Source organism: Nicotiana tomentosiformis, chromosome 3 (assembly GCF_000390325.3).
Source record: "Nicotiana tomentosiformis chromosome 3, ASM39032v3, whole genome shotgun sequence".
In the NCBI taxonomy this organism is placed as follows: domain Eukaryota; kingdom Viridiplantae; phylum Streptophyta; class Magnoliopsida; order Solanales; family Solanaceae; genus Nicotiana; species Nicotiana tomentosiformis.
In genome coordinates, this window is record NC_090814.1 from 30,274,145 (window position 1) to 30,418,323 (window position 144,179).

The 144,179-nt window shown below is 38.1% G+C and overlaps 3 protein-coding genes across 7 annotated transcripts; 2 read left to right on the forward strand and 1 right to left on the reverse strand.

Moving 5' to 3' along the window:
* The first annotated feature begins 50,987 nt into the window (after window positions 1-50,987).
* LOC138907561 (uncharacterized) lies at window positions 50,988-51,422 on the forward strand. Its single transcript, XM_070198160.1, has one exon. The coding sequence runs from the start codon at window positions 50,988-50,990 to the stop codon at window positions 51,420-51,422; it is 435 nt and encodes a 144-aa protein (XP_070054261.1).
* Window positions 51,423-72,166: 20,744 nt separating this feature from the next.
* On the forward strand, window positions 72,167-77,729 carry LOC104115522 (uncharacterized). Of its 5 annotated transcripts, XM_070196829.1 has the most exons (11): window positions 72,167-72,320; window positions 72,677-72,728; window positions 73,283-73,933; window positions 74,053-74,130; window positions 74,604-74,628; window positions 74,719-74,751; window positions 74,882-75,018; window positions 75,095-75,225; window positions 76,165-76,385; window positions 77,047-77,297; window positions 77,433-77,729. In XM_070196829.1, the coding sequence occupies exons 6-11, from the start codon at window positions 74,724-74,726 to the stop codon at window positions 77,526-77,528; spliced, it is 864 nt and encodes a 287-aa protein (XP_070052930.1). In that variant the 5' UTR covers window positions 72,167-72,320; window positions 72,677-72,728; window positions 73,283-73,933; window positions 74,053-74,130; window positions 74,604-74,628; window positions 74,719-74,723; the 3' UTR covers window positions 77,529-77,729. The 5 variants fall into 5 exon arrangements, with proteins under 5 accessions (XP_070052930.1, XP_009624477.1, XP_070052929.1 ...); XM_009626182.4 differs by lacking the exon at window positions 73,283-73,933; XM_070196828.1 differs by lacking the exon at window positions 73,283-73,933 and having other exon boundaries at window positions 72,168-72,320; window positions 74,882-75,003.
* A 544-nt stretch (window positions 77,730-78,273) lies between these two features.
* On the reverse strand, window positions 78,274-85,675 carry LOC104115523 (epimerase family protein SDR39U1 homolog, chloroplastic). Its single transcript, XM_009626185.4, has 13 exons — window positions 85,399-85,675; window positions 85,246-85,308; window positions 85,035-85,110; window positions 84,139-84,198; window positions 83,680-83,798; window positions 82,518-82,562; window positions 82,312-82,390; window positions 81,991-82,052; window positions 81,781-81,883; window positions 79,473-79,533; window positions 79,252-79,322; window positions 78,829-78,968; window positions 78,274-78,652 (listed from the first exon to the last, which is right to left on the reverse strand). Exons 1-13 carry the CDS (start codon window positions 85,486-85,488, stop codon window positions 78,551-78,553), a joined length of 1,071 nt encoding a protein of 356 aa, XP_009624480.1. The 5' UTR covers window positions 85,489-85,675; the 3' UTR covers window positions 78,274-78,550.
* Between the last annotated feature and the right edge of the window lie 58,504 nt (window positions 85,676-144,179).

The window sequence follows — 144,179 nt, forward strand, 5'->3', positions numbered from 1 at the left end:
TATATTCACGGACCATAAGAGCCTTCAATATATTTTCAAACAGAAGGAAATGAATCTGAGGCAGAGAAGATGGCTTGAATTACTCAAGGATTATGACATTGATATTTTATACCATCCAGGGAAGGCTAATGTTGTGGCAGATGCTCTCAGCCGAAAATCTATGGGTAGCTTAGCACACTTGGAGGCATATCAAAGGCCATTGGCCAAAGAAGTTCACCGATTGGCTAGTTTGGGAGTTCATCTTGCGGACTCTAGTGAAGGAGGGGTATTGTGCAAAATAGGGTTGAATCATCACTGGTTGTGGAAGTGAAAGAAAAGCAATACAACGATCCATTGTTGGTGCAATTAAAAGAGGGGATTCATAAACATAAGACCATGGCCTTTTCTCTTGGCATGGATGATGGTACACTAAGGTACCAAGGGCGACTATGTGTTCCAAATGTGGATGGTCTCCGTGAAAGAATTTTGACTAAAGCTCACATTTCTAGGTATTCTATGCACCCAGGTTCTACAAAAATGTATCATGATCTTAAGGAAGTCTATTGGTGGAATTATATGAAGAGGAATGTGGCGGACTTTGTGGCAAGATGTCCGAATTGTCAGCAAGTGAAGGCCGAACACCAAAGGCCCGGTGGGTTGGCACCGAACATAGAAATTCCAATGTGGAAATGGAAAATGATTAATATGGACTTTGTGGTAGGATTACTGCGCACTCCACGCAAGTTTGACTCAATTTGGGTGATTGTGGATCGACTCACGAAGTCAGCACACTTTTTGCCGGTTAAGTCTATCAACACAACGGAGCAGTATGCTCAGTTGTATATCAAAGAAATAGTCAGGTTGCATGGCACCCCAATTTCCATCATTTCTGATCGGGGAGCACAATTCACTGCTAATTTTTGGAAGAAATTTCAGCAAGGTTTGGGTACTCAGGTGAATCTCAGTACAGCCTTTCACCCGCAAACTGACGGGCAGGCAGAGCGGACTATTCAAACGCTTGAGTATATGTTGCGCGCTTATGTTCTGGACTTCAAAGGTAGCTGGGATGATTATTTACCACTCATAGAATTTTCATACAACAATAGCTATCATGATAGCATTCAAATGGCACCGTTCGAGGCTTTATATGGTAGGAGATGTAGATCTCCTATTGGGTGGTTCGAAATTGGGGAAGCAGAGTTGATAGGGCCACAGTTGGTGTTGTTTTGTATTATGTTACGTCTTTGGAAAATGTATATGTTGTTCGGATGTGTTTGTGGGACTCTATGACAGGTGGATAGGCCTAATTACAAAGGAAACTCTGGCGAAATTTTTGAAAATTTAGGGAGTTAGTCAAATTTGGGGTTGCTGGTGCGTGGTATGAAAGACTGAGTTGCATAAGATGCTAATAACAGAATTTGACCCTCATTCGAGCACGAATGATCCTAAGCGGGGGAGAATGTAACACCCCGGAAAATTTCAAAGTACTTAAGTGTAAGGCCTGGAAAAATTTGCAAAGAAAATAATGTTTTATGGTGCCGGACTTGGCTTACGTGTTTGAGGATTATAGAAATTCTTCAAGCTCGCCGCGGCTCGGACCTTTTTGGGTTGAACAATGTACCGAAAAGTAACGGAAAATTTTCGGCAGAAAAGTGCATTTCTGTGGTCCATTATGCGACCGCAGAACCACTCTGCGGACCGCATAATGGCCGCAGAGTGAGGCAGTTGATTGGGTCAGTTGGAAGCAACTATGCGGTTGACTATGCGACCGCATAACTATTATGCAGTGAATTATGCGACCGCATAACAGTTATGCGGACCACATAGTGACCGCATACACAGGCAGTTCTTTTGGCTATTTTGTAAAAAATTATGCGACCGATATGCGGTCACATATGCGACCGCAGAACCTGTTTCGGAGCTTCATTTTTGGGTTTTTAAAACCCAACCCTATTTCGTTAAATACACTCTTTGGGTCATTTTTGAGCTATTATCTGATATTTTAGAGTGAGAGAGGGTGCCCTAGAGTGAGAAGGTGTTCTCCAATAATTGTTCTTCAATTCTTGCCCAAGTTTTGGAAGATTAAGAAGGGAAACTCACTAGGTCTTCATCCTAGAGGTAAGATTCTACACCCTAACCCTCAATTTCGAATTTTGTGTGGAAATGGATAATAAGCAAGATAATTTCTGGGCAAGAGGGTTGGTTATTTTACGTGCATGTGTTATCAAAGGGTATAGAAAGATTGTTGAGCTAAAAATGGTAAAGGTTGGGTTGTGGGATGATGGAATCCTCCATAAAAGGATCTTGAAACCTTAATGCACATCTAATGTTTGATAAAATGCTCAAATGAGCTAGAACCATGATCATTTTCCTAATTTTTGTTTAATTTGTTATATTTCTAAAATAGATTGAAGTTGCTAAGAATTTCGGAACATTTAGAGTGTAAGGAAGCTCAAGTGAGGTATGTTGGATAAACTCTTCTTTAAGAGTTGGAATTCCCATTATCCTTGTAAGTTCCGAGATGTTGATTATAAATCGAGTATCCCGATAAGTTTTGTGATGAAGATATATGTTCAATCCGTGTTTCAAATGCTCTTATCATATTGCATTATAAATTGAGGATATGTCCCAAACTATGGATTATGTATCCACATTTTATAATTTCTAGTCGTGATTTATGTGAAAGTTATTATGCCAAGTTGTGTAGAGATTGTGATTGTGATACACCTCCACCCGCATACATTGGGGTGAGGCGGCATGACTGCTTTGTGTAGGGATTATGGTATAGAGATTGTAATTGTGATACACCTCCACCCCCATATATATTGGGGTGAGGTGGCATGACCGCTTTGTGTAGGAATTATGGTATTGTGGGATTGCACCACCACCCGCTTACCTTGGGGTGAGGCGGTATGACCACTTTGTGTACAGTTTTGGTATTATTGTGTCACCACCACCCGCATACATTGGGGTGAGGTGGCATAGCCGCTTTGTGTATGTTCTTGGTACTGTGGTTATACATCCACCCGCATACATTGAGGTGAGGCGGCATGACCGCTTGATTTGAGTTGTGGTATTGAACGTACACCTCCACCTGCATACATTGAGGTGAGGCGGCGGGGCCGCTTTGTGTGAACATGGTTATAGAGGATCTCATCTTAAATCCTATAAATGTTGTTGATAGCTTTTAATAAGCTTGCTATGGTTGAGACGGTTATCTATATTATACTATTTGCCGCACTGGTTCATCATAATTATCTTGTATTTCTAAATTCTTAAATTGGTATTTAGTTTTCATACTAGTACTATTCGACGGTACTAATGTCCCTTTTGCCGGGAGCGCTGCATCTTAAAATGGATGCAGGTGGTTCCACAGCAGGAGACATTGATCAGTGATAGCACTACACCTTCTTCCCAGCTGACTTGGTGAGCCCCACTTCATCCTAGGGTCATGTATCTTTTGATCTTTATGTATTATGGTTGAGGTATAGCCAGGGCCTTGTTGCAGGCATTATCAATGTACTCGTCTTTATCTATAGAGGCTCCGTAGACATAGTGTGGGTTGTGTATTGGTGCTGGGGAATGACAAACTATGTTATGTTGTGGATGTATTAGTTGTCCATTGAGAATTTAAAAATGATGAAACAATTGGAAATGAATTGGCAATTGCAGACATGACCACTTTATTGTTTAATTAAGGAAAACATATATTCTCTTTATTCATGAATGAGTTTGGGTAGAAGGAATCTAACAGGCTTGCTCGGTCAGGTTCACTCGGTTGAGCGCCGGTCGCGCTCCCCAATTTTGGGGTGTGACATAAGCTATCTTCCGATCTACGTCTCCTGGTATTAGTTATTACTTTGGTCTTTCATAGCCGCTATGGAATATCCGTGATACCATCATCTAACAATTCAATCCATTGTCTATGACCTGGACTCAATTCTTTCCTTTAACTTATACCAGAGTCTTCTACCGCTGTATGATTGTCAACATATATGTTGCATGGATAATACTCCAAAATATTAAGTGCATTCATAACGTAACTCACTCTGGATCACTGATCGAATAATTCCTTTCGTTCCTTCTCAACTTTCTTTAAATGTAAGCAATTACTTTTCCTAGTCATTTTGCCACTTGTTGCATGCATACATAGCTTATCTTAGTTCCCATGCATGCCAAAATTTTTGTGCAACTCATATGATCTCGAATATTACTTTTGATTTTTCTTCCCGTTCCTTAGCCATGATAGGTGCCACTTTCTCATGGAGTGCATACAATGTTGTAGTGAGACTATTTTTTTTTACATGACCATTTCCTCTTTAGGTCACTGTGCTTAGGTTGAAGCCTTCTTCCTTGTTTCCTCAGCTAGTTTTTCATTGTAGTACTTAGGGAAGACCTTCTGACTCTTGTAAAGCTGCGAGCTTATTACATCATATACTTGATGGAATTTTTGATGCTCTTCCTCGCCTATAATTATCCGTAGTTACTTATTTCCATGCCCTTGTGCTTGTAGGGTTGCTCCTGAACTGAAGTTTTGACTGTCTTCCCAGTGAGACTATCTTTTATTTCCATAACATTCATACGATACCTTTAACTACACCAACTCTTATCTGAATATTTCTCAAGGGTCACGATGTCGTATCTGCGGGACTGAATTCCCATGTCGGGCTTTACTACATTTATCTTGCACGATCTATTGATTTGTCTGTAACCTCTTGTCTAGCCATAACCAGACTCTTCCTGAATCAACTACTAACTGCTCGTTAGTCGATTCTCATATTTGTATTCCACGTAATCCCTCTTGGGTTATTCCCTTTGTCTTAACTTACGTCTCGCACTGGCTCTTTATTTATCCATAACGTCCCATGGAGGAACTCTTACTTCCTTTCCTTGACATCGTGCTTGCATAATGTTCTGGAATCGTAGCATGTCTGTAGGATTTGGATGAGTGCAATCTCCTTCCTTTCTCCTTTTTATCGCATTCTTCCTTTACCATTCCATAGTTATTAGAACCACTTAATTCTAACTTAATGCCACCTCACTCCATATCCCCCCTTTAGGGGAGTACTAAGATTTAGTGCTACGATGATCTACATATAGATGTTTTACCTATTATATCCTGCATTTGCTACGTAAAAGTTTTGTCATAAGTTAATCGATGTAGACTCGGGGATGAGATTATCTTGAGGTTATACACATTTATGCTACTTATAACAAGCGATAAGTAAGTGCCGTGAAGGATAAAGGGTAAACAAATCAAAGAAAATGAGTTTCGTTGAAGGTTGTCGATTTGGGATAAAATATGGTCTGAGCCATAATACCCGGTATTTATGGACTAGTGACATACAAGGTAAGTAACTACGGATAATTATAGGCGAGGAAGGACATCAAAAATTCTGTCGAGTATACGATGTAATGAGCTTGCAGCTTTACAAGAGTCAGAGGGTCCTCCCTAAGTACTACACCGAAAGACTAGCTGAGGAAATAAGGAAGAAGGCTTCAACCTAAGCACACTGACCTAAAGAGGAAATGGTCTTGTAACAACAGTCTCACTACAACATTGTATGCACTCCATAAGAAAGTGGCACCTACCATGGCTAGTGAACGGGAAGTAAAATCAAAAGTAATACTCAAGATCATATGAGTTGCACGAAATTCCGGCATGCGTGGGAACTAAGATAAGCTACGTATGCACGCAACAAGGGGATAGAAAGACCAGGAAAAGTAACTGCTTACGTTTAAAGAAAGTTGAGATGGAACGAAAGGAATTATTCGATCAATGATCCAGAGTGAGTTACGTTATGAATGCACTCAAGATTTCGGAGTATTATCCATGCAACATATATGTTGACAATCATACAGCCGTAGAAGACTCCGGTATAAGTCAAAAGAAAGAATTGAGTCCCAGGTCATAGACAAAGAATTGAATCCTTAGAAGATTGTATCATGGATATTCCATAGCATCCATAAAAGGCTAAAGTAATAACTAATACCATGAGCCACAGATCGGAAGATAGCATAAGCCTACATAAAGGTTGATCATAAGGAAGAGGAAACTAAAGAGTTACATCAACTAAGTAAATCAGGAGTCTGATTATTGGACCCGGAAAATTGTAGAAATCATGATTGAGAACATAGTGGAATCACTCTTAATATCAGAGGTGCAAGAGAGATAGCACAACAACCATATTCTATAACGGCTCTACGATAAAGCCAGTTAAAAGAGTACCAGCCTCATAAGAAGTCAGTATCAAGCTCCCACCGGATTGTGCATGCACTAGAGGTGCAAGTATTATAATAGAGCTTCAAGTTGTGAATGTGAATTATACATGTGTGAAAGTGAGGTCATGTAAGAGATAGAAGATGTGATGCAAGATTTTAAGGTAAGTAAGGTAAAGGTGAACAACGTACTAGATACTCAAATGCAAAAGGGTGCGAATAATCTATACTACAGATAGAAGGTTAGAAGCGCTGGGATTCAGTATCCAGGAATGATAGCGTCGTCGTCATAGGCATATCTTCCAACCTATGGTTTCTAAGTGTCGAGAGGTCTAGCTAAGAGGGTAAAGGAGAGTTAGAGATGATGCGATGTCTCGTTTGATGTTCCAGAATAACACAAGGAAATCTATGGTGCAAGCAAATTGAAGGAAGGTGGTGAATAATATAAATAGATATGTGTAGGTCGCAAGCTAAAGTATGGTAAAGCGACAAGGTTTTAGGAAGACAGGAGTAAGGATAAGAAAGGGAGAGTGAGAAGGTGACGAGAATGGATAAGTCCTCAGGATTAAGCTCATGAAAATAAGAGAGCTGATGGTTTCTCTAAGTTATAGAAAGCTCAGTATAGCCAGAATGAACTCAAAGGAGTCTAAGACTAGTAGAATTTAGAAGAGATAGAATGCTTCCCTGGTAGTAGAATGAGGGTGTGATTGTGATAAATGAAGGATGACGTTTGGGCCTTCGATTGAGTGATGATTTGAAGGGATTTCATGAATTGTACAGGATTAAAATACCCACGTAATGTGAATCACATTAGGATGCTATGAAATACGGTTATGGAAGTATAGTATCGCCCCCAGGTGGATCAGGAAAGTCACTTCAGATATTCCTCAATGAGACGTAAGCCCTAGTGACAATGCATTACGTAAGAGGTTTCAAGTTGTCAGTGGTAGATTATGGATCAACGTTAAGGTGAATCGACAATAGATGAATAAAGTCCTAACGTATGAGAGGAGATAAGGATTCCATCCTTTAGATGAACAGTAATAAGGAAGCATTGAAGGACTTGGATTTATACATCTATCATAAGAAGCAATAGAGTAACCTGGAATTGGGTAGCAGACCTCGATAATAAAAAAACCCAAGGTAAGAGTTATGGCATAGTAAAGTCATACGGATGAATAACCAGGTTTATGAAACAATATATAACAATATTCGTAAGTTCGACAAAGTACAGAGCAAAGAACTTCAGTACACCTATAGATGCCCAGAGGGACACCTTGTCAAGTTCTGTATATGTTCACAAAGTGAGGCCTAGAGATTGGCTAAAAGCAAAAAGGAGAGAAGAGTCGTATAGGCGCATGCAAGGGCAAAGTCGTACTGGCTGCATGATAGAAGGTAGCAACAGTTACGAGATTGGAAGGATTCCGACCACAAGTAGTGGTGTGAGCAAGAGGCCTAAAGGGGGGAATGCCCTGACCTTTGGATTTATTCATAGGACAGTTGCCTAGATGGCAAGGAGAGAATACTAAAGTATTCGGAAGACATAGGTTATGAAAATGATAAGTGCATCAGTCAACATTCGAGGACGAATGTTCCAAAGGGGGGAATGATGTTACTCCCCGTAGTATTACGTAGATGTTATGCTCTGCAGTATTATATTACGATGATGTTACGCTCCGTAGTATTTTATTACGATAATGTTACACCATGTAGTATTGTACGTTAAATTTATCGTAAGATAATTGACATCAGTTCAAGGACAAGATTATTTCGAGATTATAAGCATTATGCTACTTCGAGCAAGTGATGAGTAAATTCGTGAAGGTGGGAGGGTAAGCAAATCGAAGAAAATGAATTTCATCGAAATTTGACATTTTGAGATAAAATAAGGTCCAAGCTACAATACCTAGTATTTATGGACTAGTGTCATACAAGGTACCACATGACCATGATAGTAAGATGTATAAAGTGTGTTAAAAGTGAGTAGTATTTTAAGTAAGTTGAGATAATTCTTAATTATGTGAATATTTGGTTAATTGTGGATTTGTTTTGGGGGGGGGGGGGATTAGCAATTAATTATGATATTTTGGATAAGCTTGAACCCTTAACGTGGCAGCCAACAAAGTCACAAAATATGACTCTTAAATCATTCTTCAAGGTGGCAATTTGTGAGTTTAGTGGCTTATTAGTCACCATACAAAGTGGGGCCCACAACCCATAATGTTAAGAGCCTTTCCTATATTATTATTTCAGATACATAGATTTGCAAAGGAACGGATGGATTCTCAACAATCTCATAATGAATCCTTTAAAAAGGGTTATAGCAACGTAATTCACTTCAAGAAAAGTCATGAAATATTTTGATCAAATTCATTTAAGAGAGATATCATAAGGATCTGCTATGGCAAATTGCTTCGACAAAATTCATACGAGACTACGTAATATTATAGTAACGGGATTTTGCGGTTCTAAGAGAGTACGGTGCAATCTTTCTCAAAGAATATCATACTGATTTTTCCCTACTTCGATCCACCGTTACATGTTTTGTCGCAATCAACGTGTGTTAGAAGGATTGTCAAGAGAATCGATTCGGGTATGTTAAGGCTATCCCTTCTTTCTTTTTGGCATGATCCATAAGATACAAACGAAATGAGTAAACGCCCAATTTTCATAAATAACTCTAATCATAGAAGTACTAGGGGTGTCTATATTCTTGATTCCCCATGTGAATTATTATTATTTCTTATGTTCATGGGTCTCAGAAAAATACGTATTTGATAAAGTTTATCCGAAAGGCATATTGATTTTATGACATTCCGAGAAATCCTATTAACGTGTTTCATATGCATTTCATTCATTTATACATGTATATTGACCCATGACCAGATGGCATTATATACGCGTATATTATATGTATATGGGATATGGGAAAAGGTTACGACGTTATATACGCACCACCACCTTATCAGCTGGTATACGTTGATGATTTGCCCACAATGGCCGAGATGATATGATGGGATGCCCTCAAAGGCTTGATGATGTTATGAACGCATATACCTAAGCATGGTATGATATTTATACGTATATGCATGACATTGTAAATATTAATGATTCACAGAGTTATTCAGACATACATGTCGAGTCTTTTACTCCATGTTTTTCTCATGTCTATCTATTGTTTACTGATTTTCATTCCTTACATACTCGGTACATTATTTGTACTGACGTCCCCTTTGCCGGGGGATGTTGCGTTTCATGCCCACAGGTCCTGATAGACAGGTCGAGAGTCCTCCAAGTAGGCTATCAGCTCAGCGGAAGATGTTGGTACGCTCCATTTGCTTTGGAGTTGCTTGTTTGGTCAGTATGATTTAGACGTTTATTGTTTGGTATGGAGGGGCTCTGCCCCAACCTTTATGATAAGTATGTACTCCTAGAGGCTTGTAGACATATTTCATGTACGTGAAAGATTGTACGGCCTTGTCGGCCTATATTTAGTGTAATTTTGGTCTTATAGGCCCTATGTCACATGTATAAGTTTTTATATCAGATTGGGTCGTCTTATATTGAGTATTCCCTTATGTTTATTCTGATTAGTCCATGACGGCCCATTTGGCCCATTTGCCAATGACAGTACGATAAGAATGATATGTAACGTTGGTACTCGATTGAGTAAGGCACCGGGTGCCCGTCGCGGCCCATCGGTTTGGGTCGTGACAGCGCTGGAGTCACAAACTTATTTCTCAAAATGAGGATATGACTTTATGGCCTATACTCTTTTGTTGTCTCAAGGCCTGTCACCTCTCGTCTTTTCCTTCCCTTGTCTATAGACTTTGTAATACTGTCATTTTTTTGTCATCCATGTATCACATCTTACTCATAATGCTTCATTAACTATCTTCTTATTTCTCTGCTAACATCTCTGTCTATCACTTTATTCTGAAAACTTCAACAAGACATTCCCTTGCTTTTAGCTCCCCTTGCTCCATCTGCTGGCTCTTCGGGTTGCCTAACATTCTCTCTCTACTAGGGACGGGAGTCACACTAAGAAAATATTTATCCCTTCCAGGCTTCCAGTGCCTATCTTTGTAGTACTCATATCTAGTTGTACTACTTTAGAATGCACCATCTGGGTGTCTTATAAGGAGATCTATTAGCACATTTGCAATATCCTTCAGAAATGTCAACTAACGCAAACAATCCATCCATCATTTTGGGTTACTCTAACCCCAGTCAGATCCTGATATCTCGTTCTTCTCTTAAGCCATATCTGTTAGCTCTTATAGGGCATAGCTGAGATGGGTGTGGCCAATTGTACATACCTCTGTTATTGTTGAAGGTAACTCAAAAGGCTTATATTTCTCTGCCTGAATTGTAAATACTGATAATCTTCATTAACTGGGCGCCTCGTACCCTTCTTCACCTTGCTTCTTTTACTTGTTGAAACTTGTATCTACCTTCTGAATCTCTCATTACTTTTCACCATATGGGTGGATAGATATTCTTACCTTATTAAGGCTTCTTATCAAGAAGCTTACATGTCTTAGTACACACATGTTCTGCTGAAGACCTCACATTTACTCATCATAAGCATGATGCAAAGTCGAGTTCCTCTAACTCAACTCTTCCACAGACACATTCAATCTCTTACCAACTGTCATGACCCAAATCGATGGGCTGCGACGGGCACCCGGTACCTTACTGAACCGAGTACCAACTTAACGTATCTTTCGTATCATACTATCATAGGTAAAATGAGACGGAAAGGCTACCGTGAGATAACTAGAATAAAACATGTAATACCAACTTATACATAAGACATACGGCCTATAAGACCAAAATGATCACTCATACACTGAACATAGGCCGATAAGGCCATACATTCTTTCTTATACATGACATCTGTCTACAAGCCTCTAAGAATACATAATTGTCATAAAGGTCGGGACAGAGCCCCGCCATACCATTCAATACATGTCTTAATCATACTGACCAAATAGCAACTCTGTAGCAAGTAGAGCACACCAACACCTTCCGCTGAGCTAATAGCCTACTTGGAGGACTCACGACCTGTCTATCGGGACCTGCAGGCATGAAACACAACGTCCCCAGGCAAAAGAGACGTCAGTACAAATAATGTACCGAGTATGTAAGGAATAAAAATCAGTAAATAATTGACATGAGAGAAACATGGAGTAAAAGACTCGACATGTAAGTCTGCAGAGCATATGCGTATAAATGACATACCATGCATAGGTATATACGTTTATACTCATCATATCATCTCGGCCACTATGGGCAAATCATCAACGTATATCAGCTGATCAGGTGGTGGTGCGTATATAACGGCGTAACCTTTTCCCATATCCCATATACATATATATACATATATACGCGTATATAACGCTATCTGGTCATGGGTCAATGTACATGTATAAATGAATGCAATGCATGAGAAGTACGTCAATAAAATCTTTTGGAATGTCATAAGACCATTATGTCTTTGATTAATATCATGAAATAAACTTTATCAACTTACGTATTTTCTGAGACCCATGAACAGATGATAGAATAATAAGACACATGGGGAATTAATAATATAGACACCCCTAGTATTTATATGAATATAGTCATTTATGAAAGTTGCGTATTTAGCTCGTTTCATTTGTATCATTTGGATTATGCCAAAAGGAAAGAAGGGATAGCCTTAACATACCTGAACCGATCCTCTTGACAATCCCTCTAACACATGTCTTTTGCGAAAACACGTAACGGCAGATCGAAGTAGGGGAAAATCCGTATGATGTTCTTGAGAAAAATTGTACCGTTCTCTTAAAATTGCATCTTACACTACCGTAGCATTATAGGGCTTCATATGAGATTGTTAAGAATCCCATTCGTTACCTTATTGAATCTCTTAATCCATCTCCCTTTAATAATTAGGGAGATTGATTTTTATCTTATTGAGTGGGCCCCACTTTAGGGGATGACTTAGCCAACAAAGTCCCTAAATATGACACCTAGCCCCTAGCCAAAGAGTCACATTTACATAATTCCCTTGCTGCCATGTTAAGGAGACTAATCAAACTTATCCAAATAAACTAATTAATTAGTTAATCTCCCACTAAAATTACTAATTACCCAATTATTCACATAATTAAGAATTACCTCAAATTACTTAAAATACTACTCACTTTTAACATATTTTATACACCTTACTATCATAGTCATGTGGTACCTTGTATGGTGGCACTAGTCCATAAATGTCGGGTATTAGAGCTCGGACCGTATTTTATCCCAAATTGACAACCTTCAACAAAACTCATTTTCTTTGATTTGCTTACCCTCTCACCTTCATGAATTTAATCATCACTTGTTTGAAACAGCATAATGCTTATATCTCAAAATAATCTCATTCCCGAACTTACGTCGATTAACTTATGACGAAACTTTAACATACGAAAATGCGGGATGTAACATCTCATTTCCAAGCTTTTATCAATTTACTTATGACGTACTTTCACGTACAAAAACATGGGGTATAACATTATTCCCCCCTTTGGAACATTCGTTCTCGAATGTTGAATGATGCATTTATCATTTTCATAACCTATGTCTTCCGAATACTTTAGTACTCTCTTTGCCATCTAGGCAACTGTTCTATGAATAAATCCAAATGCCAAGGCATTCCCCCCTTTAGGCCCCTTTCTCACACCATGACCTGTGGTCGGAATTCTTCCAATCTCGTAATTGTTGCTACCTTCTGTCATGCAGCCTGTACGACTCTGACCTTGTAAGTGCGCCTATGCGATTTTTCTCTGCTTTTTTCCTCCAGTTTTTTTTTGCCAACCTCTAGGCCTCACTTTGTAAACATATACATTGCTTGACAAGATGTACCTCTGAGCATCTATGGGTATGCTGAAGTTCTTCGCTCAGTACTTTGTTGAACTTACGAATATTGCTATACCTTATTTCATAGATCCGTTTATCCATCCGTATGACTTTACTGCATCTAGGTAGGTCATACTATACCATAATTCTTACTTCAATTTATCGTTACTGAGGTCTGCTATCAAACTCCAGGTTACTCTCGTTGCTTATCCTATATGCATAAATCTAAGTCCTTTAATGCTTCTTCATTACTGTTCATCTTAAGAATGATGGTCTAATCTCATCTCATACTTTGTAACTTTTATCCATCCGTTGTTGATTCACCTTAATACCGATAACTTGACCTCTTATGTAACACTACCGCTAGGGCTCACGTCTCATCGGGGAACATCTAAAATGATTAGACTAATCCACCTAGGGGTTATACCGTGCTTCCATAACCGTATTTCATAGCATCCCAATGTGATTCATCCTATGGGGGTCATTCTAATCCCGTACAACTCGTAAAATTCCCCTTTTTTCTTCAAATCATAACTCAATCGAAGGCCCAAACATCATCCTTTATCTGTCACAATTACACCCTCATTCTACTACTAGGGAAGCATTCCATCTCTTTTAAATGCTATTAGTCTTAGACTCATTTGAGTTCATTCAGGCTATACTGAGCTTTGTATAACTTAGAGAAACCATCAACTCTTCTTGGTTTCATGGGCTTAATCCTGAGGACTTATCCATTCTCGTCACCTTCTCACTCACACTTTCTTATCCTTACTCCTGTCTTCCTAAAACCTTGTCGCGTTGTCATACTTTAGCTTTCTGTCATGCCCCAAAACCGAGGAGCGCAACCGGCGCTCTACCGAGTGAACCCGACCGAGCAAGCCTGTTATATTCATTCTACCCAAACTCATCAATGAATAGAGATAATACATATTATCATTAATTAGATGAAAATGTGCTCATGTCTACAATACCCATTCATTTCCAATAGTTTCATCATTTTTAAAGTCTCAAATGGACAAGTAATACGTCCACAACATAACATAGTTTGTCTTTCTCCAGCACCAATACACAACCCACATTATGTCTATGGAACCTCTATAGATAAAGAAGAGTACAATGATAATGTCGGCAACAAGGCCCCGGCTATACCTCAAACAGAATACACAAAGTACAAAAGATTCATGACCCCAGAATGTAGTGGGGCTCACCAAGTCAGCTGGGAAGAAGGTGCACTGCTATTACTAACCAATATCTCCTGCTGTGGAACCACCTGCATCCATTGAAAGATGTAGCACCCCCAGCAAAAGGGACGTTAGTACTGTCGAATAGCACTAGTATGTATAACTAAACACCCTCTCAATAGAATGACAAATAATACAAATAAGATTATCATAATATCAATGAAAGCCTTAATCAACATCAAACCTCAATTTAGGATCAAGACAGTGTTCAAATTAATTTCCATATCTCACATTGGGAGATTTTTAGTATCGATATACCTTTGTCCACAATACCATTATTCACAATACCGGTACCACCGTACTCTTAGCACGGAGTCCGATCACGACCCGATCAGCTAGGCCATCTCATTAGAGACATCAACCACAATTTCTCTCAATATCAATACCACCGTCTTTAACACGGAGTCCGATCATGACCCGATCGGCTAGGCTATCTCATTAGAGACATCAACCGCAATTACCATTTCAATTACAATTTCCAGCACAATCACCACCATGTGTGCGGCATGGTGTCCGATCACGACCCGATCGGCTAGGCCGTCTTATTTGAGACATCAACCCTTTTATATCAATCATCGCATTTCATAATACTTTCACATCTTTTCATTTCATTGGCACTAGTGGCCATAATTATAAGATCATTCTTGGTACGTTGGCCATATTCAGTATTTCATGCTCACATTAACAATTTCAAATATCATCCTCATCATCAACAATAAACACAATTCAAATCAAAGTGTGTAGTACACATGTGAGCAATTAAGAGTCTAATGCACATAGAGATATTTCATAAAATTTGGCATAATAGCCTTCATTTGAACTTGACTTAAAGTCGAAACATTATTAATGCACAGCCCATATTTTAACACATCCCCAATTGGTAACATAACATGAATAGAGCATTTGGGATGCTTGTTGAACATATATCTTTCAACCCAATCTTACTCGGAACAGCCAATTTCATAATAAATCACTGGGGACTTACATAATTTACATGAATATCGTGGGATTCAATTCGAAGAGAAGAGTTTAGCCAACATACCTCACTTGAGCTTCCTTACACTCTAAATATTCCGGAATTCTTTGCAACTTCAATCTATTTTTGAAATATAACAAATTGAACCAAAATTAGGAAGATGATCATGGTTCTAGCTCATTTGAGCATTTTATCAAATACTAGATGTGCATTAAGGTTTCAAGGTCCTTTCATGGAGGATTCCATCATCCCACAACCCAACATTTACCATTTTTAGCTCAACAATCTTTCTACACCCTTTGATAACACATGCATGTAAAATAACCAACCCTCTTGCCCAGAAATTATCTTGCTTATTATCCATTTCTACACAAAATTCGAAATTGAGGGTTAGGGTGTAGAATCTTACCTCTAGGAAGAAGACCTAGTGAGTTTCCCTTCTCAATCTTCCAAAACTTGGGCAAGAATTGAAGAACAATTATTGGACAACACCTTCTCACTCTAGGGCACCCTCTCTCACTCTATAATGTCAGATAATAGCTCAAAAATAACCCAAAGAGTGTATTTAACGAAATAGGATCGGGTTTTAAAAACCCAAAAATGGAGCTCCGGAACAGTTCTGCGGTCGCATATGCGACCGCATAATGGATATGGGGACCGCATATCGGTCGCATAATTGCTGATAAAATGATCAAAAAAGTTGTCTGTGTATGCGGTCCGCATAACCACTACGCGGTCGCATAATGCATCACATAACAGTTATGTGGTCACATAGTCGACCGCATAATTGCTTCCAATTGCCCCAATTAACTGCCTCACTCTACGGCCATTATGCGGTCCGCAGAGTGATTCTGCGGTCGCATAATGGACCGCAGAAATGCACACTTCCGCCAAAAATTTTCTTTTACATTCCGATGCATTGTTCAACCCAAAAGGTCCGAGTCGCAACAATCCTCAAACACATAAGCCTAGTCCGGCACCATTAAACATTATTTTCTTTGCAAATTTTACCGGGTTTTACACTTAAGTTCTTCAAACTTTTCCAGGGTGTTACACTTTCGACCTACAAATCTATTTATATTATTCGCCACCTTCCTTCAACTTGCTTGCACATAGATTTCCTTGTGTTATTCTGAAACATCAAGAGAGAGATCACATTGTCTCCAACTCTTCTTTACTCCTTTAACTAGACCTCTCGATACATAGAAACCATAGGCTAGAAAATATGCCACTGACGATGCCGCTATCATTCCTGGATACTGAATCCACGTGCTTCTAGCCGTCTATCCGAAGTATGGACTATTCACAACATTCTGCATTTGAGTATCTCGTATGTTGTCCACCTTTACCTAACTTACCTTAAAGTCTCACATCACATCTTCTATCTCTTTCATAACCTTGGTTTAACATAGGTATAATTCACATCTACAACTTAAAGCTCTACTCTAATACTTGCACCTCTGGTGCATACACAATCCGTTGGGAGCTTCATACTGACTTCTTATGAGGCTGGTACTTTTATAACTGGCTTTATTGTAGAGTAGTTATAAAATATGGCTACTGTACTATCTCTCTTGTACCTCTGATATCAAGAGTGATTCTGTAATATTCTCAATCATGTTGTCTATAATTTTCTGGGTCCAATAATTAGACTCCTGATTTACTTGGTTAATGTAACTCTTTAGTTTCCTCTTTCCTCAGATCAACCTTTATGTAGGCTTAAGCTATCTTCCAATCTACGGCTCATGGTATTAGTTATCACTTTAGCCATTCATGGATGCTATGGAATGAATATCCATGATACAATCTTCTAACAATTTAATCCTTTGTCTATGACCTGGGCGCAATTCTTTCTTTTAACTTATACCGGAATCTTCTATGGTTGTATGATTGTCAACATATATGTTGCATGGATAATACTCCGAACTCTTAAGTGCGTTCATAACGTAACTAACTCTGGATCATTGATCGAATAATTTCTTTCGTTCCTTCTCAGCTTTCTTTAAACGTAAGCTATTACTTTTCTTGGTCTTTCTGCCCCCTTGTTGTGTGCATACTTAGCATATCTTAGTTCCCACGCATGCCAGAGTTTTCGTGCAACTCATATGATCTCGAATATTACTTTTGTTTTCATTTCTCGCTCATTAGCTATGATAGGTGCAACTTTCTTATGGAGTGCATACAATGTTGTAGTGAGACTGCTATTACCAGACCATTTCTTCTTCAAGTTAACTATGCTTAGGTTGAAGCCTTCTTCCTTATTTCCTCAGCTAGTCTTTCATTGTATTACTTAGGGAGGACCTTCTTACTCTTGTAAAGCTGTGAGCTTATTACATCGTATACTCGACAGAATTTTTGATGTCCTTCCTTGTCTATAATTATCCATGGTTATACTTATCTCCACGCCCTTGTGCTTGTAGGGTTACTTATGAATTGATATTTTGACTATCTTTCCAGTGGCATTCTCTTTTATTTCCGTAATACTCATATGATACCTTTAACTACCCCAACTCCTATTTGAATATATCTCAAGGGTCACGATGTCATATCTGCGAGACTGAATTCCCCATGTCGGGGTTTACTATGTTTATCTTGTACGATCTATTGATTTGTCTATATCCTCTTATCTATCCATAACTATACTCTTCCTGAATCAACTACTAACTACTCATTGGTCCATTCTCTTATCTATATTTCTGCGTAATCTTTCTTTGGTTATTTTCTTTGTCTTAACTTACATCTCGCACTGGCTCTTTATTCATCAGTAACATCCCGGACCGGAACCCTTACTTCCTCTCCTTGGCGTCGTGCTTGCTTAATGTTCTAGAATCGTAGCATATATGTAGGAGTTGAATAAGTGTAATCTCATTCCTTTTTCATTTTTACCGCATTCTTCCTTTACCATTCCATGATTACTAGAACCACTTAATTCTGACTTCATGCCACATCACTCCATATTCCCCCCTTTAGGGGCGTACTAACATTTAGTGCTACGTGATCTACGTATAAATGTTTTACTTCTTAATCTTTGGCGTCTTTTCACATCATCGATGACCCTTACTTGCCTTGAGGTGATCCTTCTGCACCAAGGATAATGAAATTCCTTACTCATGAAGGTGACACTTGTGTAACTGGCACGTACAGTCACTTAAGCTTAACTTTTCTCACATTGCTTGCTTTAGGGAAGCGTCCTCCTGAATGACCATTCTCTGAATTTCTCATTAATCTTCTTTTGTTGTCCATTCTATTATCTCCAGAGCGCAATCTGAAATTCTCATGATGCCGACCGTTATCAAATCACTCAGTCCCTAATTCATGTTTAGTTTATTTTGTTCACCAATCCATACTGATTTCTATTACTCTGGGGTCTAACGTTTCCTTCTGGTAGTCGCGTTGGAGTCACAAACTTATTTTTCGAAATAAGGATATGACTTTATGACCTATACTCTTTCGTTGTCTCAAGGCCTATCACCTCTCGTATTTTCCTTCACTTGACTATAGACTCTGTAATACTGTCATTTTTTGATCTACCGTTATCATCCATGTATCATATCTTATTCACAATGCTTGATTAACTCTCTTCTTATTTCCCTGCTAACATTTCTGTCTATCACTTTATTCTGAAAATTTCAACAAGACAATCTTTTGGTTTTAGCTCCCCTTGCTCCATCATCCATTGGCTCTTCGGGTTACCTAACATTCTCGCTCTACTAGGGACGGGAGCCATACTAAGGTAATATTTATTATCCCTTCAAGGCTTCCAGTGCCTATCTTTGCAGTACTCATATCTAGCTGTACTATTTTAGAGTGCACCATCTCGGTGTCTCACAATGAGATCTATTAGCACATTTGCAATATCCTCCGGAAATGTCAACTAACGCAACCAATCCATCCACCATTTTGGGTCACTCTAACCCCAGTCGGATCCTGATATCCGTCCTTCTCTTATACTACTTTTGTTAGCCCTCATAGGGCATCAATGAGATGGGTGTGGCCAATTGTACATACCTCTGTTATAGTTGAAGGTAACTTAAAAGGCTTATATTCCTCTGCCTAAATTGTAAATATTGACAATCTTCATTAACTGGGCGCCCCGTACCCTTCTTTATCTTGCTTCTTTTACTTGTTGAAACTTGTATCTATCTTTTAAATCTTTCATTACCTTTCATCATAGGGGTGGATAGATATTCCTGCCTTAAGGCTCCTTATCAACAGGCTTACATGTCTTAGTACACACATGATCTACTGAATACCTTACATTTACTCATCATAAGAATCATGAAAAATCGAGTTCCTCTGACTCAACTTTTCCATAGCCACATTCAGTCTCTTACCAACTGTCTTTCTGAATGTAGGTATCGTCTTACTACGAATAAAGTAGAAGTTAGGAGTTTGAATTCTTATAAGTGAGCTTTACCACACGATCTAGAGTAAGAAGAAAGAGTGACCGTCCTAAATTCCTTGTAGCCTCCTGCTTATAAGTGTGTTGCACAACACACCCATAAACAAGACTCTACTAGACACAACTTACAGACTCCCTAGGACAGAACTGCTCTGATACCACTTTTGTCACGACCCAAATCGATGGGCCGTGATAGGCACCCGGTACCTTACTCAGCCGAGTATCAACATAACGTATCTTTCGTATCATTCTATCATAGGTAAATGAACCGGAGTAAATCATGAGGGAATACAAACTTATACATATGACATACTGCCCAATAAGGCCAAAATGATTACTCGTACACTGAACATAGGCCGATAAGGCCATACATTTTTTCATATACATGACATCTGTCTACAAGCCTCTAAGAGTACATAAATATCATAAAGGTCGGGACAGAGCCCCACCATACCAATACATGTCCGAATCATACTGACGAAATAGCTACTCCAGAGCAAATGGAGCGCACCAATACCTTCCGCTAAACTGATAGCCTACTTGGAGGACTCTCAACTTGTCTAACGGGACCTGCGGGCATGAAACGCAGCGTCCCCGAGCAAAACGGATGTCAGTACAAATAATGTACCGAGTATGTAAGGAATAAAAAATTAGTAAGTAATAGACATAAGAGAAACATGGAGTAAAAGAGTCAACATGTAAGTTTGAATAACTCTGTGAATTATTTCATATTTATAATATCATGCATATGCGTATAAATGTCATACCATGCATAGGTATATGCGTTCATAACATCATCAAGCCTCTGAGGGCATCCCATCATATCATCTCGGCCACTGTGGGCAAATCATCAATGTATACCAGCTGATCAGGTGGTGGTGCGTATATAATGACATAATCTTTTCCCATATCCCATATACATATAATATACGCGTATACAACGCCATCTGGTCTTGGGTCAATATACATGTATAAATGCATGAAATGCATAAGAAATACGTTGATAAGATTTCTCGGAATATCATAAAATCAATATGCCTTTCGGATAAACTTTATCAAATACGTATTTTTCTGAGACCTATGAACAGAATATATAATAATAATTCACATGGAGAATCAAGAACATAAGCATCTCTAGCATTTCTATGAATAGAGTCATTTATGAAAGTTGCGTATTTTGCTCGTGATAGCATCAAGGATAAGGATAGAGTTTTGGAAGCTCCAAGACCATTTACAAGATCTCTCTAAAGAGTTGCAGACTAAGGTTGCTGGACTTCAATGGAAAATAAAGAAGCTTTTAATTGTAGAGGAAGAGCTCAAGCCCAAAGCAGATGAATTATCCAAGTTTTACAATTATTTGGTGATCCAAATTAAAGTCCAAGATGAGGAAGATTGGGCCACCAAATCAGTCCTTGAAGTCCACCAAAGGGGCTCAAAATGAGCTTAAAAGAGGTCTAAAAGGGGGTGTTTCAAAAGGAGCCCAATTGGAGTCCAAACCAATGGCCCAAACTAGTAATTTTAAGGTCCAAATCTGCCCCAAACGGATTTGGCCGTGCCCCCACCTAATTTTGATGACTTTTCTTACTCCTTAGCAACCACCCTACCTAATTGTAATGACTTTTTGATGCCTTAGCAGCCACCCTACCTAATTTTAAGAACTTTTTATGCCTTAGTACTTCTATAAACAAGGAGTTATTCTCATTCATTGAGACACTTCATTATCGATTAAGTATATCATACTTTGAGAGTTCTTTTGAACCGGTTTGAGATTTATCTTTCAACCTTTACTAGTTCATAGTTTGAGGTAGTAAGATTACTTCTCTATTGTGATATCTTTGATTCCTTTGTGGTATTCTTAGAAGGCGATTAATACTAGTTATTAATTATTATCTCAAGTTACTCGTAAAGCAGTCAAGATCCGAATCTATTGTTTTGATTTGCTTTTAAGTAAAGGCATTTTATTTCTTTAATAAATCAAGACGTTGTTACTTTGATCTTGTCAAGGCTATAGAACTTGCATTCTTGGAAGTTCTTGGAATCCATTCCTTGAATTTTCCCATATCCTTTATTTTCTGCCCTTTAGTTCTAGTTGTTCAATTCTTTATTGTTATTACTTCCGCATTTACTTTTCAAATTCTTACTCTAATTTGGATTCCCGACCTAGTCGTTATCAGCTCCTTTTATTGGTATCATTTGGATCATGCCAAAAAGAAAGAAGGGATAGCCATAACATACCTGAGCCGATTCTCTTGACAATCCCTCTAACATACGTCAATTACGACAAAACACGTAACGGCGAATCGAAGTAGGGGAGAATCCGTATGATATTCTTGAGAAAGATTGTACCGTACTCCCTTAGAATTACAAGTCACGTTGCTATTACATAATTCAAAATTAGGTTGCTGCTACATCCATGGACATCACGTTAACACTAATTCAAGAATGGAATTATATGATTTCATAATCATTCTCTTGGTGGCTTTCATCCGTAAGCTTAGCAAACATAAGATCTCACTCTTAATGAATAATGAATATTGTAATGAAAGTTTGTAAGCAAATCACTCTTAATTCACGTTGCTTGCCGAAGAAATCCATTACTTGTAGTCATAAGCACCTCAATGAAATGGCTTTGGAAAGCCTTTTATCAATGTGGTTGTGGGCCCCACTTGATTCCCAAAGTGTGCCACCTAGCAATGTGATTAAAGAGTCACTTGATTGATATGTCTTGCTGCCACGTTGAGGAGTACATAATCTTATCCAAATATTCTTAATTAATTAGTTAATCTCCCACCAAAAATTAATAATTACCTGATTATTCACATAATTAAGAATTATCCCAAATTACTTAGAATACTACTCACTTTTAACATACTTTATACACCTTACTATCATGGTCATGTGGTACCTTGTATGGCACTAGTTCATAAATACCGGGTATTATAGCTTGGACCGTATTTTATCCCCGAATTGTCAAACTCCGACGGAACTTATTTTCTTCGATTCGCTTACTCTCTCATTCACGAATTTACTTATCACTTATTTGAAATAGCGTAATACTTATAATCTCAAATAATCTCATTCCCGAGCTTGCGTCGATTAGCTTAAGATGAAACTTTAACATACGAAAATGCGAGATGTAACAGTTAAGGCTATCCCTTCTTTCTTTTTGGGCATGATTCATACGATACAAACAAAATGAGCAAATACACAACTTTCATAAATGACTATTCATAGAAGTACTAGGGGTGTCTATGTTCTTGATTCCCTATGTGAATTATTATTATCTCTTCTGTTCATGGGTCTCAGAAAAATTTATAGTTGATAATGTTTATCTGAAAGGCATATTGATCTTATAACATTACGAGAAATCTTATTAACGTATTTAATATGCATTTCATTCATTTATACATGTACATTGACCCATGACCAGATGGTGTTATATACGCGTATATTAAATGTATATGGGATATGGGAAAAGTTTACGGCGTTATATACATACCACCACCTATTCAGCTGATATACGTTGATGATTTTGCCCGCAGTGGCCGAGATGATATGATGGGATGCCCTCAGAGGCTTGATGATGTTATGTACGCATATACCTATGCATGGTATGACATTTATACGCATATGCATGGCATTGTAAATATTAATGATTCACAGAGTTATTCAGACTTACATGTTGAGTCTTTTACTCCATGTTTCTCTATGTCTTTTATTTACTGATTTTCATTCCTTACATACTCAGTACATTATTTGTATTGACGTTCCTTTTGCCTGGGGATGATGCGTTTCATGCCTGCAAGTCCCGATAGATAGGTTGAGAGTCCTCCAAGTAGGCTATCAGCTCAGCGGAAGGTGTTGGTGCGCTCCATTTGCTCCTGAGTTGCTTATTTGGTCAGTATGATTTGGTCATGTATTGGTATGGCGGGGCTCTGTCCCGACCTTTATGATATTTATGTACTCTTAGATACTTGTAGACATATTTCATGTACGTGAAAGATTGTATGGCCTTGTCGGCCTATGTTCAGTGTACGAGTGATCATTTTGGCCTTATAGGCCCGTATGTCATATGTATAAGTTTGTAGTACATGTTAAGTGTTTCCTCATGTTTTATTCTACTTATCTCACGATAGCCTCTCCGGCTCATTTATCTATGATAGTATGATACGAAAGATACGCTACGTTGGTACTCGGTTGAGTAAGGTATTGGGTGCCCGTCGCGGCCCATCGGTTTGGGTCGTGACATCTACGATAAATCCATTTAGAAAAGTACCAGCCTCATAAGAAGTCAGTATGAAGCTCCCACCAGATCGTGTATGCACCAGAGGTGCAAGTATTATAATAGAGCTTCAAGTTGTGGATGTGAATTATACCTATGTGGAAGGGAGGTCATGAAAGAGATAGAAGATGTGATGTGAGATTTTAAGGTAAGTAAGATAAAGATGAACAACGTACGAGATACTCACATGCAGAAGGTTGTGTATAGTCCATACTTCGGATACAAGGCTAGAGGTGTGGGGATTCAGTATCCAGGAATGATAGCGGCGTTGTCAGTGGCATATTTTCCATCCTATGGTTTCTAGGTATCGAGAGGTCTAGTTAAGAGAGTACAGAAGAGTTAGAGACGATGTAATGTCTCGCTTGATGTTCTGGAATGACATAAGGAAATCTATGGTGCAAGCAAGTTGAAGGAAGATTGCGAGTTGTATAAATAGATATGTGTAGGTCGCAAGCTAAATTATGATAGAGCGACAAGGTTTTAGGGAGACATTGGTAAGGATAAGGAAAGGCGAGTGAGAAGGTGACGAGAATGGATAAGTCTTCGGGGTTAATCCCAGGAAAACAAGAGAGCTAATGGTTTCTCTAAGATATAGAAATTTCAGTATAGCCTGAGTGAACTCAAAGGAGTCTAAGACTAATAGCATTTAGAAGAGATAGAATGCTACCCTGGTAGTAGAATAAGGGTGTAGTTGTGATAGATAAAGGATGACATTTGGGCCTTCGATTGAGTAATGATTTGAAGGAAAAAAATAAAAACGATTTCACGGACGGCACGGGATTATTGGGATGCTATCAAAAACGGTTATGGAAGTATGGTATTGCCCCCATGTGGATCAGGAAAATCACTTCAAATGTTCTTCGATGCAACGTGAGCCCTGGTGATTATGCAAGAGGTTTCAAGTTATCAGTGGTAGATTGTAGATCAATATTGAGGTGAATCAACAATGGATGGATAAAAGTTACAAAGTATGAGATGAGATTAGGCCATCATTTCTAAAGATGAACAGTAATGAGAAAGCATTAAAGGACTTAGATTTATACATATAGGATAAGCAACGAGAGTAACCTGGTGTTTGGTAACAGACCTCAGGAACGATAAATCGAAGTAAGAGTTATGGTATAGTATGACCTAGCTAGATGCAGTAAAGTCATATGGATAGATGACTGGGTCTATAAAACAAGATATAGCAATAGTCGTAAATTCGACAAAGTACCGAGCGATGAACTTCAGTACACCAATAGATGCCTAGAGAGACATCTTGTCAAGTTCTATATATGTTCACAAAGTGAGGCCTAGAGATTGGCTAAAAGCTGGAGGGAACAGTCGCATAAGCGCACATACAAGGACAAAGTCGTACATATTGCATGATAGAAGGTAGCAATGGTTACGAAATTGGAAGAATTCCGACCACAAGTCGTGATGTGAGAAAGAGACCTAAAGGGGGAAATGCCCTGGCCTTTGGATTTATTCACAGAACAGTTGCCTAAATGGCTTGAGAGTATTAAAGTATTCGCAAGAGCTATGGGTTATGAGAATGATAAAGTGCATCAGTCAACATTCGAGGACGAATGTCCCAAAGGGGGGGGATGATGTTACACCCCATGTTTTCGTACGTGAAAGCACGCCATAAGTAAATTGATGAAAGCTCGGAAATGAGATGTTACATCCCGCATTTTCGTACGTTAAAGTTTCGTCGTAAGTTAATCGGCGTAGACTCGGGAATGAGATTATTTTTGAGATTATAAGCATTTATGCTATTTCAAACAAGGGATAAGTAAATTCTTGAAGGCGAGAGGGTAAACATATCAAAGAAAATGTGTTCCGTTGAAGGTTGTCATTTTGAGATAAAATACGGTCCAAGCTATAATACCCCGTATTTATGGACTAGTGTCATACAAGGTGCCACATGACCATGATAGTAAGGTGTATGATGTGTGTTAAAAGTGATTAGTATTTTAAGTAATTTGGGATAATTCTTAATTATGTGGGTAATTAGTTATTCGAAAAAGGTCCAAATATGCCCTTGTACTATACGAAATTGAGCACATTTGCCCTTCGTTAATATTTTAGCTCAAATATGCCCTTACCGTTACATAGTTGGTCCATATATGCCCTTAGAGTTACACAGTTGGCTCATATATGCCCTTTTCGAAACGGAATTCACCCAAACTAATTAGCTCTTTCGTTAATTGTATTAAAGTGTATTACAAACACTATTTTCTTTTTATTAATACTTTTTTCTTTACCTTTCTCTTTTCTTTCTTATTTTTTATTTTCTACTCTTGTTTTTTTACTTTTTCTTTCTCCCTTATCCGATTTCCTCCATTACGGATGTCTTCTCCATTTTCGTCACCAATTTCACTTGACAAAACTCATGAATTCCAATTACTAAGAAAATTCTCCCATAAGAATATTTTTATAGATCATATGTTTGTCAATTTTTAAAATTTTTACTAAACATATATTTAGTTCTAAAAAATTTAACAAAGTAGATTGAAATAATATTTATTATAACAAAAAACCCGAAAAATCCAACAAAATTGAACAATCCAAACCGATAATTGGTTTGATTTAATTTTGATAAAAAATGAACCAACCCGTTCTATGTACACCCCTAATTTACATAGTTAATAAAAAAAATAGAAAATGTCCAGCTGAAAAAAGATGAAAAAAGGCTAACAACGCAAATTTATAACACTACAACTTGAACTCTATGCTTTTAATCATTAAATTATTTTTCTTGAAATAATTTAAATATTCTGGTCTTTTGAGTATTGTTAAAGGTTGAGATGTTTTTATTATTTTAAAGTTTAAAGCATAATTTTTGGAAAAATTTAATTTCGTTTATTTAGAGGGCCAGTGAAATTGGAACTTGATTACCTTACGGGAGAATTTTCTTAGTAATTAGAATTCATGAGTTTTGTCAAGTGTAATTGGTGACAAAAATGGAGAAGACATTGGTAATGGAAGAAACGGATAAGGGAGAAAGAAAAAGGAAAAAAAAAGAGAAGAAAAGAAAAAGGAAGAAAGAAAAGAGAAAGGTAAAGAAAAAAAAATACTAATAAAAAGAAAATGGTATTTGTAATACACTTTAATACAATTAACGAAATAGCTAATTAGTTTGGGTGAATTCCGTTTCGAAAAGGGCATATATGGGCCAACTGTGTAACTCTAAGGGCATATATGGACCAACTATGTGACGGTAAGGGCATATTTGAGCTAAAGTATTAACGAAGGGCAAATGTGCTTAATTTCGCATAGTACAAGGGCCTATTTGGACCTTTGTCCTTAGTTATTTATTGGTTTAATGGGAGATTAACCATGTAATTAAGAAATGTGTGGATAAATAATTAAGTGAGAATTTTGGATAAGCCTAATGGGCCTCAAACGTGGCAGCAAAAGGCTGGGAAATAATGACTCTTTAGTTTGTATGCAAGGTGGCATATTTAGAGGGAATTCTTTGGCCAACTAAGCCACAAAGTGGGGCCCACCAACCAACAATTTTAAAGAGATGTCTTTACCTCATTAAGGTAAAAGACTTCTTAAATTCAAAGAGAGATGTGATATGGATTGGAATGGCAACGTGTTTTGCTTAACAAAATTCATAACAAGATTATGTAATAGCAGCGTGAAATGTAATTCTAAGAAAGCCCGGTACAATCTTTCTCAAGAATATCATACGGATTTTTTCCTACTTCGATCTCGTCGTTGCATGTTTTGTCGCGTTTGGCGTGTGTTAGAAGGATTCTCAAGAGAATCGGCTCAGGTATGTTAAGTCTATCCCTTCTTTCCTTTTTGGCATGATCCATACGATACAAACGAAATGAGTAAATGCACAACTTTCATAAATGGCTCTATTCATAGAAGTACTAGAAGTGCCTATGTTCTTGATTCCCTATGTGTCCTATTATTCTATCATATGTTCATGGGTCTCAGAAAATACGTAAGTTGATAAAGTTTATTTCATGATATTAATCAAAAGCATATTGATCTTATGGCATTCTGAGAAATCTTATTAACGTATTGTCACGACCCAAACCGATGGGCCGCGACGGGCACCCGATACCTTACTCAACCGAGTACCAACATAACATATCTTTTCGTATCATACTATCATAGATAACTGAGCTGGAGAGGCCGCCGTGAGATAAGTTGAATACAACATGTAATACCAACTTACGTATTTTCTGAGACCCATAAATAGATGATAGAATAATATGACACATGGGGAATCAAGAATATAGACACCCCTAATATTTCTATGAATAGAGTCATTTATGAAAGTTGCGTAATTTGCTCGTTTCATTTGTATCATTTGGATCACGTCAAAAGAAAAGAAGGGATAACCTTAACATACCTGAACCGATTCTCTTGACAATCCCTTTAACACCGTCTTTTGCGACGAAACACGTAACGGCGGATCGAAGTAGGGAAAAATCCGTATGATATTCTTGAGAAAGATTGCACCGTACTCCCTTAGAATCGCAAATATCACGCTTTATCGCATCAAGAAGTTTCAAATGAATTACTTGAGTTCTTTCCATATGAAAACTCCTAAGTTTATCGCATCAAGAAGTTTCAAATGAATTACTTGAGTTCTATCCGTATGAAAACTCCTAAGCAATCAAGGTATGAAAAGCTCTTATCTTTTGAGGTTTCAATTGTCTTTGCAATATCAGCTTTTTGTCACTTAGAAGATGTATTAAAAACCTCTTATTTTTTAGATTTGTGGACCCCACCTTTTTGTGATGACCTGGCCATAAAATCTCCTAATTGGGACACCAAGTATATGACTTAAGAGTCATATTTAGATAAAGCTTCTTGGCTGCCACATTTTTGGCTAAGCAGCTTAATTAACTTATTAATTCCCCACTAATCCAATAATTAACCAATTACCCACATAATTAAGAATTATCTCAAATTACATAAAATACTACTCACTTTTAATATACTTTATACACCTTACTATCATGGCCATGTGGTACCTTGTATGGTACTAACATAAATACCAGGTATTTTAGCTCGGGCCGTATTTTATCCCAAAATGTCAAACTTTGACGAAATTCCTTTTCTTCGATTTGCTTACCCTTTCTCCTTCATGAATTTACTCATCACGTGTTTGAAATAGCATAATGCTTATAATTTCAAAATAACCTCATTCCCAAATTTTACGTCGATTAACTTACGACAAAACTTTAACATACGAAAATGCGGGATGTAACATCATTCCCCCCTTTGGAACATTCGTCCTCGAATATTGACAGATGCACTTATCATTTTCATAACCTATAGCTCTTGCGAATACTTTAGTACTCCTTTTGCCATCTAGGCAACTGTTCTGTGAATGAATCCCAAACGCCAGGGCATTCCCCCTTTTGGCCTCTTTCTCACACCACGACTCGTGGTCGGAATCATTCCAATCTTGTAGCTGTTGCTATCTTTTATCTTGCAGCCTATACGACTCTGACTTTGTAACTGCGCCTATGTGACTCTTCCCTCCTTTTTTCTCCAGCTTTTAGCCAATCCCTAAGCCTCATTTTGTGAACATATACACAGCTTAATAGGATGTCCCTCTGGGCATCTATAACTACAATGAAGTTCTTCGCTCGATACTTTGTTGAACTTACGAATATTGTTATATCTTATTTCATAGACCCGGTTATCCATTCGTATGACTTTACTACATCTAGGTAGGTCATATTTTACCATAATTCTTACTTCGATTTATCGTTGCTGAGGTCTGCTACCAAACTCCAGGTTACTATTTCGCTGCTTATCATATATGTATAAATCTAAGTCCTTTAATGCTTCCTCATTAATGTCCATCTTAAGAATGACAGTCTACTCTCATCTCATATTTTGTAACCCTTATCCATCCATTGTTGATTCACCTCAATATTGATCTACACTCTACCAGTGATAAATTGAAACCTCTTACGTAATCACTAGGGCTCACGTTGCATTTAGGATCATTTGAAGTGATTTTCCTTATCCACCTGGGGGCGATACTATACTTCAATAACCATATTTCATAGCATCCCAATGTGATTCTCCTTATGAGGGTATTTTAATCCTTTACAATTCATCAAAGCATTACTCAATCGAAAGCCCAAACGTTATCCTTTATCTATCACCATTACACCTGTCACGACCCAAACCGATGGACCGCGACGGGCACCCGGTACCTTACTCAACCGAGTACCAACATAACGTATCTTTTCTTATCATACTATCATAGATAACTGAGCCGGATAGGCTGCCGTGAGATAAGTAGGATACAACATGAAATACCAACTTATACTTAAGACATACAGGCCTATAAGACCAAAATGAGCACTCTTACACTGAACATAGTGTCACGTCCCAAAACTGAGGAGCGCGACCGGCGCTCAACCGAGTGAACCCGACCGAGCAAGCCTGTTAAATTTCATTCTACCCAAACTCATCCACGAATGGAGATAATACATATTTTCATTAATTAGACAAAAATGTGTTCATGTCTACAATACCAATTCATTGCCAATAATTTTATCATTTTTAAAGTCTCAAATGGACAAACAATACAGCCACATCATAACAAAATTTGACTTTCCCAGCACCAATACACAACCCATACTATGTCTACGGAGCCTCTATAGATAAAGAAGAGTACAATGATAATGCCGGCAACAAGGCCCCAGCTATACCTCAAACAGAATACACAAAGATTAAAAGATACATGACCCCGGGATGAAGTAGGGCTCACCAAGTCAGCTGGGAAGAAGGTGTACTGCTATCACTGATCAATCTCTCCTACTGTGGAACCACCTGCATCCATTTAAAAATGTAGCTCCCCCGGCAAAAGGGACGTTAGTACCGTCGAATAGTACTAGTATAAAAAATAAACACCAATTTAAGAATTCAGAAATACAAGACGAATATGATGAACCAGTGCAGCAATAGCATAATATAGATAATCGTTTAAACCAGAGCACGCTTATTAAGAGCTATCAATAACATTTATAGAATTTAAGATGAGATTCTCTATAACCTTCACACAAAGTGGCCCCGCCGCCTTACCCGATGTATGCAGGTGGAGGTGTAAGCACAATACCACAACTCTACTCAAGCGGCCCTGCCGCCTCACCCCAATGTATGTGTGTGGATGTATAACCATAGTACCAAGAACTTACACAAAGCGGCTATGCCGGCTCACCCCAATGTATACGGGTGGAAATGTATCAACGATACCAATAACATCACAAAGCGGCTATGCCGCCTCACCCCAATGTCTGCGGGTGGAAATGCATCAGAGATACCAATACCGACACAAAGCGGCTATGCCGCCTCACCCCAATGTATGCGGGTGGTGATTCCACAACAATACAAAAAAACTGTACACAAAGCGGTCATACCGCCTCACCCCAATGTATGCGAGCGGAGGTGCAATCCCACAATACCATAATAGGGACAAGTAGACTTCCCTTAGCAACTGGTTCTCTCATTCCCTCCTCGTTGACTCGAACCCGTAGGTTACTCATATGGAAAATGAGACATGATGAGGAAATTAGTTTCCTATCTTGAGCTCTATCGCATGATTAGGAGTATCAAAGAAGTGTGAAATTCCTAAATGTCCAAGTAGCCTCCTCATTATAGATGTGGTCGACAACACACCGATAAGAAGGACTCTACTAGACACGGCTCTGAGACATCCTAGGACACTTTAAAATCTTAGGCTCTGATACCAAGTTTGTCACGCCCCAAACTTGGGGAGCGCGACCGGCACTCAACCGAGTGAACCCGGCCGAGCAAGCCTATTAGATTTTATTCTACCCAAACTCATCCATGAATAAAGAGGAGATGCACTCCATTTATCAAACACTGGAAATATTTTATTAACAACTCCCATTTCATTTCATTAGCAACTTCATTCATAATTTCCAAAGTATTACAAGTTTATAGATTTAATGAAAAACATGTTTGCCAAATAGCAACATTTCTAGTTCAATTTCCAACATCGTACATCACCCACAACCTGTCTATGGAGTCTTTAAACATGACAAAAGAATAGTATGGAAGTGTCGGCAATAAGGCCCCGGCTATACCTCACGACACAAAGTGTAACATCAAGTGACATCTGGCCCGGAATAGAGTAGGGCTCACCAAAACCTGCTGAATAGGGGAGTAACTGCTAACGAGGACGAAAGTTGCACCGCTGATGAATCACTTGCATCCATTGAAGATGCAGCGCCCCCGGCAAGAGGGACGTTAGTACATACGGAATAGTACTAGTATGTAAAGCTAACTGTCCTCTTTCAAAATAGAATGCCAATGTAAGAAAGGGAAATCCATAGAAACAACAAGTCATAATCAATGATATTCAAATGCCAAGTTAAAACATAATCGTTTCCAAAATATGAAGATAACACTATAAAGTGATAATCAAATTAAGATGATAATATTATTTTTGGTTGGGAGATCTTTAGAACCAGTATACCACTGTTCACAATATCACCATTCACAATACCAATGTTCATAAGACTAGTGTTCACAATACCAATGCCACCGTACTTTTAGCACGGAGTCCGATCATGACCCGACAGGCTAGGCCATCTCATTAGAGACATCAACCACAACCCGACCGGCTAGGCTATCTCATTAGAGAATCAACCATAATTATTATCAATACTAATACCACCATAATTTTAGCACAGAGTCCGATCACGACCCGATCGGCTAGGCTATCTCATTAGAGAATCAACCATAATTATTATCAATACCAATACCACCATAATTTTAGCACAGAGTCCGATCACAACCCGATCGGCTAGGCTATCTTACTTGAAGGCATCAACTAAAATCTCAATTTTTATATCAATCAATCTCATCCCAATTAAGAGGAATAATTTTATCACATCAATTTCATCCCAAATAAGGGGAATAATTCACAAAAATAATATAGGTGCAAATGTATTTACCTCATCATCTTTCACATTGTATAAATCTCCATTAGTATTTTCAATAATAGCAATAACAATATTTTCTTGGTTCTTTTGGCCATTCACAAGATTCTCTATTTAAGGCACGGTGGCTATATTTGATATTCCACACTTTCATTTCTTCCCTCTCATGTATCATCATCATAAATATCAACATACATATAATATTCCGGAAATCATAACTTTAAGTTCAATAGAAATGAACAATTTAAGCACAATAGATTTCTTTCCGAGAAATGGAGTAAAATGAATGGCAATTGATGCGCAAGTTAAAATCATCAAGAAATAACACACCATTTATTCTTGACATATTTTTCTCCACAAAGGAAAATACACAATTTCCACTCACGAATATGTAAGAACGCAAAACACATTGAAAATACTCAACATATGAGCATGACTTGAGTTTATAAGCTTTTAGGCAATTTTATGTTCGAAGTCAATTCGGAATAGTTAAATCAAGGCTCATTTCATTTCATTGGCACCCTTGGCCACACGTATAACTTTCACTTATATCAATCATCGCATTTCACACTTCTTTCACATATTTTAATTCCATTGGCACCATTGGCCACAAGTATAACTTTCACTTTTGCATATTGGCCACACTTTATATCCCAATTCACTTATTTTACTTCCAACCATCTTTATAGGTTACCAACAGTAAGACATTTCCAATTAAGGCTTTAGGTACACATATGAGCAATTAGGAGTCTTAAGCATATTGAGTGTTCTCACATAATTTGGAATCATAACCTTCATTTGAAACACAACTCAAAGACATAACATTTTAATACACATATCATTCTTGAACACATTCCCAAAGGATAACATAATGTGTTAGAAACATTCGGAACACGTTTTGAATACTTAATTCTCGACACTTTGCTTATTCGGGACAATCGAATTTATTGGAAACAGCTCGGAACATAGAATAAGGAACTTGAGACAACCATACTTGAAACTTATGAGAACATCATTGAATTCAATTCTAAGAGAGTAGTTTAGCCAACATACCTTGCTTTGAGCTTTCCTTAAATTACTACAACGTTCCGAAAATTCTAGCAATCCCAATCTATTTTGAGACATAACAAAATTGAACCATTATTAGGAAGATATTCATGATCTCAGCTCATTTGAGCATTTTATCAAACACTAGGTGTGCAAATCTAACTACAAGGTTCTTTTACAAGATTTCCTTCACTCCACAATCCAATCTTTACTTATTTGAGCTCAACAATCTTCCCACAAACCTTATTAGTACAAGCATGTATAAATAATGCTCCTATACCCAAGAATCATACTCCAAATCAACCATCTTTTACCCAAATTCAAAATTGGAAACTAGGGTATGGAACCTTACCTCTTAGATAAAGATCTTGAGACTAGCTTCCTTGATTCTTGAAGATTGGTGCAAGATTGGATGATTATAATATTAGGTTCCCTCCTTCTCTCTATAAAATGCTCTCACCTCTCTCTAAAACCCTCAGAAAAACACCCCAAAATAAGCCCCAAAGGCTATTTATCAAAATGGGATCGGGTTATGAAAATAGAAAAATTAACCCTCTGAAAGCAGGTCTGCGGTGGCATAATCGACCGCAGAATGGGTATGCGGGTTGCAAAATGCACCGCAAAATTGATGCCCAGAAATGGGCTTCACTAGACAGGTCTGCGACTATTTTGCGGTCGCATAACTACTTCTGCGATCGCATAATGGTTCTGCGATCGCAGAATTGGTCGCATAATCGTATTTTTATAGCCTTTAGTAATTTGGTCATAACTTCTTGTAGGAATATCCAAATGACAAACGGTTTGAAGCGTTGGAAACTAGACTTAAAGAGCTTTAATTTGATAGGTAATTCACCATATAACTCTTCATATCAAGAGAGGTATGATTGTTTGAAGTTAGGTCTTGTGCGAACTCACTTGAAACTTTATCCCATCATAAAATTTTCAACTTGACTTAGCCTTGGGGCCCTTCTTAGACCATAAACCATTCTTAATGCACCTCATACATATATTATTATGATCAATTGATATCATTCATATAATAGTCCTTGTCTACACACAAAATAATATAATTAGCGCACATCGACTTTCTTAATAGCGCTTAAGTACTTCGAAATTTTTTGGGGTATTACAGTACCGAGTATGTAAGGAATGAAAATCAGTAAATAAAAGACATAGAGAAACATGGAGTAAAAGACTCAACATGTAAGTCTGAATAGCTCTGTGAATCATTTCATATTTATAATGTCATGTGTATGCGTATAAATATCATATCATGCATAGGTATATGCGTTCATAACATCATCAAGCCTCTGAGGGCATCCCATCATATCATCTCGGCCACTGTGGGCAAATCATCAACGTATACCAGCTGATCAGGTGGTGGTACATATATAACGCCATAACCTTTTTCCATATCCCATATACATATAATATACGCGTATATAACGCCATCTAGTCATGGGTCAATGTACATGTATAAATGCATGAAATGCATAAGAAATACGTTAATAAGATTTCTCGGAATGTCATCAGATCAATATGCCTTTCAGATAACTTTATCAACTACGTATTTTTCTTAGACCTATGAACAGAAGATATAATCATAATTCACATGGGGAATCAAGAATATGGATACCCCTAATACTTCTATGAATAGAGTCATTTATGAAAGTTGTGTGTTTACTCGTTTCATTTGTATCGTATGAATCATGCCAAAAATAAAGAAGGGATAGCCTTAACATACCTGAGCCGGTTCTCTGGACAATCCCTTTAACACACGACAATTGCGACAAAACATGTGACGGCAAGATCGGAGTAGGAAAAAATCTGTATGATATTCTTGAGAAAGATTGCACCGTACTCCCTTAAAATTGCAAAATCTCACGTTGCTAAGATACTAAGAAATCTCGTTTGAATTTTTGTTTTAAGAAGATCACGTTACTACCGTATGAATTCTCATATGAATTGGCTGAATCCTTCATTCCTCCTATTGTAGAGATATCAAATCTCCTTAAGTGATTTGGAGAGATTTTTAGACCTTGGTGGGTGTAGGCCCCACGTATTAGATGACTAAGCCACTCAATCCTCTAAATTTGCCACCTATATATGAACTTAAGAGTCAACATTTTTGGCTTTCTTGTCTGCCACGTTGATGATCTTATCCAAACATTATTAATTAATTATCCTCCAATTTCTTAATTACATGGTTAATCTCCCATTAAACCAATAATTAACTAATTACCCACATAATTAAGAATTATCCTAAATTACTTAAAATACTAATCACTTTTAACACACTTCATACACCTTACTATGTGGTACCTTGTATGGCACTAGTCCATAAATACGGGGTATTATAGCTTGGACCATATTTTATCTCAAAATGACAACCTTCAACGGAACTCATTTTCTTTGATATGTTTACCCTCTCACTTCACGAATTTACTTATCCCTTATTTGAAATAGCATAAATGCTTATAACCTCAAAATAAATCTCATTCCCGAGTCTACATCGATTAACTTACGACGAAACTTTAACGTACGAAAATGCGGGATGTAACATCTCATTTCTGAGCTTTCATCAATTTACTTATGGCGTACTTTCACGTACGAAAATACGGGGTGTAACATATATCTTTTGTTCATGGGTCTCAGAAAAAAGCGTAATTGATAAAGTTTCTCCGAAGACATATTGATCTTATGACATTTCGAGAAATCTTATTAACCTACTTCTTATGCACTTCATTCATTTATACACGTTCATTGACCCATAATCAGATGGCGTTATATACGCGTATATTATATGTATATGGGATATGGGAAAAGGTTACAGCGTTATATACGCACCACCACATGATCAGTTGGTATATGTTGATGATTTTGCCCACAGTGGCCGAGATGATATGATGGGATGCCCTCAGATACTTGATGATGTTATGTACACATATACCTATGCATGATATGACATTTATACGCACATGCATGACTTTATAAATATTTCAGTATTCACAAAGTTATTTAGACTTACAGGCGGATTCCTTTACTCCATGTTTCTTTTAAGTTTTTTATGTACTGATTTTCATGCCTTACATACTCGGTACATTATTTGTACTGATGCCCCTATTTCTCGGAGCCTGCGTTTCATGCCGCAGGTGCAGGTAGACAGGCTGACGGTCCCCCTTTTTAGGATCCTTGATCAGTGAGAGTTGGTGTGCTCCACTTGATCTGGAGTTGTTATTAGTTTTGGTACGCTATTCTTGGTATGTAGATATGGGTACGACGAGGCACAGTCCCGTCCTTTATACAGTTGTACACTCTATAAGAGGTCTGCAGACAGTCATGTATAGTTGAAAAATATGTGGTCTTGTCGGCTTCTTGTTTTGGATATATAGTTGTCTATAGCAGCCTTGTCGGCTCTCCCTACCGCTTTCCGCATGTATATGTATATATGTCTTTTGGACATGTTTTCCTCAAGTATGTTATTCACGTGATTCAGCAGTTTATTGACAGATGTTATTCATGACCTACCCTTAATTCATGTTTATATCTTAGACACATGCTTAGGGGTGTTCGACAGGTAGGACTCGGGCACTTGTCATGGCCTATCGGTTTTGGTCGTGAAAATTATGGCATGAGGTTTTGTCATGCAATTGTTATTGTGGCATGAGGTTTATGTCATGCGGTTGTTATTGTGGCACGAGGTTTATGCCGTGCGGTTGTTATTGTGGCACGAGGTTTCTACCATGCGGTTGTTATTGTGGCACGAGGTTTCTATCGTGCGGTCATTATTGTTGCATGAGGTTTCTGCTGTGCGATTGTTATTATGGTACGAGGTTTCTGTCGTGCGGTCTTTATTGTTGCACGAGGTTTCTGTCATGCGGTTGTCATTGTTTGCACGAGGTTTCTGTCGTGCCGTTGTGATTCATTTTAGGATTTAAGACTACGAGGCGGCACCTCGGGAGTGCTCTATTGTCATTTCCCCTCTTCTGTGCACTTGTCTTTGATTGTTGTTTTTCTTAGCATACTGCTAATTTTTTTCCTAGGTGTTGCTCTATTTGCTCAGTTCTATGTAGCTAATCTTGTTGCGCTTGTCGTTACGTCCACTTCATTGTTATCTTATTTACACTGTATATTTCGTGGTGATCGTTTCTTATGTGCCATTCCTTATCTCCACTCTTAATTGTGGACTTGAATTGTGGTAGAACACTTTCACAAGCATACACATAGATGAATCACCCATATTGGTTTAAGGAGATGAGTCCTGGCGTTATTGACCATTACATATATTCTTGTCTACTTGCCTTCTGTGTGAGAGTTGTCCTCTTGGCACGTGAGTCGTCCGTGCGGTCATGGATTGAAATATGGGCATAAGGTGCCAAGTGATTAGGGTTCAAGAATTGGGACACGTGAGTTGTGATTATGAGGTTCGGTACCTCGTGGAAATGCTTGAACAAATCTGGTGTGAAAGCGGTTGTTCTTATTGAGTTGTTGCTGGTTTTCTTTTATTTGGTTTCACTGACTTAGACTGTATTCAGTTTACTCTACAACATTATTACTTGACTGCTTCATGTTAAATATTTTTGTTATTAGTGTATCATTGCAAGTATTAATCTGTGTTCCTTATCCTGCGTAGCTTTATATTAATATTGTTTCCTTTGTTAGTTCACCTTCATACTTGTTCAGGTTGTTTAGTCTGGTAGGTACCTGTCTTGACTATCCCTCGTCATTACTTCACCGAGGTTAGTCTTGATACTTACCGGGTGCCACTGTGGTGTACTCATACTACGCTTCTGCGCATTTTTGTGCATATCCGGGTGCCACAGTTGTTGTTGATTATTAGCTAGCTAGTCGAGCTGTGGAGACTCAAGGTATACTTGTTGTCGTGTTCGCAGGCCTCGGAGTCACCTTCTGATTTTATTTTTTTTTTGTATTTTTTGATTTTCATTCCGAACAGTTGTACTTAAGGATTCTCTTAGCGAACTCAGTAGAGCTTATGACTTGTACTACAGATTTTGGGAATTGTAACATGTATAAGATTTTATCTTGTATTTTTTATTTGATGGTCGAATTCTTCTGTTTACTTAGTAAAAGAGGCTTACCTAGTCTTAGAGACTAGGTGCCGTCACGACATCCTATGAAGGGAAATTGGGGTCGTGACAGTCTATTAAAAACAGCCTCTCTACTCCTCCGGAGTAGGGATAAGGTCTGCGTACACACTACCCTCCCCAGACCTCACTTGTGTGATTTTACTGAAATGTTGTTGTTGTTGTATAAGCCATGTATAGCATGTGTATAACCTTATATAATCAGTATATAATTTATGTATACCGTCTAAAAAAGTAAATAGTAAATTTGACAGGATATTTGTGTAAAGTATCCCATTATAAATTGAGAGACTTACATAAATAAGCCAGAAATATACATTACTTACCAACCATTAGCCATTAAGTCATGTTATCGAAAATATCTAGAAAAAGTTAGCAATGATATACAACATTTATAAATCTAGGCAAAAAAATTATTTTTTTGATGGGTATGGTTAGAATTTATTGATAACATATAGATGGGGCAATATATAAAATTTGAAGAAAGATTGGAGGAGAGTTGGATTGGTTTGGAGTCAAAATTTATAGTTAAAATCGAGTTTAAAAGTTTCTCTATAACATGTGTATCTCACACACAGGTATACATGGATATACTTGAGATATATAAAGAATACATATTTGATACATATGGGCTACACAAGTGCTACATAGAGGATACATAGGTGGATAGTCATCTCATCTTCTTTCATATTCATCTTTTACTTCGAGTTTGACTCAAATTTTAATTCAAATCTCCACCAATTCGTCCCAAAATTGCGATTCGACCTCCATGAGATATACCCAATATATTCCAACAACACCCACTCGAAATAAATTCTAATTTCAAAAATTCAAATTTTCAAATTCAAACTTAAGCGAGCCTCAATGACTTTCAATGGAGTTTTAGCTAATCTTCTTTACTTTTTAAATTATTTTGCTAAGCTACTGTATCAAAATACTCGCATTATAACTATTTCTTTTCACCTTTTTTGCTGAATTACATCTTTGACAAATATATATTTGTCGTAGTTTAAGTATCATTCAAGCAATGACACCCTAAGGTAAACAGGTTCATCTTATGTTAAAGCTTTAAAAAAAAGTTTGAACACATAAAGCCACAAAAGTATTTTAAAACATAGCATGTTATTACTTTGACTATATTTTGATCACATTTCCATCAAAGTAAAACTTGTATATCGAAGAGCAATCCATCCATGAAGAACAACAACAATTGCTTTTATATTTGTCACAGCCCCGAAATCGAGGAGCGCGACCAGCGCTCAACCGAGTAAACCCAGTCGAACAAGCCTAATTTACATTAACCTCTCATCATTACTCATGCATGATTTACCATAACATAATAAGATCTTGACTTTCATATTAAATACACTTGGCTCAATGGCCCATATTTTCTTTCTCGTGGCGGTTACACAGCTCTATAAATAGTTGTAAATACTGTGAACATAAATACATGACAAAACTCAAATCTTTAATTACGTGACCCACAATGTACAATGGATACCTATATACATAAAACGAACTAGATCCAAACACCCACTAGAACTGTAGTGGGCTCACCATAAGCCGAGGAGTGAAGAAGATCCCTATCAAAGAACCATATCATCCTGTAGAAGTATACCTACATCCATTAAAAGATGCAGCGCCCCTCGGCAAAAGGGACGTGAGTACATGTGGAATAGTACTCGTATGTAAGGCAGTCAAAACAACATATGAAAATACGGTAACTCAAATAAGAGGCAAATAAAGTACATCAAGAAACTACAAAACATCCAATAAAATCACATTTCAAGTCTTATTCTACTTGCATCATTCTAACCTTCTTTTAGGATCAACTGCGCCATATAAACTATACATGGAATACATAATATAATGTAATTGTAACAACATGTACAAACAATGCCAACGAAAGTGGCACCTTCCTCCCTTATTTTACACATATACATTCTGTAGACCGTCCTTAGTGTTCACATATTATATTATACACATATGCGTCTCATAGACCGTACACAGTATTCACTTACACAATACAAAGAATCTATTCAAGGGCTTGGAAATACAACATGAATATGATGAATCATGGTAACAATAAATGGGCTTAGATAGTCGTTAACGTCAAGCAAATTTATTAAGAGCTTCCATTCAAATTTATCGATATTAAGTCGGGGATCCTTTATACAACCCTCACACAAAGCGGCCCTGCCGCCTCACCCCAACATATACGGGTGGAGGTGTATCACGACACCACAACCTCTACACAAAGTGACCCTGCCGCCTCACCCCAATATATGCGGGTGGATGTGTATCACCATACCACAATCCCAACACAAAGTGGCCCTACCGCCTCACCCCAATATATGCGGGTGGAGGTGTATTCCATAATACCATAATCCTCATACAAAGCGGTCATGCTGCCTCACCCCAATATATGCGGGTGGAGGTGTATTCCACAATACCACAATCCCTACACAAAGCGGTCCTACCGCCTCACCTCAATATATGCGGGTGGAGGTGTATTCCACAATACCACAATCCCCACACAAAGCGGCCATGCCGCCTCACCCTAATATATGCGGGTGGAAGTGTATTCCACAATACCACAATCCCTACACAAAGCGGTCCTACTGCCTCACCCCAATATAGGCGGGTGGAAGTGTATTCCACAATACCACAATTCCCACACAAAGCGGGCATGCCGCTTCACCCCAATATATGTGGGTGGAGGTGTATTCCACAATACCACAATCCCTACACAAAGCGGTCCTACCGCCTCACCCCAATGTATGCGGGTGGAGGTGTATTCCACAATACTACAATCTCCACACAAAGCGGTCATGCCGCCTCACCCCAATATATGCGGGTGGAGGTGTATTCCATAATACCACAATCCCTACACAAAGCGGTCCTACCGCCTCACCCCAATATATGCGGGTGGAGGTGTATTCCACAATACCACAATCCCTACACAAAGCGGTCCTACCGCCTCACCCCAATATATGCAGGTGGAGGTGTAATCCCAATCACAATACTATATATAAACTCAAAGCAACATGGTTTGTCATTACATTTAACGTCGTAATTACTCATATCATTAGAATATTTCATGTTCATGCTCATCATGGAGAAACACAACTCATTACATTAGCGCATGCATGGTAAATCAATAAGTCGATTTCAATGGCACATTGGCCCAATTCCTTTTCTTAAGGTTCATCATCATTTAACAAAGGACATCTCCCTTCCATCTCATTATTCACTCCCTTGACCTCTTGAGGTCATTATCTAGGTTCATGACTCTTGGGGACTTAACAATCGAAGTCATTTACATACATTATTTCAGAAGCATACAACTATAGTTGAAACTATTGGGACATACAACACTTCGAAATTCTCATTTAGGCAACGATCACATTTCATGTTCATACTATCACTTACTTGTACTTGCCATGGGTGATCATAGAACATTAAGAGCATTTAGAACATTTAGGAACATCATAGCCTTTACTCGCAAGAACGTAGGGGCTTATAACACATTGGAAACAAAAGTACATACGTACATCTCATAACCTTTCCCACCATATATCACATAATCCGTACTTTCAACCACTTACAACATTATTATTTCATTGGCTCTCTTGGACATACATATGATTCTTTTTTCATGGCACAATAGTCGTATTTCATATTCCACACTTTCATATCTTTCCTTTCATGGATCATAATCCTAAATATCAGCATATATAATATCCCGAAAATCACAACTTTAGGTTCATTAGTAATGAAGACTTTAAACAAAATGGATTTCTTTCCGAAAAATGGAGTAAAATGATTGGCAATCGAAGCACAAGTTAAAATCATAAACAAGTAACACGTCGTTTCTTCTTGAATAACTTTTTCCCAAAAATGACAATACACAATTTCCACTCACGAATATGTAAGAATGCAAAACACATTGAAAATACTCACTAAACATAGCATTAGCTAAAACAACCACATATGGGCATCACTTGAGTTCATAAGCTTTTAGGAAATTCTATTTTCAAAGTCAATTTTAGAATAGTTGAATCAAAGCTCATTTCATAATCTTTCTCACATCATCTCATTTCATGAGCACCATTGGCCATAAGTATAACTTTCACTCTTGGAACGTTGGCCACACTTTATATCCCCAATTCACTTATTTCACTTCCAACCATCTTTATAGGTTATCAACAATAAGATATTTCCAATCAATACTTTAGGTACACATATGAGCAATTAAGAGTCTTAAGCATATTGAGTTTTCTCACACAATTTAACACCATAACCTTGTCATGCCCCAACACCGAGGAGCGCGACCGGCGCTCAACCGAGTGAACCCGACCGAGCAAGCCTGTTAGATTTCATTCTACCCAAACTCATCCACGAATGGAGATAATACATATTTCCATTAATTAGACAAAAAAGGTGTTCATGTCTACAATACCAATTCATTACCAATAGTTTCATCATTTTTAAAGTCTCAAATGGACAAATAATACAACCACAACATAACATATTTTGACTTTTTCAGCACCAATACACAACCCACACTATGTCTACGGAGCCTCTATAGATAAAGAAGAGTACAATGATAATGCCAGCAACAAGGCCTCGGCTATACCTCAAACAGAATACACAAAAGTACAAAAGATTCATGACCCCGGGATGAAGTGGGGCTCACCAAGTCAGCTGGGAAAAAGGTGTACCGCTATCACTAATCAATGTCTCCTGCTGTGGAACCACTTGTATCCATTTAAAGATGCAGCTCCCCCGGCAAAAGGGACGTTAGTACCGTAGAATAACACTAGTATGTATAACTAAACACCCTCTCAATAGAATGACAAATAATACAACAAGATTATCATAATATCAATGAAAGCCTTAATCAACATCAAACCTCAATTTAGGATCAAGACAGTGTTCAAATAAATTTCCATATCTCACATTAGGAGATTTTTAGTATCGATATACCATTGTTCACAATACCATTATTCACAATACCAATACCATCGTACTCTCAGCACGGAGTCTGATCACGACCCGATCGGCTAGTCTATCGTATTAGAGACATCAACCATAATTTCTGTCAATGTCAATACCAAAGTCTTTAACACGGAGTCCGATCACGACCCGATCGGCTAGGCTATCCATTAAGGACATCAACCACAATTACCATTTTATTTACAATTTCCAGCACAATCACCACCATGTGTGCGGCATGGTGTCCGATCACGACCCGACCGGCTAGGCTGTCTTATTTGAGACATCAACCTTTTTATATCAATCATCGCATTTCATATTACTTTCACATCTTTTCATTTCATTGACACTAATGGCCATAATTATAGGATCATTCTTGGCACGTTGGCCATATTTAGTATTTCATGCTCACCCTTTTCACTTTCTAACATCAACATCATCAACAACAACAACAACAACAATTCAAATCAAGGCATATAGTATAACTGTGAGCAATCAAGAGTCTAACGCACATAGAGATTCTTCACAAAATTTGGCATAATAGCCTTCGTTTGAATTTAAGTTAAAGTCGAACATTTCTAAAGTACATCCCATAGTTTTAACACATCCTCAATTGATAACATAACATAAATAAAGCATTTGGAATACTTGTTGAACATATATCTTTCAACCTAATCTTGCTCGGAACGTATATCTTTCAACACAAACCCCTCGGGTCTTACAGAATTACATGAATAACTTGGGATTCAATTCTAAGAGAAGAGTTTAGCCAACATACCTCAATCGAGCTTCCTTAACTCTAAATTCCAGAATTCTTAGCAACTGCAATCTATTGTAGAAATATAACAAATTGAACCAAAATTAGGGAGATGCTCATGGTTCTAGCTCATTTGAGTATTTTATCAAACGCTAAGTGTGGATTAAGGTTCAAGGTCCTTTTTATGGAGGATTCCATCATCCCACAACCCAATCTTTACCATTTTTAGCTCAACAATCTTCCTACACCCTTTGATAACACATGCATGTAAAATAAACAACCCTCTAGCCCAGAAATTATCTTGTTTATTATCCATTGCTACACAAAATTCAAAATTGAGGGTTAGGGTTTAGAATCTTACCTCTAGAATAAAGACTTAGTGAGTTTTCCTTCTCAATCTTCCAAAACTTGAGCAAGAATTGAAGAACAATTATTGAAGAACACCTTCTCACTCTAGGGCACTCTCTCTCACTCGAAAATGTCAGATTATAGCTCAAAAATGGCCCAAAGAGTGTATTTAATGAAATAGGGTCGGGTTTTAAAAACCCAAAAATGGAGCTCCGGTACGGTTCTGCGGTCGTATATGCGGACTGCATAATGGTCGCATACTTGCTGACAAAATTGATCAAAAATCTGTCTGTGTATGCTGTCACTATGAGGTCCGCATAACTGTTATGCGGTCGCATAATGCACCGCATAACAGTTATGTGGTCGCATATTCGACCGCATAGCTGCTGCCAGATTTGGCCCTCTCCTGCTCACTTCTGCGGCCATTATGTGGCCCGCATAGTGATTCTGCGGTCACATAATGGACCGCATAATTACATTTTTCTGCCAAAAATTTTCCTTTACTTTTCCGTGCATTGTTCAACCCAAAAAGTGTGAGCCGCAGCTCGCAAGCTTGTCACGAAGAATTTATATAATCCTCAACACGTAAAACCAATTCGGCGCCACGAAACATTATTTTCTTTTGCAAAATTTTACGGAGCCTTACAAACCTTCCTTTGAAACACCACTCAAAGACATATAGTTTTTATACACATATTATTCTTGAACACATTTCCAAAAGATAACATAATGTGATAGGAATATTCGGAACACGTTTTGAATACATAATTCTCGACACTTTGCTTATTTGAGACATTCAAATTTATTGGGAACAACCCTGAACATAGAATAAGGAACTTGAGACATCCATACTTGAAACTTATGGGAACATCATTGAATTCAATTCTAAGAAGGAAGTTTTAGCCAACATACCTCGTTTTGAGCTTTCCTTAAATTACTACAACGTTTCGGAAATTCTAGCAATCCTAATCTATTTTGAGATATAAAAAAATGGAACCATAATTAGAAAGATATCCATGGTCTTAGCTCATTTGAGCATTTTATCAAACACCAGGTGTGCAAATTTAACTACAAGGTTCTTCTACAGGATTTCCTTCACTCCACAACACAATCTTTACTTATTTGAGCTTAACAATCTTCCCACAAACCTTATTAGTACAAGCATGTATAAATAATACTCTTACACCCAAGAATCATACTCTCAATCAACCATCTTTTACCCAAATTCGAAATTGAAAACTAGGGTATGGAACCTTACCTCTTAGATGAAGATCTTGTGAGATTTTCTTGTTGGATTTCAAATCTTGGGCAAGATCTTGATGAACAAAATACTTCATCTACTTTCTCTCTCTAGAACACTGTCACTTCTCTCTAAAAAAACCCTCAGATAATTGCCCCAAAATAAGCCCCAAAACCTATTTATCAAAATGGGGGTGGGTTATGAAAATAGAAAAATTAACCCTCCGAAATCAGGTCTGCAGTCGCATAATGGACTGCAGAATGGCTATGCGGGTCGCAAAATGCACCGCAAAATCAGTACCAAAAGCTGGGCTCTACTGGTCCATTCTGTGACCAGTTTTGCGGTCACAGAAGCACTTTCGTGATCGCATAATTATTCTGCGATCGCAGAATTGGTCGCAGAATCTCATTTTTTTCCAGCCTTTGGTAATTTGGTCATAACTTCTTGTAGGAGTGTCCAAATGACAAACGGTTTGAAGTATTGGAAACTAGACTCAAGGAGATTTAATTTGATAAGTAGATCATCCCCAAAGTACTTATAGTTTGGTAACAACATGCATTTGAAGTAGGATCTTGTACGAACTCACTTGATACTTTATCCCATCATAAAATTTTCAGCTTGACTTAGCCTTGGGGCTCTTCTTAGACCATAAACCATTCTTAATGCACATCATACAAATATTATCATGATCAATTGATATCATTCATATAATAGTCCTTGTCTATACACAAAATAATATAATTAGCGCACATCAACTTTCTTAATAGCGCTTAAGTACTTCGAAATTTTCCGGGGTGTTACAATATTCTACCAATTGGTTACGTGAGAGAGAAAGAGGGGAGAGGGAGGAGATAGACTAAAGAGAAAGAGGCATATTGTCACGACCCAAAATCTCACCTGTCGTGATGGGGCCTAACTCAATACTAGGCAAGCTGACAATCTCAATAAACCACCATATCTATTAAGTTTGAAAACATAATATTTAAATTTAGCAAAAGAAATCTCACAAATACATATATAAACACTCCCAAAACCCGGTGTCACTGAGTACATTAGCATCTAAATGAACATAAGGTGTGACTGATAAAAATCATTATCTTAAAATATAGAACAGTACAATAACTAAAAAGGAAGGGAGTCAAAGTCTGCGGATGCCAAGCAGTTACCTTGATAATCTCCACAAAATAAATTTCGAAATCTAGCAACCGTCATATCTGAGAGCACCTGGATCTGCACACGAGTTGCAGAGTATAGTATAAGTACAACCAACTTAATAAGTAACAAGACTAACCTTTGGGCTAAAAGTAGTGACGAGCTCAGCAGGTACAATCCAGTATAGAAATAACAATACATAAATGTAGGCATGCTTTCAAGTTCAACAATTACTCTCAGTACAAATAAAATAGATCAATTCTGAACAATGTGGTGAATATGACATCTCTGTATCTACATGCCAATGTACATAGTGTATGTGATGGACCTTAGTGAAAACTCTGTGTACTCATGATCTAAAATACTCAATCACTTAGTACTGTATATGGCCAATCCAGCCCAGGGAAGATCCATCCCAAATATATATGTATATCTATCAACTGACAGTCAGTCAGTCTGTACTGTATAAGGCCAATCCAGCCCATGGGAAGATCCATCCCTGAATATCAATGATTCGGACAAGATCCATGTTCAGGGAAAATCCACTGTTCAGGGAAAATCCATCACTCAACATAAATGCTTCGGGCAAGATCCATGCCCAGGAAAGATCCATCCATCAATATATATCTTATGGCAAGATCCATGCTTAGGGAAGATCCATCCCTCAATATAAATGCTTCGGGCAAGTGTTACATCTCACTTTTCGTACGTAAACGTTTTGTCTTCAGTTAATCGACGTGGACTCGGGGATGAGATTATCTTAAGGTTAACGTATTTATGCTATTTATAACGAGCGATAAGTAAGTGCCATGAAGGATAAAGGGTACACGAATTAAAGAAAATGAGTTTCATTGAAGGTTGTCGATTTGGGATAAAATACGGTCCGAATTATAATACCCGATATTTATGGACTAGTACCATATAAGGTACCATATGACTGTGATAATACAATGTATAAAGTGTATTAAAATAAGTAGAATTTTAAGTAATTTAAGATAATTCTTAATTATGTGAGTAATTGGTTAATTATCGGATAGCGGGATATTACCTAATTAATTAATTGGTTATATGATAAGATTAAAATTTCCCCTACCCCCACGTGGCAGCAAGCCACTTTCCAAACAAATGAATCTTAGTCACTTTTAATTAGGTGGCAACCTAATATGTTTATTACAAGACATTTCATGTCTAATGTTTTCATTTTCGAACACCACTACAATCAGCAAGTTTGAAGGCTCACTAAAGATCAGGAACTCTATACTAACCTCAAAGACTCCAACGACAAGCTTGAATGTACAATCAGATGTGATTTCTTACAAAATTCCTACAAATTCCTACAAAACCACTACAACGTGATTTCTTCAACCAAAATCCAACGAGAATTATTAGAACTTTAGCAACGTAAAATTTTACGGTTCTAAAGGAGTACGGTGTAACCTTTTCCAAAAATATCATACGGATTTTTCCCTACTTCAGGTATGTTAAGGCTATCCCTTATTTCTTTTTGGCATGATCAAAATTATATAGAAAAAGCGAGCAAACACACAGTTTTCATAAACGACTCTATTCATAGATATATTAGGGGTGTCTATATTCTTGATTCCTCATGTGAATTATTATTATATCTCCTATTCATGGGTCTCAGAAAAATACGTATTTGATAAAATTTATCCGACATGCATATTATTTTTATGACATTCCGAGAAAATCTTATTAACGTATTTCTTATGCATTTCATGCATTTATACATGTACATTGACCAATGACCAGATGACGTTATATACGCGTATATTATATGTATATGGGATATGGGAAACGGTTATGGCATTATATACGCACCACCACCTGATCAGTTGGTATATGTTGATGATTTTGCCCACAGTGGCTGAGATGATATGATGGGATGCCCTCAGAGCCTTGATGATATTATGTACACTTATACCTATGCATGACACGACATTTATACGCACGTGCATGACATTATAAATGTTTCAGGATTTACAAAGTGATTTAGACTTACAGTCGGAATTCTTTATTCCATGTTTCATCTATGTCTGTTATGTACTAATTTTTATGCCTTACATACTCAGTACATTATTCGTACTGACGCCCTATTCCCGGGACCTGCGTTTCATGCCCGCAGGTGCAGGTAGGCAAGCTGACGATCCCCCTTCTTAGGATCCTTGATCAACGAGAGTTGGCGTGCTCCACTTGATCCGGAGCTGCTTTTGATTTTGGTACGATATGCTTGTATACATATATGGGCATGACGTGGCTCAGTCCCGTCTTTGTACAATTGTATTTTTATTAGAGGTTTGTAGACAGTTATGTATAGTTGGATAGTATGTGGCCTTGTCGGCTTTCAAATTTTGGATATATAGTTGTCTATAGCAGCCTTGTCGGCTCGCCCTACGTATTCCGCACGTAAATGTATATATATCTTTTGGACAGGTTTTCCTCACGCATGTTATTCTCGTGATTCAGCATATGTTATTCATGTTTATATCTTAGTCGCATGCTTAAGGGTGTTCAACAGGTAGGACTCGGGCACTCATCGCGGCCCATCGGTTTGGGTCGTGACAAAAGTGGTATCAGAGCAGTTCTGTCCTAGGGTTGTCTACAGACCGTGTCTAGTAGAGTCTTGTTTATGGGTGTGTTATGCACCACACTTATAAACAATAGGCTACAGGACATATAGGATGTCATCCTCTCTTTTCATCTTAGATCGTGCGACATAAGAATTCATGTTCCTAACGATATGTTATATTTTCAGCAATGCCTCCAAAGACTACAACCACCCAGAAGGGAAAGTATGTGGCTGGTGAGATTACTAGTCGAGCGCCATGAGTGACCAGGGCTCGAGGAGAGTCTCATAGTGAGATTCCATCTCAGACTTCACATACCCTGCCCTCTCCAGGAGAGCTCCGAGGGGTACCAGCTCCAACGCCTGCCCCTGTACGTTCAGCCCCTCAGCCGGATGCACCAGGTCAGGAGATGACAGATGCTATTCAGCTATTAACTCGATTAGTAGCTGCACAGGCTCGGCGTCAGGAAGTAGGTATTGGTCATGCAGATAGGTCCGTCAGTGCGAGGGTTCGTGGTTTCATTAATTTAGACCCTCCGATATTCATGGGGGCAGATCCAAACGAGGACCCTCAGGTATTTATTAATAGAATGCAGAGGACGTTGAGGGTAATGAAGGCCACTACAACTGAGTCAGTTGAGCTAGCTTCCTATAGACTCCAAGATGTTGCAGTTAATTGGTACGAGTCTTGGGAATTGTCCAGAAGTGAGGATGCCCCTACAGGAGTATGGCAGGAGTTTACAGAAGCTTTTCTTCGTCATTATCTGCCACCAGAGCTTAGACGGGCCAGTGTTGATAAGTTCTTGACCCTTCGGTAGGGTAACATGAGTGTTCAAGAATACAGTCTTCAGTTTGATTCGTTGGCTAGGTATGCTCCCATTATTGTATCTAAGATGGAGGATCGGGTTCACCGATTTGTGATGGGATTAGAGCCGCACTTTCTTAATGATTGTACGTCGATCTCACTTCAGCCAGACATGGATATTTTTCGTATTCAGGCATATGCTCAGGGTGTAAAGGAGCGTAAGCAGAAGCAGAGGGCCGATCGTGAGCATGATAGGGCCCAAAATAAGAGAACGAGGTCTTCGGGTCCTTCTGGTGAGTTTCGAGGTGGTCAAAGACCACAATACCCGAGGTATCCAGCCCAGCCATCGGCTAGCGCGCCCCCTCAGTTTGGCGATAAGAGATTTGATCATTCCACATATTCAGGGCCTGGTCAGAATTTCAGGGCCTCAGGTTCTCAGTATAGGGGTGAGTAAAGTCAGATGAGGCTGCCCTTGCCACGATGTGCTCAGTATGGTAAGCAGCATGCCAGGCAGCGCCGTATGGGGTTGGGTATTTATTATACTTTTGGTTATCCGGGCCACGTTATGAGGGATTGTCCGACGAGAGGTGATGCAAGCATAGCTCAGCCAATGGGATCTATAGTTGGTTCGTCATCATCAGTACACCCCCTTGGGCAAGGTTCACAAGCACCAATGAGTCGTGGTAGAGGCAGAGGCGGAGCATCTAGCTCGAGCGGTCCTCAAAACCGCATTTATGCATTAGCAAGACGACAGGATCAAGAGTCATCGCCTGATGTTGTTACAGGTATATTATCAATCTCCTCATATGATGTATATGCATTGATTGACCCAGGTTCCACCTTATCATATGTTACTCCATTGGTTGCTAGTAAGTTTGGAATAAAACCTGAATTGGTTAAACTTTTTGAGGTGTCTACACCTGTTGGGGACTCAGTGGTAGCTAAGCGAGTATATAGGGGTTGTATAATAGTGGTTCATAGTCGATCTACCGTAGCGGACCTAATCGAGTTAGATATGGTAGAATTTGATGTTATAATGGGTATTGATTGGTTGGCTTCTTGTCATGCCAACGTTGATTGTAGATCAAAGATAGTCCGATTTCAATTTCCAGGAGAGCCTGTTTTGGAGTGGAAAGGTAATACGGTGTCGCCGAGAGGTAGATTTATTTCCTATTGTTGCGACCAAACACACTCACGCAAGTATACGCGGTCGTCAAGTAATGAAGTGACTAAAAGTCGGATGTCGAACCCACGAGGACTTATGATTAACTATTAACTAAATTAGACTATCCTAATTATCTAAACAAGAATTAAACCTAAAAATATTTGATTCTAAACTAATTAAATAAAAAAATATAAATAATGAACTTTGAACAGAGAAAGATCAGATTTTTATGATATCAATGTAATGAAAACGATCTAGGGTTATGGGCTATCTAACAATCCTATTGTATTCTTCAATTGAATTGACTGACTAATTTATCTAGCTTATTGGTTGACATGGTTAATATTGCTCATAAGAATCTGTCGAGTTCTTACTCGCCTATTCAAGCTAACCTAACACCTATATGTCTATGGAGTTAGAATCAACAAGAACGCATTTATAATTCCTGTAAATCAACCAAGCAAGGCAATTAGGTATATGTCTATCCTAACCACGAATCCGTTCTCCGATGCCCGAGTTCAAGAACTTGCCCTACTCAATCCTATATGCAATATAGAATTCCCACTTTCGAGTTCAATTCTAGATTCGTAGATTATATTCAATTTGTAATCAAGCAATTAAATAATTAAGCGCAAGATTGAATAAATAAACTAATATGATAAATCAAAAAGTCAAAATCAATATCCGAATAACAATAGTCATGAAAGAACCACAACCCTAGAACGTGAAGTTTAGCTCCATATAGACATGGTAGCCAAACAACAAATCATACAAAAAAACATAAAAATTACTAAGTTTGGTGGGAGAAAGATGGAACTTGATGAATTCCGGCCTCCACAGCTTTGTCATGGCTTTTTCCCTCTTCCCAATATGTTAGATGCCCTAAAAGAGGCGTTTTTGACTTATATATTGCGTACAAAAGTCGTGGGCCAAAGTTCTCCTATTCCTAATCCTACTTGGCTATAGGGATTGATGCTGAGGTAGATGCGTCGCATCCACCTCGTCCTCCACTTCTCAGCTTCGCATGCTAGGGTGGATGCGTCGCATCCACCCTTTGTTCCTCCTTCTCAGCTTTGCCCAGGTGCGGATGCTATGGGCCGACTTCACTGCTAAGGGTGCACGAAATCCAACCCCTCTTCCTCTACCTAGAGCACCTTTTCTTCATATTTTTGTACTCCAAACACCCTAATTCATCACACACAACTCAATTAGTCATAAAACCAATAATTAAACCATGTTGAACATTTTAAAGATCAAATAGCATCAAAAAGCAGTTAAAACATGGGTAAAGTAACATCAACACATATCGAAATATGCCCAACATCACCACCCCACACTTAAACCTTTGTTCGTCCTCGAACAAATCATCACTATAGTAGACGAAACAAAATTAAGCTCTTATCATTCAAAGCATACTACACCTATGACCATGGTCATTTGCCACAATTAGGCTCTAGAATATGCATCATATGCACTTACCTTTACTTGTGTCATTCTTTTAAAAATATTCAAACAAAGACAACATGCTCACAACAATCCTAACCTCAAAAACCGACTCAATGTCACAATGCACTCATGGCTTGAACACCCAACATCATAGAGAAGTCTAATAACGTTACCTATCCCTCGTGAAACCATGTGCCCTCACAACAAGAACAAGAGAGCGAGTTCAATCCACACATTCGAATCTCATGATCAAATATATTTTAATGACTCACATATATCAAAGAAAATCGCTCACTCTCACAGAGAAGTCACATGCATGCAATTGGTACCATAGGCTTGCCCTTAATGTAAATCTCTACTAATGTAAGCTCGCTCAATCTAAAATCAATTAGGACTTTTTCATGGTTGTAATGTGGGCTAAGGGAAGGGTAGGATATATTTTAGGAATAGTGACTCAACCTCCTAAGCACTTTAACACATCATCAAATAACTTAAGCGCAAATTCTTCAACACCACTTCAATTTCACAAATAATATCACCCCAACAATATTTCCTCTTTCTTTAAGCACTACTTTAATTCATACCCACTAGCAAGAACAAGACAACAATTTATTCATCTATATTTTTCTTTCTTTTTTTTTAGATTTTTCTCTTCTTTTTTTTTTCTTTCAATTTCCGCTAGTGGTGTATTATTTTACAAAATAAGTGCACCCTTCTTTCTTTCATTGGTTCCACTCAAAAGTCACCTCACAATTAGTCCCTTCTTACTTCTTTTAGCGCTCATCTAACAATTAAAGTGCTTTAAGAGGTAAAAGGATCAAAACAATGTCAATTAAGAATAAAAAGGGTATAGGCTTGTAATGTGGGTACCAAATAACAGGTCTACAGACTCAAAAGGGTTAACTAGGGATAGATTTTATTTGTAATAAGCAATAAGCTCAAAAAGATCAAAGAAAGCCTAAAATCATTTTTCAAACCGAGCATCACCTAAAATTTCGCTTCAACTCACATACCGGGCAAGTTCTAGACACAAGTACAATACATGGACAACACAAAAACCTCACCACACATGGCACATGACTCACTAAGGACGATCACATTCCGACTCTCAAGCAATGCAAGTATTCACGGAGCCACGAGATATTAAGTATTAAACACAAGGTGAACATAAGTCATGTAAACGAGACATAGGCGCCACAAAACATGCTATCCAATTTAACAAGGCATCATCAATAAATTCAAATCATACAGAAGATACTACACATGCCAAAGCATAAATATGTTACTATCAAACAAGTCAAGGGTGCCTAGGTTCATCATTCTTGCTCCTTTTATTCCCTAAATTCCTAATCTACTCGGAAAGAAAAAAGCTACCCGGTTCAAACTACATCCCATGGAAAAGAACCGAGGCACAAAGAAAAACCACAGGGGATTATTACTACCTAAAGAAAGCTAAAAGAAATATTTTGGATTTTTGTTTAGACTTTAATCCCTCAAGAAAACTGTCTAGGAGATCAATCGTCGGGAAAAGTCCAATTTTTCTACTTTTTCATTTATTTTTTTTCCACAAAAGCTACTACATTTAAGAATGAGTACTACAACTAAGCTAAAATAGCACAGAAACTCATCCAAACGATCTCCTCACCCCACACTTAAAATTTTGCAATGTCCTCAATGCACACTATAAATAATAAGAGGGTAAACGAGACTCCCTGGTAGGCCAAAGGCCGAAGCAATAGCGGCTCACGAGGTACTCAGACTTCCCCCAGGCATCGTCCTTTGTGTGGGCACCCCACACTTAGTCCTCACCATCTAGCTCGCTTTTGCACTCTTCTAATGGCTTTGCTTCCTATGCTCATAATCCTACAAAACAAAAATAAATACTACAAAATAATAAAAATAAAATAAAATAAAAAGTAAACAAAAATAAAAGAAAGCAGTAAAGCTGGGTTGCCTCCCAACAAGCGCCTGATTTAACGTAGCGGCACGACGTGAACCACTTTTTGCCTCCACCTCGAACTTATGAATTGAGCCCCTAACATGGCATCCAGTTTGCGGCTATGCTCCAGTGGTGGGGCTACAATGATAACCAGGCCAAGTAATAAATTTTTCACTCTACACTTCTCGGCCTTTAGATGAGGAATGTATTTTTTGCTTTTTGGCATGACAAATTCAAGAATACAAGCACTCTCATCCTCACTGTTATATCTACTTCCTCACATGGCTCTAGTGTACTTTTCTCAACATGGGCATCATCAACAAAAATATGCTCGAGTGATTGGCTCTCCACTTTTAGCTCCTCAATTTGGCGTATAAGCTCATTTTCAGCTTTACAAAACTCATTACTGTTTTGTTGGGCGTTAGACGCATCAACCTTTGTATTCAATTGAGCCTCTAAGTCGTGAATAGTAGTGCCAAATTTATCGATCTCTTGTCCCAATTCGGCTCTTCCTTCTATAAAGTATCTCATCTCATTTGTAATTTCCTCACGTTGAGCCTCATATATTTCTAATCCTTCGGATTGTTCCACCAGCGACATATGGCTCAAAATCTCCACTTTTTCAAAATTATCTTCTTGCTGGTACTCACTCTCTTCATTCAATTCTTCCATATTGGCCTTCATTCTTGTGATTGCTGCCCTCATTCTTTTCATATCTTTTTTGAGTTCATCCTGTTGCTCTGCTTCTTGCCTCAGAATATCCCTAATATATGCATCAGGTTCCATATCCTGCACTTCATTGCCCCTATCAAACTCAGAAACATCATTAGAAAGATCATAATAAGGGCTCAGAGAAGGATGAACAGGATTAGGAACACCATCCCAATGGCCATCTTGACCACCACACATATTACAAATATTCCACTCAAAGGATTGAGATTGTGCGCACAAATCGGTCTCGGGAATATTCGGACAATTTTTCCACCAGTGGGGTCCTCCACAATATGGACAAGGATCATTAAAATAAGAATAACCATTATTCGAATAATTTTCATTCCAAGATGCCATGTTAAAATAAATAACAAATACTAACTAAACTAAAAAAAATGAATAGATAAAAAAAAATGTCTAATCTAGAAAAATAGCTAATTTCTAAGTCCCCGGCAACGGCGCCAAAAACTTGTTGCGACCAAACACACTCACGCAAGTATACGCGGTCGTCAAGTAATAAAGTGACTAAAAGTCGGATGTCGAACCCACGAGGACTTATGATTAACTATTAACTAAATTAGACTATCCTAATTATCTAAACAAGAATTAAACCTAAAAATATTTGATTCTAAACTAATTAAATAAAAAAATATAAATAATGAACTTTGAACAGAGAAAGATCGGATTTTTATGATATCAATGTAATGAAAACGATCTAGGGTTATGGGCTATCTAACAATCCTATTGTATTCTTCAATTGAATTGACCGACTAATTTATCTAACTTATTGGTTGACATGGTTAATATTGCTCATAAGAATCTGTCGAGTTCTTACTCGCCTATTCAAGCTAACCTAACACCTATATGTCTATGGAGTTAGAATCAACAAGAACGCATTTATAATTCCTGTAAATCAACCAAGCAAGGCAATTAGGTATATGTCTATCCTAACCACGAATCCGTTCTCCGATGCCCGAGTTCAAGAACTTGCCCTACTCAATCCTATATGCAATATAGAATTCCCACTTTCGAGTTCAATTCTAGATTCGTAGATTATATTCAATTGGTAATCAAGCAATTAAATAATTAAGTGCAAGATTGAATAAATAAACTAATATAATAAATCAAGAAGTCAAAATCAATATCCGAATAACAATAGTCATGAAAGAAACACAACCCTAGAACGTGAAGTTTAGCTCCATATAGACATGGTAGCCAAACAACAAATCATACAAAGAAACATAAAAATTACTAAGTTTGGTGGGAGAAAGATGGAACTTGATGAATTTCGGCCTCCACAGCTTTGTCGTGGCTTTTTCCCTCTTCCGAATATGTTAGATGCCCTAAAAGAGGCGTTTTTGACTTATATATTGCATACAAAAGTCGTGGGCCAAAGTTCTCCTATTCCTAATCCGACTTGGCTACAGGGATTGATGCTGAGGTGGATGCGTCGCATCCACCTCGTCCTCCATTTCTCAGCTTCGCATGCTAGGGTGGATGCGTCGCATCCACCCTTTGTTCCTCCTTCTCAGCTTTGCCCAGGTGCAGATGCTATGGGCCGACTTCACTGCTAAGGGTGCACGAAATCCAACCCCTCTTCCTCTACCTAGAGCACCTTTTCTTTATATTTTTGTATTCCAAACACCCTAATTCATCACACACAACTCAATTAGTCATAAAACCAATAATTAAACCATATTGGACATTTTAAAGATCAAATAGCATCAAAAAGCGGTTAAAACATGGGTAAAGTAACATCAACACATATCGAAATATGCCCAACATCACCTATCTCAAGGCAAGGAAGATGATCAGAAAGGGCTATATTTATCACTTAGTTCAGGTTCAGGATGTGGAAGTAGAGTCACCAACCATTCAGTCCATCCCTGTGGTTAATGAGTTTCCCGATGTTTTTCCTGATGAGCTTCCGGGTCTTCCGCCAGAACGAGAAATTGAGTTTACTATTGACCTACTACCAGATACTCATCCAATATCTATTCCTCCCTATAGAATGGCCCCCGCAGAGCTAAAAGAGTTGAAGGAACAACTAAAGAACTTGCTTGAAAAAGGATTTATCAGACCTAGTACATCATCGTGGGGAGCACCTGTGTTATTTGTGAAGAAGAAAGATGGTTCCTTATAGATGTGTATTGATTATAGACAGTTGAATAAGGTGACAATCAAGAATAAGTACCCGTTCTCGAGGATTGATGATTTATTTGATTAGTTGCAAGGTTCCAAGTGTTTCTCAAAGATAGACTTGAGGTCCGGGTACCATCAGGTAAGGGTTAAGGAGAAAGATATTCCGAAGATAGCATTCAGGACTAGATACGGGCACTTTGAGTTTCGTGTTATGTCATTCGGTTAGACCAATGCCCCAGCAGTATCCATGGATTTGATGAACCGTGTGTTCAGGCCCTTTTTAGATCTGTTCGTAATTGTATTTATAGACGATATATTGGTGTATTCTCGTTTAGAGGCTGAGCATGCAGATCATTTGCGTACTGTGCTCAGAGTTCTACAAAAAGTGAAGTTGTATGCAAAATTCTCTAAATGTGAATTCTGGTTGAACTCTATAGTTCTCCTTGGGCATATCATTTCGAGTGAATGTATCCGGGTTGATACACAAAAGATTGAGGCAGTAAAGACTTGGCCTAGACCCACGACACCGACGGAGGTTCGTAGCTTTCTCGGTTTGACCGGTTATTACAGGAGATTTGTAGAGGGATTTTCTTCCCTTTCAGCACCTTCGACAAAGTTGACTCAGAAGGGAGCAAAGTTTCAATGGACTGATGCTTGCGAACGGAGTTTCCAGGCATTGAAGGACATATTGACTTCTGCACCGGTTCTAACGCTCCCAGAAGGGACCGATGGTTATGTTATCTATTGCGATGCTTCAAGCATTGGATTGGGTTGCGTGTTGATGCAGCATGGTAAGGTTGTAGCTTATGCTTCTAGAAAACTAAGAAAGCACAAGAAGAATTACCCGACCCACGATTTAGAGTTAGCCGCAATAATTCATGCACTAAAGATGTGGAGGCACTACTTGCATGGCATTCATGTTAATATCTATACGGATCATAAGAGCCTCCAGTATATCTTCAAGCAAAAGAAATTGAATTTACGTCAAAGGAGATGGTTAGAGCTACTTAAAGACTATGACGTTGATATTTTATACCATCCGGGGAAGGCGAACGTAGTAGCCGACGCCCTCAGCCGTAGATCTATGGGTAGCCTGTCATATTTACAGCCAGAAAAAAGGGGAATAGTCAATGAGATTCATCAGCTAGCTAGTCTTGGAGTTCGGTTACTCGACTCAGGTGATATTGGAATTACTATTCAGGATACGGCAACATCCTCTTTAGTAACTGAAGTAAAGGAACAACAGTACAAGGATACTGTGTTAGTTCATTATAGGGATACCACCCCTCAGAAGGAGAAGACACCATTTGAAATTACAGAAGATGGGGTCCTCATATATCGAGGACGATTATGTGTCCCTAATGTCACAGGGCTGCGTCGGTAGGTTATGGGAGAAACTCACTATTCTCGTTATTCTATCTATCCAGGAGCAAGAAAGATGTATCATGATATTAGGGAAGTATATTGGTAGGACGGAATGAAAAAGGATATAGTGGAGTTTGTTGCTCAGTGCCCTAACTGTCAGCAGGTCAAGATTAAGCATCAAAAACCCGGTGGATTATTGCAGGCTATGGAGATTCTGACTTGGAAATGGGAAGTAATCAATATGGATTTCATCGTAGGCTTACCTCGTACCCAGCGTAAGTTCGATTTGATATGGGTGATTATTGATAGGCTTACAAAGTCAGCCCATTTTCTGCCCGTTAGGACTACATATTCCGCAGAGGATTATGCAAGGCTTTATATTAAGGAGATAGTACGACTGCATGGTATCCCTGTATCTATTATCTCGGATAGAGGAGCTCAATTTACAGCCAACTTCTGGAGGTCCTTCCAAAAAGGATTGGGGACTCAGATAAGTCTTAGTACAACATTTCATCCCCAGATAGACGGACAGGCTGAGTGTACTATTCAGACACTTGAAGACATGTTATGAGCTTGTGTGATAGACTTCAAGGGTAGCTGGGATGATCATCTGCCGCTTATTGAATTCGCATATAATAATAGCTACCATTCCAGTATTCAAATAGCTCCATACGAAGCTCTTTACGGACGGAAGTGTAGGTCGCCTATAGGGTGGTTCAATGTTGGGGAAACTACATTAGTAGGACCAGAAATGGTACAACAGGCAATCGAGAAAATTAAGCTTATACAGGAAAGGCTATTAGCAGCTCAAAGCCATCAGAAGTCTTATGCGGATAATCGACGGCGAGACTTGGAGTTTCAGATTAATGACTGGGTATTCCTAAAGGTATCACCGATGAAAGGTGTCATGAGGTTCGGTAAGAAAGGAAACTTAGCCCTCGGTACATTGGACCATATAGAATCATACGCAAGGTAGGCCAAGTAGCATATGAGTTAGACTTGCCTTCGGACTTGGAGTCTGTACATCTAGTCTTTCATATGTCTATGCTCCGTAAATGTGTCGGAGATCTTCCAGAATTGTGTCAGTTGACGATGTTCAAGTCACAGAGCAGCTATCATATGAAGAAACTCCCATTGCTATATTAGACAGACAGGTTCAGAGATTGAGAACTAAAGACGTAGCTTCGGTAAAAGTACTTTGGAGAAACAACAATGTGGAAGAAATGACTTGGGAGGCCGAGGAAGACATGAAGTCTAGATATCCCTACTTATTTCCTCCTCCAGAGAAGGGTCCAACTGAGACATCACAACCTTAAGGTACGTGTATGGATTCTTCTGTTAGTTATTGTCATTGGTCGTGTGAGGCCATTGTCGTTATTGATGATTGTGGTCCTATGTGGCATTGAATTATTAAGTTCTACAAGAAGAGTTGGTAGTAGTATTGTCACAAAGGCGACTCTGCCAAAGTTATATAGATCCCATGGAGTAAAACATTCGAGGATGAATGTTTCTAAGGGGGTAAGGATGTTACATCTCGCGTTTCATACGTAAAAGTTTCGTCTTCAGTTAATCGACGTAGACTTGGGAATGAAATTATCTTGAGGTTAACGTATTTATGTTATTTATAACGAGCGATAAGTGCCATGAAAGATAAAGGGTACACGAATTAAAGAAAATGAGTTTCATTGAAGGTTGTCGATTTGGGATAAAATACGGTCCGAGCTATAATACCCGATATTTATGGACTAGTACCATACAAGGTACCATATGACCGTGATAATACGATGTATAAAGTGTATTAAAATAAGTAAAATTTTAAGTAATTTAAGATAATTCTTAATTATGTGGGTAATTGGTTAATTATCGGGTAGCGAGATATTACCTAATTAATTAATTGGTTATATGATAAGATTAAAATTTTCCCCCACCCCCACGTGGCAGCAAGCCACTTTCCAAACAAATGACTCTTAAGCACTTTTAATTAGGTGGCAACCTAATATGTTTATTACAAGACATTTCATGTCTAATATTTTCATTATCGAACACCACTACAATCAGCAAGTTTGAAGGCTCACTAAAGATCAGGAACTCTATACTAACCTCAAAGACTCCAACGACAAGCTTAAGGGTGTTCGACAGGTAGGACTCGGGCACTCATCGCGGCCCATTGGTTTGGGTTATGACAGCAAGATCCATGCCCAGGGAAGATCGATCCCTCAATATAAATGCTTCGGACAAGATCCACGCCCAGGGAAGATCCATCCCTCAATATAAATGCTTTGGGCAAGATCCATGTCAAGGGAAGATCCATCCCTAAATATAAATGCTTCGGGCAAGATCCATGCCCAGGGAAGATCCATCCCTCAATATAAATGCTTCGGGCATGATCCATGCCCAGGGAAAATTCATCCCAGATATATATATATACCAACTACGCTCACTGTGGAGGTGCAGACTCTGGAGTGGCTCCTTCAGCCCAAGCATGATATAAAGCCGTTATGGCCTACCGCAGGCGGACAGTCCCGATCCGTATAATAATAAAGCCTATAAGGCCTACTGCAGGCGGGCAGTCCCAATCCATAACAATAAAGCCTATAAGGCCTGCTGCGGCGTGCAGCCCGATCCCATAATGATAAAGCCTATAAGACCTGCTGCGGTGTGCAGCCCGATCCCATAATAATAATAATATATCTAAAGCCGATATGGCTTGCTGCAGGCAGGCAGCCCCGATCCCATAAATATCCTCACAATGGAAGAGCATGACTGAGTATGAAATGTATATTTTAAAATAATTAATTCAACATCAAAACGACCATATGGGTCACAAAATATTGGCACGTAGCCTAAACATGATCTTTAATACGAGCCTCAGTTCAATTTCTCTAACACGTGGAGGATACGCTGATAATAACATGATTCTTTAATTTTATACAACTCTACGGAATCAATTTAAGTCACAATTTCTATGGTGCATACCCACACGCTCGTCACCTAGCATGTGCGTAACCTCCAAACAATTCATACAACACGAAATTCGGGGATTTATACCCTCAGAACCAAGTTTAGAAGTGTTACTTACCTCAAAACCGCGTAATTTCTTACTCTGCTATGCCCTTGCCTCGTTAATTGGTCTCCAAACGTCCCGAATCTAGCCACAAGCAGTACGGTACAATCAATATAGGCTAAAGGAATCAATTCCACAAGAAAATACGAAATTATAGCCAAAAATCCAAAAACGGCTCAAACCCGGTCCCCGGGCCCATGTCTCGAAATCCGACAAAAGTAACAAAACCCGAAAGCCCATTCACTCGCGAGTCTAACCATACCAAATTTACTCAAATCCGATAACGAAATCCCATTCAAAAACTCAAAATTCTAGTCCAAGAACTCTTCCTCATTTTTCCCAAATTTCCATATCAACACACTAATTAAATGATGAAAACAATGATATATTCGTATATATTGACCAAATCTGAGTTAGAACCACTTACCCCGATGTTTTTCCTTGAAAAGCTCTCCAAAAATCGCCTCTCCCCAAGCTCCAATTTGTCAAAAATAGAAAATGGGACCAAGCCCCTGTTTTATAACTTAAAGTTTCTGTCCAGGCGCTGCCCTCGATTTCCTGCCCTTGATTTCCTGCCCTCGATTTCTTGCCCTCGATTTCCTGCCCCGATTTTCTGCCTCGATTCTAGGTCCAATGACCTTATATTATTAAACACAACTATCCCATAGACAAGCCACACCAATATAACTCAAGCCACAACGGCGCAATCCGTGTACCCAAAAATGGAAAATGTCTCAAAGAAGAGAACCGTTTTTTTTCAGGTTCAACTAGCACCACCACAACCACAATGCTATGAGCTCATCATATATAGTAGAACCATGACACACGAATCTAATAACAGTAACCAGCTCTCCTTGAGCTCACATTAACATCATCTGCATGGACAACTCATGTGCTATAGTATCAATATCTAGACCAGCACGGACAACTCACATGCCAATAATATCAATATCTGGACCCGCACGGACAACTCACGTGCCAATAATATCAGTATATGGATCCGCACAGACAACTCACGTGCCAATAACATCAATATCTGGACCCACACGGACAACTCACGTGCTAATAATATCAGTATATGGATCCGCACAGACAACTCACGTGCCAATAACATAATCCACCTAGCATGGTCATAGGCCTCCAGTCCAAGCATATCATATAGGAGCAATCAAATAAGTACACATGTATATGATAAATGAAATAAGATTCACATGCTTCTGGATTGGTATAAATAACACGACATAGGGTAGGCATGTGCAAAGTGTGCTATCACAACTCAAATCGATAAGTTAACGCAAAATTAGTAACTACCCGAATTATTTAGTGAATCAGCCTCTTTGTAACCTCAAGTATAGCCCAGATAGTACTCAACAAAGGTATGAATACGAGAAACATTATAACTTTACGCTTAACAATCAACTCTAGGCATATCATAGCCTAAGCATTCTTCTGAGTATGAATACTTGCTCTGATGCCCGCACATGGGCTCAAACCTCACATATATGCGCACTCATAGAGCGTAGCTATCACAAATAATTAGCGCAACTATTGCCTCTACTGAGTTTAAATAAAACACTCACCTCAAACAAGCCGCAACCCTGAAATAATATGCTTTGGAGAACTCCCAGTCTCCAAATTCATAGAACACATGAACCACCGTAACTGATCCTAACTCCAGCACTCGAATGACTAACACATCTTTCATGCACGATCATCCCACGAGGAATACTTTCATAATTCTTCCGTTCCACATAGCAATAATTTGAATATCAGCAGTCTATCAATCAAGTGAGTACCTACCAATGAACATCCGTAAGTCAAAACATAATGCGCCTTTTGAAATGCTCACCATTCTAAGGGATTACCGAGCAGTTATAACATTCATCTAAATATCTGAAACTGACCATTCTGTCCAAAATTCGTGATCTTCCTTTCAAGAATGAACTGCCACCTTGTACATGTAAATCTACATCCCGCACAACACACCACATCTATCATGTGAAAAGCACAAGAATCTCATTATAAACTCTGAGTCACCAGCAAATTACATACCCTATTAGTTAGAAACCTTTCTCTTGCTTCTTTCCGGGAGGAAATCACAATACACAACACGTTCTCCACACCGGTAGAAAATATCCGGCTCAAACCATGGTAGAAACCATCAAGAACACTTTGAAATCCATTTGCACATAACCAAGCTATCAGAACTGAATTCCTCTAACTCGACCAAGCCACACAGGTTGCCAAATCCGAGAGTATTGCCACAAAACACCCATAAAGCCCCACCTCATCATAAGAACCAAAAGAACCGAGCATACCATTACCATACTGATCCAGCATGTTACCCATTTGTCCTATTTTCTCTGAGTTTCTTCTGAATTACCCTCAAGTTGACATTTTTCCTTGTCAGAACACTACTATCCTTACCCAAAGCTCACTACAAGATATCCTAACATAAAACCACAACGCCCTAAGGCCTATAAGCCATTGTATTCTTCTTAAGCACCCCCATAAGTACCACAACTGAAATGCTCACTCTGAAAATACCTTATGTGAATTTAAAATTGTTCTTTTACCTTTACTGGAATGTAGAATCCATAGTCATATAGAACTACTGCAAGTCCCGACACCATCAAATGTAAATCTCAAATTCTATCCATACACAAATCGGAAAAAATTCTCATTGCTGTATATAAATCTAGAACCCATTAGAACCTTTCTAAAGAGTCATCCACTCTGCTCAAATCTAAATTGCACCACCCAAATGGGCCGAAAGACACGTGCTCCCTGGTCTACTAAAGACCTTACATTTACTCATCATAGCATCATGAAAAATTGAGTTCCCCTGACTCAACCCTTCCATAACCACATTTAATCTCTTACCAACTGCCTGGATGTAAGCGTCGTCGTATTATGAATAGGATAGAGTTTAGGAAATTAAGTTCTTATGACTGAGCTCTACCACACGATCTAGAGCAAGAAGAAAGAGTGTCAGTCCTAAATGCCCTGTAGTCTCCTGCTTATAAGTGTGGTGCACAACACACCCATAAACAAGACTCTACTAGATACGACTTGTAGACTCCCTAGGACAGAACTGCTCTGATACCACTTTTGTCACGACCCAAACCGATGGGCCGCGACGAGCACCCGGTGCCCTTACTCAACCGAGTACCAATGTAACGTATCTTTCTTATTACATCATCATAGGTAAGTGGGCCAAAAGGGGCGTCATTAGATAAACAGAGTAAACATGAGGGAATTACCTGACATAGAACGACCCAACTTGATATAAAAACTTATACACATGACATATGCTATAAGGATAACATGATCATTTGTAAACTCAAAACATAGGCCGACAAGGCCATACAAGTATCCGTAGACATGACATATGTAAAACGGACAGGCTGAGCATACAATTCAGACATTTGAGGATATGTTACAGGCTTGTGTGATAGACTTCAAGGGTAGCTGGGATGATCATCTGCCACTTATTGAGTTCGCGTATAATAATAGCTATCATTCCAGAATTCAGATGGCTCCATACGAAGCTCTTTACGGATGAAAGTGTAGGTCGCCTATAGGATAGTTCGATGTTGGGTGAACTAAGTTAGTAGGACCAGAGTTGGTACAATAGGAAATCGAGAAGATTAAGCTTATACAAGAAAGGCTATTAGCAGCTCAAAGCTGTCAGAAATCTTATGCGGATAATCAATGACGAAACTTGGAGTTTCAGGTTGCCGACTGGGTATTCCTAAAGGTATCACCAATGAAAGGCGTTATGAGGTTCGGTAAGAAAGGAAATCTTAGCCCTTGGTACATTGGGCCATATAAGATCATACGCAAGGTAGGCCATGTAGCATATGAGTTAGACTTGCCTTATGACTTGGAGTCTGTACATCCAGTCTTTCATGTGTCTATGCTCCGTAAATGTATTGGAGATCCTTCCAGAGTCGTGTCAGTTGACGATGTTCAGGTCACAGAGCACCTATCATATGTGGAAACTCCCATTGCTATACTAGATAGACAGGTTCAGAGATTGAGGACTAAAGACGTAGCTTTGGTGAAAGTACTTTGGAGAAATAATAATGTGGAAGAAATGACTTGGGAAGCCGAAGAAGACATGAAGTCTAGTTATCCTCACTTGTTTCCTCTTCCAGAGGAGGATCCGACTGAGACATCATAGCCTTAAGGTGCGTGCATGGATTCTTGTGTTAGTTATTGTCATTGGTCGTGTGAGGCTATTGTCGTTAATGATGATTGTGTCCCTATGTGGCATTGGATTATTGAGTTTTCTACAGGAAGGGTTGGTAGTAGTACTGTTACAAAGGTGACTCTGCCAAAATTTTATATAGATCCCGGGGAGTTAAACATTCGAGGATGAATGTTTCTAAGGGGGGAAGGATATTACATCCCGCATTTTGTACGTTAAAGTTTCGTCGTAAGTTAATCGACGTAAATTCGGGAATGAGATTATTTTTGAGGTTATAAGTATTTATGTTATTTGTAACAAGTGATAAGTGAGTACCGTGAAGATTAGAGGGTAAACAAATCAAAGAATAAGTATTCGTTGAAGTTTGTCAATTTGGGATAAATTACGGTCCAAGCTATAATACCCGGTATTTATGGACTAGTGCCATACAAGATACCACATGACCATGATAGTAAGGTATATAAAGTATGTTAAAAGTGATTAGTATTTTAAGTAATTTGAGATAATTCTTAATTATGTGAATAATTGATTAATTATTAATTTTTAGTGGGAGATTAACAAGGTAATTAGAAATTTGTGGATAAATATTGGGGGGGAGGGGGGGACACTACCCCCATGTGGCAGCAAGTGAAAAATGGATCAAAAACCTAAATGGTGACTCTTTGGCTAGGTGGATAGGTGGCATAATTAGGGGATGTAGGCAAATTATCCTTATCAAGTGTGGCTCACAATCACTATGATAAGAGCAACTTCAACGTGACTTACAATTCTTATGAACCCCTACAATGTGCAATGGATGGATATCTCTACAAAGTGATGGAGGTAGCTTCCAAAAAGAATTCTTATGAACTCCTACAATGTGCAACGTGACTTACAATTCTAAGGGAGTCCGGTATAACCTTTCTCAAAAATATCATACGGATTTTTCTCTACTTCGATCCGCCGTTACGTATTTTTCACAAAAGACATGGGTTAGAGGGATTGTTAAGAGAATCGGCTCAGGTATGTTAAGGCTATTCCTTATTTCCTTTTGGCATGATCCATATGATACAAATGAAACGAGCAAACACACAACTTTCATAAATGTCTCTATTCGTAGAAGACATATTAATCTTATGACATTCCGAGAAATCTTATTAACTTACTTCTTATGCATTTCATTCATTTATACATGTACATTTACCCATGACCAGATGGCGTTATATACGCGTATATTATATGTATATGGGATATGGAAAAAGGTTACAACGTTATATATGCGCCACCACCTGATCAGTTGGTATACGTCGATGATTTCGCCCACATAGGCCGAGATGATATAACGGGATGCCCTCAGAGGCTTGATGATGTTATGTACACATATATCTATGCATGATACGACATTTATACCCACATGCATGACTTTATAAATATTTCAGGATTCACAAAGTTATTTAGACTTACGGTCGGATTCCTTTACTCCATGTTTTATTTATGTCTTTTATGTACTGATTTTCATGCCTTACACACTCGATACATTATTTGTACTGACGTCCCTATTTCCCGAGGCCTTCGTTTCATGCCCGCAGGTAGACAGGCTGACGGTCTCTCTTTTTAGGATCCTTGATCATCGAGAGTTGGTGTGCTCCACTTGATCCATAGCTGTTATTAGTTTTGGTATGTTATTTTTGTATGTAGATATGGGTAAGACGGGGCCCAGTCTCGTCCTTCATACAATTGTACACTCTATTAGAGGTCTGTAGACAGTCATGTATAGTTAAAAAGTATGTGGCCTTGTCGGCTTCTAGTTTTGGATATATAGTTGTCTATAGCAGCCTTGTCGGCTCGCCCTACCGTATTCTGCATGTATATATATGTATATATGTCTTTTGGACATGTTTTTCTCACGTATGTTATTCACGTGATTCAACAGTTTATTGACAGATGTTATTCATGACCTACCCTTAATTCATGTTTATATCTTAGACGCATGCTTAGGGGTGTTCGACAGGTAGGACTCGGGCACTCGTCATGGCCCATCGGTTTGGGTCGTGAAAGGAGTTATGAAAATTTTCAGAACTGGATTCCGACCCCGATATCAAAAAGTTAACTCCCCGGTCAAACTTCTAAACTTAACTTTCTATTTTAGCCATTTCAAGCCAAATTCAACTATGAACTTTCAAATAATTTTTCGGACACGCTCCTAAGTCCAAAATCACCATACAGAGCTATTGGAATCATCAAAACTCCAATCTGAATTCGAATACTAAAACTCAAACTTAGTCAACTCTTCCAACTCAAAGCTTCAAACATGAAAATTTATTCTTCTGAACAAATTCTGAAACACCTGAAAACGCAACCCGACAATTCACACAAGTCATAATACATCGTATGAAGCTATTCAAGACTTCAAATAGTTGAAAGGAGCGTAAATACTCAAAACGACCGGTCGGGTCGTTACACATACGAATAACCAATTAGGCTAATATTGGTAGTATTTTATGAGTAATTGACTAATATTGGTAATATTTATGAATTAAACAATATTTATAGCATTTATGCTCTAATAAGCCAAACTCGATAGTTTTTTCTTATAAATTTCTAATTGAGATGGAAGTAGTATCCATATGACTTAGTTTAAAAAACCCAAAAGAAATTTATAATTATCATGATTTATAATTGCTAATTGAAAACTAATCATAGTTTCGAAATTAATCAAAACATAACCACTTCTTTATGCGAAAATAAAATCTGAACAAAAATAACCTTAATTAAAATTCAAAAAAATTCCAGCATAATATATTGGAGCTTGAATTGTTTACATATAAAATTTCAGCATAATATGTTGAAATTCATAATGTGTTGGAATTTCAATATAATATGTTGGAAGTTCATACATAAGAATTTCATAATCCAACGTATTATAGAGGTGAGCGTTCGGGCAGTTCGAATTGGATATGAAATGGATTTTTAATTTTCGAATTAAAGAAATGACAATCCAAATCCAATCCAAATAAGCTCAGATTGGATTGAATTTTTAAGTCAGATTTCAGATTAATCGGTTTAGATATTTTGGCTTTTCGATTTTGAGCCCATAAGTTAACTTACTTTTTCTTCTTACAAAAATGAACATCCAAATGAACTATTCACATTAAATTACCTTAATAGTTTTTTATTTTCACCGCAATCATCCAAATAAAATATTCATGCAATGAATGAAACCATTTTCATGGAACTACAATAGAAACATTAATAAGATCGATATGAATTCAAAATAGTAAAACCATGTCTAAATAGAAAGTATTCAGACAATTACTTAGTATTTAGTACCAAATATGTGAGTCAACGTATAACGGGTAAAGTATTCTGAGAATTACTTAGTATTAGTACCAAATATATGAGTTAACGTATAACGAGTATATTGGACTTATTAGTATTTGACTTATGGATAGTTGACTAATGTCTAATGGATAACACCAAATATAAAATATAAATTTTTTAGATTTTCGGATATCCAAAAATTCGAAATATCAAATCTAACATCAAATACAAAAATTTAAAAAATAAATTTGAAATCCAATCCGAAAATCTAAACCAAAACTCCAAAAAGGAAAGGAGGGAATTTCGATTTGAATTTTGGGTTTGTCCGAACTATGTCCACCTCTAGCGTATTATGCTAGATTTTTCTCATGTTCCAGTTAAGGTTATTTTTTTTAAATTTAATTTTCATAATAAATAGTATCTATTTTAATTATTTCGTAAATATTGACTATTTTGGCCAGCCCACGTTATTTTGATCCAAAAGAAAAGGTAGAAATGATACCAAGTAGCCACTCTAAAGGGATGCTATTCATGACAAAAATATCTTAAGTTGTCCTGAAGTTAAGATTTTTAGTTTAAAATTTCAGGATAAAATAAATACTGACTAATCTCTAAATAGCATCCTTGAAAATGACTATACGTGCACTTGCCCCAAAGAAAGAGCTTCTGACATAAGTGGCCACTCGGCCAAAACATATATTAGTTGATGGCCCATAGTTTTACATTACAATTTGTAGCCAAAAAACAAATAACATATGCTAACCAACAAATAGTTTTTCTGCTCATAATACATTGAAGAAATATTCTTCCAAATTCACACTCTCCATTGCAGATACTTTTCAACTTCCGAGAAAGATTTATGTTATATATTGGACATATACTCAATTTAATAAATTTGCTACACAATCTTTATAATTTAACAGGTTATAGTAAATTATGTACGCCTTTTGCTAATAATATTATTCCAAATAACAAAACTAAATTTTTGTAACCAACTATAGTAAAATTAGACTATTACATAAGTACTCTAGCCTCAAAACATCAACTTGTAAGAGAGGGAACTAATTATAATTCTTACACAATTCGAATGCTGAAATAAAATAAAATATTTTAGAATCCTAACGTACTAGTAATAATTAAACTACTACTAAAAACAATAAACTAAACATACTAATAAAGTACGAAAAAGTACTCTAGTAAATCATTAATCTTCTTTCCATACTTTGAAGTCCGGAAATATCTGGATGTCTACTAGTAAAATAATCCTCCGCAGAAGGATTGCAAATAAAAGTGAGGCCAAGTCTCACACAAAGTGCAATTGCAGAGATTTTGACGAATATATCTAACATATGTGGTAAACAATTTGGTGGTTTTATTGCAAGGGAACACATGACACTGATTATTAATTTCTATACAAAATAGTCTATACATGTTGGATATATAAGTTTAAGGTAAAAGAATAATATATACACTTTTATACATCATACAACAATCTATACACGTTGGATAGATAAAAGTACCCGGGATATAAAATATATATAAAATATACTGTCACTATACAAAATATTTACTAAATAGACTGTTAATATATAAAATATATATAAAATAGACTGTCATTATATAAAAAATATATAAAATAAATATTTTGGGCTATTAAATATAATATGTTTGAGTCGAAAGAATATTTTGTATCAATATAAAAAAAATATGGGCTATTAAAATTTTGAGTGACTATTGATTGATCATTTTCTCCCAAAGAAAAGGTCTGCACCTGAAATCTCAGAGAAAGGCCCAAGCAAACATAGGCCCAACAAAGCATATGGCGTGCGTAACACACATAAAGGCGAATCTTAGCCCTTTCTTCTCCCAAATTCAATTCCTATTCTGATTTCCTTCCGTTCCTCTTTAAATTCTCCATCTACTCTCCAATCCGTACAAATTTCTTCTCATCAAAGATTCAAAGCTTTCAACTTTAACACTCAATCTTCATCGTCAATTCCGATCATAGTGCGTAGCTTTAACTTCTGGATCTTTCCAGAATAAAATGATATAGATAATTTCATACGATTCCTTTTCTTTTTTTTAATCTTCAGTTTCTAGGGATATTATTTATTTTTGTATTACACGAGTTTATTTTTTAAAATTTGATAGAGTATTTGTATGTTAAGTGTAGGAATAAGTCTGAAATTTCGAGAACTTAGACTATGAAAGCTTAATTTATTTTAGAAGACAATTACTTTTTTGATAAGGATTTTAGAAGACAAATTATTGAGTATTATTTGTTGTATTTTAGCTGAAATTACTTTTTCTTTTTCTTTTATTTGTTAATTCTCAATTATTTTCTTTCCTCTTGCTGATGATAGGTGAGTTGAAACAGTTGATTACTAGTTGTTGGACTTCGATTTCGCAATTATGGTAAAATTCTGTTTTTGCACTACTATTATTTGGTTATTTATATTTCATTTTTATTGGCTTTTGATGTACACTTCGCGTGGTTTTAATACAGTCCTTTTTTGGATAAAATTTAGTAGGCGGTGTTTTAAGGATGGGAGTGGGAATATTAGTTTAATTTTGAATATCGACGTAGTTGGGATTATGAATGAACTTTAGAATGTGTGAGATTTGGATGTTCTTAAGCTGAAAATTTGACTGATAGATAGCTTTTGGGAGCTCAAAGCTGATGAATGGAACTACTAAGAAAGTGAAGTTTTGTACTTTTGAGTTGTTAAGATTTTGATGTATGCCGTGGTACAGTAGATTTTCTAGAGTCGGTGATTGTAGATTATATTTCACATACAAGTGGTTTATGGAGATAGTATGTATTCACACAATCTCCTTCCAGAATCCACCTGAAGGAAGTAAAAGATAGCAAGTTGCCTATATAATTTATTTTACTACTGTTATGAATCCTGTCGCTTTATTTTAAACCCAAGTTTTTAGGTTTGGCTGTTTCCGTTGTCCATATATAGGCCAAGTTAACTCAAAAGGACTTCTTATATGAGTTGGCTGGCTTGCAATTTGTGCTTGACAGTCACTGTCAGTGTCCGCCAAAACCATTAGAACCTATGTAGCCAGCATATTTGGCAGAGACATACTAAACTGAGAAAGGCATATCTCTCAAAAGGAACTGCTTTAATTGACATTGGTCTCCTGAACTCATCTTATCTCAGCTGATCGATTGATATGCCTAGCTCCAAATTAAGACTCTTCTTAAGCTTAATGGTGGTGTTTTCCATGTTTGATGTTACATAGCCTGTTTGGCAAGCTTCTAAAATCAGCTTATTTTAAAAATTGCTTTTCAAAAAAGTACTTTTGGTGAGAAACAATGTGTTTGGCGAATTAATTTGAAAAGCACTTGTGAGCAACAATTAGTGTTAGACCAAGCTTTTAAAAAGTACTTCTAAGTGTATTTTTCTCAAAAGTGCTTCTAAGTGTACTTTTCTCAAAAGTATTTTTCAAAAGAGTGCTTTTGGGAAGAAGCTACCTTTCTCCGGCTTCTCAAAAACTGCTTTTGCTTCTGCTTCTACTCAAAAGCAATTTTTTCCCTTCTAAAAGCTTGACCAAACGCCTTAACTTTGGGAAACAAGCACTTTTAGCCAAAAAGAAGATTGGCTAAACAGGCTAGTACTCTGTATCTTTTAATTGTTAAAGATCCATCATTGCCTATTTGAAAGTTTTGTTATAGAGTAGCTTTTACTCTTATTATTGTATTTATGCATTAGTTTGTTTGATATTTCAGTTTTTTGACGGGTATGGATATCATGGAACATCATTTGAGCAAACATACCGATGCTACCCTGCGTCATTCATTGATAAGGTTAGAAGGCTTTTAAAAAATGAACTTTCCCCAATTTTATTCTTCTATCGTGTTTTTTGTAAATTTTTCAGAAAGTCTACCATTTGTATCTTTTTTCCCATCATAATCTTTGCTTTAGTATGACAATCATAAAGAGCTTTGAGGTCCTTGGCATTTATTTTTGGTCTTGGGATATTATACTGTACCAAGGAAGAATATAAAACTTTAAAACTTTCTTCCAGCGTGTATGTCAAAAATTTGAAGAGGGAATTGTTCATCAGTTCCAAGTTATGGCTGCATGCTTGCATGCTAAAAGAGGTCTTGTGTAACCTATTTGTATGTATAGGTTGATGGTGATGTGAACCTTATATGCATAGTATGTATGAATTGCACCAACATCTGTAGTATCTCTCAACATTTAGTTTGGGTTATTTATTTATTTATTTATATGAACATTGCTTCAATTCTTATTCTGTTTGTTCTCAACTGTGCAGCCGCAGATAGAGAATGGTGACAAAAGTAAGTATTGTTTGATTAGTTTTAACTCTACCTGTTCATATGTTAGTTGGATTATGATGTCTTATATTGCTCTTTCTTTATGATCTACAGTTATAATGCCTCCTTCTGCCCTTGATCGGCTAGGTCAGTTTCTTTTATTCTGGGTCTTAGCTTCTACTTCATCTCCATGTTTAAAGATTCAGTTTATATCAATCGAAGCTGGTTCATTATTTCATTTCTTAATTTTGTTAAAAAGTGCGCGTAAATTTTGCAGCATCACTTCACATTGATTACCCAATGTTGTTTGAGCTTCGAAATGCTGCTACAGACCGTGTTTCTCACTGTGGGGTTCTGGAGTTTATTGCGGAAGAGGGCATGATATATATGCCTTACTGGGTAGATATTATTTGTGTAATCTTCTTATATTTTGGGCTCAGTTCAATTGTCGATGTAAATGTGGATAAACTCATGTTTTGTGATCTTGTAGATGATGGAGAATTTACTACTACAAGAAGGTGACACAGTAAGAGTAAAAAATGTAACTCTTCCCAAGGGTAAATATGTCAAGTTGCAACCACACACGAAGGATTTCTTGGATATTTCCAACCCGAAGGCCATGTGAGTATATTTGCTTTTTCTTGGTTGTGCAACCCTTTCAGTTTTATACTCTTCTTTCAGAGCTCCATGGCTCTGTATAATTTTAGTCTACTCTGTTAAGAGTCTGTACTTCCAGACTAAAGTTACTTTCTTCACCAGTGGAAAGCTGACCTCGTTATCAAAAAGTGATTTGCTCCAGTAAATTAGTATATAAGAATTACGCTAGCTAATTCCACATCTCCTTTGTTTCTGGATTAAGCTTCTTATAAGATGTTTTATTAGGCATAAATCTTGTTCTAGAAGTGTTCACTTTACCAATGGAGTTACTCATCTATCCTTTTGGTAACAAGAAAAAACATTTTGGGCAGAGCTGAAAGTATTGTCTCTATGCCAGCTAATGCGGGTTGGGAATAGGCAGTAGAGATCCAAAATAATGAACTGCTTACGGTTTTAACTTTTGATACGTCACATCTTTTGCGATATTAGCTTTCCTCACAAGTGACAGTGAACGATAATGGTCGCATTAATGGTCAGAAGTTTTCTTTGGTTCGAGTAAAAATCAGAATTGAAATGAATGTTTATGAGGAAAAACATGAGCTTTCTATTCTTTTGGTGTGTTTCACTTATAATGAATTCCTACATGTTGTATTGCCTCATGCACTCTTGCCTCTCAATAGAATGCCACTAGCACGTCCTTTTCTAGTGCATTTATCACGTTTAATGCTCGCAATAGTCAATCACAAAAGTAAATGATTGACAAGTCCAATTTATTTCAATCGACTTATCAAGATAAAAATTTAATTTATTTAATTTCTCTCATTTTGAGTCTAAATGCATTACCTGTGCTGCAAGCAATATTTGTTTGTTCAATTGCTTATTTTGTTCATGTCTTTTGCAAAATACCCACACACTTATCTAGGCTTCCAAGTTTTACGCCCTTTTTTTTTGTTGCTGATGCAGCTTGGAGACAACACTGAGAAATTTTTCTTGCTTAACCACTGGAGATAGTATTATGGTGGCTTACAACAATAAAAAGTATTACATAGACATAGTTGAGTCGAAGCCCTCTAATGCAATAAGCATCATTGAGACAGACTGCGAGGTAGACTTTGCACCTCCTCTTGATTATAAAGAACCTGAAAGACCAGTTCCATCTCTTCCAAGCAAGACTCCAGCTGAAGGTGCACAATACATTCTGTAGTTATAGTTGTGTTCTTCTCTGTCTTTTGTTTATACAATATAACATCCCAAGCTCTTATTAGCTGAGGATGGGTCGTTTCGGGAATGTTCAATATTCTCCCTCCTTGAACTATTTTTTGATATTGTAGTATCAAGTAATATTACTCTCTGTTGGTTGACCTTTATGTGGTATTCTATCAACATAAAACTCACGGTTCATGCATTTTAGCTATTTATCTTAAATGTAAAGGTAGTTAGTTATAACTAACTACCTTATACAAACCTTTTGAAAAGAAATTGTACAAGCCAAATGGGATTGTCTAAGTTGAGATAAAGGAATATCTTCAATGATTGTAGAGTCCAGTTTTACTAATTTTGAGGTAGTAATATCTCCACTAGGCATGGCTACTGCGAAAGCCAGAGAACTATATACGGCGTCAAGTTTGTTTGATCCAATTATGTTATTCACATTATAAATTTGACTGATCTTTTCCTGAACTGGAAAACCTTTTTGGCTAATTGCCTTGGCGGATGGTACAAGGCTAAGTTAGCTTCTTACCCCTTATAAAGAATTGTAGACTTTTGTTTGTTCCTGGTTATTTCTGTAGAATATTGATATCTCTTAACTTTCTACTAATAACTTTATGGTTTTTGATCATGCAGGTGAAGAGGCTGCAGCAGAGGAGGAGCCGAAATTCAACCCTTTTACTGGTTCAGCAAGACGATTGGATGGGAAACCTCTGAAACAGCAACCTCCACCTGTTTCCACATCTGGGTCTAAAGACAAGCGACCTGATATGGCAAATGCTACTGGACAGTCAGCTGCCGGTTCAAGCTCTCAAAGCTCCAATCGTCAGACACAGGGGAAGCTTGTCTTTGGGTCAAATGCAAACCGGAATCCGGATAAACAAAAGGTTTCTCATCTCCACCTGCATAGATTTCATTATCTCATGTTTATCTGTTCCTGGCCGTTGGCAAAGTACTAACTGCTGATTAAGTATTTGGCTACTTATGTGTTTCAACCTGTTAATATTCCTCTATATCTGCAGGAACCTGTGAAGGAACCCGTGAAGGAGGAACCTCAAAAGAAAGAAGAGCCAAAGTTTCAAGCTTTCACTGGGAAAAAGTACTCCTTGAGGGGTTAACTGTAATATATTCATGTTATTTATCCTCTGTTTTCACATCATATCTGCTCAGTCAAATTACATGGACTATGTGATCAATGTATAATCAATCGACTTAGTTTTTGTTCCAAAGAAACTGATATACAGTTTCCAACTAAACCCCGGATTTCTGGGCTTTTAAACTTTCACATAGTTTGTTTACAAGTGCTTATTATTCAGCCATATCTCAGTTATTCAGCCCAATACTTGATAATGATGTGTTATGATTTGGAAGTCTGACCCCAAGTCCAACTCTAGTAACTTACATTCGCACCGTGAGAAAGATGGATGCATGTAGTTTATCCTTTTATTTTATTTTCCTGGTTAGGGGGCCAGGGGTAGGTGGTTATAAATTTATGAAATTATTTAGTGGTTTTATCAGTAAGCAGTCAAAAGAGATCAAGGTACCGTGTTGCCTGCTGCTTGCAGGCTTGAAAATCTCTTGGTTGGCTTCACTTCGACACATTCTCGTTCTTTCTCCATTATGGGAGCTTAAACTTCTACAGGAATGGTATCCGCTATTCCATTCAATCAATTTAAATTAAGGTGCAGAAACGTGCCCTCATCAAATTGAATGTCTATCCTTACCTCATTTGAAGATAGAAAACGTGTCTTGTACTTTTCAAAAGAACTTCAACTGATATATATAGCTTGAGTTGAAAATTTGAATTCAATTGCACCTAATCTGCAACTTCCAATATGAATTTGCCCTAGAGTTCTTGAAAAGTTAATTGTAAATGACTCAATTTATAATACGCATGGAGGACTTGCGTTGACCGGTATGAAGGTGCACATACTTTTCAAACAGGCTTGATGTTTACAACTTGAATTATGACTTACAAAACAATGAGGAAAAAGTGATACGCCCAGACAAGGAGGAGAACAGTTATTTGTTTCTTCATTTTTCTCCCACGCCATTGAAATGCATTAACTCAATACTCTTTTGGACCCTATGAAGTTGACAACTTCAAGATGTATAGAAAATTGGTTGATGATTGATGGTCTCATGACATGATTGCTTTCAGAGCGTCTTTGATATATCGGTATTTGAATGGAAAACCCAACTCCTTGGCCCTCGTTGGAACCACCTTCTGCCCATCCAACACCTGAAATACACATTACTAGGCATTTGGACAATATTTGGTTGAAGTTAATGGAAAAGAAAAAGTATTTGAAGTTGAATTGAAAAGGGATATCTGGAAGTTGAAGTTAAGTTCTAGCAAGATTAATAGAGGGAAGTATCAGGCAAATAGGTAATAAGCTGAGGTTAGAAAACTCCTACCACAGATGCACCCTCTCCAAGGACAGCTTTGAGTGCAATTTCTGGTACTGGTAGCCATGAAGGTCGCCCTAAAACAGATCCCAGTTGTTCACACATTTCTGCCAGCCTAACAGGATTTGGCGCTGTTCCATTAATCACCCCTGCCATCGGCCGACTTACTGTCAGTTAACTACACTTTAATTTCAGTTAGTTGTTAATCTACATCAGCTTACTCTTCGGACAGAAATACAAACGCAGAAAAGGACCTACGGCAAGGAAAAAGGTCATCCTTTTTCAGTCGAACTTAAGTCATTGAGAGCTCTACTGGATGTTGCAAAGTTAATAATCAATGATCATGTTAAGTAACGTATAGGAACTTAGAGTTCCATAAAGGGTATATGACTGAAATAGACATATATTATAGATGTCTGGCAATGATTTTACCTTTATAGGATGGATTGGATAGAGCTTCATATATTAGATCTACAAGGTCGTCCAAATGAATCCATGAAAACCTGCATGGTGAAGGCAGCAGAAATCTACAAAGTGAGAAGGGGGAAAATTTTGGCTGAAATTCAAACGTCTACAGGCATAACAAATAAACATATCTCTGATCCACAATAATGAGAAATACTTGTAATAAAAGCAAAATTAGAAGGCAATACCATTGGTTTCCAGACCCCAAAGGTCCCCCAGCAAACATCATGAAGATTGGGATCATTTTAGCTGCAGAGATCAAGAGAAAGGAAAATATGAAAGATGTGAAACGATGATAAGCATCTGAAGATCATAGACATGCCATCTACTGTCATTGGTGGATCCACGTTTAGCTGAAGGTTGGCATCGCTCTCTCCCGCTTTCCCCTTAAAATTTCAAAAAACCTTGTAGTAAACCCAAAAAACTAATACACCATTTATCAAATTTGCACTGTCCCACCCAGAAGTGAATCCAAGATTTAAAATGGTACGGGTTCGACTTTTAAGGTTTTTGGCGATGAACTTATTATACTTATAAAACTATGGGTTAAATATTAGTTGAAATTTTAGTGGGTCCCACCACCTCAAGTAAAAATTTAAAGGGGAAAGGGGAAAATGTTAAAACACAGTGGCGGATCTAGGATTTAATGTTTATGGGTTCCTACAACAACCTCGAGTAAATTTTCAATAGTAACTGGGTTCACATTCAAATGGTTATAGATATTTAGTGAATTTTCCGAACACATTTACACTGTTTGAACAAAAGTTACTGGGTTCACGTGACCCGTAGGTCGCAAGGTGGATCCGCCCATGTTAAAAGAGGTTCCATACACTAAACATCATAATCTAAAAGAGTTGCCCCCCTAGATATCTAGTACCTTAGGTCTTTTTTTATTAATTTACATAACCGTAAAAGGGATATACAGTCAAACCTCTCTATAACAGTAGTGTTTGTTCCCATATTTATAGGCTTTTATAGTGAATGACTGTTATCACCTATAACAAAATTTGACGTTTAAATATTTCTTGTTGTTATAGACAAAAATTATCAAAAAAATAATCTTTTTTCACTTTTTAAGGTTACATATAATAGTTGAGAAATTATTCAAATCTAAAATCTCAAAAGATATGCATATTTCATAATTGAGTATTAAAGCCATCTAATATATTATTAACCAAATTCATAACTAAATAAACAACGATTTTAACTCTAAGGTACACATTTAAAAGCTACTAGAAAATTAAATTCCTTCAAGAATTATGGAAGAACTCTGAAAAAGATATGTGCAAATCGTCGAATCTTAAGTATTTTGTAAGATTAAAACTTTGTCAAGTGGAAAAGATTGTATGTGTAGATCTTCAAATATTAGACATTGTGCATGAAATTATACAAGTATATTAGAACCTTTTATACAATGGAATGAAATTATACAAGTATATTTTAAATCGAATTAAATAAAATCTTTAATTACTGAAGTATGCACTAACATAATATTTTTTAGTATAACTGGTGCATTAAAGTTTTAATAAAATTTGATTAAATTAAATCTTTAGGGTTATTATAGGTAATTTTAGAAATTTTACATGGCTGTTGTAGAGGGATAATTTTACAAAGAGCGTACTACTATAAAGATGGATGTTGTTATCGCTAAAAAGTTATTATAGAGAGGTAAAATATATAATAAAAAATCGATTATAAGAAAAACATGACTTTTATAGTGAATGACTGTTATATAAAGATATCGTCTGTCTGTAGTCATGAGTTATATTAGATGAAATGATGTTTTGTATGACAATAAAGAGCCATTGGATCCCAAAGGCCAACAAGAAATGCAACCAAAGTGAAAGTTCGTGAAAGAAAAGAAACATAGCACCCTTGAAATATTTGACTAAAAATCATAGGTCCACTTCAGCTATGTGAGAAGATTTTTCATAATGACCTTCTCTTAGGAAAAAAAATGTACTACGATTTTCTTGATGTCCCTTCGTTAAAAAATAATTTCCTTTTCAAACCTGAATAGACGTTCCTTCTTTTTGGTGTGTGAAATTTTTTATTAACTTGACCCAGTCTTGTACAATTTTTCAAAATGCAAAATCATTTCCATCTTTTTTGGATTTGAAATATCTAAATTTTATTTTCTTAAAGATGAATCAATAACAAATTTTACTTGGCTATAGATAGTTAAGATCAACTCACTCACAATCTCTAAATTTTTTGTCACCTCATGAATAAATGCATAAATCGACACCAGCTCATGCACACTGTAAGTTGCACCCACCCCACCCCCAAAAAACGAAAAAAAAAAACCGATTCCTATTTACAAACTGCTAATCTTGAGAGGTTTGCTCAGCTGTAACCTACTTCTATTACAACATAACCTATTGAGTGTTACTTCGGTCTCCAATCCAATCTAGTGTTTGTGACAAATCTGTTACTACTTCAGTTGCTATTATTTATCAAAACAAAATGATGAAAAGGATAAAAAAGAAAGCATACCTAAAGCACCACCATCTTTTCCAAGGACAACACCAATGCGAATTAGAGCAAGCCTGACATCTTTATTGACTTTGAGTGCAGCTCCCTCCCATTCTCTACAAACCTAAAAGAAATCAAGATACCGGAAATTAGATTCTAAATTAAAAATGAGAACTAAGAGATATCACATACTCTATATGTATGCAACTGTTAAAAGCCCATCATATTTACCTCAGCTAAGAAGTCATTTCCTGGCGGACTTTGCTCATCAAACACTCGAGCCTCACTGGTTCCTGAGTAAGGGAATCAGTGGATTTATCATGGAGATGGAATGCACATAATAATTCGCCGTCATTGGAGATTTACCATCAGAGGACAGACACTGAAAGCCTTAAACAGCATGGCGTCCTCCATAAACATATATATTTGAGATGCTATGGGAATGCTAGCATGCTTACAAGTTGTAGTATGGAGGTTCTTTGGGAGCCAATAAAACAACACAACAATATATGAACAGTATAACAAAGTGATATATGAATTTGGTATCCATACCGTAGTAACCAACTGCTGATGCACTTATTAAAACTTTGGGGCGATCATCATCCTGTGAATTATTGATTAAATCCACAACCTACAGGGTCAACAGAGATTTCTCAAATTCCTGTCAATCTCATCTGTTGTTATAGATAAATCCTTAAAATGAATTGACCTCTTTCACTATGCTATTTTGCATGAAGCTAACAGAGAAGAGGAGAGACCTTGGAGGTTACTCTAATCCTGCTTTGCTTGATCTCTTTCTTGATCTGCAGCGATACATTGAAAAATTAACATATGAATATTACATTGCAGAATGAACTACTGATCATTCGTCGGAAGGGGAACATACTGTTATTTAGCTGTATTTGTACAATAATTATGGAGAAGATAAAATAACATAAATGTAAAAGATACAGAATTTAATCCGAGCCCACTGAATTCACAGTGTTTCCTTAAGGAATTTAATCCCCTCCTAGTATCCAAGGTTGTGGATTATTTTCTTCCAGGATAGAACGAATTACACACTGGTGTAGCGATACTTCAAACACCAATGTTTCAGCGAACACAAAGTTCGGTAGCAAATCACACTTACTGATGCTTTGTTTGTAGTTAAAACAATGCAGAAGAAAGGAGGAGAAGTCAGAAATTCGTATTGAAAATCTGAGAGAATGGACTGGTATTTATAGCCAATGTTGAGCTCAAACTGAAGAGGTGCAACTCTTCAAATCCGAAGAGGTGCCAACTGTTTCTTCAAATCTGAAGAGGTGCAAACTGTTCTTCAACTCCTCAGATTTGAAGAGGTGCAAACTGTTTTTCAAATCTGAAGAGGTGCAAACTGTTTTGTAAATGTCTTTTACAAAAAGCGAAGGGCATATACTATTACGTTTGGATTTAATATTAATATTCCGTTTACAAAAAAATCGGATATTTAATAACAATTCTGTTAATATTTACTATTAACAAATAAATTTGGTCCAAAAAATTAATCAATCAATCATCCGAATCCGAGCCGAGCGACGACGGCGCGAGGCTTGCCTTCTTCTCAACTCTTTAAGAGCCAGAAAAAGTGCAATTGTATATATACCCATCAAAATCTTTTCCTCTTCCAATATGGGACAATATCCCTTTGTCAAGAAGGGAAACTCAAATATGTTCAATTTCCCTCCATTTCCCATTCACCCTCTTTTAAGCTACATTTAAGCTTTAAAAACCCAACACATACAATACAAAAAGGTCAAAATATTAAACATTCGGATGAAGATATTAAGTAAGAATGCATCTATACATAGGGCTGTATATAACCTGTCTTCCTAATATATCTTGAAAAAACAAAAAGAATAGGAGAGATAGAGAATACAAAGCCGTCAAATGATCTCCTAATACCTCAGGGGACCATCTAGTACTAATGGGCATTCCAGCCAAATTTACAACAGCTGTTGAACCTTCAATACAGTTTCTCCATTCTGGCTCCTCAGCAATTACAAGTCCTGGAAATTCTTTAACTGCACATTTCCACAAGAATATGAAGAGGTCAAATGTTAAAAGTAAGAAGCACAATTGGGAAAACATAACCGAAATAAAGTCTTAATGTCTGCTGACAACATATTGTTTCCTACATAAGATCAAATAAAAGAAGGTAGTAGGACAAAAGAGTAGCAAAAGCACCTACACTTCATTAAGAAGCACAAATAATCAAATATCAGGTGAGTTCGTGACATTCCTTTAGGATGGGATGATTCTACTTATAAAACAGTCTAGCTTTGCGACACGATTCCTACCATTTTCCACAGAAGAAAGAGAAATGCTGAAGTGGGTGAATCAAAACAATCATTACCTTCTTACCCGGAAATATTGATTGTGCTTTGGATCTTGACCTTGTCAACACTCGAATCTGATGCTTATCTGCATTTAAGACAAGAAGTAAGGACCAGTTAAGCTCAACTAATAACATGCATATTATACAATAGAAGTTATGTGACCCAACGTTGGGAAAAATCACATCTTATGGTATGTTCAATTCAGAAAAGCGTCATGTATGACAATGTCTCTTATATAGAAGTGTTAATTAAGCAGCAACCCAATAACCCAAATATTAATTTAAGTTTTTAACCAGCTTCAATTAGTTTAACAGACACACTTGGTACTTGAACTATTTCATCAGCAGAAAAAAGGACATGCCAAGACTTATGAACCTGCCCATAGTGGTGTAAGTCAATAGCAAACAAGGAGTGTGCCTTTCTGCTTAAAAAATTCTCGCCCAATGCTGAGCGCAGACTCATAATCAAGTTCTAGAGTCATGGTAAAGAACTATATAAACTGGGCAGAACCATGAGCGGTATAATGAAGGCAGCACGTGCGTGCACATCCTCAGCCCACAGCTCGAGGAATACACGCACACACACACACACATACACACATTTCCTAAATGTTTACAAATACTCCCTCCACTCCACTTTGTTGGCACTCTTTCCTCATTCAATCGTCCTAAATCGATCTGTATCTACATTTAGTAACTAGTAACTTTTACATTCCAATTTCGCAATTGACTTTTGACTTATTGTAGGTCCAATTGATAGAGAAACAAATGGCTTGGTATTAATTGGTCTTTTTGGTACTTGATGCATATCTATTCAAGAGTCTTTCGTTTTTATTAGACTCCATATATATATATATATATATATATATATATATATATATATATATATCCAATCAATCATTGGTCGTAGTGGGGGGAATACCTGCATGCAATCTTTGCACCAATCTTTTCCCAACAAATCCAGTAGCTCCAGTAACTGATACAACCATCTGACTTTCCTGAACCAGTAAAAGAAAAGTATATTTCATCTCAACAAACTTAAGCACTGCTACATAAGTAACTAGGTAGATAATTTGGCAGCAGAAATCATCACAAGCACCAAAATGATTTGAACAATGTGGAATGAGAAATACCTTCTGAGACTCAATGTTTCCATTCACACACCAAACTCTGAATCTTTTAGGCCCAACTCCTACCTATTTTCAATGAAAAATAAAACAGATGAATGATTTAAAAATGCTTTTTATACAAAATGAGGAATCAATTGGGGGAGGGGGAATGCATACAAAGAGAGTTTGAGGGAGTTGAAGGGTAGAGGAGATGGAATTTGTCCATGCAAATGCAGTAGTAGCAGCTGGTACTCTACATAGCTCCATTGGACTTTTGAATTAACTGTTTACTCCAATTGGGTGTGATGAAAAAACGACTTCTTGATAATGAATGTGCTTTCTTGTCTTACGCTTTGTGATTAAGTAAATTGGTTTTGGGCAAATTTGAGGATGATGTTCGTGTAGGAATTGGAGCCACAGCTGACCCATCACTCCTTTCGACACCTCTCTTTTTTTTATTGGCAAAGGGTCAAATATATTGAGTACTTTCGAAAATGGTACCCTCATTGTACTATTGGATCATATATATTCTCCCATCATATTTGGAACAAATATACTCTTATTTTGGATGGAGTGTCACGTGGCAACACCAAATAAAAACGACTCATTTCTTTTTTTTACCCGATTCGTTTTAAAAAACCCACCATCCGACCCGTTTAAAAATTGAGTTTTTTAAAAGCATATATTTTGTAAAAATTAGATTTTTTTTCGAAAAAGGCTCAGAAATGCCCTTAACGTATTAGAAATGGTTCAAAAATGCCCTCCTTCCACCTATGGGTTCAAATTTGCCCTTAATGTTATTTTTAGACTTAAAAATGCCTCTCTTAACGGAAAGATGACATGGCATTGATGAGTATTTTAACATTAAGGGCAAATTTGAACTCATAGGTGGAAGGAGGGCATTTTTGAGCCATTTCTAATACGTTAAGGGCATTTTCGACCCTTTTCCGTTTTAATTAAACATGTAGCATTTATTTAGTATGGAAAAAAATGAATTTTTTTTAAAAACTGAAAAAAAAATTTCCCAGTTTTTAAAAAAAACTGCTTTAAAAAAAGCTGAAAAATATTTTCTAAAATAATATTTTTATAAAAACTGAAAAAAAAAACTAAAAATCAATTTTCTAAAGCAATGTTTTTGTAAAAGCTGAAAAACAACATTTCCTCTTCTTCTTCCTTCCTTGTTTGTCCATATGCTTTATGAGTTCATTTTTTATATATTTCAGTTCTTACATCAAAACTGAAATATTTTCGTTTTTTTTTCAGTTTTTAATAAAAAATTTTTACTTTTTTCCAGACTAAATAAATGCTACATGTTTAATTAAAATATCATTTTTTCAGAACTCAGAAAGCCAATCTATTCCTAAATAAATGCTACATGTTTAACTAAATAAATGCTATATTTTCCGAGACAAATGAATTTTTTTTTGCTAAAAACTGAAAAAACGAAAATATTTCAGTTTTGATATATTAACTCATTAGAAGAACTAAAATATATAAAAAATGAACTCTGAAAGCATATGGACAAACAATGAAAGAAGAAGAAGAGGAAATATTTTTTTTCAGCTTTTACAAAAATATTACTTTAGAAAATTATTTTTCAGTTTTTACAAAAATATTGTTTTAGAAAATATTTTTTCAGCTTTTTTTAAAGCACTTTTTTTTTGTAAAAATCGAAAAAAAAAATATTTTCGTTTTTTCCAGTTTTTAGAAAAAACAAATTACTTTTTCCAGACTAAATAAATACTACATGTTTAATTAAAACGGAATAGGGTCAGAAATGCCCTTAACGTATTAAAAATGGCTCAAAAATGCCCTCCTTCCACATATGAGTTCAAATTTGCCCTTAATGTTAAAATGCCTATCAATGCCATGTCATCTTTCCGTTAAGATAGGGGCATTTTTAAGCCTAAAAATAACAATAAGGGTAAATTTGAACCCATAGGTGGAATGAGGGCATTTTTGAGTCATTTCTAATACGTTAAGGGCATTTCTAACCCTTTTCCGTTTTTTTTTTGTAAAAGCTTTAAAAAAAAAAAAGGAATTTGCAAAATATATATTTTTAAATTTTTTCAGTTTTTTTAAAATATTATTTTTGAAAAAACTGAAAAAATAAATATTTTTTGTAAAAACTGAAAAAAATAAAACTGAAATATATATATTTGTAAAAACTGAAAGAAAAAAAAAAGAATTTGCAAAATATATATTTTTCAGGTTTTTCAAGTATTTTTTTTGTAAAAACTGAAGAAATTTTTTTTTTGCAAAATATATATATTTTTTTAAACTAATGCATATGTAGTCCGCTGCTTTAATTGAGTTTATTTTTCAGTTTTTTACAAAAAATATTGTTTTGTTAGTTCTTACAAAACAAATACTTTAAAAAAACTGAAAAAAACTTAAAAATATATATTTTACAAATTTTTTTTTTTCAGTTTTTACAAAAAAAAATTCAGTTTTTACAAAATATATGCTTTAAGTTTTTTCCGTTTTTTTAAAGTATTTATTTTATAAAAACTGAAAAAATATTTTTTTTTGTAAAAACTGAAAGAAAAAAAAAAACTCTCCTAAAGCAGTGGACTACATATGTATTAGTTTAAAAAAAAAGAAAATATTTTACAAAATCTTTTTTTTTCTTCAGTTTTTACAAAAAAAATACTTTAAAAAACTAAAAAATATATATTTTGCAAATTTCTTTTTTTTTCCTTTCAGTTTTTACAAAATATATATTTTTCAGTTTTTACTTTTTTTTTCCAGTTTTTACAAAAAACATACTTTTAAAAAACTGAAAAAACTTAAAAATATATATTTTGCAAATTTCTTTTTTTTTTCTTCAGTTTTTACAAAAAACAAAATTTCAGTTTTTACAAAATATATATTTTAAAAAAACTGAATTTTAAAACAGGTCGGATGGTGGGTTTTTTTAAAACGGATCGGGTAAAAAAAAATGGGTCGTTTTCATCTGGTGCTGCCACGTGGCACTCCATCTAAAATAAGGGTATATTTGTTCCAAAGTATGACGGGAGAGGTATATATGACCCAATAGTATAACGAGGGATATTCTTAGACCATTTTCGAAAGTATAGGGGTACATTTGGCCCTTTGCCGTTTTGTTATTATCTTTCAAACATATTGATTTCAAATGCATTTTTTTTTCCATTTCTTTACTCTTAAATATTACTTCCTGCGTCTCAAAAAGATCAATACTATTAGTTCTAATTAATTTGTACCAAAAAAATTGACAGATTCCTGCATTTTTTCTTAATGAAAAATATTTATAATCACACAAATATTATACTTGTATAAAATTACAAATTTCAAAAGCTTTATAGTTACACGAATATATTGATATATTTGAGACCACAAGTTTTAAAATGTTTCTCTCTTTATAAAACTTTACGTCAAATCAAACTATCACTTTAAATGGAGAGAGTATAATTTTATAATCTGCTCCGTTGAAAGTCAACTAAGTTGATAATCAATAAAAGACTATTTTACCATGATGAAATATTATAAATTTGACTATAGTGAAACGACTGATATACATAATTTATACGTAGAATTTTGGTATAAATTGTTTACATATTCACTGGTTGTCTGGACTTGAAAGAAATTTCACCGATACATTTTTGCTTCAAAATTGATCCAAATCATTTTAAATTTGACATCCAACCTTCAAATAACAATCCCAAAAACTTTTAACGGTTAAATTTAACTAAAATCTTCAAAAAGTCGATAGACCCACTTCTTCAACAATCAAACTCAACAAAATCGAAAAAAGAACCAACAACAAAACAACATTGAATTTTCATTTTTCGACAATAAACATGAAGATGGAGAAGAAAAAGGAAAAGTTCTAGTGGATGATATATATTTGCAAAATTCTTAAAATTAAAAACAAAAGTTAAATAAGTGTGAGGTGGAAGGACACCGTTTTGATCCGTTAGACTAAACTTTGTAAGGTTAAATGTTCCATATTATTCTAACACAAAGACGAAAGGAAAAGGTGTTGCATCAGAATTAATAATTTATTGAACTTAACTTATAATTATGAAAGAATGAAAATTGTCAAGCACCAAAAATATAGAGAGTGTTCGACACCCAATGCTTAAACCCATATCAAACAAACTAATGCATTATATTTCACATACTCCGCTACTAAAAAATAGCTCTTTTCCAACCAAAAAAAAATCGACTAAACGTGGTGGGTTTTGAACATTTACCGATCAAAACATCTACTGAAATTGGTCGGTATCTTAAATATAAATTTTCCGGTATGCATTACCAACTGAAGATGGACTTACAAAACAGAATTGTGTGTAACCTTCACAATTAGAAGAAACAAAAGAGGGAAGATGCATGTTGTGAAATCTTCTTCCAAATCGTACGTTAAATCTTTCTTATTTTGTGTAATTGTGCTTAAATGCATGGTTCTTGCTCCTAATGGTTCATTCCAACTGACATGCTCACTGCAGTCATAATAATTCATTTAATAGGATCTCATTCTCGGACCGTGATGGCCTCTAATATTTCACTTGCTAGGCAAGCCTTACGTTAGAATAGTTTTTAGCCAGTTTTAACAAATCAAATCAGTTGATACCAATTAAACTGTAATAACTGAAATAATACAATCCTAGAACTGGTGTCACAAGTGCACGAGCGACTAGAATAATACAGATAATGGTCTGAATGAAAGGAAAACTATCTGAAATGAAATAAACAACTAGGATAAGGTAGAAGGGGACTTTAGGGCTGCGAATGCGGGGCACCTATACCTCAAGTCTCCAATCCGGCAATCAATCAGAGCAATCTACTGACCGCCACTAGGACCAACTCCAAAATTTACACAAGAGAGTGTAGTATGAGTACAACCGACCACATGTACTCTGTAAGTGCGGAGCCTAACTTTGACGAAGTAGTGCCGAGGCTAAGGTGGGTCACTTGCAATAACCTGTACGCAGTATAATAATAATAACATGAAAGAAATGCGGGAAAAGTAAGGCAGTTAACTTAAGAAAATAAACTCAATACTCGAAATCAGTAAAGCCAAAAACACCAGTACTCAGAATCTCGTATGAAAGCACCGAAAGCTAACACAATACAACAATGAATACAAAATACATAATTCGTTGAGGCGCGCAACCGATCCTGCCGTACAAACACATTTCACCATAACAATATCAATAATAACATGTAAAATCCATTGTGGCGCAACCCGATCCCGTCATATAATCAGAATCAATATCATATTCCTCCCTTATTTCACCATATCAAAATCACATATAAAATACGTTGTGGCATGCAACCCGATCCCACCATATTAATATCAACCCTCCCTTATTCCACCCATTGAAGCGTGCAACCCTATCCATAAACAAAAATCAATAAATGTAATCAACTCAGCAACTCAAATCACAAGAATCTCTACAAATATGAAAGCAAAACCATAAAGGAATCTCGTACCAAATCAAGAAATACCACAATTAATACTAAGCAACAAGTTAAGCCAAATATATGATAGTTAAAGTATACAAGTAAAATAATTAAGACAAGTAGCAATTAATCATGAAAGCATGGAAGAAACTAACATTTTAGTACGAGAATAATAAATGACAAGTAGCAAGTTAAGGCATAGGAGGCAATTAAAGCATGTAACAATTAAGACATGGAATAAAATAATTAATGAAATACGAGAAAGCATGAAAACAAGTATTTGATGGCGTATATACACTCGTCACCTCGCATATACGCCGCTACACATGGAATTCACATAGCACGTGGCTCAAGGGTTCCTAATTCCCTCAAATCAAGGTTAGACCCAACACTTACCTCGCTCCGCAAGCAAATCAAAGCTCAACAGGGCATTTTCTCTAAAATCCGCTTCCAAACCAGTCAAATCTAACCAAAATAGACTCATTAACATCAAATAATGCTAGGAAAATCAATTGCAATACATAAAGTTAAGATCTTTAGACTTTTCCCAAAAAGTCAACAAAAGTCAACCCCGGGCCCGCTTGGTCAAAAATCAAGTTTCGGATAAAAATTCATTTACCCATTCACCCCAAGCCTGATTATGTAATTAGTTTCAAAATCCGACCTCAATTTGAGGTCTAAATCCCAAATTTACAAAACCCCCAATTCTTCCCAAATCACTAATTTTCTACCATGAAAGAACATATATTAAGGTTAGAAATTAATGGGTGTTAATGAAAATGGAAGAAAATAAGTTAAAGTACACTAACCTATGAAAGGGTGATGAAATTTCTCTTCCAAATCGCCTCTAGGCCAAGCTCTAATGAAAAGATGGTGAAAATGGGTGAAATCCCATCTTTGGGACATTTAATAGACTGGGCATCAGCCCTTTTTCGCGTTCGCGAAGGGCTTGCCGCGTTCGCGAAGCACAGCAACCAGAATGACCTATGCATTCGCGAGGTTCCTCATGCGTTCGAGAAGGCTTCTTCCCTCAGGCCTTCGCGTTCGCGAGCCAGGGCTCGCGTTCGCGTAGAGAAAACCCCAGATCCCCCTTCACAGGTCCCTCAACACTACGCATTCGTGAGAGGCTGTCCGCGTTCGCGGAGGGCAACCCTCCAAAGCTTCGCATTCACGTTCCAGCCATCGCGTTCGCGATGAAGGAAAGCCTCCCCAACCCAGATTACTCTGAGCGATTGCGGGAGTATCTTCGCGATCGCGAATAAGAACACATCAAACACCAGCAGAAGTGAAAAATCAGAAATTTTCTAAGTTCAAAATTATCCGTAATAACATCATACAAACTCGCTCGCGCGATCAAAATATCAAAATAACATGTAGGACCAAGAATCAGACACCAAAACAAATTGAAATTTTCAAAGAAACTTAAGAACATGGATTTTTTCAACATGACGTCCGAATCATGTCAAATCAAATCCGTTTTGTAGTAAATTTTGCAGACAAGTCATAAATACTGAAACGAACCTATACCAAGTTCCGGAGCCAAAATCTGAACCCAGCAGTAACAAAGTTAACCTACGGTCAAACTTAGGAATTTTTTAAACCTTTAAATTGCTAGTTTTCAATAAATTACGTTAAATCAAGTTAGGGACTTCCGAATTCAATTCCGGGCATACGCCCACGTACAAAATCACAATACGAACCCACCGGAAGTTTAAAAATACTGATCCGGACCTGTTTACACAAAATGTTGACCGTAGTCAACTCATGAGTTTTAAGGCATGATTTCACATTTTCATCAATTTTCTCATAAAAACCTTCCAGAAAAAGGACACGGACTGCACATGCAAATCGAGGAAGGCCAAATAGATCTATTCGAGGTCTTAAAATACAAAAATGAAGGGTAAAACTATAAATGACATATCGGGTCATCACATTCTCCACCTCTATAACAAACGTTCGTCCTCGAATGGACATATAAAGGTACCTGAACTGATGAAAAGGTGTGGATATCTACTCCGCATGTCCGACTCGGACTCCCACATGGCTGCCTCGATCAACTGACCTCTCCACTACACTCAAACCGAAGGATAACTCTTAGACCTCAACTACCGGACCTGCCGGGCTAGAATAGACACCGACTCCTCCTCATAAGTCAAATCCTTGTCCAATTGGACTGAGCTGAAATATAACACATGGGACGGATCACTGTGATACTTCCGAAGCATGGACACATGGAACACCGGATGGACAGCTGACAAACTAGGTGGCAATGTGAGCCTGTAGGCCACCTCACCCACTCTCTCAAGAATCTCAAAGGTTCTGATATACCTAGGGCTCAACTTGCCCTTCTTTTCGAACCTCATCACACTCTTCATGGGTGAAACCCGGAGCAATACCCTCTCTCCAACCAGGAATGCAACATCACGAAATCTACGATTGGCATAACTCTTCTGCCTAGACTGAGCGGTGCAAAGTCGATCCTGAATAATCTTGACCTTATCCAAGGCATCCTGAACCAAATCTGTACCCAACAACCGAGCCTTCCCCGGCTCGAACCATCCAACTAGCGAACGACACCGCTTCCCATATAATGCCTCATAGGGAGCCATCTAAATGCTCGACTGGTAGCTATTGTGGTAGGCAAACTCCGCAAGCGGAAAGAACTGATCTCAAGAACCCCCGAAATCCATGACACAAAGGCAAAGCATATCCTCCAATATCTGAATAGGGCGCTCGGACTGCCCATCCATTTGGGGATGAAATACTGTACTCAACTCTAACCGCGTGCCTAAATCCCGCTATACGACCCTCTAGAAGTGCGAGGTAAACTGCGTACCTCGATCAGAAATGATAGACATGGGCACACCGTGAAGACGGATAATCTCGTGGATGTAGATCTTAGCTAACTGCTCTGATGAATAGGTAACTATCACTAGAATGAAATGTGCCGACTTGGTCAACCTGTCCGCAATGACCCATACCGCGTCGAACTTCTTCTGATTCTGTGGGAGTGCAACAATAAAATTCATAGTGATATGCTCCTATTTTGACTCAGGAATCTCTAACCTCTGAAGCAAACCACCAGGCCTCTGATGCTCGTACTTTACTTGCTGACAATATAGACACCGAGCTGTATATGGAACTATATCCTTCTTCATCCTCTTCCACCAGTAATGATGCTGTAAGTCCTAATACATCTTGGCGGTACCCAGGTGACTAGAATACTAGGAACTGTGGGCCTCCTCAAGAATCAACTCACGAAGCCAATCCACATTGGGTACCCAAATACGAACTTGCATCCTCAAAACCCCATCATCTCCAATAGTTACCTTCTTGGCACCACCATGCCGCATCGTGTGCTTAAGGACAAGCAAATGGGGATCATTATACTGACACTCTCTAATGCGCTCAAACAAGGAAGACCGAGCGACTTGCAAGCTAGAACATGAGTGGGATCTGAAACATCTAACCTCATAAACTGATTGGCCAAAGCCTGAACATCAACTACAAGTGGCCTCTCACCAACTGGGATATATGCAAGGCTACCCATGCTCACCGCCTTTCTACTCAAGGCATCAGCCACCACACTGGCCTTCCCAGAATGATACAAAATGGTGATATCATAGTCTTTCAACAACTCCAACCACCTTCTATGTCTCAAGTTGAGATCCTTATGCTTGAACAAATACTGTAGACTCTGATGATCCGTGAATACCTCACACGAAATGCCGTAAAGATAGTGCCTCCAAATCTTCAGCGCATGAGCAATGGCTGCCAACTCTAAGTCATGAACAAGGTCATTATTTTCGTGAACCTTCAACTACCGTGATGCGTATGCAATCACCCTGCCCTCCTGCATCAATACTGCACCGAGCCCAATCCGAAGATGCTGCTCATGCTCCTCTTGATTGCGGGAGTAGATCAGGATATCATCAATAAATACAATCACAAAAGAATCCAAATAGGGCTTGAGCACCCGGTTCATCAAATCCATAAATGCTGCTGGGGCATTTGTCAATCCAAATGACATCACTAGGAACTCATAATGCCCATACCAAGTCCAAAAAGCCGTCTTAGGGACATCAGATGCTCTAATCTTCAACTGATGGTAGCCAGACCTCAAATCAATCTTCGAAAACACCTTGGCACCTTGAAACTGATAAAATAAGTCATCAATCCTCGACAACAGATACTTATTCTTGATAGTGACCTTATTCAACTGCCGATAGTCTATACACATTCTCATCGACCTATCTTTCTTCTTTACGAACAACACGGGTGCACCCCAGGGCGAGACACTAGGTCTAATGAAGCCCTTATCAAGCAAATCTTGCAATGACTCCTTCAATTTCTTCAACTCCAGTGGGGCCATACGATATGGTGGAATAGAAATGGGGTGAGTGCCCGGAGCCAAATCGATATAGAAGTCAATGTACTTGTCGGGTGGTATCCCCGGCAGATTTGCAGGAAACACCTTTGGAAACTCACGAACAACTGGTACTAAATCCATGGAAGGAACCTCCAAAATCACGGACATAGGCCAAATAAGCTAGACATCCCCTCTCGACCATACGTCGAGTCTTCACATAAGAAATAACCCTGCTGGTAGAGTTGCTAGGAGTCTCTCTCTACTCTAATCGAGGCAACCCCGGCATGGCTTAGGTCACTGTCTTGGTGTGGTAGTCTTATATAGCATGATAAGGTGACAACCAATCTATACCCAAGATAACATCAAAATCTACCATATCAAGAAGTAGAAGATCTATGGTAGTCTCAAGACTCCCAATAGTAATCACACACGAGCAATAGACACGATCTACAATAATAGAATCTCCCACAGGCGTGGACACATACACATGAGCACTCAAAGAATCAAAATAGGATGACACGTAAGAATAAGTAGATCCCGGATCAAATAGATCTGAAGCATATCTACGGCAAATTGGAACAATACCTGTTATAATGGCGTTAGATGACTCGACCTCAGACCTAGTTGGGAAGGCATAACTGTCACGACCCAACTGGAGGGTCATGACTAGCACCCGGGCCATACTTGCCGAGCACCAACGTACATTTTATCTAACCTTCCTTATTATCTTTAAGGACCGACAAGATCAATATAAATGGTAGACATGGATCATGAACATCCAACAATGAAAGATAATGTCATGAACATACATAACATGGGACGACAAGATTGTCAAGAAACTATATATAAGGTACGAGCTACCATGAGTCGACACCTGTCTATGAGCCTCTAAAGGAACATAAGTTCTACAACATTGCCGGAACAGGGCCCCGACATACCCATAATGTCTATAACAAAAATGCATACCAAGACCACGGCAAGTCCGGAGAAGGGATCTCGCCAATAATCGCTGAACTGGACAGCCTACTGTGGTAGGAGAGCTGCGTCTACCCGTCTATCAAGACCTGCAGCACGACATGTAGCGTCCACAAATAAAAGGGACGTCAGTATGAATAAAGTACTGAGTATGTAAGGCAGGACAGCATAAGTAAGAACAGTAATGTAAACAGGGATAGGGAATATACAACATGTGACATCTGGGTACCTCTGAGGGCTACTGACATGAAACACATGATACATACATATATATATACATAAACTTTTAAAACATACGCCTTTGTGGGCATCACCATCATCATATCGTACCCGACCGTAATAGGCTCGGTAAAACGTACCCGGCCATCATAGGGCTCGGTAGAATCATACCCGGCCACGTGGAGCTCGATAAAATCCAACTGATCAGTGGTTGCACAATAGGTGCCGTACCCGGCCAACTACAGCGCGGCTCGGTAGAGTAAAATAGATACATATATATGATACATGCTGGACTTATTGGAATCATATTTTGAACCTTTCGGAGTGACGTAAGGTCGGTATCCTTCGTACACGTTATTAGGATTAACTCTTCATCAAGAATCTTATAAGAATCAGAAACTACCAACAACATTGATAATATAAGAATAAAAGAAGTAACATCAATATCAATCGTTTCATAAGAAGGGCAGCAATGTAAGTACTGCTAGCTTCTAAGAGTAGAGTATCTTTGGGAGCTCGTTCATTACATTATGTACAATCGGAGTCGAGCAAAAGAATAAAGGGGATAGCCTCACATACCTTGTATATACTTCCCAACCACAAGCTATGCAAATGTCACGGCTCCTTAGTCTACAATAAGAGAAATGACACTATCATTATCGTTTAAGCGTCGTAACTATTATGTATCGACCGCAACCTATTTTACGATGAAACAGAAAGCACCTCCCCTATTTATATGACTTCACACAAGTCAATACAATCACCAAACATCCCAAACAACATCATTAATAATCATATTGAGCCTCCCAAAACAGTCCACCAACCAACAACTTTACTACCAAGCCTTTCGATATATATTTCACAAGTTCTAGCTTCAACGACTTAGCCGCAACTTGGATAATCTTAAATATATATATAGAGTAAGAGGTTCCTTACCTTTAAACAAAAATAACAACTCCAATTTGACCTTAATTTTCCACGAAATATCTCTCCAATTCTGCCACAAGAACAAGGAAGCAAAACTAGCAATCAATACGGATTTTTCGGCACTAGAATTACTTTAGAAGACTTGAAATCACCTAGGGTTGATATTAAAAACTTGAAGGAGTATTTACAGAACATAAAACACTTAAAACAACCTCCCACACGAGCTGGAACAACACAAAAATTAGCAACAACAAGAAGAACAAGAAACTTACTAGCGCCACGGGATTCCCGACACTTGATTTGTGTTGTTTGCCCTTTGTTTGGGTCTTGGATCATGAGAGAACCTTGAGAGAGTGTTTTTAGGGTTCTAAAGTCTGAATATAATGAAAAATAATAACTTAAAATGGGGTTGAGGTATCTTATATATATCCATATGTCTTAAACCGCCTATGTGGGCCCCATAGAGAGCTGCTTGGCGCACTCTCATAAAAATGCGAATATCTCTCTATTCCAAGATCGTATCGACGAACGGTTTAATGCGTTGGAAACTAGACTCATAGATCTTCAATTTGATAGGTATATCACCCCATAATTCCAAGTATATTGGGAGAAAAATGTAGTAACATTTGACCTAAAGTTTAAGTAAAATTATAAACGTAAGTTGCGACAACTTTTATCGACTTTGTTTCATAACTCGCTTGACTTCAAGACTTATGATACGGATATTATATGATTCAAATACATTAAAACATGACCTCTTGGGACAATTAATCACCTCTAGTGTTACCCGAAAATACGGGTTACAACATCCTTGATTCGTTTAACTTCTAATACTTGTTAACCACTCTTATACACCCTTGTATCGTTTAAGACCAATAGGATTAACTTCTTATCATCTCAAAGATAATCTCTTCTTGAATTTACGTCGACTAACTTACGACGTGATCTAAGGTACGTAAATTTGGGTTGTAACAATAACATTAGGGTTGGGCCCCACCACTATGAACGACGTCTCTAGGATGGTCTCTAGTTGGCTGACCTCCACCTCTAACAGCCTGACCTCCACCTATAACGGCTTGACCTCCACCTCTAGTTGCCTGACCCCTGCCTCTAGCTAGTTGAGCGGGTGATGGAGCAACCGGTGCTTGAACTATGGAACGAGAACTCTATTGTGGCATGTCGCCCAATAATCTCGGACAGAACCTCCTAATGTGACCAATACCACCACACTCAAAACACCCATCATGCTGCTGTGGATGCTGAAGCTGAAGCTGACCCGAACGGGCCGGATAACCTGGGTGATAGCTCTGAATCAGAGGCACACTAATAGGAGCAGATGGTGAAATGTAGGCTGGCTGCCCAGAATGAGGCACATAAGGACCACGACTCCCTGAAGAATTGTGAGATACCTGAAGCATTGACTGAAATGGCCTGGGAGGATGGACCGTACCAAAAGTACCCCTACCTCCAGATGAGGCACCATTGAAACTACTGGAATAACGAGACCTCTTATCTGACACCGATTCCCTCTCCTAAGCATGAACCATCTCGATCTGTTTAGCAATATCTACGACCATCTGGAAAGAAATATCACTCCCGGTCTCCTTGGCCATCTGTAGCCTGATAGTGTAAGTGAGCCCATCAATGAATCTTCTTACTCTCTCCCTCTCAGTAGGAAGCAAGCTAATGGCATGATGAGCTAGGTCCACAAATCGAGTCTCTTACTGGGCGACAGTCATACTACCTTGCTGAAGACGCTCAAACTGCCTGTGGTACTCTTCTCTCAGAGTGACAAGAATGAACTTCTCTAGAAATAGTTGTGAGAACTGATCCTAGGTAAGTGCAGGCGACCCAGCTGGTCTAATCAACATATAATCTCTCCACCACCTCTTAGTGGAACCAGTCATCTAAAATGCTACAAAATCGACCTCATTGGTCTCAACTATGCCCATATTCTGCAGCACCTCATGGCAGTGGTCTATATAATCTTGTGGGTCCTTAGAAGGTGCACCACTGAAGTGAATAGGGAAGAGCTTGGTAAACTTGTCCAACCTCAATAAAGCCTCAGAAGACATGGCTGGCCTATCGCCGGCCTGTGCCGCAATAATCGGCTGAACCACCCCAACTGGCGGGGCTGCTGGAGTCTGATACCGGGGAGCCACCTTCTCCAGGGTGTGAGTAGCGGGAGTATGTGCTCCTTCACCGGTCTGGGCCACACTCTCCATAAGTCCCACCAAATGGACTAAAGTATCCTGAAGCACTGGAGTAGCTATGAAGCCCTCCGAAACCTGAGCTGGTCCGACGGGTACAATCTGAGCTGGAACCTCCTCCTCAAAATCCACCTGAGGCTCCACTACGGGTGCTGCTGCTCGAGCTCTAGGCTGACTCTCCCTCTGCCCCGGCCTCTAGCGCGACCTCGGCCTCAACCTCGACCTCTGCCCCTGCTCGTAGCTGCCACAGGGGGCTCTGTCTCTTGTCTTGATGTAGATGCAGTGCGTGTTCTCGCCATCTGCGAGAGAATAGGAATAGAAGGGTTCAATCATCAATGATAGAATAAAAATCACATGATAGAGTAAGAAATAAATGATACTTTTCCTAAAGTCCACAACCTCTGGAAGATAAGTATAGACATCTCCGTACCTATTCTCCAGACTCTACTAAGCTTGCTCGTGACTCGTGAGGCCTAGGCAACCTAGTGCTCTAATACCAACTTGTCACGACCTGGAATTCTCACCCTCGGGACCGTGATGACGCCTAATATTTTACTCGTTGCGGCGTGCAACCCGATCCATAAACAAAAATCAATAAATGTAATCAACTCAGCAACTCAAATCACAAGAATCTCTACGATTAACGAATATGAAAGCAAAACCATAAAGGAATCTCGTACCAAATCAAGAAATGCCACAATTAATACTAAGTAACAAGCCAAGCCAAATATATGACAGTTAAAGTGTACAAGTAAAATAACTAAGACAAGTAGCAATTAATCATGGAAGCATGGAAGAAACTAACATTTTAATACAAGAATAATAAATGACAAGTAGAAAATTAAGGCACAGGGGACAATTAAAACATGTTACAATCAAGACATAAAATAAAATAATTAATGAAATACATAAAAGCACGGAAACAAGTATTTGACGGTGTATATACACTCGTCACCTCGCATATACGCCTCTACACATGAAATTCACATAGCACGTAGCTCAAGGGTTCCTAATTCCCTTAATCAAGGTTAGACCCAACACTTACCTCGCTCCGCAAGCAAATCAAAACTCAACCGAGGCCTTTCCTCTAAAATCTGCCTCAAAACCAATCGAATCTAACCATAATCGACTCAATAACATCAAATAATGCTAGGAAAATTAATTACAATACATAAATTTAAAATCTCTACACTTTTCCCAAGAAGTCAATAAAAGTCAACCCCGGGCCCTTTTGGCCGAAACTCGATATTCGGACCAAAATCCATTTACCCATTCAACCCTGAGCCCGAGTATGTTATTAGTTTCAAAATCCAACCTCAATTTGAGGTCTAAATCCCAAATATACAAAAATTCCCAATTCTTCTCAAATCCCTAATTTTCTACCATAAAAGAATAAAGATTAAGATTTGAAATTAATAGGTGTTGATGGAAATGAAAAAAAATAAGTTAATGTACACTAACCTATGAAAGGGTGATGAAATTTTTCTTCCAAATTGCCTCTAGACCGAGCTCTAATGAAAAGATGGTAAAAAATGGGTGAAATCCCATCTTTGGGACATTTAATAGACTCGACGTCAGGCTTTCTTCACGTTCGCGAAGCACAACAGCCAGAATGGCCTACGTAATCACAAGGTTCCCCACGCATTCGCGAAGGCTTCTCCCCCCAGGCCTTCGCATTCGCGAGCCAGGGCTCGCGTTCGTATAACCCCAGATCCCCCTTCCCAGGTCCCTCAACACTACGCATTTGCGAGAGGCTGTCCGCGTTCACGAAGGGCAACCCCCTAGAGCTTTGCGTTCGCGTACCAGCCATCGCATTCGCGATGAAGGAAAGCCTCTACAACCTAGATTACTCTTCGCAATCGCGGGAGTATCTTTGCGATCATGAAGAAGAACATATCAAACTCTAGCAGAAGTCAAAACCAGAAATTTTCTAAGTTCAAAATCATCCGTAGCCTATCCAAAACTCACCCAAGTCCCTCGAGCTCCAAACCAAACATGCACACAAGTGTAATAACATCATACAAACTTGCTAGCGTGATCAAAATATCAAAATAACACCTAGGACCACGAATCGGATTCCAAAACAAATTGAAATTTTTACAAATACTTAAGAACATGAAAATTTTCAACCGGACGTCCGAATGACGTCAAATCAACTCCGTTTTGCACCAAATTTTGCGGACAAGTCATAAATACTGAAGCGAACCTATACCAAGTTTCGGAACCAAAGTCAGTACTCGGTAGCAACAAAGTCAACCTATGGTCAAACTTAGGAGTTCTTTATACCTTTAAATTGCTAGTTTTCAACAAGTTACGTTAAATCAAACTAGGGACTTCTGAATCCGATTTCAGACATACGCCCAAGTCCCAAATCACGGTACGGACCCACCAAGACCATCAAAATACTGATCCAGGCTCGTTTATACAAAAGTAGACCGTAGTCAACTCATATGAGTTTTAAGAAACGATTTCACATTTTCATCAATTTTCTCATAAAAACCTTCCGGAAAAAGGACACGGATTGTGCACGCAAATTAAGAAAGGCTAAAATGGAGCTATTCAATGTCTCTGAACACAGAAATAAAAGGTAAAACTATAAATGGTCTATCGAGTCATCACGTTAAATAGTCAATTTCACTTTGTGTGCATTGATAGGCGAAATTGATAAAGCAATAAGTCTAGGATGCCATTAAATAGTCCAAATAAATCATATAATGAGAGTTCTTTTTTATTTATTTATTTAATGGGAGGTAAATTTGCTTTTAGATAGAGAGTAATTTGGTAATTAAATTTTTAAAAGGATATATATTAATAATTTATTTGAACTACTTAATGGCAGTCTAGACTTATTGCTCTGTCAGTTTCGTATATCAATGCATACAAAATAAAATTGACTATTTATTTGGGATCCTATTAAATGAATTATTATGGCTACAGTGAGCATGTCAGTTCGAAAGAGCTTTTAACGGGTTTTTTCACCTCCTATCTTTTACTTAAGCTACAGAATCACATGCGTTCTCCATAAATTTTTGGTTTTCTTCTCCATCTGCACCAATAATTCAACTTCATGCCTTCATCCGTTACTATTTTAAATTGCTAATTAAATATTTTCTGTTGAAAAAAATTATTGGATTGTCAAGTAAATTTTGATTACTGATAAGCTTATGTAAATGGACTTACAAAACAGTATTATGTGTAACTTTCACAATTAGAAGAAGCTGTAACACCCCGGAAAATTTCAAAATACTTAAGCGCTATTAAGAAAGTCGATGTGCGCTAATTATATTATTTTGTGTGTAGACAAGGACTATTATATGAATGATATCAATTGATCATGATAATATATGTATGAGGTGCATTAAGAATGGTTTATGGTCTAAGAAGGGCCCCAAGGCTAAGTCAAGTTGAAAATTTTATGATAGGATAAAGTTTCAAGTGAGTTCGCACAAGACCTAACTTCAAACGATCATACCTCTCATGATATGAAGAGTTATATGGTGAATTACCTATAAAATTAAAGACCTTTGAGTCTAGTTTCCAACGCTTCAAACCGTTCGTCATTTGGATATTCGTACAAGAAGTTATGACCAAAATTACCAAAGGCTGGAAAAAATACAATTCTGCAACCAATTCTGCGATCGCAGAACCATTATGAGATCGCAGAAGTAGTTATGCGACCGCAAAATAGTCGCAGACCTGTCCAGTGAAGCCCATTTCTGGGCATCGATTTTGCGGTGCATTTTGCGACCCGCATACCCATTCTGCGGTCCATTATGCGACCGCAGACCTGCTTTCGGAGGGTTAATTTTTTTATTTTCATAATCCGACCCCATTTTGATAAATAGCCTTTGAGGCTTATTTTGGGATATTTTTCTGAGGGTTTTAGAGAGAGGTGAGGGCATTTCAGAGAGAGAAGGAGGGAACCTAACATTATAATCATCCAATCTTGCACTAATCTTCAAGAATCAAGGAAGCTAATCACAAGATCTTCATCTAAGAGGTAAGGTTCCATACCCTAGTTTCCAATTTCGAATTTGGGTAAACGATGATTGATTTGGAGTATGATTCTTGGGTATAAGAGCATTATTTATACATGCTTGTACTAATAAGGTTTGTGGGAAGATTGTTGAGCTCAAATAAGTAAAGATTAGGTTGTGGAGTGAAGGAAATCTTGTAGAAGAACTTTATAGTTAGATTTGCACACCTAGTGTTTGATAAAATGCTCAAATGAGCTGAGATCATGAATATCTTCCTAATAATGGTTCAATTTTGTTATGTCTCAAAATAGATCGGGATTGCTAAGAATTCCGTATCATTCTAGAGTTAAGGAAGCTCGATTGAGGTATGTTGGCTAAACATTCTCTCTTGGAATTGAATTCCATAATGTTTCCGTAAGTTTCAAAGTATGGTTTGCGTATTTAAAGGTTATGGTTTTGAGTCATGTTTCAATGAAAGATAATCTGCCAAATTATGTGAGAAAATCTCATTATTCTTAAGACTCTTAATTGCTCATATGTGTACCTAAAGTCTTGATTTGGAAATGTCTTATTGTTGATAATCTATAAAGATGGTTGGAAGTGAAATAAGTTAATTGGGGAAAAAGAGTGTGGCCAACGTGCCAAGAATTTATGTTATGATTGTGTCTAGTAGTGCAAATGATTTGAGAAGATGCGATAAAGAATATGAAATGAGTCTCGACTCAATTGTTTAAAAATGACTTCGAAGATAGAATTACCTAAAAGCTTTTGTACTCAATTCATGCCCATTAGTGGTTGCTTTAACTAATGCTTTATTTTATAAATATATCTAGCGTGATTCGAGTTCTATATACTCATGTGTTGAACTGGTACATTGTCATTGCTAGGGAAGAGCATTGTAAGAATAAATGGTGTATTCATTGTTTATGATTTTCATGTGTGTTTCTATTGTTGGATGGTATGCCTCATTCTTTGGGAAGAAACCATTTGTGTTTGAAGTTTTCATTTCAAATGGATTTAAAGTATATGATTTCTAAAATATCCTATATGTTGATATTTGATGGTGATCCTTGAAATTGAAAGAAGTGAAAGTGTGAAATATGAAATACGGCCATCGTGCCAGGAATAAAAAATTTTGTGAATGGCCTAATGATCTAAGGAAATATTGTCATTGTGAATGACTGGGAATAGTAATGAGAATTTATACAATGTGAAAGATGTTGAGGCGAGTACAATTGTATTTATGATATTTCTATTTGCAAATCAAATCAAAAATATTTTTGGGAGCATCATTAACAAAATCGAGGAATGGTGGGTCATAAGGCCCACTCCTGAAACTACACGTACCGGTGTAGGGGTGGATTGTGATTATTCCCCTTATTTGGGATGAAATTGGAACCTTTGGGAAATTGTGATATTATTTCCCTTAATTGGGATTAAATTGGAACCTTTGTGGATTGGAAAAGTCAACCCGCACGGCATATGTGGGAAGGCGGCCTAGCTGATCGGGTGGAGATCAGATGCCATATTGCGCATATGGTGGTACTACTCTTGGTAACAACTTTCTTTCGCATCACATGTCAAACCATATTGCTCGTGGGGAGATGGCCTAGCCGATCGGGCATGATCGGACTCCGTGCTAACAAAGACGGTGGTATATCAGTGCTAATGATCTCCCAACCAAAATTTTATATGAAGTTTGTATTTTAAAAATTATTATGTTTTAACTAAACATTTGGATATTGTTGATTATGACTTGCTGTTTCTATGTGTTGTCTTTTCTTATATGGGCATTCTATTTTGAAAGAGAACTTTTAGCTATACATACTAGTGTTATTCAACAGTACTAACGTCCCTTTTGCCGGGGGCGCTGCATCTTTAATTGATGCAGGTGGTTCTACAGCAGACGACATTGATCAGTGATAGCAGCGCACTCTTTTCAGCTGATTTGGTGAGCCCCACTTCATTTCGGGGTCATGTATCTTTTGTTTCTCATGTACTGTATTTTGAGGTATAGCCGGGGCCTTATTGCCGGCATTTTCATATTACTCTTTTATTGTATTTAGAGGCTCCGTAGACAAGTTGTGGGTTGTGGTTGATGTTGGAAATTGAACTAGAAATGTTGGTATTTGAAAATCATATTTTTTTTTATTAATTCTATAAACTCGTAATATTTTGGAAATTATGAATGAAACTGCTAATGAGAATGAAAAGGAAGTTGTTAATAAAATCTTTACAGTGTTTGATTAATGGAGTACAACTCCTATTTATTTATGGATAAGTTTGGGTAGAAGGAAATCTAACAGGCTTGCTCGGCCGGGTTCTCTCGGTTGAGTGCCGGTCGTGCTCCCGAGTTTGGGGCGTGACAGAAGCAATAGAAGGAATCTGCATATTGAGAAATCTTCTTCCAAATAGTATATTAAATCTTCTTATTTTGTAAAATTGTGCGTAAATGCATGGTTCTTGCTCCTAATGGTTCTTTCCAAATGACATGGTCACTGTAGCCATAATAATTCATTTAATAGGATCCCAATTAAAGAGTCAATCTCGCTTTGTGTGCATTGATAGGCGAAACTGACAGAGCGATAAGTCTAGGCTGCCATTAAGTAGTCCAAATAAATCATTGAATGAGAGATTAATGAGGTAAATTTACTTTTAGGTAGATGGTAAATTATGATTGGACTTGGTTATTTTGTTTAAGGCTTTAACTTATACCTATAAATAGTTTTTAAATTCGTTTTTGAGAAAGGAGAGATTATGATCTAAGAAGACAAAAACACGCTAGGAGAAAGTAGAAAGATTCAACCACAAATTTTCCTGTTTTTCTTCATATTTTCCATTGTGGTTATGATTTTAGTATTGTGTTTTCACATGCTTTTATGAACTAATTTTATTATCTAGAGTTTGATTAAAATTTTTGATGGATGAATTCTTGTTACATTTTAATATAATTTTGCCTTTAAATTTCTCTAACTGGTTCAACTACGTGCTAATTTCATTTGATCGAATGACCATTGATTAGTTGTATGCTTATTTATTTTATATTTCTTGAGAAAAAGTGCATAATTAGGTGATTTTTGTATAACGTTACTCCTAAAGTATATGAGAGATTAATACGATCGATTTAAAGGTGGGTTTAGAGATAACGAAACCTTGATGTGATCTTAGTGAGTGATAAGAAAAAGGCAACTAGCGTAATTCGAGAGAGTGCTTCTAGTAAGTTATTGTAGTTACTTGAGAAAGAATTACAATAAATAAAGTGTTCACGATCAGTAGAGAATAATCAGGGAAAATTATGGGAGACGTAGTGGGAAGAATTCGAACAATTAAAAAATTATAACTCTAGATCTCCTTAATCTTGTCTCTAACCCTTAGTATCTTACTTGATAATTTACAACTTTAATTTGTTAGTTAAAACATAAGAATCTCAATGTTTATACTTCAAAATTTGTTTGACCATGTCTTCTTAGTGATAGTGACTAGTTGTAGCTAAACCTTAGTTCTTTGTGGGATTCGACTCTGAACTCTTAAATCGAAATATATTTATAACGACTGCTTAGTACCTTTTATAAGGTATAGTTGGACGTGATCAAATTTGGCGCCGTTGCCGAGGAGCTAACGGTTTGGTCTGTAGCTGTACATATTGCTAGGTTTTAGTTTGAACCTTTATTTTATTTTATTTTTCTATTGATTGAGAAACATGACATCTTAAAATTATGAGAGTTTTGATGTTGATAATTTTACTTTTGATCTTTCTTGTGTATATTGTGGAGGAAATCACCCATAAAAATATCGTAAAAATATCTAGGGAGCGAGTTGTGGATACCAACTCAATCTTATGTGGAAATTTGTGTGATATGTTTGGTAGTCAAAATGATCATCTATATGATTGTGCTAATATTTTTTATCCTCCCCAACCCCTTATTATGATAGTTCTACTTTTTCTATGAAGTTAATAGGAATAAAGAACCAGAGGACGATGACATTAAGGAGATCAATGATATGTTATATTTCCCTATGGAACAAAATGATGATAAAACGACACAGACATAAAGGCAAGAGGTAACTATTCGCAACCTAGAAGCTCAACTGAATCAATTGGTTAAAGCTTTAAATTCTCAACAAGCTAATATCATGGATAGTAGCCAAGAAGAGCATGAATTAGAGATATAACTTAAGGTGCTAATGCATGATTTGAAAGTAGAACACCAACAACCTAATCAACCAGAGTTTGAGGACGTTGATGTTGAAGAAGTGATACTAGAGCCAGCCAAAGATATAGAGGATATAAATTTAGTTGACTCTAGTGTGATTGGTATTGAGAACATTGCAAATTTTGAAGTTCATGTATGTGAGCGCATTGGACCTCATTTTAAACACTTCTCTACATTATGTTATGATAGTGGAATCTGAATGGATCCTTATGAGCATAACAAGGAGTCAGGGGAAGAGGTAGATGAGCGTTATATTCTGAATTTTTTGAGGCCGTCTAGGCAAAGTGACACTTCTCAGCTGAAAGCCAAAAAATGCATAAGGAATTATTTAATTTGTCTTGCAATAATTTGAGCCGACCGGTCATTTTGCTTTTTAGATCGCCGTTTTCCTAAATAAGACTCCCCGCATGTATTTTTATTATTTTATGACTTGCGGGGATGGTTAGTTCGGGTTTGGAAAGGCTCGGGTTGAATCGGAACATTTAGTTCCTTATTATTGGCTTGAAAAGAGTTAAGTTTGACTTGGGTCAATATTTTTAGTAAACGACATTGGAACCGAGATTTGATGGTGCCAATAGGTTCGTATGATGATTTTGGACTTGAGTGTACGTTCGGATCGGGTTTTGGATGACCCGGGAGCATTTCAGCGCCTAAAGTTAGAAGTTGGCTCATTGAAGGATTTAAAGTTCTTCAAATTTGATTTGAAGTAGGTTTTGGTGTTATCGAGGTCTGTTTAGAATTACAAGCCTGGGAATAAATCTGTAGGTGATTTAAGACTTGCACCCAAAATTGTGTGTCATTCCGAGTAGTTTAAGTATGATTCGAGGCATTCAGAGTAAGTTGGAAGAACTTGAAGTTCATAAGTTGATACTATTCGGTTTTGGGTTATGATTCTCAGTTTTAATATTTTTTTTCGGGTTCCAAGGGTGCGAGCGATTCCGTTTTATATTTATGAACTTATTGATATGCTTGGTCGAGGCCTCGGGGCCCCGTATAGAATTCGGAGGGTCAACAGAGCTTGTTTGCTCTTTGGAGAAGAGCTGTTGGTGCCGGTCATGTGGTGCGTTCGCACCTGCGGTGGAAGGGAGGCAGAAGTGGCACCGCAGATGCATCGCCTCGCTCGCAGAAGCAGAAAGAGGAGGGGTCAGCGAGCTCCGCAGAAGCGAAGCATTTCCATAGAAGCAAACTCGCTTTTGCGATGAAGGGGTCCGCAGATGCGGAGAGAGGGAGCCTGTCCATGGTCGCAGGTGCGCGACTTGGTCGCATGTGCGATGGGTCATGGGTCATGCGTGTTCCGCATATGCGGACAGTTGACCGTAGAAGCGGTACCCCACAAAAGTGGAGATTCTTTCGCAGGTGCGAAAAAACTGCTGGGCAGAAAGGGTGCATTTAAGTCGAGACTTAGGCTCATTTCTTCATTTCTCTCACTTGTTGGTCGAATATAGAGCTCTTTGAGGAGGGATGGTCACCTAGCACCTTGAGGTAAATGATTTCTATACAATATGAGTTTAAAAAATAGATTATGGGTAGATTTTACCATGTAAAATTGTGAAAATTATAGTTTTAGTTGGAAAATCTAGGTTTTGGATAAAAAAAAAAAATGATATTTAGCCATGAAAATGGTTATAGAATTGGGTAAAAATTATAAAATTGAGTTGTGAGGTTATGGGTAACATTTATCTTCAAAAAATTTTGGAATCCGGGCACGTTCCTGGGTGCGAATTTTAGGAATCTTCCAATTTGGGTTGAGTAATTACTCTAATAGTTAAATTATGAACTTTTGAACATGTATTGAATAATTTATATAACATTTGTCTAGTTTCAGATTGTTCGGCACCGAGTTGAGGCTTTAGAGCGAATTGTGGGTCGAAAAGTGAATTTTGAGACGAGGTAAGTCTCTTGCCTAACCTTGTAAGAGGGAATTTACCCCATAGGTGATTCAATTCTAATTCTGGGGGCTACGTACACAGGAGTTGACGAGAGTCCGTGCATAGCTACTAATTATGCTTATGTCCGGATAGTTTAGGACCCAAATTATGAAATACTTGTAATATTTGCACCGTAGTTATTAATTAAAGTGCATAAATTATATTAGAACTTGATAGAGGAATTGTACAAGACCGAATTTTACTTACTTGAGTTTTAACGGGTTACTTGACCATTAATAGAAATTGTGCTTCTTTGTGTATTAGCCTTGTAATAGCTTTTAAATCGGATGTTCATAAAATATCTTCTCTTCTAGTGGAGCGGGCCGAACGCCTCGGCAGTAGAATAGATGCATCTATGGCTCGTGCCGCTCGACCCACGACAGTGTACACATTATTCTGGATTGGGACGTATGACCTCGGCATAAATCGTGCGTGATAATACTCGGAGCCTAATTATACTTGATATTATTTTATGGCTCGAGAGGTTATAATTATTTTATGACAGAAATTGACTTGGGATTTACTGTTAGTGAAAGAATTATTTATTCACTGCTTGGTATAGAGTTATTATTATTATTTACATAACCCATGCTTATTTAGAATTTCTGTATTTTATTGTTAGTCCATAATAAGTGTCGATGTCGATGTCTCGTTACTACTTCTTCGAGGTTAGACTAGATACTTACTGGGTACATGTTGTTTATGTACTCATGCTACACTTCTGCACTAATCGTACAGGATCTGAGGCAGGTGCATCTGGCGGTCATATCCGCACGCACCCCTGTTACTCCGAGGCCTAGCGGTGAGTTGCTTCCTGAGATGTTCTGCAGCACCTAGAGTCTCTCCTTTGCATCTATTTTCTGTCTACTTTTATTTCAAACAGTAGTTAGAGTTTTATATATTCTACTAGTTGCTCATACACTTGTGACACCAGGACTTGAAACATATTAGTAGACTTTATGGTTTTGGAATATTTATGTCACTATATTTGCTCACTCATTAGCTTTCGTTTTATTTTATTAAAATTTTCTACTCCTAATTTTCTTAATAAATGGAATTCAACCACTTGAAAATTTTATTAAAAAGAGCAATTACATGAGTAGTTCACCGTTGACTTGTCTAGCAGCGGCGTTGGGCGCCATCACGGCCTATAGGAGAAACTGAGTCGTGACATACCACCTCAAGAGCATAATCATAGAGCAGAATCAAAATCGGGGATCCAATTCATAAGTTTGAGATGAGGCAAAAAGTGATTCACATCGTACCACGATTATAAATTAGGCACTTGGGCAACCCAACTTTACTACTTATTTTTATTTATTTATTTTTTATTATATTACTTTTATAGTGTCTTTTTTTTAATTTTCGAGGAGCATAGGAAGCAAATTCATTAAAAAGCTGCAAAAGAGTGTGAGGTGCCCGCACAAAAGGTCAGTCTTGGAAGAAGTCTGAGTACCCCATGAACTGCTAATGCTTTGGCCTTTGGCCGATCATGGAATTTCTTTTACCTTCTTATTATTTATGGTGTACATTGAAAAATAATATTTTAAAATGTGGGGTGGGGAGACTGTTTTGGATGATTTTCTGTGCCAATTTAGTTGTGCTATTTTACTTGTGTTGAAAAAAAATCAAAAACATAAAAAAAATTTAGAAAAAAGTTGAATTTTTTCGACGATGGATCTCCTAGACATTTTTCTTGAGGGATTAAAGTCTAAACAAAATATAAAAAGTTAAAAAATAGAAAATACAAAAATATAACTTATTATTTTCTTTAGGTAGTAATGATTCCCCCTGAGTTTTCTTTGTGTCTTGATTCTTTTTAATGAGATGCAACTTGAACAGGATAATAACTTTTTATTTAATTTTTCTAGTAGAGTAATGTCACGACTCAAAATTCCTTCAATGGTCGTGATGGTACCAATCCCCAGTGTTAGGTAAGCTAATATTTAAACATAGATCAAACTAAGCATAACGAGAATATAATATAACCGTCATAGCATAAATACGCTGAATGAATCCTTCAACTACAATAAATACAAAAATAATATGACAATACTTTCCCATAAACCTGATATTACGGAGTCATGCGCTCTAAAATAAGATATAATAAAATACTCACCGATACAAATACTATCTGAAATATAAATAACAGTATGATAAAAGAAGAAAGGAGACTCTAAGGATATACAGAAAATCATGCAACACTACCTTAAGCCTCATATAGCGGCCATTGTCATCCTCCTAAGGTTCACGCGAGCCAATACTAGAATTTGCATAAAAAAGAAAGAAGGGTATGGAGTTTCTCCAAGGAATGCTCTCCCGTGGCGGTACGCGGAATCTCGAGGGCCCGAGCTCCCCCTCCCATCCAATCACCCTACTACAAAGTAAGGCGAGGGATCAACGCTTCACAGAGAACCCAACCTTTTCAAGTAGGGCCTGAAAGAAATCAATTGAACCAATTTTCAGACAAAGAAGATAAAATATGCAGCAGTGTAGCATGAGTACGAGACAACATATATTTATTAAGTATCAAGACTAACCTCGGTGAAGTAGTGACGAGGTCCAAGTCACGTGATACCTACTAACAAATAAACCTATACAATTCATATTTATACACAACATGATTATGAAAAGAGATGCGATATTGTAAAATAATAAATCATGAAATACCAACTTAACATGGATAGTTCTATCTCGTTTATCAAGTTCAAAGCATATAACAGATGCATCAAGTATCATGTTAGAAGATAGACATAGAGAGCATATAGTATGCATGATATGACATAAAATATTCAGTTGAATGGTCAAAGCTTCCATCTTTATGCTCAAAACTCATCTCATCAGATTCCATGTAAGAATCTACCAGAAATCCAATAATTTCTCATAACATACCTGTACGCCATCAAGATAGAAACATGAGAGGACAACCCTAGGTGAATGGATCCATATAAACACGTTGCACGACAAAAATCTCATGCCATAACAATATCAATATCACCAAAACGATACGACAGAAACCTCATTCCATATCCATATCAATCCGCTCAACATGTCCAAATATGCCATAATTATAGCATCCGAAATAGTATTTTATCTCCAAGGATGTATATGCTCACACATAATAATTAAGATGCACAAAGACATAATATATAAAGGTGCGATGTGTGCTCAATATATAAAGCATGACTACGACTAAATCAAGTATAACAACAATTTTACGAATAACCCATTATGGCCAATTAATATGTAGTAATCCTAAACATGATTACTAGCATGAAATAATATGCTCACATAGTCATACAATTGATTAAAATATTAATCATGAAAGGCACACAACCAAATACGGCATAACGAAAGCCTAAAGTCTAACCCAAACATAAATAAATCATATCACCCGCATATACACTTGTTACCTCGTATATACGGTGCTCCCCACTCATTTCAATTAAGCAACCAAGGTCATATCCTAAGGGTTAATTCCTAAAACCAAGATTATGCAAGAGTCTTACCTTAACAAGCCAAATCAACCCACTAAAATCGACTTTTCAATGGAAATTACTTCCAACCGGCTCAAATCTAACCAAATATACTCAAGAGGTTGAAATAAAATTATAGGAATTAATTCCAAACAATAAAGTTTCAATCTTTAATCAATTCCAAAAGGTCAACAAAAGTCAACCCTGGCCCACATGGTCAAAACGAGTTTAGGGGCAAATTTCATTTATTCATAATTTCACGAGTCCAAATATGTGTTTAGTTTTTAAATCCAACTCCAAATAGATGCTCAAAACCTCAATTTACACTCTCTTAAGTTATAGATAATTTCCCAAATTTTACTTGTTCAAATCCATATTTTGATGTTAAATCTAGTGATAAATTCAAGTATAATCCATAAATTTAAGTTAGAATCACTTACCCCAAGATTTTAGGTGAAACTCTAGCCTCAAACTTCTCAAATGAGCTCCAAAAGTTGGAAAATAAAATAAAAATCACAAAAGCGATCTTAAATAGTCCATAAAAAAATACCCAGTGGACCGCAAAACAGTTCTGCGACCTGCATAGCTATTCTAGTTGCACATCGATCCATGTCGCAAAATCTTAGTTATCAGTGGTCCACATATCAGGTCTCTGGTTCGCATATCAATTTTGCAGTCTGCAGATCTGGTCGCAGAATGGATCTGACAACTGCCAAAATCTGCAATCTCGCTTCAAACACGCCGAAACTCACCCGAGACCCTCGGGACCCCATCCAGTCATTCCTATAAAACCAAATACCCTATGTGGACTTATCCAAAGACCCAAAATACCCACGGAAATATTACAATAAAAAATTGCAGCTCAAATCAAATAGAATTTCTCTTAAGTTCATAAGCTTCTAAACTTCCGACCAAACGTCTGATTCATACTTAGACACCTCGGATCTCAACCAAACTTTGCATACAAGGTTAGTTCAACTATATAGACCTATCCAAAGTCTTAGAACACTAATCTTAGACCAATAAAATCAAAATTAACTCTTGGTCAAACTTATGGACTCTTAAGTTCTTAAAATTTCCAAGTTTTGACAAATAGAGTCAAAATCTTTTAGGAACATCCAAAACCAAATTCGAACATACGTCCAAGTCCTAAATCACCATAAGAACCTATAGGAACCCAAATCTTGATTATGAGGTCGTATGATGACCCAAAATTCCAACCAACCGAATCATGATGATGCCTAACACCGCTTGGTAGGCAAGCCAACACACAATAGATAATTATGAAAAACTGCAATAAATGACTAATAATAAAATAATATCATAATGTAAAAGCAATTCTGATATAAACATAATAAGTGTATAACCGACATCTAACGCAAACTATCCCAAAATATGGAGTCACAAGTACATGAGCTTTTAGAGTATGCTAAATACAACGTTTAGAAAGAAGTACAACACTGTCCAGTAAATGGAAACAATATAATAGAATTGGGAAGGTGACTCTAAGGCTTATGAACGAAATGCAACTCTACCTTGAATCACCCGTCTGGTATCCTCTAAGCACCTCTCGGGACTCCGCTGGTACCAATATTCGGATTTGCACAAGAAGTGCAGAAATATAGTGTGAGTACAACCGACCCACTATACTCAGTAAGTATCGAGTCTAACCCCGACCAAGTAGTGACGAGACTAAGACAAGATACCTACAATAATGTTGTGCAGTTATATAACAAGAAGTACTGAAATAACAAGTAAAGTGTTAAGTACAAAGACATGATAATAACAAGTAATGGGATAACAAGTACATAAGTAAAGGGCTTAAAGCGGAAACATAAAGTAAAGTCACCACAACTACGAACGATATTTCAAAATCAAATAACAAAGTCATAAAGCAAAGACCACATTTCAATATCAAAGTAAAGAGCAATGAATAAACAAAATTGTACGACATCACCCTTCGTGCTTTTACTCTCATCATCTCGTTATGATATAAAAGCAAGTGCACGGCTTCACCTTTCATGCTTTTACTCTCATCCTCACATAATAATATAAAAGCAAGTGCACAGAATCACCCACCGTGTTTTATCCTCACGTTCATTCAAGCAAGAATTTCAACATTTATAAGGCACGGAAACACCCTTCGTGCACAATCACTCTTTCTCACAAGCACGACAACACCCTTCGTACATTTCACTCTTCTTCACCAAGTAATCACAAACAATACAATACTAAGCTAGGTGGGAAGCAAATTCAACACCAACAATAGTATTTGAACATAACTTGTCATATGGGAATCTTTCTACGAATAGCACCAACAACCAATTAATAATGCAATGATCTCAACACTAATGTTTCAATAATCTCAATATAGAAAATAACATCAATATGAGAAATTAAGGAATTAAACAATCTATCTAAGGCATGGAAGACATAATACACAATTAACATGACACAATTACAGATAATTCTACCCGCATGCTTATCTCATGGCCAACGTATATATACATGTCACCTTGCATATATGTCGCTCCCAACACATAGTGCACATAACAAACATACTCGATTCTATCCCATTTTCCTCAAATTAAGGTTAACCAAGACACTTACCTCTTTTTGGAATACAATCAACAATCCAACACGACTTTTCCTCTAGAAAAAGCCTCCAAACCAATTGAATCTAGTCAAATATTTTTCAAACAATTCAAAATAAACTTTAGAAACTACCCACAAATGAAAAAGGTTGAATCTTTAACATAACTGAAAAAGTCAACAAAAAGTCAACCCGGGGCCTAGGAGGTCGAAATCAGAAATTAAGGCAAATCCTAATTACCTGTTCACCTCCGAGCCCTGATATTTGATTTGTTTTGATACTCAACCTCAATTTGAGGTCTAAATCTCAATTTTATAAAATTTCTAAACTCTACCCAATACTCCCAATTTCAACTTCGAAATTCATAGATTTGATGATGAAATCCATGAAAAAGTAGTTGAAATTGATTGAAAATAAGTTAAAGTTACTAACCAAATTGCTCTCAAAAATTGCCTCTATGGAGTCTAGGATTAAAAATTGGTTTAAAATGAGCTAAGTCTCGAAATTCCAACATTTGACCCATCTGCAAATATCACAATTGAGAACTTTTGTTCGCAATTGCGCTGTTTGCAAATTCGAACCACTAGCCGCAAAGCCGATCAGTGTCTCAGTGCCTCAAATGTTGCAAATGCGACTCTTCCTTCGCATCTGTGAAGGACCCCTTCATCACAAATGCAGACCAAGCTTCGTATTTGCGAAGCTGCCTTATCCTTGCTAAGAGTCGCAATTGCGACCCTCCTAGCTCGCAAAAGAAATTCTGCCTTCGAAATTACGAAGTCTCCCAGCCATGCTCATTGTTGCAAATGCAATCTTGACATCGCAAATGCGAGGATCGCAATTTTGAACAAGTTCTCGCAATTGCGATACTTGCAATTCAGCAACACCAGCTGCTGCATCAGCTATCCAAAACTATCTGAAACACATCCGAAACACATCCGAGCCCCTCTGACTCTAATTTGGACATCTACACAAGTGTAATAAAATTATACAAACTCGCTCGTTAGCTCAAACCATCAAAATAACATCAAACATCAAGAATCGATCATTAAAACTCAATATTTTAAACTTAAAAACTCATTTTTCAAACTTTTCACTTAATGAGCCGAGACAGTCTCGGGTCACCGGGACCCCAACCAAGCATGCATACAAGTCAAAAAATATTTTATGAACCTACTGGAATTGTCAAAATACCGATCCGAGGTCATTTATCAAGAACGTTGACCGGGGTCAACTCTAGCCACATTTAAAGTCAAAAATTACATTTTTTTCAAAATTTCACATATAAACTTTTCGGAAAACGATACCGACCACACACGCAAGTCATGAACCATCAAACTTAGGTATGTAAAGTCTTAAAATGAAGAAAAAGGAGCTATTACCTAAAACAATCCATCGGGTCGTTATATTCTCCACCTCTAAAAGAAACGTTCGTCCTCGAAGGAATATAGAAATGTACCTAGACTGGTAAAAAGGTGCGGGTTTCTACTCCTAATATCGTAATTGGACTCCCAAGTATCCTTCTCAATCGGCTGACCTCTCCAGTGCACTTTCACAGAAGGAAAACTCTTTGATCTCAACTTTCGAACCTGCTGGTCTAGAATAGCCACCGGCTCTTCCTCATAGGTCAAGTTCTCATCAAGCTGCACCATTCTGAAGTCTAAAAAATGTGACCTATATTCATGGTACTTTCGAAGCATGAAAATATAAAATACCAGATATACCCCTGCTAGGATAGGAGGCAATACAAGCCTATAAGCAACCTTTCCAAGATCTCAAACGGGAAAATAAACCTCGGGCTCAACTTGCCCTTCTTCCCAAATTGCATCACGCCCTTCATAGGGGACACTGGAGAAGAACCTTCTCACCCTTCATGTAAGCTACATCTTGAACCTTCTGGTCCGCATAACTATTTTGCCAGGACTGAGCTGTATAAAACCGCTCTTGAATCACTTTCACCTTCTCCAAATCATCATGAATCAAGTCTATGCCCAACAATCTAGCCTCACCGGGCTCAAACCAACCAACCCAAGAACGACATTGCCTCCATATAAGGCCTTGTACAGAGCCATTTAGATGCTCGACTGATAACTGTTATTGTAGGCAAACTCCGCTAGAGGAAGAAATTGGTCCTACTGACCTCGAAGTCCATAGAGCATGCCAGCAACATGTTCGTCAAAATCTAAATAGTACACTCAAACTGTCCGTCCATCTGAGGATTAAATGCGGTACTCAGATCAACCCGCGTGCCTAACTCACATTGCACAGCTCTCCAAAAGTGTTATGTGAACTGCGTGCCCCGGCCCGAAATGATAGAAATGGGCACACCGTGCAGGAGGATAATCTCTCGGATGTAAATCTGAGCCAACCGCTCTGAAGAATAAGATGTCATCACCGGAATGAAGTGTGCAGACTTAGTCAACTGGTCCACAATAACCCACATAGTGTCATATTTCCTCAAGGTCCATGGTAAGCCTACCACAAAGTCTAATAGTGACGCGCCCCTATTTCCTCTCCGATATGTCCAATCTCTGAGTCAACCCACCCGATTTCTGATGTTCATATTTCACATGTTGACAATTCAAACACCGAGAGACATGTCCAACAATGTCTTTCTTCATCTTCCGCCACCAATATTATTGCTTCAAGTCACGATACATCTTCGTGACACATGGGTGAATAGAGAGCCATGTACTGTAAGCCTCCTCGAGGATCAACTCTCTCAACCCATCAACATTCGGAACACAAATCCGGCCCTAAAACCGCATCACACCATCATCCCCAATCACGAACTTCTTAGCACCACCCCGTTGTACTTTGTTTTTCAACACCAACAAGTGAGGATCAACAAAATGGCGAGCCTTGATGCACTCCAACAACGATGACTGTGACACAACATAAGCAAGAACCTTGCTAAGGTCTGAAACATCCAACCTCACACCCTGTTGGCCAAAGCGTAAACATCCATGGCTAATGGCCTCTCCACCGTCGGTAAAAATGCTAAACTGCCCATGCTCTCCACCTTCCAGCTCAAAGCATCGGCCACTACATGGCCATTCCCCGATATTAAATATGATGATATCATAGCTTTTTAATAACTCTAACCATCTCCGCTACCTCATATTTAAGATCCTTCTACTTGAATAGATGCTCGAGACACCGATGGTCAATAAAGACCTCACATGGAACACCGTATAGATAGTGCCTCCAAATCTCGAGCGCGTGAACAGTATCTGCCAAATCCAAATCATGCATGGGATAATTCTTCTCATAAACCTTCAGTTGACAAGATGCGTAGGCAATCACCTTATCGTCCTACATCAATACCGTACCAAGTCCAATTTGCGATACATTACAATACACAGTGTAAGAACCCAAATCTTCGGGAAATACCAATACTGGGCTGTAGTCAAGGCAGTCTTAAGCTTCTGAAAGCTCGCTTCACACTCGTCAGACCATCTGAATAGAGCACCCTTCTAGGTCAACTTGGTCAATGGGACTAAGATTGATGAAACCCCCTACGCACCAGCGATAGTAACCCGCCAAACCCAAGAAACTCCGAATCTCTATAGCTGAAGTAGGTCTAGGACAGTTCTGAACTGCCTCTATCTTCTTAGGATCCACCTTGATACCCTCGGAAGACACAACATGATCCAAAAAGACAACCAAGTCTAACCAGAACTCACACTTCAAAAACTTTTTATATAGCTGACGATTCTTCAAAGTATGACGTACAATCTGTAGGTGCTACTCATGCTCCTCTTGACTATGAGAGTAAACAAGAATATCATCAATGAAGACAATCATAAAGGAATCCAAATGAGGCTTGAACACTCGGCTCATCAAATCCATGAAGGCCGCTGGAGCATTAGTCAAGCCAATGACATCACCAAGAACTCATAATGATCATGACAAGTCCTAAAAGTTGTCTTAGGGACATTCGATGCACTAATCTTCACCTGATGGTAGCCAAATCTCAAATATATCATGGAAAACACTTTGTCACCCTAAAGCTGGTCAAATAAATCATCAATTCTAGGAAATAGAAACTTTTTATTGATAGTGACCTTGTTCAATTGCCGATAATCTATGCACATTTTCATTGATCCGTCCTTTTTATTATCAAACAACACCGACGCACCCCAAGGTGAAACACTCAGTCTAATGAATCCCTTGTCAAGCAAATCTTGCAACTAATCCTTTAATTCTTTCAGCTCAGATGGAGCCATACAGTAAAATGGAATAGAAATGGGCTGAGTTCCCGGAACCAAATTAATGTAAAAGTTAATATGCTTGTAAGGTGGCATACCCGGCAAATCTGTAGGAAATACCTCCAGAAACTCACTCACGACCGGTACCGAATCCATATAAGGAAACTCCACACTAGAATCACGGATATAAGCTAAATATGCTAAACATGCCTTCTCAACCATACACCAAGCTTTCAAATATGAAACTACACTGATAGTGGAGTGACCACGGGTCCCTCTCCACTCTAATCTAGGCAACCCCGATATGGCTAAAGTCACCGTTTTGGGATGATATTCCAAGATAGCATGGTACAGGGACAACCAATCCATATCAAGAATGACTTCAAAATATACCATATTTACCAATAAAAGATCAACTATTGTATCAAAACCATTCATAGTAACTACACAAGATCTGTATATCCGATAAATACTATAGAATCTCCAATCGGCGTAGACATAGAAACACAATCATCAAGAGAATCACGAGGCATACTCAAATGCGAAGCAAAATATGAAGACACATAAGAATATGTAGAACCTGGATCGAACAACATAGAGGCATCTTTATGACAGACTGAGATAATACATGTAACAAGTGCATCAGACGACTCCGCCTTAGGTATAGCTAGGAATTTATAACAACAGGGATGAGCCCCACCAACATGTCCTCCATCTCTAGGACAACCTCTCACTGACTAACCTCTACCTCTAACTGACTGGCTCCCACTTTTGGCCGCCTGACCCCCGCCTTAAGCTGGCTGTGCGGGTGGTGGAGCCATCAGTGCCATAACCATGGCACGAGTACCCTACTGTGGCATACTACTCTGTGACTGGGGGAAAAACTTTGCGACGTGCCTCAGATCCCCACATGTATAACAAGCCCTCGGCTGATGTGAGTGCTGACCCTAGAATTATCCATGTCGACCTGAATAACCACCTTGGTAACTTTGTATTGAAGGTTAACTGAACGGAGCTGGAACTTCACTATATGCTAGCTGCTCAGGACGAGATCCATAAATATTGTGGCTGCCTGAAGCACCATGGCTGACCTATAGAGCTGACTGAACCATCCTGATATGATGGCCTTTAGCAGAAGAACCCCTGCCTCTTGATGAGGCACCTCTTAATACTCCAAAATGACGGGGCCTCTTGTTAGAGGTCGTCTCCCTAGCCTGGCCTCAATGGGCTTGATCCTCTTGGTGATCTCCACTACCCGAGTAAAATAATTCTCATCCTCGGTATCTCTATCCATCTGAAGTTTGATGCTATAGGTAAGACCATCGATGAACCTCCGCACCTTCTCCCTCTCAGTAGGGATCAGGATAGCTGCATGGCATGACAAATCCACAAATCTAGTCTTATATTGAGTGAAGGGAATGAACTTCTGTAAGAAGAACTTCAAGATCTGATCCCATGTGAGAGGAGGTGAACCCGCATGCTTGACATGCACATACACTTTCCACCACCCTTGGTAGAACCATGCACCTGAAATACAGTGAAATCAACTCCGTTGGACTCCACTATCCCCATGTTATGCAAGATCTCATGGCAACGATCCAAGAAGTCCTGGGGGGTCCTTAGAAGGTGTACCACTAAAATGAGGGGGATACAACTTGGTGAACCTGTCCAACCTCTTCAACTCATTAGTTGACATAATGGGTCTCTCCCGAGGTTGTGTAGCAACAATAGGCTAAACTGCCCTAACTAGTAGCAGGAGTCTGGGATCCTCCCCCAGCCTAAGAAATGGCTGGTGCCACAGGAAACACACCGGCCAACCATACTCTCTATCAAGCCAACCATGCAGACTAAGGCATCCTAAAGCACTGTAGTAGTAGTGAACCCCTCTGGGACCTGAGTTGGTCCTACTGTCTTGGTCGGAACAGGATCTCCTCATCATTCTCTATCTGAGGCTCGACTACTGGTGTCACTATATGTGCTCTAGGCCGAGCGTTGCCTCTACCTTTGGCTCTACCGCAGCTCCGACCCCTATCCCTAGTAGTGGCTACAATCTGGGGCTCTGGCTCTTGATCCGCTGAGGATGACATACACGTCCTCACCAACTATGAGAGAATAAGAGAAGAATGATTCAAACTCAGCGATAGAACAAAGTCATAGAGAAAGAAAGAAAGTGAAATTTTCCTAACGACTTATAGCCTCTAGAAGATAAGTACAAACATCTCCGTACCGATCCTCAAGACTGTACTAAGCTTGCTCATGACTCGTGAGAGCTGTGCAACCTATTGCTCTGATACCAACTTATCACGACCCAAAATCCCAACCAATTGGGGTCATGATGGCGCCTTCCACTGCTTGCAAGGCAAGCCAACACACAACGGATAGTTATGAAGAACTACAATAAATGACTGATTATAGAATAATAACATAACATAAAAGACTGGCCACGAGAGTAAAACCCCTGAACGAAATAACTTAGGGGGAATAAAGATGTAGCAAGTGTTGAAAGGTGAAGGGTAAAGAGGCCAAATTAGACAGGTATCTTAAACATGCAACAACTCTCTATACGATAGGACCAATCTGTCCTAAGCAAACGTTAAAGAAGCGACAAAATTCTATGATTGCTGGGTCAATAGGTGGTCTGAAACCTAATGTAAAAGGATATGTGTAAACGAAAGAGTAACCGGCTTGGTACGAAGTAATCCTTTGGTTTGGACCAGGAACTAAAATTGGAAAATCAGATTTCCAGTGACATTCTTTTTCGCATAAGAGAAATCAAGTTATTAGTAATCTGAGAAGGATAGATATCGACACGATTATGGGAAGTCATAGAAATAACTTGGTTTCTAATCGATTCATGATCAGTGGAGAAAGAAAATTCTGCAGGAATAATTTCATCAACTCGAATAGGTTCATTCGAATCCCTATTTCTGGCAGAAGATCTATGAGTTGAAGAAGCCCTAGTTCTAGAAGAAGAAGGGGGTAACAATGCTAGGTTGAGAAGTAGAACCACGAACAGATAAAGATCCTAAGCTATGCAACCTACCGCCTCTTCTACTCCTAACAGGAGAAGTTGAAGGGGGAAGTTCATCTACAATTACTACTCTACGAGGATCACGGTTTGATGAAGACATAGTTGTATAAGAAAATAATATGTGCTGATGAATAAGAACGATTAAGGAAGAAGAACACTGTATATTAAAGTTTTTCGTGAAAGGAAAGGCACATGAGGTATTTATAAGAAGAAGCAACCGTCATGTAAAGGGGGTCATGATGGAAACGTCATAATGAAACAGTCACTTCGTGACTGACGCAGCCGCAAGAAAGCCCTAAACACCACTGAAGAGTCGTAGACCAATCGATAAAGGCCATGTGGCACATGTATTAAATGGAAGTGACATGCGACGCATTGGTTCTGAAGAAGACACAATGATACATGGGAAGCGGTGGCAAAAGATTCCCACCATAAATATATACCACTTCCCAAATATTCAATTGCAGAATATTCGGCAAGTGGGGGGGACTATTTGTATTAGTAGGAAATAAATATTACTCGTGAAATTATGTATGGTTGACAGGGCATGATACATAGACCACTAAGAAGATGACAACTGGAGTATTGCATTAAAAGATGCACGAGCTACAATAGGTACGAGCAAATCACTCACGAGATGAAAGGGTGCGGTTGCTCGAGCCTAAATTATTTAGAGACACATGCGGAATGAATCAAGACAGTAAAAAAGGAAGATTCATGAACCTCTAATTAATGAGGAAGAAGAATCAGAACCGTCACCGAATCTTCATAAACAGTTACGATTGCCAATTATAATAGTTTATTAATGTCATTAATGCTCATAATGATTCGGCCATAAAATGGAGGAAACATTATATTTGTAAATTCCTATATAAGGGAAGATAATTTCTCTTGTAAAGACACGTTCTGAATATCATTAGAATACAATTACTTTCTTTTACTTTCAATCGATTACTTTTGCATTTCTTTTATTTGTTTCCTTTCTTATAATTGAGAAAGTACGGAATTTCTTGGTTATCAGTAACCCGAGTTCTTCAAAAAATAGGCTTTGACTGAGAATATTATTTTTTGGTTAAACACTTATACTCTGTACCTTTCTACTCAAGGCGTCTGCTACCACATTAGCCTTCCCCGAATGATACAGAATGGTGATATCATAATCCTTCAACAACTCTAACCATCTTCGCTACCACATATTTAGATTCTTCTATTTAAAAAAATTCTGAAGACTCTGATGATCAGTGTAAACCTCACAAGACATGCCATATAAGTAATGCCAAAATTATGAGTGCGTGCATAATAACTGCTAACTCCAAATCATGAACCGGATAATTCTTCACATGAGGCTTCAACTGGCGCGACACAAAGGCAATCACCCTACTCTCTTGCATCAATATATACCCATGAACAACATGCGAAGCATCACAATAGACCGTATAAAACCCTGATCCTAAAGGCAATACCAAAATTGGAGCTGTAGTCAAAGCAGTCTTGAGCTTCTAGAAGCTCTCCTCACACTTGTCAGACCATCTGAATAGAGTGCCCTTCTTATTCAACTTGGTTAATAGATCAACAATTGTTAGCATCCTAGGAAGCTCAAATCTATTTAAGGAAAAGGATGAAGCTTTGGAATCTCAAAGAGGGCCTTTAATAAGATATCAAGCTAAAGAGTTGCAAAAAAGGGTCATTAGACTTCAAGTGCAAATAAAGAAGTTGTTAATTGGGAGGAAGATCTCAAGGATAAAATATATGAATTAGCTAGGTATCACACTTGTTTTATGGCCCAAATTCATGTCCAAGAATATGAGGATTGGATCCCAAGAGACATCCTTTGAAGAAGGTCCTAGTCAGTCCACTTTTGGACCAATTTGGCACCTAAAATGTGTCCAAACTTCCAGCCCATGAACTCCTACATAAAGTCACATGTTTATAACATAAAAAGGACTTAATTTGTGTCAAATAAAGGTACATAGGTGTGCTAGATGTTGAGTGAAAGCTGGTGCCAAGTTGCTTGCAAAATTTCTTCAAGATTTTCAAGATTTCCAAAATTTCAAGATTTCCAAAATTTCAAGATTTTATCCAAGATTGGTTTGGGACTTATTTTCATATAATTTGGGACTATATTTATTGCTTTCCTAGTTAGTTAAGATTATATTTTCCTTTTCCTATGATTGTTGGAATTACTTTTCAAGAATGACTTGGTTTTTGCTTCCTAGCAGTTTTCTTTTCCTAAGGTAGTTGGACTTATTGCCCAAAGTAGTCTAGGACTTTATTTTCTTGTTATTTTAGCCTTAATTTCGTGACCCATCCTACCTATATAAGGGATGTCTTCTTTGTGTTTAGACTTTGATTAATATAGACAATATCAATAAAAATTGTGAGTTTTTTCTTGCACTCTTGTATGTACTCTTGGATTTATTCTTCAACCTTCAAGACTCAACTTAAGGTGGCAAGATGAATTCTTAGAGATCTTAGATCACTTCTAGGTATTCAGGAAAGGTGATAATTTTAGGCTTATTGTTGTTCTTGTTATTCTAAAGGGTCGGGTTTCACAATCTATCTCTTATTTTTAATTCTCTATCAAAGGCGATTAGTTCTCCGTTAGCTAATTGTTGTTGTTAGGATTCAACTTCAAGAACAAACTTCTTGAATTCAAGAAATTCTTTCTTGAATTCAATCTATCTTTAATTTTTTGTCTTCTTTTTTGTTTCTTTATTTTTGTTTAGATTTCACACGTTTTTTGATTTTTCTTAGTAGTTCTTGGACCCCTATCGTGTCGTTATCAAACGGTATCAGAGCATAGGCTAATCAAGATTTCAATCTTGATAATCTTGGGAGCTCCTTGATCCAAAAGAAAAAAAAACCAAAAAAAAAAAAAAAATTAAAAAACAAAAAAAAAACGAAAATTAGCCCAAAAAGTGTTGTTGCTCATTATTATTTTCAGAATTCAAGTATTATTAGGTTTCCAAGTCAAGAAAGAAAACAAGAAGAGGGGATCCTCGTTCTTGAAGATTAAGGTAACTTCTTTCCTTATTCTTGTGGGTTTTGGGTTTCTTAAATTCTTTCCTTTTTTTCCTACTAACCAATTCCTATTCTTTCTAGGTTTGGTCTTTCACTTGTTTTTTCTTTTTCTAACTCCATATTCTTATCACTAAGGATTTTGACTAGTAAGGTTTATTAATAAATCTAAAGATTAACGATCAAGAGTTACTTTGAGTAGAAAAAGGCAAGAGAGGTGAGAGCATTAGAGGAAAAAGCCAAATTTGAGAGATACATATTTGTTCTAATCTTTGCTTAAGTTGTTTCAAACATGTAGTTATGAAGAAATGACGCGAGCAATGACTCAACAACTTGAAAAGCCGAACTTGCAGTATGCTGAATGGAAGGAAGATGATGGCAACATTATTTTTCAAACTAGAGCTAAAGTGCTATCTAAGATTGTTGTAAGGCCTCGTAAAATTATTCCAAAAAAAAATGGGATTCTGTGATGCCGGGGTAGGAGTAGAGGTTAATAATAGTTCGGACTTCTTGGATTAAACAATTCATTGTGGAGTTGAAGGAAACTATTTTGCAGAGATGGTCATTTTTGCGGCCCATTATGCGGCCGCATAATCACTCGTGGGCCGCAGAATGGCCGCAGAGTGAAGTAGCTTTTTGGGCCAATTTTGAGGTCAATTTCGCGGCCGATTGTGCGACTGCATAACCATTTCGCGGGCTGCACTTTGGTCGCATGATTATCCGTAGAGTTTTGCGGAGGGAGGTTCTGCGGCACACTATGCGACCGCAGAACAGGTATGCGGGCCGCATAGTGAAGCAGGTCGCCCAGTTCCGAAGGTCATTTTTCGCGGTCATTTTGCGGACCGCAGAATCATTATGTGGTCGCATATCCTGTCCCGGGGCTTCATTTTTGGGGTTTTTAAACCCGACCCTATTTTGTTAAAACATATGCCATAGTCTATTTTTGAGCATATTTATGATACTTTTAGAGTGAGAAAGAGTTCTTAGAGTGGGGAAGTAACCTTCAACCTAATATCCAACAATTCTTGCTCAATCCTTGAATATTATCAAGAAAAGTCCTCATCTTAAAGGTAAGGATCTATGCCCTAGCTCTTAATTTCGAAAATCTACTAAAAAGGGGATAATTAGAAAGATAATTATTGGGTGTGGGGGTTGTTATTTTGCATGCATGTATTCTTAAAGTATGTGGGATAAAAATGGTAGAGAATGGGTTGAGGAATGATAGAATCTTTCATAAAAGGGCCTTAAAAATATTAATGCACACCTAGTGTTTGATAATGTGCTCAAATGCGCTAGAATCATGACCATCTTCCTAATTTCGGTCAAACTTGTTATATTTCTAAAATAGATCGAAGTGCTGAGAATTCCGGAATGTTTTAAAGTTTAAAGTAAGCTCAATTGAGGTATGTTGGCTAAACCTCCTTCTTCTTGGAATCGAATCCCACGGTGTTCATGTAATTGGTGTAAGTCCCAAATTGATCATTATAGAATTGGCTATTCCTTATGTGTTTGTGTTGAAGGATATATGTTTGATATTTATTCTAAATGCTTCATCATGTAATCTTGCCATTTGAGGATGTGTTCAAAATGTGGAATATGTGTTAGAAGTGTTAAGACTTCATGTCAAGATCGAATAAAGGTTGTTATGCCAAAATTATATGAAAAGCCTCTATGTGCTTAGGATTCCCAAATTGCTCATATGTGTACTAATGCCTTAAACGGTAGGCCTTATTGTTGTTGATGATAATGATGTTTGAATATGAAAAAGGGGAAACTGGAATTATGTTATACGACCAAGTGCCAAGAATTACTTTCTAATTGAAGCCACTCGTGCCAACGGATTGAAAAGATGTGAAAGAAGTATGAAGTGAGATGATTGATTGAAAAGGGTGATGTATCAGGTGAGACGGCCTAGCCGACCGGGCCGTGATCGGACGCCATGCTTCACACATGGTGGTGACTGTGCTGGAAATAATAATTAAAATTGTGGTTATGGTTGATGTCTCAAATGAGATGACCTAGCCGATCGGGTCAAGATCGGACTCCGTGTAAGAATACAGTGGTATTGTGAATTATGGCATATCGGCACTAAATATCACCTAACCTAATAACATGGAAATTGACTTGAAAACCTATGTGATCTTTAACATGATATTTTAGTGTTATTTGAAGCTCTTATTGAATTCTTGACTGTTCCCCCCGTATCATTATTCATTCTATTGAGATGGTGTTTAGTTTTACATAGTAGTACTATTCGACAGTACTAACGTCCCTTTTACCAGGAGCGCTGCATCTTTAAATGGATACAGGTGGTTCCATAGCAAGCACTGTTGATCAGCAATAGTGGTACATCCTCTTCCCAGCAGACTCGGTGAGCCCCAATTCATCCCGAGGTCATGTATTATATCTTTTGTTCATATTATTATCACGTTTTGAGGTATATCCAAGGCCTTGTTGCCGACACTATCATAACACTCTTTTGTATCTTTAGAGGCTCCATAGACACTATGTGGGTTGTACATGGGTGCTAGAGAAGTCAAATAGATTATGTTGTGTTTTGATCTCTTGTTCTACTCGAATCATAAGAATGTGTATATTTTGAAACTTAACAATGATGTAACTAATGAAATGATTTAGTATTGTATTCATTATCTTCCTACTGTCTAATTAATGAAATTATGTCTTCTCTTGATCATGGGTGAGTTGGGTAGAAAGTATTTAACAGGCTTGCTCGACTAGGTCCACTCGGTCGAGCGCCGGTCGCGCTTCCCAAGTTTGGGGTGTGACATTTGTGCCTTTAGAATTGACAAAGTTATTGACTATAATGCAATTAGAACTTATATGGTTGAGAAGTTGAACTTGCCTTGTATGGAGCATATTGAACCATACATGTTGAAAGGGGTAAAGGTAGATAAAAAGGTGTTATTACTATTCTCTATTAGAATGTATCAGGATGCGATCTGGTGTGATGTGATTCCCATGAATAATTATCATATCTTGTTGGGAAGCCATGGTATGTCTATAGAAGATCTTCATATAGCATGGAAAAAATAGATACTCTTTTGAGGTTAACGGAAAGAAACTCATTCTTGGGCCTTTGACTCCCTCATAAATTTCTAAAGACGAAAAGACTGTTAAAGAGAATATCAAAAAATATGAGAGAGAAAAGAATGTTAGGAGTAAGAGAGTGCATGTTGACATCCCAAGAGAGGAAAATGAGAGATTATGTTGAGTGAAGAGAGTGGCATGTCAAGGGGGAAAAGAGCAAGCTTGAGAGAAAAGAAAAGAGAGAAGGCCATGTGATAGAAAAACATTGTGAGGTAGAGAAACAAGAGGGTTTGACTGAAGAAAAAGAAGAAAACCTTGGTGAGAGAGAGAAGGATAAGGGTGAGGAGAAAATTAGTCTTGTGATAAAAGCCAAAGAGAGTGTATGGAAGAAAAATATTTCTTTACTTTTTAACCCACGAAATCTTTCTTTTTTTAGTTCTTGTGATTTTGTTGAAAGACCTTTTGAAAGGGGAGGTAAGACGCAATGGATGATGGCAAAGGATCTAATTGGATTTCAACATGAATTTGGAAAAGTAAATTCTTGTTGGATGGTGGAAGATAAAAGCTTGGTTAATTTCTTTGTTGCCGAATCTTTTGACTCTTTTGATCCTTATTTACAGGTTTATAACATGAAGTTCCCTAAAGACATTGCTATGTTAGAGCCATTGCATAAAATAATAAAAGGTGATATTGTTCCATTAGTAAATAAGTTCAAGTATGGTATGTATAATTGGTTCATTCACATTCTTGGCCTTTCTAGAACACCTAAGGTATTTTTGGAGGTAATGAACTATACTCTTATTTCTTATGCTGGTGACTTTATAATTTTTGTGGATGATGATATTTTGATGCATATCAAGTCATTAACTGTAATATCTAAGTTCAAGTGCAAGAGTAATTTGCTTCCTTTTGAAATTGAGTATGACATAGATGTTAATGCATTCCAACTTGGTGGAAAGAGGCATAAAATTTATGAGAAGAGGCTTGCTGATGAGTTAAATTTTCTTTCTTCTCTTATTCAAGTGTCTAATGAGTTTTCATGTGATAAATTGCTAGAATGTAAGTTTTGTTGTTTGATGGGAAGTCATTCCTCTAGTCATGTTGATTGTGATATTGAAAAAGTGTTTGCTACTAGTAAAGAGGATATGCATGATTATTGTGACGTTAGTGATAAAATACTCTTTCATGAACCTATCTATGACTCTTTCTGTGACAGTTTGAGCAATTATGTAGAATCCATTGATGTTGCGAATATTATTGGGGAAAGTTATAATCATGAACTTGAATGTATTGAAATTTTTATTTTGGAATTTATGGGTTCTTCTGACCTTTCTGAGAATTTATGTGCTTCTTTGAATAACTTACATGTAGAAGTATCCATGGGAATTATAATTGATACTTGGCTATATCATAAAAGTGTATTATTTGATACATGTAGCATATATACTTGTATTAAATGTATGCATGGCCAATATTTTGTAATTTCTTTGGCATGCAAATGTTTGGACTGCCTTATTGACAAGATCGCATTGTAAATTCCATTACATAGTGCATCTAAGAGGTTTTTATTGGACAAATCTAAGTAGGCATAAATTTTATTGGGATGATGATGTCCATATGCTTTATAAAGGAGTATTTACACCCATTAGGCTTAATTTGGTTAAGTGGACACATGGTCATTATCTTGTTTTATTCTTACCATTTCTTTCCAGATTAGTGGATGCCATTTACTAGTGCGTGACTTCTTTTTCTTGCAAGGTCGAAATTCGAGAACGGATTTTCTTCAAGAAGAGGGGAATGATAGCATCATAGGAAGCTCAAATCTATTTATGGAAAAGGATGAAGCTTTGGAATCTCAAAGAGGGCCTTTAACAAGATGTCAAGCTATAGAGTTGCAAAACAAGGTCATTAGACTTCAAGTGCAAATAAAGAAGTTGTTAATTAGGAGAAAGAGATCAAGGATAAAAGATATGAATGGTAAGGTATTACAATTGTTATATGGCCCAAATTCATGTCCAAGAAGAGGAGGATTGGATTCCAAGAGACATCCTTTGAAGAAGGTCCTAATCAGTCCACTTTTGGACCAGTTTGGCACCTAAAATGTGTCCAAAATTGCAGCCCATGAAGTCCTACATTAAACTACATTTTTATAACATTAAAAGGGCTTAATTGATGTCCAAGAAGGGTACATGGGCGTGCTAGATGTTGAGTGCAAGTTGGTGCCAAGTTGCTTACAAATTTCCTTCAAGATTTTCAAGATTTTCAAGATTCTATCCAAGATTGGTTTGGGACTTGTTATAATATATTTTGGGGCTACATTTATTGCTTTCCTAGTTAGTTAAGGTTATGTTTTCCTTTTCCTAAGATTGTTGGAATTACTTTCCAAGAATGACTTGGTTTTTACTTCCTAGTATTTTTCTTTTCCTAAGGTAGTTGGACTTGTTTCCCAAAGTAGTTTAAGACTTTATTTACTTGTTATTTTAGCCTTAATTTCGTGACCCCTCCTACCTATATAAGGGGTTTCTTGTTTCTCTTAAGACTTAGGTTAATATAGCAATTTCAATAAAAATTGTGAGATTTTTCTTGCACTCTTGTGTGTGGCTACTCTTGGATTTATTCTTCAACCTTCAAAACTCAACTTAAGGTGGTAAGATGAATTCATAGAAATCTTAGATCACTTCTAGGTATTCAAGAAAGGTGATAAGTTTAGGCTTATTGTTGTTCTCGTTATTCTAAAGGGCCGGGTTTCACAATCTATCTCTTGTTTTTAATTCTCTATCAAAGGCGATTAGTACTCTGTTAGATAATTGTTGTTGTTTGGATTCAACTTCAAGAATAGACTTCTTGAATTCAATCTATCTTTAATTGTTTGTATTCTTTTATGTTTCTTTATTTTCTTTTAGCTTCCGCATGTTTATTGATTTTTTTTAGTAGTTCTTGGACCCCTATCGTGTTGTTATCAACAATAGAAGAGAAACCCTCCACAAAGCGACAATAGTAACCAGCCAAACCTAGAAAACTCCTAATCTCCGTGGTCGAAGAAGGTCTCGGCCAACTTTGAACCACTTCAGTCTTCTTGGGATCCATCTTGATCCCATACTACGAAAATATACCAAGATATCATCAGTGAACACAATGACAAAGGAATCCAAATAAGGATGGAACACACTGTTCATCAAATGCATGGAAGCTGCTCAGGCATTAGTCAAACCAAAACACATCACCAAGAACTCATAATGCCCATAACTGGCCTGAAAGTCGTCTTAGGAATGTCCAAAGCCCTGATCTTAAATTGATGGTACCCCTATCTCAATTCAATATTTGAGAACATCCTAGCACCCTGAAGCTGATCAAACAAATCATTAATGTGAGGCAGTTGATACTTATTCTTGATGGTAACCTTTTTCAATTGCCTGTAATCAATACACATTCTTATGGAGCCATCCTTATTCTTACAAATAATACAGGAGCACCCCAAGGAGAAACACTTGGCCTGATGAACTCCTTATCTAGAAACACATATGATTGCTCTTTCAATTTCTTCAACTCTCCTAGAGCCATGCGATACGGTGAAATAGATATGGGCCGAGTGCCCGATGCCAAATCAATATCCCTTTCGGGTGGCATGCTCGGTAGGTGCTGGGAACACATCTGGAAACTCTTTTACAACGGGGACTGAATCAACCATAAGAGTGTCAACACTGATATCTCTAACAAAGTCTAAGTACGCGAAACATCCTTTCTCAATCATCCGTTAAGACTTCAGAAAAGAAACCACTTTGCTAGAAATGTGACTGAAGGAACCTTTTCATTCATACCTTGGCAACCCCGACATAGCCAACGCCACTGTCTTACGGTGATAATTAAGAATAGTATGATATTGAGATAGCTAATCCATACCCAAAATCGCATCAAAGTCCACCATATTAAGCAATAAAAGATCAACCCTAGTCTCATAACCTTCAATAGTAACCAAACAAGGATGGTAGACACAATCCACCATTATAGAATCCCCAACAAGTGTAGACACATAAACAAGAATGTCCAAAAAATCATGAGACATATCAAAATATGATACAAAGTAGGACAACACATATTAATAAGCAGAACCCGAATCAAATAACACTGAAGCATCTCTTTAACACACCAGAACATTACTTGTAATGACTACCTCTGATGTGACCGCCTCTGTCTTACCAAGGAAAGCATAACAACGAGCCCGGCCTTCCTCTTTAGGACGACCTCTACCCGCCTGTCCCCCACCTCTAGCTGCCTGTGCAGGTGGTTTAGCATCTGGCGCAAGAATCATACCCTGGGCACCTTGCTTAGGTACATTCATCTGAAGCCTGGAACAATCTCTCTTTATGTGCCCCAAATCACCACACTCATAAAAAGCTCTTTGTGGATGTGGCTGTTAGAATTGAGTCTGCCTTAACGACTAGAATAATCACTATAAAACTCCGTGCAGGAAGTGCACTGAAGGATGACTGCTCGAATGAAGGGCTATGAAATCTGTGGCTAGCTGGAGCACCACGTGAAACCTGAAGTGCTGAATGAACTAGTCAACTGACATAGCCTCTACCATGATAGCCCTTGCCCCCAGAGTCGGCACCACTTAATCCTCCAAAACCACGAGGCTTCATAGACTCCCTGCACTCCTTCTCCTACTTGAGGATACGCTCTAGCCTCTTAGTAATCTCCATAACCTGATGAAAGGTAGTCTTAGTCTCTATCTCCCATGCAATCCCAAACCTAAAGTTGTAGGTGAGTCCATCAACAAATCAATAGACCCTCTCCATCTCAATAGAAACCAAAAGAGGTGTATAGCATGACAACTCTATAAACCTCATAGCATAATGCATCACAATCATACTCTCATGGAGCAAGTGCTCAATCTCACTGCGTAACTGGTCCCTGCGAGTCTACAGGATAAACTCCTCCAATAAAAGAACTGAGAACTGAGGCAATGTGAGTGGTGCTGCGCTAGCTGGCCTACATAACTCATAAGTCTACCATCATCTGTAAGCCATCCCTAATAACTAAAAGGTTGTAAAGTCGACCCCATTCAACTCCACTATACCCAAAGTGTGCAAAGTACGATGACACTGAGACAAGAAGCCTTGTGCATCCCGTGTAGGCCCTCCACTGAAAAAGGGAGGACGGAGTCTTTGAAACCTCTCAGTCCTCTTAATCTCCTTAGCAGACAAGATTGGACCTATCTCGGATAGAATTGCAATGATTGGCTGCATCGGCAAAACTCACGGGGTCTGATAAACATGGGCCATCTGCTCTGGTGTACGTGCGGTAGGATTCTGGGCTCCTCCCCTGCCTGTGAAGTAGATGATGCAATCAGAATCAATCCCACCTTGGTCAAGCTCTCGAACATACTCATAATGTTAGCCAAAGTCTCTTGAAGTCCAGGTGTAGAAATCGGTCCCTCTAGTTCCTATGCTGGTCCTACGTGCTCAACATGATCGGGCACCTGCTCATTAGCTGGAGCTATTGGTGGCTCTACATCGGCTACTCTTGTAGAACCTCTAGGTGCGTCGTGTGCTCTATCTCAGCCTCTGCCTCGGTCCCGGCCTCTCACGGCTCTGACAAGGGGAACTGGTGCCTGTTCAGCTGTTGCAATAAAATGTGTCCTTACCATTTGTGAGAGAATAGAAGGGTAAAAGTTCAAAGTTTGGAATAAACAAATCTACGTGATAGAAAATGAAAGAAAGTGAAGTTTCCTAACAATCCGGTAGCCTCTCGAAGATAAGTACAAACGTCTCAGTACTGATCCACAAGCCTCTACTAGACTTTCTTATGACTATAGAACCTCCTCACACATTCGCGATGAGCAAAGCGTGTCGCCCAACTTTGGTCCACTTAACCCTACGCGAATGCGACCTTGTCTCTGCGTTCGCGAAGCACCACCTCACCTCACTACGCGTTCGCATGCCCCTGTTCGCAACCATGAAGAACAATTCCATCCTCTCGCCTAGCTAGCTTACGCGATCGCGGATCACCCCACGCGATCGCGTATAAGGAAATGAGAACTCAGACACCAAAAAACTTCAGCAACCTCCTAAGTCCAAAAATCGATCCGTTGGGCATTCGAAACTCACCTGAAGCCCCTGGGACCTCAACCAAACATACCAACCAATCCTAAAGCACCATACGAACTTAGTCGATCCCTTAAACCACATCAAAAAATGCTAAAATCACGAATCACCCTCCAATTCAAACTTAATGAACTTGAAACTTCCAAATTCGACAACCGATGTCGAAACCAACCAAACCACGTCCGATTGACCTCAAATTTTTTACACAAGTCATATTCAACACTACAGACCTATTCCAACTTCTGGAATCAAAATCTGACCCCGATATCAAAGATTTCACTGCCAGCCCAAAACTCTAAAAATTCTACTTTTGCCATTTCAAGCCTAAATGAGCTATGGACCTCCAAAACATAATCCGGACACGCCCCTAAGCCCAAAATCACACAACGAAGGTAACAGAATCGACGAAATTCCATTCCGGAGTCATCTTCACCCAGTTCCGACTATGGTGCCAATCCTAAGGCTTAAACCTCCACTTAGAGACTAAGTGTCCCAAAACATTCCAAAAACCAAAACGAAACCTCCCGATAAGTCACAATAGCAGAAATAGATATGGGTGAAGCAGTTAATAGGGGATTGGGGCTATAACTCTAAAAACGACCGACCGGGTCGTTACATTAATACTGTGGGAATATCAAGAAAAAAGAAATTATTTTCTCTTGATATACTAAAAGTGCCAAGTAAAAGTGAAAATTTATTATTAGAATACTGGAAAAGTAAAATTAAATGGAAGGAGCACAATTTTAAACGTAAGTTAACACAACTTTAAATTGTTTGCTTTTGCATCGATTAATTATCCATCACTAAAATTGTTTTCCACTGACAGAATACTAAAAGCATGATAAAATATTTAAAGACTTGATTTCGTAATTGCCGAAGGCACACGTAATTTCTAAAAATAAGTAATTCATAAAACATTATTTTTTAATGAAGATTATCAGTTCAAGTAATCCAAGCTTATATACCAGATGTAAACTTAAACTTTAATGTATATTAGGGTCTTGAACATGATAATCTTGTACGGAATTGTTACATAAAAATATACCTGAAGCAGAAGTTATTATCACGAAGTGGAAGCGTTATTCGAATATAAATCGATTTCTACCTCCTAGCCCTAACCTTACGTTACCATAGCCGTCACTGATGGAATTATTTGTGTAAAAGTGGTAGTAAACCTAATAGGTGGATGGAAGACCAATTTATAGAAATTTTATCTTAATCTGGTACGTCCATCAAGTAATCAGGAACCTAGGACTATGATACCAACTTGTCACGACCCAAAATCCCACCAAAGGTTGTGATGGCACCTAACCTCCAAGACCTGGTAAACCAATCACACAATAATATAGAAACAATGAAACAAGATATAATGTGCATGAATTAACATAAATAGCGGAATAAAGCTCCAACAATAGCTAACACAATGATAAATAAATCAAACTCCCAAAACTAGGTAGTATAGAGTCATGAGCTTTAAACCTAAATACAATAAGATGTCTCATTAGTACAATACTGTATGAAAGTATAAATAATAGTATGAAATAGGGGAAGGGGACTCCAAGGGTTTGGGATGGTCATGCAGCACTACCTTGAATCCTCTCGATCAACCAATGAGCTCACTCCCGAGATCCGCTACTACCAACACCTGGATCTGCACAAAAATGTGCAAAAATATATGTGACGACCCGGCCGGTCGTTTCGAGAGTTATAGCCTCGTTTCCCTCATTTCTGCTTCTTTTGTGCTTTATAACTATATTTTATCATATTGGGTTGGTTGGTTCGGGTCCGGAGTAGTTTCAGAGTGAAATGAGACACTTTGTCTCTTATTTAGAAGCTTAAGTTGAAAAAGTCAACCGGATGTTGACTTATGTGAAAATGATCTCGGATTTGGATTTTTATGGTTTGGTTAGCTCCGTTAGGTGATGTTAGACTTAGGAGCGCATCCGGAATATAATTTGGAGGCCCGTAGTAGAATTAGGCTTAAATTGGCAAAGGTTCGAATTTTGGCAATTTTGATCGGTAGTGAAAAATATGATATCGGGGTCGGAATGGATTTCCGGAAGTTGGGATAGGTTTGTGGTGTCATTTGTGTAAAATATGAGGTCATTCGGACGTGGTTTGGTAGGTTTCGGCGTCGTTTGCGAAATTTAGAAGTTTAGAAGTTCTTAGGCTTGAATATGAGGGTAATTTGATGTTTTGATGTTGTTTTGAGTTATTCGAAGGTTCGACTAAGTTCGTATATTGATATATGACTTGTAGGTATGGTTTGTTGAGGTCCCAAGGGCCTCGGGTGTGTTTCGGGTGGTTAACGAATCAAGTTGGAGTTTGGAGAATTGGCTGAAGTTGGCTGTTGCTGGTGTAATCGCACATGCGAGGGGGTTGCCGCAGGTGCAAAGCCGTAGGTGCGGTGGGTCAGGCGCAGGTGCGGGAGTGTGTTGGACTGGGGAGCACTATAGGTGCGATTGGGTGCATGCATCTGCGAGCCCGTAGATGCAGATAGGTGCCCGCATAAGAGGAAGTGAGGAGGTCAGGCAGTGGCCGCAGGTGCGAGGTCTTTTCCGCACTTGCGAGGTCGCAGATGCGGATATGGAGCGCATGTGAGAAGTTGGGGGTTTTAGTGATTTTTCGCAGGTGCGCATACTTAGCCGCAAGTGCGAAAGACCTGGGCAGAAACTATAAATAGAACACTTCGCGAATTTTGGTTCATTTCCACCATTTTCAAGTTGGTTCTTGGAGCTTTTTGGAGTGATTTTGAAGGGGATTCAAGGGTTTTCAGTGAGGTAAGTTGCTTGAGATCTAATACTCCTAACTATGGTATTTTCCCGTTGTTTTATCATCTAATTAGTGGAATCTAGGGGTGAAAATAGGGGGTTAGGGCTTGGGATTTTGGAGAGTTTTATTTGAGGATTTGAGGGACCAAATGATGTCGGATTTTGATAAATTTTGTAAGTGTGGACTCGTGAATGAATGGGCTTTCAAGTTTTGTAACTTTTGTCGGATTTCGAGACGTGGGCCCGAAGGCCGGGTTTGAACCAATTTCGGGTTTTGAGTCTAATTTGGTAGTTTTTCTTGTGAAATTCATTCCTTTAGCATATATTGATGGTATTGTACTGGTTGTGAATAGATTCGGAGCATTTGGAGGCCGAATCGAGGGGCAAGAGCATCGCGCAATAGAGATTTGCTCGGTTTGAGGTAAGTAACGGTTGTAAATCTAGTCCTGAGGGTATGAAACCCCGAATTTTTGTGTCATGTGACTATTTGGAGGTGACGCACATGCTAGGTGACGGGTGTGTGGGCATGCACCGTTGGGGATTATGACTTGGTCTGTCCCGTAGCAATTGTAAAGTTGAATATCCTGTTGAAACTATATGCTTCTTATGTGATATAGAAAGAATTTCTGTAAATCAGGCTGGATTCCATGTTTAGGCCTTATGCCAGTATTATTTGGAACCTTAGAGGTATTTTCTTGCTGTCCTTTCACTGTTTTTGATTGAAAATCTATACTCATTCATGTTTATGCATATTTACATCATAGCTTAGTCTCTGTTATATTATATGATGCATCATATCAATGTTGTTTGGGCTGGATACTCTGAATTCTGAGAGCCCGAGAGACTAGATAGGTTTATGACTGAGTGAGGCTGAGGGCCTGATTTGTGAGGACATTTATGGGATCAGGCTACATGCCGCAGCATGTTTCATTAATTCTGCCATGATGGGCATTGATATAGTGCTTGGGCTGAAGGAGCCCCTCCGGAGTCTGTACACACCCCAGTGAGCGCAGGTACCTACTAAGTGCGAGTGCCGGGTGCCAAGTGCTGAGTAATTGGGAGGCATGAGTGACTATGAGGCATGAGTGATTGTGAGGTTGGAGTAATTGGGAGGACTGAGTGATGTTTGCCCGAGGGGCTGTATATGATTTCATCATTTGTGCTCACATATGCATTGAGCCTTTATTTGAAAACTGTTGAAAGATATGTTAAATGATTTTACTGGAACTTGATTTAAACGAGCTGATTTCACTTAAACTCTGGTTTTAAAGCATGCCATATTTTACTGAATTTTTGTGACATGGACTGTACTTGCATTTTAGCTCGTCACTACTTCTCAGTCTTTATTTATTGCTGTTACTTACTAAGTTGGTGTACTCACGTTACTCCCTGTACCTTGTGTGCAGATCCAGGCATTTCGGGACACGGTAGCGGTTGTTGATTATTCCAGTCGCGGTTCATTGGAGATAGCAAGGTAGCTGCCTGGCGATCGCAACCCTGCTTTTCTTCCTCCTTATCTTCCCTTAGTTGTATTTGGTTATTTCCAGACTATGTTAGTCTTGATATTATCAGACGATTGTAGTAGTTGCTCATGACTAGTGACACCCCGATGTCGGGCTTCCTTTTCTGCACTTTTATTTTTAGTTGAACTCTTTATGAAAGGTTCTATTATGAACAACTTTGAATTTATCTTTTGAAATGAAAATACCGATGTGTTTTTTTGGTAATGTGTCGGCTGGCCTAGTACCACGATAGGCGCCATCACCATAGGGTTAGTTTTGGGTCGTGACATATTGGTATCAAAGCCTAGGTTACATAGGTCTCACGAGTCATGAGCAGGTTTAGTAGGGTCTTGCGGATCAGTACGGAGATGTCCCTACTTATCTTCGAGAGGCTGCAGAACCCTTAGGAAAAATCTCACATTTTTGAATTCTTGTCGTGCAAACCCATTGATTCTGGTAACTAAACTTATGTTGTTTCATTCTCTCACAGATGGTGAGGACTCGCACTACCGGTCAGGAGGACCAGCCACCAGTACCACCAGCCAGGGCCGCGAGAGGTCGAGGCCACGGTCGAGGCCGTGGTAGGGGTAGAGGTGCAGCCCGCACAACAGCTGGGGCAGTACCTGTAGACCCTCCAATTGCTCAGGACCAGGACTAGGTCCCAGTCACAAATGTCCTGGCAGGACCAGCTCAGGCACTACCTGTGCCTATTGTGATTCCTGGCCTTCAGGAGGCCCTAGCTCAGATCCTGTCAGTATGTACTGGCCTTGCTCAGGCGGTCTCTATTTCTACGGCCGCAGCTACTTCTCAGGCAGGGGGAGGCACTCAAACTCCCGCCGCCCGCACACCGGAGCAGGTTGTTCAGGGCTTCCAGACACCGGGGGTCCCACCAGCCCAGCTGGTTGCAGCTGCTCAGGACTATGTAGTTCCTGTTATGCCGGAGGATTAGCATGGTAGATTGGAGAGGTTTGGGAGACTCCACCCTCCATCTTTCAGTGGTGCAGAGGATGAGGATGCACATGGTTTCTTGGATAAGTGTTAGAGGATACTCCGTACAGTAGGTATTCTGGAAACTAGTGGGGTCTCGTTCACTACCTTCTAGTTCTGTGGGGCTGCATTCAGTTGGTGGGAACAAGAGGCGTAGGCCGGTTGGCGCAACACCCCTTACTTGGTAGCAATTCTCCGTTATCTTTATGGAGAAGTTTGTGCCTCAGCCTCGCAGAGAGGAGCTGCGCAGACAGTTTGAGCAGCTCCGTCAGGGTTAGGGGTGGGCATAAAATCCGAAAAACCGAATTCCGAACCGGACCGAATTAATTCGGTATTTCGATTTTGGTTTTTTTGATATTTCGATATAATTCGGTATTACATTTTCAGTATTTAGGTATAACGGTACGGTCCTCGGTATTAGGATCTTGAAATTTCGGTATACCAAAATACCGAATTTTTAAAGAATTTTATGTTAGACCTATACTTCCCAGTCCAACCCAATATGTTGTATCTCTAATTCTCTACACTGCCCTAGTGCCCAACCCAACCCAATAAGGCCCAACTCTTACCCTCTTTAGTCTTTCCCTAGTTTCACTTCACTATAGGAAATTAGAAAGGGAGAAACAGAAACCTAACCTAAGAGAATAGAGATCGACTGTGACTGTGAGAGAGAACTCAGAGAAGTGAGAACCTCGGCGCGTTAGAGACAAGTCAGACGATGTCACGACGACTTCACGACCTTGGTGCCAACGACTCTCAAGTGTGACCGCTGGTTTCCTCATTTTTTACCTTCATTCTTCAATCTTCAACTCTTCAACATGTTCATAACTTTTCATTCTTCAATCTTCAGTTTTTTTATAATAATAGCTGTACTGCTGGAGAAGGAATGTTATTTTGAATTTTGGGGTATGAATTTTGATGTAGCTGTAGTATTGAGTTTTGGGGTATAATTTAAGGCTAAGTTAATACTGCTGCTATTGTTGCACTGTTAGAGTCTCTGTTTTTGTTTAATTTTGTTGCACTATGTTAAACTTGAATTGTAGTTATTTGTGAGTAAGGCAGAATTGGCAGATTTGAATTGTGGTTATTTGTGAGCTAGGCAGAATTGGCAGCTTTGAATTGTGCACTGTTGGCAGCTTTGAGCCTTTGTCGTTTGAATTGTGCACTATGAATATGTTGCACTTGTTAATCATTGTGCACTGTGAAGATGTTGCACTTGTTACTCATTGTGCACAGTGCATTGTTGCAAAGAATTGTGCACTCATTAATCGTTATTGCATTTGCTTTGAAGTTTGAATTGGGCACTGTTGCACTTGCACACTTTCAATAGTTAGTGTTGCCTTGAATTGTGCACTGTTGCTTACTGCTTAGTGTTGAATTTAGCGATTATTGTCATTCATTAATGTTGCTTATTTAGCGATTATTAAACTGAAACCGTACCGAAATACTTTGGTACGATATTTGGTATACACAATTGATAAACTGAATACCGAAATACCGAACCGAAATTCTTAAATACCGAACCGAAATACCGAATGCCCACCCCTAGTCAGGGTGATATGTCTGTGACTCAGTATGAGTTGCGATTCTCAGAGTTAGCCCATCATGCTATCTAGTTGGTTCCCACAGACAGAAAGAGGATCATGAGATTTATAGATGGCCTCACTTTCCAGCTTCGATTGCTTATGACCAGAGAGAGAGTGTCTGGTGCTACTTTTGATGAGGTTGTCGACATTGATCGACAGATTGAGATGGTTCGCGGTCAAGAAAGGATTGAGAGGGAGGCCAAGAGGCCTCGTGGACAGGGTGGATTCAGTGGTGCTCCTCATGAGGGTCAGTTCTATCATGTTAGAGGCCGTCCATTAAGGCAGGCTCAGTCAGCTCGCAAAGTTCACCGTGGTGCATCATCAGGCCATGGTTCTCACAGTTCTCATCAGGGCCACTCATCGCTCAGTGCCCTCCCAGCCCAGAGTTTGTCCCGTATTCGATCAGTTCAGGGCTCCTCCATGCCAGGTTCTTCTACCAGTTATCCCGGTGCTAGGGGTTCCCATCAGTCCTTGTCCCCCCGCACCAGGGAGTTGCTTTGAGTGTGGGGAGTTTGGGAATATGTGGAGGCAGTGTCCTCATCATCATGGGGGTCCATCTCAGCAGAGAAGTCAGCCTTCGACTTTAGCACCAGTTACTTCACCACCCGCCCAGTCGGCTAGGGGTGGAGGTCATTCAGCTAGGGGTCGCCCTAGAGGGGGAGGTCGATCAGGTGGTGGTCAGGCCCGTTTCTATGCACTCCCAGCTAGACCAGATGCTATTGCTTCAGATGCCATAATTATAGGTATTGTCTCAGTCTGTCACAGAAATACCTCCGTATTATTTGACCTTGGTTCCACGTATTCATATGTTTCCTCATATTTTAATCATTTTCTGGATACGCCCTGTGAGTCTTTAGTTTTATCTGTTCATGTATCTACTCCTGTAGGCGATACTATTATTGTGGACCGCGTATATCAGTTATGTGTGGTGACTATTGGGGGTCTAGAGACCCGAGTGGACCTTTTGCTGCTCAGTATGGTTGACTTCGATGTGATATTGGGTATGGATTGGTTATCTCCATACCATGTTGTTCTAGATTGTCACGCTAAGACTGTGATGTTGGCAATGCCGGGATTTCCGAGGGTTGAGTGGAGCGGTTCTATAGATTATGTACCAAGTAGGGTGATTTCATACTTGAAGGATCAGCATATGGTTGAGAAGGGTTGAGTATCTTATTTGGATTTTGTGAGGGATGTTAGTGCAGAGACTCCTACCATTGATTCTGTCCCGGTAGTACATGATTTTCCGGATGTGTTTCCTACAGACCCGTCGGGCATGCCGCCTGACAGGGATATTGACTTTGGTATTGATTTGATGCCGGGCACTCAGCCCATTTCAATTCCACTGTATCGTATGGCACCGGCAGATTTGAAGGAGTTGAAAGAACAACTTCAGGAACTCCTTGATAAGGAGTTTATTCGGCCTAGTGTGTCACCTTGGGGTGCACCGGTTCTATTTGTGAAGAAGAAGGAGGTTCCATGAGGATGTGTATTGATTACAGGCAGTTGAACAAGGTCAGAGTCAAGAACAAGTATCCGTTGCCTCGTATTGATGATTTATTTGACTAGCTGCAGGGAGCGAGGGTGTTCTCCAAGATTGATTTGAGGTCCGGGTATCACCAGCTAAAAATTCGGGATTCGGATATTCTTAAGAAGCTTTCATGACCCGTTATGGCCATTATGAGTTCTTGGTGATGTCTTTTGGGATGACCAATTCCCCAGCAATATTCATACATTTGATGAATAGTGTATTCCAGACCTATTTGGACTCATTCGTTACTGTATTCATTGATGACAGCCTGGTGTACTCTCGTAGCCAGGAGGAGTATGCTCAACACTTGAGGATTGTATTACAGAGATTGAGGGAGGAGAAGCTTTATGCAAAGTTCTCCAAATGTGAGTTTTGGCTCGGTTCAGTAGCATTCTTGGGGAACGTGGTGTCCAGTGAGGGTATTCAGGTGGATCCGAAGAAGATAGAGGTTGTGCATGGCCTAGACCGTCCTCAGCCATGGAGATTAGGAGCTTTCTTGGTTTGGTGGGTTATTACTGTCGCTTTGTGGAGGGATTTTCATCTATTGGATCTCCCTTGACCAAATTAACCCAAAAGGGTGCTCCATTCAGGTGGTCGGATGCGTGTGAGGAGAGCTTTCAGAAGCTCAAGAATGCCTTGACCACAGCTCCAGTGTTAGTTTTGCCATCAGCTTCAGGTTCTTACACCGTGTATTGTGATGCCTCGAGGATAGGCATTGGATGTGTTCTGATGCAGGAGGGTAGGGTGATTGCCTATGCCTCGCGCCAGTTGAAGACCCATGAGAAGAACTATCCTGGAGTCCATGATCTTGAGTTAGCAGCCATTGTTCACGCCTTGAAGATTTGTCATCATTA

Excerpts from the sequence above, each read along its gene's own strand:
- LOC138907561 (XM_070198160.1), top strand. The coding sequence starts at position 50,988 with ATGAGTGTTCAAGAATACAGTCTTCAGTTTGATTCGTTGGCTAGGTAT.
- LOC104115522 (XM_009626182.4), top strand. Across the intron at positions 74,131-74,603 it reads CTGCGTCATTCATTGATAAG|CCGCAGATAGAGAATGGTGA; the intron begins GTTAGAAGGCTT and ends TCAACTGTGCAG. Across the intron at positions 75,226-76,164 it reads ATTTCCAACCCGAAGGCCAT|CTTGGAGACAACACTGAGAA; the intron begins GTGAGTATATTT and ends TTGCTGATGCAG.
- LOC104115523 (XM_009626185.4), bottom strand. The coding sequence starts at position 85,488 with ATGGAGCTATGTAGAGTACCAGCTGCTACTACTGCATTTGCATGGACA. Across the intron at positions 84,199-85,034 it reads GGTGCAAAGATTGCATGCAG|ATAAGCATCAGATTCGAGTG; the intron begins GTATTCCCCCCA and ends TCTTAAATGCAG. Across the intron at positions 79,534-81,780 it reads AAAAGATGGTGGTGCTTTAG|CTAAAATGATCCCAATCTTC; the intron begins GTATGCTTTCTT and ends TGATCTCTGCAG.